The following is a 144,179-nucleotide window of genomic DNA, read 5'->3' on the forward strand; positions in this document are numbered from 1 at the left end:
GAGCGAATGGTTTGACCTCCCAGATCGCCCAACATAAACTCCGTAGAAGATTTAGGGAACACAGAGAGGTCAGTTCGTGCACAAAATCCTGAACCAGCAATACTTTCACAGTTATGGATAGTTATAGAAGGAGCATGGCTTAATATTTGTGAAAGAGACATCCAGCGACTTCTTGAGTCGAGCTGCTACACTAAGGTGGGCAGAAGGATGTTCGACTTGTCACCTCGGTTTATGTTGGCCTCAGTGCGTGTTCTTTAGCCTCTCCCATTAGAAACAATATCTTTCGATTGACAAGTGTTTTGATGTGAATATTTGCTGCTGAACACGGCCACAATACCGCACTCGATTAGTGTCGAAATCATTTGAAATTGATTTTAGCCAGTACGTTCATTGGTCTCACTTCTGCCACAATGCATCAAGGTGCACATTTCTGACTTACTGTTTATTATTCATACAAGTCTGAGAAAGTAAGTTGTGCACATTTTCAAGATTTTCTTGCAATTATCTCATTTCACTCATTGGTAATCGGTAAACATTACGAAAGTTAATACCCTAATGCCATTTTGCGCACTCATGTGGCAACACAGCTGACGCCAAATGAATCGTGTCTTCATCTTTCAAGACACCCTGTTGGCTCTATCGTCCGCAATGCCACAGATCGCCTGTTTTTTGTTTTTTCTTGCAGCGCTGGCCCACTTCTTCGTCTTTCTTTCAACAGCTTTGGTTCTGTATTGTTAGGAATCATGTGTCACCATACGTCGCAATCATTTGTCGTTCACATAAAATTCAGAAGTATTATCCTCATGTCTCAAATGATGCATGATCGTTGCAAGTGCTAGCGATGCAGCCGTCATACACGGCGAAGAGGTGAGTCGGTTGCATCGATAGCCTACCCGGCAGTGCCTGCCAGTGCAGGCGATGCAGCCTGGATAGAGATCTCCGACCACAGTGTCTCGTTGACTGCACGTTGCATGGCAGTCGCCAAGCCGGTCGTTGGTTAGTGGGATATCGGTTCGACCCTCGCGCTCATCAGTGCGCGACTGTATGGAATGAGGCCTGTTGAGTGGTACTGCCTGACGTTAGTGGCTGCACCAGTGAATGGTGCTTGAGTGACAACGCTTCTCCACACCACAATGCAGTCACCTTTTCTCCAGTGATCCTCGATATGATGTCTCTTTCCGGCTTTGCAGGCGCTGTTTGTGTGTGGCCTGGCCCAGCGTACTTTGCTTTCTATACCCGAGGTGTCACACAGTCACCCAGCCATGATGAATTGACATCCTGGTTTTCATTAAGACAACTTGTTAAAGAATGGGTGGTCTTGCTGACGTACCGATGACAGAAAAAGTGGCATAATGGCGAAACAGCTGCTTTCTGTAACCTTGCTTGGTTATACGTTCATCAGGTAGTGATCTGAAAGGATTGGCTAGTGGGCATTAAAACACACAAAGAACTTCAGTTACATACTGCGACGCTTTCTTCATAGCATTACGGAACATACGTATTTTCTTCTTTGGTTTATAAGTATGGGACCGAGGTCCCTTTATTGTAGCACATTAAGTTAGTCCCAAGGAGTATTACTCTGGCAATAACTTATTTTTTCTAATTTTGTGATTGAGCTCTTTCAGTATAGAGCGACTGAAATGTATACAAATTATGGGCCTAGTGTAAAACTGCCAGCGCCACGTTACTATGTGGAGCCGCTGTCGGAGTCCTGTTTAGTTCCATCTGTCACAGAAACCGTGGTCGGAGGTTGACGGGCAACACGGCAACAGGTGCACACTGGCGGGTCATATACTGTACCTGAGAGTGGCCGGGCTGTGGCCACATGCACAGGGAAGCCGCTACTTGCTGCACACACTGATGGTGCAGCTGTGTGCCATCGCCTACATCGCCGTCGGTGTGGCCAGCATTTACACCGCCAGAGGGGACGTGGACGGCATATCGCACACGCTAATGCACTTGCTCGAGGTCGTCTCCGGCATGGTCAAGGCGGGGCTCTTCTTCAGCAAGAGGCAGTCCTTTTACCGCCTGGTGCAGGACCTGGATCTGATGGCGTCAGAGGACTGGGACCGCCCCGAGCTGGAGTCCGCACGCCGCTGGGCCCGCCGGATGACCGTGTCGCTGACTGCCTACATCTACACCCTCATCCTGCTGTGGCTGCCGGCGCCGCTGCTGGCCGGCGGCGACCACAAGCTGCTGCCGGTGGTGCAGATCGAGGGAGTGGACTGGTCACTGTGGCCCGGCGCGTACGCCGTGCTCTACGCTCTGCAGTGCTCTGTGCTCCTCACCCAGGTCCCCGTCGTCATCGGACTGGACTGCTTCTTCGTGGCGGCCATGCTGCACGTGGCAGCCCTGCTGCAGCTGCTGGGGCAGCGCGTGTCCGAACTGCAGGTCATCAATGGCAGTGTCGCGGACCTGGCTGGCGATGTGGGTCTTAAGAGGCGGCAAGTGCTGTACGCGGAGCTGTGTACCTGCATCGTGAACCATCAGAAGATCACGAAGTAAGTCTGTATGAAGGTCGATTCATAGTTGATGGAAGGGAATAGGATTGGAATGGAAGAGCAAAACATTCCACAATGCATTTCAAATGGCGGCATTCGTGCAAATCATGAAGGGACCTAGCCTGCATTGAACTGAATCTCACTGTTAAGATTTCCCAGAATTATAGTTTTGATGTTGACATTAATGAGGGAGCTCTCGCTGTGCTCACTCATGTAACAGTGGTTCAAATGGTTCAAATGGCTCTGAGCACTATGGGACTCAACATCTGTAGTCATCAGTCCCCTAGAACTTAGAACTACTTAAACCTAACTAACCTAAGGACATCACACACATCCATGCCCGAGGCAGGATTCGAACCTGCGACCGTAGCGGTCACGCGGTTCCAGACTGACGCGCCTAGAACCGCATGGCCACACCGGCCGGCTGTTACAGTGGTAAATGATGACTAACTGACAACCTCAGCTACCGACAGGTGTTGTTGTTATACCTCGATGTGGACAGCTGAAAATGTGTGCCCCGACAGGGACTCGAACCCGGTTTGATGTTTTCGGGGCACACATTTTCAGCTGTCCACATCGAGGTATAACAACAACACCTGTCGGCAGCTGAGGTTGTCAGTTAGTCTTCATTTATTCCAGGGAAAAGCTGCACGGTCATCAACAGTAACTGTTCTTTCGAGAACAAGTTACTGTCTTCATATATATTGTTACAGTGGTGTTTGGAATTTCAGCGACATTCTATTGTCCTATTTATTCTTTTGTTGATATTCATCTTACAATCTATTTTCAAACAGCAGTCAGTTCCGTTAAACTTATCTTGCAAATTCTTTCTTATCTCTAACAGAACTGCTCGTCTTATAACACTGTGTACACCTGGAACATTGCACATTGTATAATAAGCAGTTTAATGTTCAGCTTGTTCGAAATAAAAACGAAAAGCGCTGGTAATACAGTTCTGTCTCTGTCATTACTTTCAAGATTATTAACAAACATTTCAATAAGTTTCCTTAGTGTTTATTGAACTTACTATTCTTCTTTAATTCATTAAATTACGTGTCACTAGCGCCAATTATTATAATATTTTATTAATAATAAATTAATTGATGTAACTTTGTTACCCATTACTTCCCTCTATAACCGGATTAACTATTCCTCGCTTTCTCTGTAGGTGTCCTGTGTACCAATCACTTCTTTGCGTGGTTGTGCACACACATCTTTTTTCTAGAATTTGAGTCATTACCTCGTCATCAGTTACTCGACCAATGTATTTAGTCTGAAGTATTCCTCTGTAGCATCACTTTGAAAAATCTTATACTTTTTTCTTGTCTGAACTGCTTATCGCCCACAATTCCATTTCTTACGAGACTACACTCCAGATAAATACCAGAGAAAATAATTCCTAGCATTTAAATTTATATTTAATCTTAACAAATCTCTTTTTTCAGAAATATTTGTCTTTTTGTTCGTAGGCTGAATTTTATATCAGCTCTAATTAGTCCGTCACAGTTATTTTGCTGCCTAAATAAATAAATTTGATCTACTACTTTTTGCGTCTCACTTCCTAATTTTTTCATTAGGATCACTTGTTTCGTTTCAGCTACGTTCTATTGTCCTTTTTATTCTTTTGTTGATATTCGTCTTAAAACCTCTTTTGAAACAGTTTATTCCGTTAAACTTATCTGAAAATTCTTTGCCATCTCCAACGGAACTGTAATACCATTTACGAACTTCTGTTTTCATTTCTTTTCCCTGAAACTTCTTCATTCTCCTTCCAGCTCTCTCATTGATTTCCGTTGCCGTTTGCTAAATGTACATGTTGATTGACATTGGAGATACGCAGTAACATCGTCTAACTCCATGCTCAGCTAGAATTTCATTTTCATGTCGTTCGTTTTTGATGTTATTACGACATGGGTCTTTGGCGCCCAGTAATATAACCTTTTGCAATTTAATATAAATAAGTGAGTGTCCACCTTGACTGGACAGGACTTTCCGGGTGAGTATACAGATTTAGAGTTCAATAAGTTCAACCTCTGAATGAATGTGAATGTGTCTGCTAATGTGTCTGGGATGTAATCGGCCAGGGTTCAGTCTTTGTTGCATGTGCTGCAGGTACCTGCGCGACTTGGAGGCCGCCATGAGCACCATGGTGTTGGTGCAGCTCTCCACCAACATGATCTGCCTCTGCATGGGTCTATATCAGCAGATTCAGGTGAGGACAACATACGTATGAGGCCTGTTTTCTTTAAATATAATTTTATTTTAAGCAAACCCAAGTGCACTTTCAAAGCTCTTAAATAACAGCTGTGTCGAAGGTTACGTGTCCACTTGCTTTGCGCACACTTAATGCATGTAGGAAAATAGTGCAGCGACTTTGGCGCCACCTGTGCCACACTGACGCCGCCTATCTCAGTACAGGACGTGAACATATTATTCCCACAGTTTTGACATCTGTTCGGTAGAAAAAGCAATGGGCCTCGCTGTATTGCGGTAAGACGTAGCCTCTAGGATAAAACACCCCTATCCAAATAGGGAAGAGACAGCGGAGCCATCTTGATGTCACGGAAAACCGCCTCGATGGTCACCTCAGCGGGGTGAGACGTCTCTGGGTGGGCGTCACTGACATCCATAAGAATGGAGATGAATCTGGCAGCCTCATCTCCGTCCCTGGTAACATGGTCTTGAGCTCGTGGAGGATCCGGTTGCGGATGCTGTGTCTATTCTGGCTGGAGACTCCCAAATTTAGCCGATCTGAAAAACAAAAAACGGGTTTTCGTCTTTCAACCAAACCCTAACGTGGATTCGTGGATTTAGCTAACTGAGGAGGTGTTTTCTGGCGTAGGCAGGACAGTCTATCTGTACTTCAACCATAGAGTGACACAACAGCTTGATGACTCGACCAAGGAGCAGTCTTTGTTGTCCCCAGAGGAATACAGCGGCAAACACCCCATCATTTAAACTTCCTGCTAGACTAAACATTTCTGCCAGACTGGGACTCAAACCTGGGACCTTTCCCTATTTCAGGCAACTGCTCTACCGACTAAGCTACCCAAGCTCGACTCGTTTTCCCAGCTTTTCTTCCGCCAGTACAACCTGTGGAGTAGCCACAACTGGAAATGTAAATTATCACTCATCTTCAAAGATCCTTGTCGACATTTCGTTGTGACGATGATCACGGTCAAAAATCCTCATCACCATTCTGATGTGACGGCAGACACTGGTGTGGCATGGCATGCCATAAGGTGACGGCCCTAAGTTGACGGTTTCTCGAAAGGTGACTGCGTAACCACCAATGACAGTCTTACTAAAATATATAAATTTACTCGTATTGACGTCACAGTGCATACAGTTTCAGTATGAATATGAAAAACACCAGTACCTTAATTATCATGTAGATGCAGGATCCAGCCAATAGAGTCAAATGATCGATTTTTACACAAACTTAAGAGGGCAAAACAATCGGTTAGACAATTGCATAAATTAGCGACCGGCGACCTCCACTGACCGCTTAGGAATGAAGAAAACAACACTTACGAGTACATGAAAGAGTTACTAGATTACAAAGACCTCCTCGGCGAAGATGGCGCAGGCCGGCGTGGCGTGTAGAAGCACAGCTGCGAAGGCACTGTGGTCCAAGAGTCCCATAAAGCGGCACACCTCGCTGTCCACCGCTGCGGCCTCAACAACTGCCGCAGTTACGCCGCTCAGCGCGATGGCTCAGGCTGAGAAAATGTGTCGCAGTACACACACACGCACACACAGACTATGGGTGTCACAAAATAAGATATCAGAATAGAAAAATAATTCCAGAAGTACTGCAGACCATGTACTAAGAAACTGAAACAGCCACAAATTTGCAAATCAACTCGGCTCATCTCCGATTTACAGAGGAATTGGGAACGAGACAGGCGAGGCAGTGAGAGTCTTAATACTGCCGGGACAATTACGCTCAGTTGCAGAGGTTCGAGCTATGCTTTCAGATAGGAAGTGGGTTTCTCGAAGCCAAACTCCACACTAGGCGAAAAATCAATAAGGGGGCTTAATTCGGCGGCTATGAATCAGTCCCATGCGCGACTTGATTACCACGTGGCAAATTAATCAAGTCAGGAAGACTTGACTGAGTGAGCCCTAGGCTAAGAAGGGGTCGGACCCCACAAAACCGTGGTGCACACGTAAACTTCCCGAAGACCAGAGTGAGTACGCCTCGTCACAAATTCGAACCCCCTTGACACTGAAGGGGGAGGACGCGGTCGCCCACACACCCCCGGCCCCCAGTCCCGCCTCACGACTCCCCGCGGCACCGCCACCGTGCCCCCTAGATAAACAGCGCGGCTACAAACTCATGGGGACGAGGGGGGAAATTTGCTAATGGAAAGGAAGCCGACGGGGCTCAGTTAGTTGCATGGTTTCTTATCTACACTCCTGGAAATGGAAAAAAGAACACATTGACACCGGTGTGTCAGACCCACCATACTTGCTCCGGACACTGCGAGAGGGCTGTACAAGCAATGATCACACGCACGGTACAGCGGACACACCAGGAACCGCGGTGTTGGCCGTCGAATGGCGCTAGCTGCGCAGCATTTGTGCACCGCCGCCGTCAGTGTCAGCCAGTTTGCCGTGGCATACGGAGCTCCATCGCAGTCTTTAACACTGGTAGCATGCCGCGACAGCGTGGACGTGAACCGTATGTGCAGTTGACGGACTTTGAGCGAGGGCGTATAGTGGGCATGCGGGAGGCCGGGTGGACGTACTGCCGAATTGCTCAACACGTGGGGCGTGAGGTCTCCACAGTACATCGATGTTGTCGCCAGTGGTCGGCGGAAGGTGCACGTGCCCGTCGACCTGGGACCGGACCGCAGCGACGCACGGATGCACGCCAAGACCGTAGGATCCTACGCAGTGCCGTAGGGGACTGCACCGCCACTTCCCAGCAAATTAGGGACACTGTTGCTCCTGGGGTATCGGCGAGGACCATTCACAACCGTCTCCATGAAGCTGGGCTACGGTCCCGCACACCGTTAGGCCGTCTTCCGCTCACGCCCCAACATAGTGCAGCCCGCCTCCAGTGGTGTCGCGACAGGCGTGAATGGAGGGACGAATGGAGACGTGTCGTCTTCAGCGATGAGAGTCGCTTCTGCCTTGGTGCCAATGATGGTCGTATGCGTGTTTGGCGCCGTGCAGGTGAGCGCCACAATCAGGACTGCATACGACCGAGGCACACAGGGCCAACACCCGGCATCATGGTGTGGGGAGCGATCTCCTACACTGGCCGTACACCACTGGTGATCGTCGAGGGGACACTGAATAGTGCACAGTACATCCAAACCGTCATCGAACCCATCGTTCTACCATTCCTAGACCGGCAAGGGAACTTGGTGTTCCAACAGGACAATGCACGTCCGCATGTATCCCGTGCCACCCAACGTGCTCTAGAAGGTGTAAGTCAACTACCCTGGCCAGCAAGATCTCCGGATCTGTCCCCCATTGAGCATGTTTGGGACTCGATGAAGCGTCGTCTCACGCGGTCTGCACGTCCAGCACGAACGCTGGTCCAACTGAGGCGCCAGGTGGAAATGGCATGGCAAGCCGTTCCACAGGACTACATCCAGCATCTCTACGATCGTCTCCATGGGAGAATAGCAGCCTGCATTGCTGCGAAAGGTGGATATACACTGTACTAGTGCCGACATTGTGCATGCTCTGTTGCCTGTGTCTATGTGCCTGTGGTTCTGTCAGTGTGATCATGTGATGTATCTGACCCCAGGAATGTGTCAATAAAGTTTCCCCTTCCTGGGACAATGAATTCACGGTGTTCTTATTTCAGTTTCCAGGAGTGTATATGATTTCGTAAATAGTTGAAAGTGGTTAGTTGAAAGCATGTCAACCCTGGCTTCTTATCTGTATGGAGCTGTAGAATAAAAATAACAAAATGATGACAGATCTCAGTATACGTTTCTTTTATACCTGCTCCTCCACATTCATACGGAGTTTCCATACATAACTTTAATTTTACAGCATTTGCAACCGAATTACTTTTAAATGTATGTATTCTATTGGTTGTGGTGACGCTAAAAATTAGCTGAAACTAGGTAATTTAAAGAATACCAAACCTCGTTTCTGAAAAGTAGCGTAAAGTGGATAGCTGAAAGCATCACATGCCCTGTTCCGTACGCATATGGAAAGCAACCGAAGATGAGTAGTTGAAAGCGTTGCATGCACCGTTTCTTACCTATATCACACGTCGAAGTAACAATGCGGCACTTAATTTGAGGGCCCATTGTGTCTTGCACCAAGTGGATACAAAGATCGAGCCATCGTTGTATTCTGGACGCCAAGTGTACCTCAACCTGTAACTTACACCACTAGTGCCAATAATGCGAGTCACATGTGCATTGTACTGTTATAAAACACATCTTTACATATTTAACAATACAGGTACTTTTTGGTAACTTAAAAGTGCTATATTAATTTTAGTGCATCCATGGGTCAGAGATCGAAATTTCGTTTGTGGTACAAAGAAGAGTGAAACCTTTCAGAATGAAATTTTCACCCTGCAACGGAGTGTGCGGTGATATGGAACTTACCGGCAGATTAAAACTGTGAGCTGTGCCGAGACTCGAACTCGGGACGTTTGCCTTTCGCGGGGCACTGCTCTACCAAGGTAGGACACGAAGTACTGGGGGGCTTAAAGCTGTGAGGACGGGTCGTGAGTCGTGCTTGGGTAACTCAGTCGGTAAAGCACTTGCTCGCAAAGGCAAAGGTCCCGATCTCGACTCTCAGTGTGGCATACAGTTTTAATCTACCAGGAAGTTTCGTGTGAAACCTTTTTCAAAGACATTACCACTCCTGAGACTCTTAGAAGTACAGCAAGCCTTTCACATACTCACTGGAGTTCTTTTCCCTATAATTTGTCTTGCAGATTAGAAGTGACAGTGTGTTTTGTGTGTGTGTGTGTGAGAGAGAGAGAGAGACGTGGCACTTCATTTGAGAGTCCACTGTATCTTGCACCAGTCGGTACAAGTACTGGGTGGTGACTGGATGAGCAAAATATCTCTCTCTCTCTCTCTCTCTCTCTTTCTCTCTCTGTGTGTGTGTGTGTGTGTGTGTGTGTGTGTGTGTGGGTGGGTGGGTGGGTGGGCGTGAGTGCGCTTATCTGCGTGTGCATGTGCGCTTGTGCCAACTCCATTGCCGTTCACCCATGCTCCCCTCGCCCCCTAACCTGCATAGAGGCAACCTGGGTGTGAGCATCATTCTGTGGGCCAGAATTCTCATTATATTCCTTCTAGAGGCAACTGTATTTTTGCAGTATATTGTATGGAGAAAACTGCATGAATTACATGCCTGCCTTAGCGGAATTTCAGCATGGGGCAAGGTTTACCAGCTGTTTCTTTTTATCTACTCACTCACTACAAACCTGGCATTTCATAAGTAATCGTTAACCACAGTTCTTCCTGAGGTTTGCTGCTGAAGCTGTCGGAACCTCTCAGTATTTATGTGCAACTCAAAAGTGTAGTAGTTTGGTGCGACCTGGCATTCCATCCCTTTTCCCGTCTTCGACCCCCCCCCCCCTCTCCCACCCCCCAGTTGATCTGGTTCATTTTTAGATGTTTGGGAATTAGGCGAGGGTATAGCCTCGAGCACCGTGGCGGATGCACCTTGAGGTGCTTGCACCTTAAGGGATAGGTAGCTAATAAACGAAGGCTTCTCCACTCAGTGAGGGCAAGGTGACGATCTGCACTCAGCTGCTTTGCCGACATCACTTGACACCCCTGCTCTGATGGACAGGTTCACGGTTGGCAGATGCGCCTCTCCAGTCCTACTTGTACGTCTGATAAGCCTACTAAGTGCCCCAAGAAGCATTATGTACGTCACCGATCTTTCTGATTCACAAATCTTTGACCTAGATTTATCTTAATTCTTCTCAGAACATCAAACAGTATGATCAGTCTCGTTATTTCAAGGTCGCCGCCGTACTTGCCAACGATGTTCATCCGTGGCTGCAGAACTGTGGTTCATGGCTGAACAAAATGAGACGACATTCATTAGCTGTTCATTCCTCCCGGTCTTAGCAGCACTCCAAACGTAGACATTTCTCTAGTGGTGTTAGCGGCAGCTTACTCATGGGAGAGCAATTCCTTAGTCCTGCTGCTGATTGTCTATGACCAGTTGCGTGGAATAACACAGAGTCTTACAGGGCGTCCATTACTTGTTGTCGGATGGCAGGAGCGGGTATGGAACCTTGACGACGAGTACGCTTGGGGTCTCACGTTCCCATACACTCCGACATCGGGCCACTGTCACATTCAAAAGATCACGAATCCGGACACTGCACGAAGTGACAAGGCGATCAAATGAGCATCCACAACGGGACCCCTTTCAAAATCTGTCAGACGCTAGTAACGCTGTCCCACAAGAGTACGCGGCATCTCCGTGTTCTTTACGGTGATCTGTCATCTCACGCTGTCCACGCCCCATATAAACCCTACCATACCTCGTAACAACTCTAAATAGAAACAACACCAACACACTCTGATAGTGTCTCTCTGCCAGAGAGAATAGCGATTCTAATCTCTTACATACTCGCCGATTGTGTGTACATGTTCGAAGTTACATTTACATTCGACCATGTCTTCTAGGTGCTTCACTTTTTTTGTCAGGTACAGTATTTTATCTGATACCTGCCCGGATAACCGCACGCATTAACACTCCTTTCCGGGATTCGAGGAGATGCGCCACCGCAGAACGAATCCACCCGAGAGAGAGAAAGTGCCGGCCAGCCTGGATGTGTCTTTCGGGCGACTACGTTAATACCAGACTGATGTGCACGTCCTGCCTCAGCTACACGATTTGAAATATTTCGGAAATGTTCTCACACTTTCACTTGGGATAACACTAGACGCAGACAGTTGGGGGGAGGGGGATGGGAACGATATATAGGAAGGGTATCGGACCACCCTCCACCAGTGACACTGACAAATGTAGAATAATATGCCGACCCCGTGAAGAGACGAAATAAGGTCAAAAGAAGAATGAAGGAGTCCTATTTAGTATGGGCCATACAAATTGAACAATATTCTAGGATGAGTTGCACCAATGTTTTGTAAGCAATCTCCTTTCTAGACTGATTACGTTCTTATAGTATTCTACCAATGAAACGAAGTCTGCCCACTGCTTTACTTACTACTGAGTCTATGTGAGTATTCCATTTCATAACTCTTAAAAACTCTTACACCCACGTATTTTTATCAGTAAGACCTTGCAGACAATATTAATAATAACTTCCGACCTTTCGTAGATCATGCAGTTGTCTACAATGATTTGCTGTCCGAAAAAAGAAACACACATACCCAGATGTTGGTAAGATTTGAAAGCGACGCAAAGAGTGGCTACTTGCTTTGGATGTTCAGAAATGTAAAATTGTGGACGAAGAAGCGTAGTGTCTTATCACTACAGATTCAGCTGGAATCAGTCAACTCATACAAATACCTTGGTGTAATAGTTTGCAGGGATGTAAAATGGACCATAGCTTAAAGTTCACTCACAGGTAAATCAGGTGGAAAACTTCAGTTCATTTGTAGGATACTAGAAAAATTCAGTTAGTCTGCAAAGGAGACTACGGACAGAACGCTCGTGCAACCCGGTATTGGTCAAGAAAGTACGACTCACACTATATGGGCGACATCGAAATTGTACATAGAAGGCCAGCACCAATGCTCAGAGGTTTGTTTGACCCTTGCGAAAGCTCACAGACACGGCGAAGAAAGAACTGGTAGACGCATAACGTCGGAAGCAAACTATCCCGTAAAACAAACATTTTCTTCAGGCAAGAGCTAAAAGCATCAATGTATTTGTTGAAAGTCGTGATGAGCACATGCTGTCTTGTAGGTCAATTTATTTACGACATTTTTCAGATGTAAGACGATTATCACGATGTTGTACGCATAAAAGGAAACATTAAATAGTGAACTTCGAAATCGAATTACAATTAGCACATCACGTCGCATTCATGTTTTTCAAGTATGACATGAACATCGCATGAGTTGAAAAATGTAAGAACCAGGTACACAGGACTCTAGCACTGACTACAGCAACAACAAGTACGGTACTGTTAGTCAGGTTACAAGTGCAATACATGAGGTCACAAGTCTGTGTCAAAGAACAAGCAGCCATAGACAGACTGAGAATAAGATGAAGCATATCATAATGTCACAGAGAGGTTTACAATCGTTGGACAATGAGCTATTAATCGAGTGGTGATTGTAATTCTGTGCAGTTTTGTTATACTTTTTTTAAAGTAATACAGTCAGAAGAAGTATATTAAAAATAATGTTGTAAACATAAAAGTCTTATGTCCTACCGAACATATGTTGAAGTCAAGTAAAACGCCTGTAAAATATTAGAATCCTGTCAAATAGTAAAAGCAATCACTCTTGTAGCGTAAAAACTAAATGATGAAGTACATACATTATTATGCCCCTGCATAGAAAAGATCATCAAGATTATATAACAAACACAGCTCAAATATCAAGTTAACGAACCTGAAGATGAACCAGCGCACGTATAAAGTTTCAAGAACCAACTTTAAATGACGATAGCGAAAACAAGATTGGATTAGTTTCACTGCGCACAGATGAGCTTAAGCGATCATTCTTTATTTAATTACCAACCCGTAGGTAGCTGTCAAGCTTCATAAGCGATCGTAAATAGTTACATACATATGTCTCATACCTTTTAAAATACAGGCTGTGTTTGGCATGCATAAATGCACAAGAACGTGCTGATACAGGGATGGACACTTGTCAGTTAAACATATTGTACATTGGCGAAATTTAACTACACTATTCTTAATTGCTATACACACACTCTCAAGAATAACTGATAAAGATGTTGTTTCGCAATTAATGGATCACTTATATTACTATTTAAAAACTCTTTAACGGTGTATGAAGCTTTCTCTTTCAGCCAGGATTATATTGCCCTTCTGAACATACTAATTTTCATCCGCCACATCCTAGTTAATAATTTGTTAATAAAATATTATACTATTTACAGAAAGAAATTTTGTATTTCTCTTACTTTAGTCCCACATTCCATAGGCGAACGTCACGGCAAAATGCCCTAATAACTGGTACAATGGAATGTATCCTCTGCTACGTACTTCACAGTGGTGTGCAGAGTACAGATGTGGATGTAATGCTGTTAACAGAGCCTGGTGTTTAGCACCTTATTCATTAGCTTTAACCGGAACTGTCTGAACCTTAATCCACGTGAACGCGCTGGGAGGTTGGATGAGGGTAGAAATAAGAAAACAGTAAATACTCGCAGTCGTATACTGTGTGAGGTCTGGTAAGTTATTGAAAATCATACTAACCAATACTGTAGCATCATAGTTACTGTCCTTAAGTTTACCACAGAACACGTGTGGTCACAGCAGGATAAAGTTACGGAAACAGCATGCATCAGCGATTTGCAATGGAGTATTCGAGACAGACCAGTGGCAATTATAACTAAAAAAAGACATCACCTGGTCTAAATTCAGTGTAAAACTGGAATCAGGGTAGCCTGAAAAATGATGGCAACAAAAGAAATGACTTGGGAACAACAGAATGACAAAGTAAATCTGCTTTACGGTTGACACTTGCAACTCTACAGCTCTGCATGAATCAACATCTACATCTACATCCATACTATGCAGACCACGGTGAAGTGCATGACAAAGGATACTTTCCACTGTACAGAGATGTGAATTATGTGAAATACATGTACTTGAAATGCAAATGCAAAATACCTATTTTTATTTTGTATTTGAAATACGTTTTCTCAAAAAGCATTTCCTATTTTTTTAAATACTTAAAATATAGATAATTTGTAAAATGTAAAATGCTCCTCTTGAACTTTTTTATTTCATACTTCATAGTTTTCATTCATTTAGTGAGTAGTTTTTTAAAAACAAAACTAGTTCTATGGCGAATACAGATGCTGCATTAAGTGCCAAAAGCATACCTGTCACGTGAATATGGCCACGTCCCTAATTATCAGAAAAGGCAGCAAGACTTGAGTGCACGTTGTATGTTTACCAACACGATTTGTTTAATGTTAAACGTAGCGAAATCATCTGATAACGTCAAAGGAATTGAATGAGCAAGAGAGTGAGGTTACACATTACATTTATAACTTCAAGAGGTATGTATATGGCCAAATCTCAAAGAAATTTATGCAAAAATGTTTATGATGCAGCCAGGTCAAAGTGTCAATCATTTTGGAATATGTTTTCAAGGTTTCCTAAAACTTGTGAAACCTATTTGGAACTAATTGGAAAATGCCCTACTCATCTGTGTTCCACACGATGGAATTCATACCGTAATTCTATTCACTCGGGGCTACTCTAAATGAAACATTAAGGAAACTCGGATAAGCAACTTTTAAAGAAATTAAAATACAATTTATTAATGAATAGATGAGCTGTTAAACATCTATTTCTGATGCTATCAGAAATTTAGAAGGGGTCAAGATACATACGATGGATGTCCTTTGCCAGAACTAATGAAAATGCGAAGAATGCTAAACAGCTTGGAAATGGATAAACCTACGTACTGTGGTGTGCTGATAGCGGTTATTAAAGAAAGTCTTAGTAGGCGTTTTGAGATAATGTATAAATTAGAGGAAGCAAAAACAAAGGGTGGCATATTAGCTTACATATCTTATCCTTTTTTCAGATTGAAACGGCTACCACAGGCTAACAGAGAATACGTTAAAGAATTATTTCAGAAGCGCAGAAGATGAAGCAAGAAGAACAAGGAAACGAAGAAGATGGGAAGAACTTGCAGCATTCTGATAAAAAAGACAGTGAATCTCATTACCTGTTTGTCGATGACCCTGATTCTTCTGTAGCCAGTGATAGTGGAAACACTACAGTAGATCTGGAAACACTACAGTAGTGAAAAGTTAATGGCAATGGTTTAGATTCCTTGAACAGATAACCAAGTGTAAAATTTGTTTCCATAAGTGCCAAGACCTGCTCCTGTTGAACGACTATTTTCTTTTGGGGGGATAGTAATGAGGCCACATGAACTAAACATGGCAGATGAAATATTTGAACAATTATTGCTGTTAAAATCAGTGAAAATTGGCGTTAAAATGTTCACTAACTAGAGGTATTTTATTTGAATAAATATATTTTGAAAATACGTATTTTGCATTTTGTATTTAAATGCTTTTATTTCAAACCATTTTGTATTTACATCTGATATAGAAAAAAAAATAATTATTTGTATTTTGAATTTGGACACTTTTAATAAACTATCTTGCCCATCTCTGCCACTCTACAACAAGCTGTTAGAGCATCTTCCTGTTCCATTCACATATAGAACATGGGAAGAATGACGGTTTAAATTCCTCTCTGTGTGCTTTAATTAATCTAATCTTGCCCTTACAATCTCTATGGGAGTGATATATAGGGGATTGTATAATACACTCCAAGTGTCATCATTTGAAGGTTATTCTTGAAATTCTGTAAGCGGGATTTCTCGGAATAGTTAGCGTCTTTCTTCAAGTCTCTGCCAGTTCAGTTTCTTCAGCATGTCAGTGACACTCTCCTACTGGTCAGCCACACCTGTGACTAATCGTGCTGCCCTCCTATGTTTACGTTAAATATCCCTCTGTGTCCTGTTTGGTGTGGGTCCCATTCACTTGAGCAAAAAACTAACTGATCCTATGTGATCATTTCACTTCATATCTCTGCAAATTGTCACGCTCACGTATTTGTATGGTCTGACAGATTCCAATTTTGACTTGTGAATCTCGCCGCATAGTATAATATTTTTTGTTGTTTCTTTTTTGTTTTTGAACTGCAAAATTTTACATTTCTGAACGTTTAAAGCTGTTTTCCGATCTTCGCTAAAGCAATAAAAATTAGGGTAATTGCTGGTAATGCTGTTCAGATTGTTTCGATTAAATGTCCATGAATCACTATGAAATCTTATCAACATGTGACTGAGTATTGTTTCACACAGTATTTCATTACAGATACCTGTATCACCTGCGAAAAGTTTGAGGTAACTGTTAATATTGTCTGCAAGGTCGTTAATATACAACATGAACCACAAACGCCTCAGCGCACTTCCCTGGGATACACTTGATGTTACTTCTACATCTGTCTCCACAAAAGATAACATTCTGTGTCCTCAGCTCAGTCACAAATTTCGCTTAGTACCCCATACGATCGTACTTAAGCGTAGGTGTGGCACTGAGTTACACAGTTTTCGGAACTCGAGAAATTTTGCATCTTCCTGGTTGCCTTGATCCACGGCTTTCAGGACGTCATGCAAGACAAGTGTGAGTTGGGTTTCACATGATAGATATTTTTCGGAATCCATGTTGGCTGACATGGAGGAGGTCATTCTGTTCGAGATACCTGATTATATTTGAGCTCAGAATATTTTCTGAAATTCTATAACAAATTAACGTCAAGGCTATTAGACTGTAGTTTTTTGGATCACTTGTGATACATCGAGCGAGGTGGTGCAGTGGTCAGCACACTGGACTCACATTCGGGAGGACGACGGTTCAAACCCGTGTCCAGCCATCCTGATTTACGTTTCCGTGATTTCCGTGAATCGCTTCCGGAAAGTGCCGGTATGGCTCCTTGAAATGGCTCGGCTGACTCCCTTCCCTAATCCGATCGAACCGATGACCTCGCTGTTTGGTCCCCTGCCCCGGATTAACCAACCAAACAACTTCTCCTACCGTTCTTGTAAATGAGCGCGAACTCTGCTTCTTTTCAGCTACGGAGCACAGTTCTTTTTGTTGGAGGGAAATAAAGTACATTATGGTTAAAAGAGGGACTAACTCGGAGATTTGGTATGGAATGTGGTAGGCATTCTGTTCGACCCTATACCCTTGTTCTTATTTGGCGATTTCAGCTGCTTCCTAACACCACTGACAGTAACATCTATATCGCTCATATTTCCAGAGTTTCGAGAATGAAACTGGAGCAATAAACCTAGACTTTGTAAGAAACAGTTGAAAATGTAGTACAGCATTTCTACTTCCACTTTGCTGCCCTCAGTTTCAGCCCCTGTATCGTTCTTGAGTGTCTATACACTAATTTTAGTGTTACTTAACAGCCTTTGCATATGACCAGAACTTCTTTGGGTTTTGCAAGACGAATTTCGATAACATTCTGCTACAGCAGTCGTTGAAGACTTTTCAGAGCTAAACTTGTTTCATTCAACACCTCCCAATCTATAGCTCTATGTCACGTGTTGCAGCTATTACGTAGCAATCCCTGTTTCTTTAGAAGTATGTTTACAGTGACTGGATGTCATAGAGGACTCTCCCATCATGAACTGTTCTGTTCGTGCATGTCTATCAAGAGCATGTTCACCTATTCTTCTAAAGTAGAGCTAAAATTCATTGACAGTGTCCTCTCTAGAGCTAAACATTTTGAATTCTTTATCGAGATACGATACTACTGCCTCTTTATCCAATTTTCTGAAGATATAAATCCTAATTTTTTTTAGTTGTCCTTTGTACTTGCTTAATTATTGTTGCTACAACTACCTTATGGTCACTCACTACATTTTCTCAAAGATGATAGATCTGTCTGTTGTCGTTACTTCCAGTTCGTTTACATCATTACTGGGCTTCCAAAAATCTGTTCTCAGAGAACGCATTTGGTAATGTTTCGTCTTTGCAGATAGTCTTGTCACGCTCACCATTTACAAAACTGAATTTTGCCAGTTGACTGATGGATTATTAAAGTCTCCTACAGTGGTGATTAGTGTGATTGGGGAACTTAAATATTAGTGAACTCAAATTTTCTCTGAAACATTCGGTTACGTCCTGAGGTGAGTCGAGTGGTCAATAGAAGGCTTTGAATACAAGTTTACGCTCACTCTTGGTATTAAGTTTTGCCTAGACAATCTCGGACGCAGTTTCAGTTTGTATTTCGTTGGAACTGAGTTACTGTCTAAGGCGACAGATACACTATCTCCGTTCCTCATTAGCATATCTTTTTGTTACGTGCTGAAATTATCCCAAAAAATATCGCTGCTGTCAATTTCATTTTTTAACCAGTCTTCCCAATCGAGTTTTATATGATCTTTATCGCTTTTTAGGACCGCTTAGAATCTGACACTTTTCGCGAAAGCTTCGTTAGTTATTCACTATGATTTCCATACATCCGCCGTTAGAGGACATTTCCTTAGATCTTACACTCATATTTTTGGGCCTCTTAGAGCTATCGTTATCTAGACTAGAAGGAGAGTCGCCTAATCTAAAATGAAACGTGTACGCACTCAGCCACCCGGCCAGCCGCCTCTGATATGTACTGCTCAACCGATACATTTAGAGCGACCCTACGCTTCACAACCATATGACAGAAGACCATGTAGGGCGACGTGACCTCAACCAGGTCCCGCAAAATGAAAGGCAGAAACGCATGGCTAATTCAATCAGCAACAACTGGAAACCCGTCACCGAAGAGAGCACTTGAGCAACCAGTTTTGTCTGTCTAAAGTGGATGTCAAATTCTGGCCATGTAAGCATGCCAGCCAAAGAATCTCAGTAGGAGTGAAATGTGGTCTTTGATCTTTGATGTATATCATCATACCCTGCCACCTCTCTCCTGATACTCTATCCTTCTCCGCTCCTTCTTCTCTCCCCTAACGCTACCCCTCCCCTGCTCTCTAATTCAATCACAGCTCAGTATTAAAAAAAAAAAAAAAAAAAAAAAAAAAAAAAAAAAAAAAAAAAAAAAAAAAGCCAATCACAGCCCAGTGTTTTAACGTCCATTAAAACTAAACAGGCCAATCAGTATGTAGATGCAGTCTTCGCCATGTACACGGTATCAGAACAACCTGAATTTTGGATGATGTTCAAAAGTATTCGATTATTTTAGAAAAACGTGTAAAGACATTGACAATACTGGTGTAGGCTCCAATGTTTCCAGCTCTGTGTTATTTAATAAAAGTATTTGTGTCAAATACTGTACTTAAAATTCTGCGCCACACATAGACACACGCACACACACACACACACACACACACACACACACAATATTTATTTCAACGTCATTTCCATGTCTTAAGTTGCTGGTAGATCAGCACTTTGAACGAGCATAGTTCACTTACTGCACCTCACTTTGTGTAAGGTGCAATGGACCCCCATATTAAATATTTCCGTGTCCAAACTGTATTTATTATGCAAAAAATATGTAAACACACTTGATAGTTATGTCTATGTTATTACAGAGTTAGAACAGTCAAATTTGACAGATTCTGCTAGGCCTAAATGACGCTATGAATTTACAGAAAAATACATCTGCAGACACACAACGGTGACATCAGCGTTATTAGCACATCGAAAATGTCTGTCAAAATACTTAAAGGATGTAACGTATGGTACTCCTGCATTTAAAATGTTTACAAAAATACGTCAACAGCGCTAACACAGTATTACGTCAAATGTCACAATAATGTTTTCACGCCTAAAATATCTATGAAAATATGTAAAGGGAGTAACTTACAGGTAAAAATCTTAAAATTTTAAACATTTTTCGGTTGTGCGCTCACCAACCGTATATGCAAATATATAAAAACGTAATAGTCAGCCAGCCGGTTGCACTTGACTTTTACAACAACAAAAAAGTTGTGTGGAACCTGTTGGCTGACTGTTACATTTGCGCAAGTAACTTACAGTATTGTTATATCTAAATTGTTCTATAACTGTACAAATCAAATGGCTCTCCTAAAATGACTTGCTTAGCAGGGAGTTGGAAGTTCCTCTTAGGTCTAAGTAAGGCTATGTTACCAGGGGGCGCCGACTTATAAAAAATATTGGGGGGGGGGGGCATACTGGGGGTCTTGCCCCGGGAAATTTTCTAAATTTTAGATGAAAAATAGTGAGTTTCAAAATTTTTTAATCATTTTAGAGTCATATTATCAACATTAGAACCCCGAAAACTGGACTCTCAATAACTCGACGCTCTGGGAAACTCGACAAGCTTGACACAATTTTTGGCTTTGAAAAAAGAAACAAAACACAAACGCGCACGGTATTTTCGTAAAAAGCTAATTTAATTTACAGTAATAATCATGCTTATAGACTATTACAGAGCAGTGAATTATAGCTCTGAAAAGACTGAATTATTTTTAAATAAATACAAAACTAACACTAAAGGAATAAAAGATAAAATATTGTTGTCGTAAGTAATAGCGCTTTAATTAATAAGTGAAATAGCTAACTTTGAATAAGGGTTCATTAAATAAAAACAGTATCTCAAAGTTTAGGCTTTAATACAGTTAATAAAGTTAATACTGTATACTTTCAGTCAAAAAGTATGTAAATAGCTGGTTTTAATGTGATCTTACACCCTAAAAGTATTTAAGTATTTGAAAATAACTAATACAGTACTATAGTAATATAGTAATACAGTTATAAACTAGCACTAATATTTCGAAACTGAAAATTTAACATTATGTATGTATTTAATTCTTCTTTATTAAGCTTTTTAATATTGCTCTAAATGCTATTATTACGGCTAGAGTGTCTTTAGAAAGGTATAAATGTCGACCATTTGACTGCATTACTGAATATGAAGTCGTTGATGACTGGTCGGATATCCAGTTCATGCAAAACAACTCGGTGGGCATGAAGAACAGCCAAGTTGTTCAATCACTTCTGTCCCATTGTTGATCGGAGATATGACTTCAGACGTCTAAGGGCGCTAAATGACCGTTCTGCTGTTGCTGTCGTGATTGGAACTACTTGGAGAAGCTTAATGCACTTCACTACTTCACATAACATTTTTCCAACTGCAGGCTCTTGTGTAATGTACTTTCTTACATCACGCATGTTTTTTAAGACCAGTTGTATTTTATTAGCGATATCGGCTAACATAATGAAGTGTAAGCGCAGTCTCTCAACGTCTAGGTTATTTTTGAAAAACGCAGTCGATTTTTCCAAATTTGTTTCACCTCTGTTTACTAAAAGCAAGCACTCTTGTTCAACTGCAATGATGTGTGTAAGTCCAGTTGAAGCAAACCGCTCAGTAATGCAAGATTGCACCATTTCACAAACTTCAGTGTAAATAGCTTTCTGGTATTCCTTTGGGGTTTCGAAAGTGTGCGGTGTTCTGGCTACGTTGTTTTCATACTTCTTTGGTATACTTCGATTCTGAGGAAGTGAAGGATCATCAACTTCTGAAGGTTTTGCTTTTAAACACAATTCCGAAAAGTGTTCAAAACTGTCACGCCTTCCATTCAATATACAAATCAAGACCTCATTTTTTTTTATTTTTTTTGCCAAATTAGCAACACTTAGATGAGGGCATTGAATTTTTTCATTGACATCCTCTACAGGGTTCATTGCATGGCAATAAAGACGTCAACAGAAATAAGTCTTGAATTGTAACATTGACTCAAGGTAGCCTGCACATTTGCAACCTGCCTCTGTTTTGTCCTCTGCAGAAAATGTTTCAAAAAACTCTATAAGTTCTTCAAAGTTTTTCGATATTCTCAAGATACTAGAAACTCGCATTGTCCATCGAGTCGGACAAAGGGGTCGTAGACCAGCTTGGTCGTTGGCGCTCTCACAGCGTATGTTTCTGAAAAGTCCCACCCCTATGTTGGATTCCCTTACAGTGTTTGTTAAGTCCTTGGTCAAGCCATATCCGTCATAGACGTAAGATGGCGGAGACTGTCTACAACTGCCAAGTCTAATCTGTGAGCAGTGGAGTACATATAACGTGCGTTTGGTTGTATATCCAAAACTAACTTTTTTTAGGCCTTTGAACTTACCTCTCAGATTCGAGGCACCATCATAGCACTGATCTCTTAAGTTATCCATTGACAAATCAAGCAAAAAGTCTTTTAAAATACTAAACAGAGTTTGTGATTCGGTGTTGGGGGTATCGTATAAGCAAAAAATAGAAGTTATTTCGAAGGATTTCAACCTTTACTCCAGTGGAGTTGACCAACAGTCCGCCTCGAATGGCCGATGCTGTTTATCTATCTGCTTTGTCTCTTTATTATAATGCGAATGTACATGTGTGTTTTTCGTTATATGCTTGGTAATGACACATAGTTGCTAAGGCGTTTTTATGTTAGACATTTTATGCTTAGCACGCATGGTTTTGACACTAATTTTTAGTTACTGTCGGGGGGCTACGCCCTCTTACAATAATATTTAAAAAAAAAATTATACCTTGGCTTTGTAGTTTGTTCTCAGGTAAATTGTTAATGTTGCTATACCAATAGATAGGTTTATCCAATTGTAGGACGGCTTTGTCACATTTTGTTTATATGTATATTTGCTCTAAGTAATTTTGAGACAGTTTGTCTCTCGCCCCTGCGCTTGCGCTTGCGCATGCGCTTGGCCGCGGCCGAGCCTCGCCGCGTAACTGCTCACAACGCCTAGTTTTCGAGCCGCTTTCGTGTGGTCCTGATTTCTGGCCGGCGTAGCTCCGTCTACGTTCGCCTTAATGGTTTTAATTGTGACTGACATAATCTTATGATTATGCGTCTTTATTGTTTCAATTTTTAATCTGTGACATGGCCAGTGTTTGGCTCACAAAATAATTTAATTTTTTGTAAGTATCACAATTTCTTTAATATTCAATCATTAGACAGATAATGCATTTTAGTGAGTAATATATGTCCGTATGTGGTTTAATTTATAGGTTCTGAAGAAGATTCCATTACTGGAATCGAAACCTAGGTAAACGAGTAAAATTACCTTGCAACTGAAGGCTGAAAAAATTGTTTATTTGCTGTACATTTCACAGTTGCTGACACGCTGCAATATGTTAAAGATGTATATATCGTATAAGCCAATAAAGTCTTCATCGACAGTACCAATACAAAATGGCATGTGTTCGTGAATCGAAGAATCACTTGTTTCGTCAACCACAATAGAAAAATGTTTAGTCTTCTTGATTTAAGCCAATACCTTACTCAACACAGACTTTCCAAGTAGATCAATGATCTCGTTTTGAAAATCGTAGGACGTCCACTTCTGCCCCGAACGCTCTGACCAATCTTTAAACTCAGTTGTGTCATTCTTTCAGAGTTCCAACAATTGGAAAAAATTTGAGTTTACATCTTCGTGCCCTCTAATTGCTAGTCCTTGTCGGCATAGAAATTGCACGGTAGTAAAAATTGTCTCAAAAGCTAAACGGCCTTTCTTTGTATCATTATCTAACTGTTCATTCAATTGGGAGGCCGCCGGCCAGAGTGGCCGAGCGGTTCTAGGCGCTACAGTCTGGAACCGAGCGACCGCTACGGTCGCAGGTTCGAATGCTGCCTCGGGCATGGATGTGTGTGATGTCCTTAGGTTAGTTAGGTTTAGGTAGTTCTAAGTTCTAGGGGACTGATGACATCAGCAGTTAAGTCCCTTAGTGCTCAGAGCCATTTGAACCAATTGGGAGGCCACACTTCGATTGGTGATAGAATTTAGTTTCGGAACACCTTCTTTTTGCGTGAACGTATTTTCATGAAGACTGAATTTTTCCAAAGCCTTTTTCCAGTTAGAAAACCGTACAGAAGTAAATGCATTTATTTTAAGAAAATTGTAATAGATTTTTAGCATCTACCTCTTTGTAGGTTTTTCAAAAACTTTTTCGGTAGATGCTTCATACTCTAGCCATGTAGATTTGATCAACCAAGGCTTCTGAAACGATCTTCCCTTACCGGATTGTCCAGGTTTCGGCTGTGATCGGTTCTCGCCTGAAGACGACGAAGCAATTGACGACGCAGTAATTGTTGGAGGTTGACCTGCAGTGTCATCAACGTCCAAGTGCACCTTTTTTGCTAACAAATTTATCCATTGCAAACTTAATTCACAATACAGTAAGAGACTAAAGTAAACGAATAAAACAAGTCATCTGAAATAGTTCACTAGGCACTAAAGTTCAGAACACTAAACACGTCTGCAGCATGCACCGAATGAAACTGTCTACACTGAATGACTGCGACAGCACCGTGGGCTTTATATAGCCGTGGCACCGTAATGCCCCAAAGCGTGAAGGCGATGCGATTGCGGAGTGTTCCGGGCGCTTCTGCTCCAGTCCTTTTGATGTCGCCGCGGCCGCAGCGCTGGCCGGCTGGCCCACCGGCGCCAGACTTTACCCGAGGATTCGCGCACCGGGACAAATTCTAAGTGTGCCTGCAGCACCATAAATTATCATAATTCACACCACTCGTTTTCAGTTAACCTGCTTACTACCATAATAATTATTTGTTTTAACTCATTACTGAATGTATTTTAAAAGGTAACTATCCTCAAACAAGGAAAATAAAAAAATTCCAACATAATTTTGTGATTTTACGCGCCATAATATAATTACTAATTTTCTTAAATTATTGGGGGGCTCCAACCCCCAAACGAAGTTTAGAGGGGGCTTGGGCCCCCTCAGGCCCCATGGAGTCGGCGCCTGTGTATGTTGCTGGTAGTACAGGAAGTGGCCAGGCACCATTTTATGGAGAAAGAATGCCGTGATTGACGTTATGAACTCACGCTAATGAATCCTTTTTTATTACGTTTCATCGTTAACATAACTGTGGTAGCATATTTATCGTCTGGCGCAGGATTTTCTGACATTTTAGAGTAACAAATCTTGCTTTATGAAATCTTTAATGTTTTGTATAACTTAAACTGTCTGTTTTTATAATACACAAGCATAACTGTGTAATGCTGCAAATACGAAATTTAAACACAACACAGTATTGTCAAAGACAATAATGGATAAGGTTTCACACAAAGAGGAAAGTTTAGTGTCTCAAAAATATGATCTGTACAACGAAATACAACTATTTATCAAAATCCATAAAGTTTTTGAATAAAAAACACACATTTTGCTTATCATATACAGGAGTATAATAACAGCTCTCTCATTGCTGACAAAAATTGAGATTTGCATCAAAATACAACTGTCTCTATTATTTACGTAGAAACATGATTATTTCGAGTACAAAACACATGTAGAACTACTATTTATATTTATCTATTGCTACACATCGGACTTCGCAGTTTTACTTTGAGGCAAGATGTTAAATAATATACGTTTCAGTTTGATAATGAATACGTAATATTAAAATATATAACTGAACTCTGTAGCTATATTAACAGAAAAAAATTAGTTACGAAAGGAAGCAGGAATAGTGACGTGAAAGTAAGGGGAAACCCACTGCCATGACCCTCTGTCCCTAAACTGTTACAGTGGTAATCTACAGACTTGGAATTACTCAAAAGTATGTACCATACAATATATTACATTTCAGTTTATCCTTAAGATAAATTACTGCAAAAATAATCCTGCATGGCTCAGCAGCACTTGAGCCTGCGCATTACCATTTGCTTTGCTACACACTCTAATTGAACACATTACATCATTAATTAGCCTACTCATTAGCATCCCATTCTGATTCATTACCATCTCCTTCCCTCTGATGAGGCTTCCCCTTTACTGTTCCATGACTGAACTACTTTGTAAGGTTGTCCTGCTTCTGATGTTATTCTATGGATATGCTCCAAACGTCACTGACATTGATCGATTTCGTTACCAGGTATATTAGGCCGTACTTCATCATCAGTTTCCATTTGCTCCCCGTTATAAAATAAAAGGCTCTTGATATTCTGTTGCCAGTACATTAAAGTAACTTCCATCCATTGGTTATCTTAACCAATTCAAATCGTCCACTCACCTCCTCCTTTATAGATGTTGTAAATTACATTGGAGCGCTACTTATTCAGGCATCCCAGTTTCTCAGCGATTGTAGACAGCTGTTGCCTGTCTCCCAATATTTGTAAGTAGACAGGTTAAGTACCACGTCCAGTCATAAAGTGTACCATCCCTTAGTCAGGTTGTTTAGGTATGCTCATAATCTGTCCTTAACGCTTGGAAAAAAGTTATACACACATGAACCGATGGTCCTATTGCTCCAGTCGCGCTGCCATTCATATGGAGTTGAATTTTGTTAATGTTATTTACCACTGCAATCATTTGCACACAGTTAAGTCTGCCTAGAGTTAACAGCACAATAGCACACTGCTCAATATCATACCGAATGTCGAAGAAGCTACTGATGCGGTCGCAGGTTCGAATCCTGTCTTGGCCATGGATGTGTGTGATGTCCTTAGGTTAGTTAGGGGACTGATGACCTCACATGTTAAGTCCAATAGCGCTTAGTCATTTGAACCATTTTTTGCCGAAGAACCAGATTCTTAGTATTACCAGTATAGCTTCGACAGGTGTTATACCGGTGGCCTCTGTAAGCCTAAGAAGTACGCTTCGGTGATTTTATTTAAGAGTGGTTCTGAAATTCTCGCATCACAGACGATGTGCCGATAAACAGGCTGTAAGACCAACTATTGGATTTAAGATAGCATTGCTGCATGCCTAATAACATGCAACAGTAGCTTAAGGTCTGTGGTACCAGCTTACACAAACTTGTGTGTAATTTTCAGTGCTGTCATAACTTGAGTATTCCATACGATTTTTAAAAAGATATGCGTTGCTTGAGTGGAGGCACTACTTACAGGTTAAACCACATTTATCAATGAACTTATTTCAATCTTTTTACCACACTTTAAAGAATTCAGAAGTTATCTGTATTGTTGATCAAAAAATGTAAAGATTTGCTCTATAGCATTACAAAACACACATAACACTACTGCTCATCTAACTTAGAGTTTATGATGCACTAGTCAATGAGAACAAATTGACCACTGTACTACATTTTAAAGGACCAAACAAGTTTTTTATCGATATCAAAGTCAGATAATTATTATAGTGACTCCCCCCCAAGCTAGGTAAAAACTTTATTACATAGTACAAAACATTTGTCACCTTCTGCTGATAGTGCTAATTTCTGTTAATGCACAATGCAGACTATGTGACACTTCACCACCCCCCCCCTCCCCCCACCGCCATGTTACAGCAAAATTGTAACACATTCGCCCATATTGCCATGTTACAGCAAAACTTGTAAGAAATTGCTCCATATATCACCATGTTAGAGCAAAATTGTAACAAATTACCCCATAAACCACAATGTTACAGTTAAGCAATGACTGCAGTCACCCCAACTATGGTGACTATCATCACACTGAATGCAGTTGGGGCAATTACAGTTAGCTTATAGGGTGACTGCTATTATCTCACATTCGAAACTACGGGACACTTTGATGAAATAGCTCAATGAACAGCAGTTGTTACTACTACTTTTCCAACTACTTTTCCAGATCAACCAAAATTTATAATGGCTCCACTAGGGTATTAACTTTATCTTGTTGTACAAAACATTTGTCAACTTCTGCTAATAATGCTATCTTACACTATCACACTGTGGAAGCTACGTGGTACTTCGGTTCATAAATCGAAATTTTGCAGCAAAATTGTCGCACATTGCCTGATACGTCGCCACTTTAAAGCAGTATTGTGCAAAATTGCCAAATACATCACCATGTAATAGCAAAATTGTAAAAAAAATTGCTCTATACATCATGTTACAGCAGAAGTGTAACAAATTGCCTCATACATCAAAATGTTACAGTAAAACTGTTGAAATTTGCCCCAGACATCACTATCTTACGACAAAATAGTAACAGTTGTGCACATACAGCACCATTATTAGGCGAAATTGTAAAAAATAACCCAATAAGTAGCTGACTAAACAAGTTGAGACTTGTTCCTACAGTTTGTGACATTTTCCAACAGGGAAAAGTGATTAGTCAGCAAGTTGAGACTTGTCGACGAGAGCGCTTCAGGGCTTGTTCCAACAAGCAAAACACATCAAGGTGAGACTGTCGACTAAGCATAGATGCACATAGCAGCATAGCATCCATCGTATCACACAAAGGCAGCATCCCTCCCATCCCTCCCTGCTTGCTGGAAAATAGTGATAGATGGTGCATAGTTTCTTATAGTCTTGACTGTGTGCTAGCGTGTAAGTTAACATTATTAGCAGAAGATGACAAAAGTTTTTGACGCATTGCAAAGGAGTGACCAGTATTAAATTGAGCATCTCGTCTCCGAACCACAACTAGTACTTGGTATTTCACAAGAGATAGACCGTGACAACAGCGATCAACAGTTCCAGGAGGCTTCTTCAGCAGAGGCACAGTGCAATAACAGCTCCTTTGAAACGTCGCCTTCGCCGTGCTCACATCGGCACACGTGCAGTTACCACGTTTTCCGTTGAAGCTCTGACACTGCTCGGGCAAGGCACCAGTGCCAGTTCTGCGGCCCACCGCTCACTCCTCGCCCGCCACGTTTCCGGCTTGCCCCACTCCAGTCAACAACCATTTCACTCGCGGCCGATCTCTGCGCCAGAGAACCTCCGGCCATTCCCATTCTAAAGAGAGGACATTAGCCCTTGATGCTACTGTCGATAAGTGGGTAAGTGCCCCCACGCCACATACTCCCTCTCCCCCCTACGATTTCTGCCAGCACCGAAGCTCCCATACTTGCTCTGATGACCCGATTTTATTTGGGAGCTTAAATCTGTTTGCCGGTTTAAAGGTCTCACCTCCCTTAAGTTCACCGTAACAGGTATTAGATATCCAATTACCTCCAAGGGTCCCTTGAAAAGCAGCAGCAACTGTTTAGTTATCCTCTGTGATACCCTACTAAAGCCTTCATAGTTCTTTACGGACACCCAGTCCCAAATTCTATAAGTATTCGGCTTCCTCCCTTGATTATAGCGTTTACGTTCTCTTTCTTATATTCCTTTTTGGCGACGCTCACTTTTGCAATCACTTGACGAGAACCTGTATTATCCAGTAACAAGTCCTCAATGGAACACAAATTGCAGAGAGGGGTGGATAACCTATAATCCAACGTGAGTAGTGTTATCACTACTGAAGGACATCGTGAGCCCTATCAACGACCAGTCGCGTTCACCTTGACTGCTGCAATGGTGTGCTATTTATACAGATTTCAAATGGGGATTCATTCTCTCTGCATACAAAGGACTGCTAGGTGACAGATTTCGATCCCAAGACAAAATTGTTTCAACTTGGTAGACGTAAAGGTGGTAGCATTATCCGTCACTGACGATTGGGGTGATCCAAATGTTCCCGAAATGCCTTGTAAATTCTGAATAACTATCTGTGTGTTAGCGGCGTGAGTCGGTAGCCACAAAACAATTCACTTAAACGTAGCCGGCCGTTAGTGGCCGTGCGGTTCTAGGCGCTGCAGTCTGGCACCGCGTGACCGCTACGGTCGCAGGTTCGAATCCTGCCTCGGGCATGGATGTGTGTGATGTCCTTAGGTTAGTTAGGTTTAAGTAGTTATAAGTTCTAGGGGACTGATGACCTCAGACGTTAAGTCCCATAGTGCTCAGAGCCATTTCAACCATTTGAACTTAAACGCATCCACACACACGATAATATATTTATTACCACTAGCTGATCGAGGCAGAGGACCCATAAAGCGAATCTGCAATCTTTGGAAAGATTTATCCACTGCCTTGGATGCTAAGAATCCCACCTTACTATTCTGTGCTGGCTTACTAGTGGCACAGACATCAGAGGCCACTTCTGCACTACGTATCTCTTTTGGATTTCACTCCAGATAAACTGCTGCCAGACCGTTACCCTGGTCTTCCAGATTCCCAAATTCCCGTCTACAGGTGAGTCATGGAAATAACAGATGCCCAAAGGGCGCTGTGCCTTAGGAGCGACAACCCTCAATTGTTTTGAGCCGCATTCTCTGCAACATACGTATCTGTCCCTCTCATGACATACTATTTTATCATTTCAGCCCTTCTCAGCCTTTCTTTGACCAGGAATAGATCCTGGTCCTGATCCTGAATCTTTCTGATATTCCTGAAAAGAGACGGAATCTGAGTCAAAATAGACGGCAGAATAGGCTCCTCATACCCATCTGCAGAACCCTTCTCATTCGCTTGTTGTTTCTCTTCTTCTGCAAACATACGGCTCAAGTTATCAGCGATTACGTTTGCTGACACCTTAATATTACGCACATCGAATTAAAAAATCAAAATCTTAGTGGTCCACCTCGCAATGTATCCAGTTTTCTGGGACCTGGCTTCGTTGTCCAGTTCGAGCGAAAATTTAATATGTTCAAGATAGTATTTAAACCTTTTAATACCAAATAACACCGCTAACGCCCCCAGGTCGCAGAAAGAATATCTTTTCTCCGATTCTTTGAATGTTTGGTAGGCATCGGCGATCACCTTGCTGTCCACTTCCTGCTCTTCAGCAAAACCGTTCCCAATCCTAAGGCTGATGCAACTGTTTGTAATATAGAGTCCATTTTAAAATAGGATAGTGCCGGTACTGGCGAAGTTTTTAAAGCTTCTTTCAAACTGAAAAATGCTGCCTGCTTATGTGCCACCCAGTGAAATTTACACTCCTCTTCTCCAAGCTCATTGAGTGGGACAGCCTTTTTAGCAAATCCACCAACGAATTTCCTAAAACAATGTTATCCTAACGAATCTAGCAACTTTTTTTGTATTGCGTGGTGTTGAGAATTCCCCAGTTGCTTGTACCTCTGCGGGATCAATAGATAAACTTTCTGCCATGACAGTATGTCCAAGAACTTCACAGACAATCCCATAGATATTACGTTTGTGGGATTGACCATTAACCCAGCCGTTCTGAAATGTTCAAATACATCATGTAGATGTTGAATTTGCTCTGCTATAGGAGTACTGTAAACGACAAGATCATCCAGAAAATGGAACACATGTTCATAGTTGGTATCCGAAAATACCACATCAGTTAATTGGGGAAGTACAGCCGCACCTGCCGCTAGGCCGAATGGGATTTCACGAAACTCGAATTAATTCCAGTCAGAAGCACAAGCTGTTACTGGCTTCATCCAGCGATATGTGATAATAGAAAAGGTTGAGATAGTGAGGTCGAGCATGATGAATAAGTAAACTCTGTTAAACCAGTGCAAGTCAAGAAGAGGTATTGACCACATCACGACCTTTCCATTAAGCTCCCGGTAGTCAACCACTGTCCGCTGTCCGCCACTGGCCTTCGACACCAAAAACATAGGTGCAGCGTGAGGTGATTCTGAGAAGCGAATGACACCCTTCTGTAACATCTTGTCCATTTGCTCTCTTAAAAACTTCAGCCTAGGTGAAAATAATCTAGAAGGTGGCTTCTTTACCGATACTTGACCCAGTATTGTAGTAATCCAGTAAACCCTAATTTATCTGTAAGAACATCCGAATACTCGTCGCAAATTCCTTTGATTTTCTCCCCTATTGCATCGTCCAAGTGAGCCAATTGTGCTTCCAACAGATCAATTCCACATTGACTCCGTTTTTTACCCTGTGAGAAACACACCAGTCTTCTATTCATGAGGGCAAAAGGAGAACATTCTTTGGGACAACATTTAAAACAAATCTGGCAATTAGACCAATTGGGAATTAATCCCGCCTTAGAAATCCAATCGGTTCCGAGGATACAATTGGCAGCTAAATTTTCTGCCACCTTCGTATCTATCTTCCAGCCAAATTTCCCAGCACCAGATTTAATCTTAACACGCCCTCTCACTCTTAAATTTGTTTTGTGTGCCGTCCAGTACTCTCCGGAATCTGGTAACAATCTTCCCCATTTGCACGTATGCCTATATTTAACACACAATCATAATTAACAGCGGAGACGACGCTGCCTAAGTCCTGAAACCCGCACACCGGTTCCCCTTTAAAGGCGGCACACATTAACGGCAACGAGGACCGCTTTGTCGCTAATCCCGTTCGTAATCTTTCCTTGACCGTTAATTCATTGTCATAACGCTTGCTGCTGCCTTTGCGCCTCTGCTCACTCCACCCTTTGTATGTGTCCCTGCTTACCGCAGCCCCAGCACATCATCTTACGCACTCTTTATCCCACTCTTGCGGGTAGAGATGACCTTCTGTGGGCCGCCACGCCGCAGCGTTTCTCGTGCATGTCGCCTTTCACACGCGCTATTCCGTATTTATCCCGTGCCTCCCTCCGGGTATCAGATTCGATACCCTGTACTTGTCTTAATTTTTCTTCTAATCGTCTCATCCTGTTCTGAATTCCACAAAATACCGTATGCTGCCTCGTTTCGGGGTTTAAACCCCCTAAAATATACGTTGCTAGCTGCTCCTCCGTATATTGCAGAGCAAAGACTATCACACTTTTTGTAACCCGTTCCACGTATTCTACTAATGATTCATCAAGGCTTTGTTGACGTTCGTAATATTGGAAAGTTAATTCTTGTAAGGCACGAGGTGGAATTAGCTTAATAATTTTTTCGCGAAATTTTTCCCAAGTGTGATTTTATTTTACAGTGCACAATACTTTGCCGCGCAAGCTATCTTGCAGCTTAACCCCCATAATTTTTAACGCGTGAACATCACTAATTTGATATGCCAGCGCCTTGCCATGAAATTCAGGCGTGAAAGAGAGCAGATGAACTATTTGTTCGACTGATGTCAATGATAATTTAGCACACTCCAGGCGTATTTCCTGTAACGGGTTAGTTATATTAGCAAACAAGGTTTCAAGCACGTTTCGTTCCACTTCCTTCTTATCACTACTTCTTTCTCCGCGCTGATCTGGCATTTGAATATTACTGTTACTTTGGAAGCATTGTTGAATCGTTGCATCGCTTGCAACTGCTGAGCCTAAATCTTATCTATCCAGAGCAAATCATTCGTTCTGTCTAAGCAGTGACTGAAACGAGCCTGTAGTCTACGCATTTCATTGGCAGCCATACCATCTTCTCGCTGTAGAACTTCAGTAATATCCTCAAATGCGGCGGACATCGAGGCGGCAGCGAGACTTAGTTCCTTGGGGTCCGAAATCTTGCATAAGTGCGGCCTATGGCTAATTTGTTGTAATGCTGCCATCGGTTCCCCAACTCTACGCTTGAATATCCCTTCTTTGCAAGTCATAGATCCGCTCGCCCTGCCGCAAACAAGTCGAATCCCAGGACATACTAAAATAAAAAAGGCAGATCAGCTTTCAACAACTGACAGTACAGAAAGCAAATATGTTACCGTAACTACAGTAGCTACACAATCAATCGTGTTCGCGGACCCAAAGGTAAAATTTATTGGTCAAATTACACAGTAGTGGTCCCGAGTATAAACAGCATAACTAGCTCAAAGTACCGACTGGAAATTAGTATAAGTATGACTAACGGGATAAAACTACTAAAAATTGAATTGCTGCAGCAAGATCTTATAAAAACACAATTTCCATACTACAGTTTTTGATAATCAGAGACGTGAGTGGATGATATTACGAAAAGAATCTTTAAAATCAACAATACAAAATCTAAAAGTATTACTTATGTCAGACCATAATACGATCATCTCGATTTACCCTCTTTTCCGGACATCACTACAATCACGGAATCCACTAGTCTTTCGATCCAGGTTAGGAGCCAGTAGACAGACGTATTTTTCAGCATCATTTACAGAAATACAGAAATCCGTAATGAGTACAAAATAATGCTTGTCTTCTGTTGCAGCATTTATCAACTGCTGCCGCTCTCCCGTCCAGTAATTCAGCAGTGTATATTGGCAAGATTTCCTTTTACAGAAGCAACATTACATGGAGTTGGCCGTATGCAGAGGACATTGCCACTGGTTTCATTAACTACAACTGGCATATGTTACAAACTGAGAGCAACAACATTTCATCTGCTTAAAAAATAATATGCAAGCACTCGTAGCAACGTCAGTAGCGTCAAACTGCTACAAACACCGGTCTATCTGATGTCTTATAAGGATGCCTTTAGTCTTCCTTTCCAAATTCGATTGACACATTGTAAACGAGTAACCACTATTAAATTGCGCACCATGTCTCCGAACCACAAATATACACATCAAAAGAAGTTTTGCATCACCTCGGTTCCGAGAGTTCCAGAACCTGTACAGAAAATTGGCATAGAGATCAACGTAAACATCATTTCCGCCCTTTTTATTGCTCATGAAAACCACACATTGCAAGTTGTACCACCATACAGCGAGACCTTCAGAGGTGGTGGTCTAGAATGCTGTACACACCGGTACGTCTAACACCTAGTAGCACGTCCTCTTGCACTGATAAATGCCTGTATTCGTCGTGGCATACTATCCACAAGTTCATCAACGCACTGTTGGTCCAGTTTGTCCCACTCCTCAACGGCGATTTGGCGTAGATGTCTCAGAGTGGTTAGTGAGTGTTACGTCGCCCATAAACAGCCCTTTTCAAACTATCGCAGCCATGTTCGATAAGGTTCATATCTGGAGAACATGCTGGCCACTCTAGTCGAGCGATGTCGTTATGCTGAAGGAAGTCATTCACAAGATGTGAACGATGAGGGCACGAATTGTCGTCCACGAAGACGAATGTCTCACCAATATGCTGCCGATATGGTTGTTCTATCGGTCGGAGGATGGCATTCACGTATCGTACAGCCGTTACGGCGCCTTCCATGACCACCAGCGGCGTACGTCGGCCCCACACAATGCCACCCCAGAACATCAGGGAACCTCCACCTTGCTGCACTCGCTGGACAGTGTGTCCAAGGCGTTCAGCCTGACCGTGTTGCCTCCAAACACGTCTCCAACGATTACCTGGTTGAAGGTATATGCGACACTTATCGATGAAGAGACCGTGAAGCCAATCCTGAGCGGTCCATTCAGCATGTTACTGGGACCATCTGTATCGCGCTGCTTGGTGTCGAGGTTGCAAAGATGGACCACGCCATGAACGTCAGGAGTAAAGTTGCGCATAATGCGCGCAGTTTGAGTCGTAACACGACGTCCTGTGACTGCACGAAAAGCATTATTCAACATGGTGGTGTTGCTGTCTGGGTTCCTTCGAGCCATAATCCGTAGGTGAAGGTTATCCACTGCAGTAGTAGGCCTTGGCGGCCTGGGGTAGACATGTTATCGACAGTTCCTGTCCCTCTGTGTCTCCTCCATGTCCGAACAACATCGCTTTGGTTCACTCCGAGACGCCTGGACACTGCCCTTGTTGAGAGCCCTTCCTGGCACAAAGTAACAATTCGGAAGCGATCGAACCGCGGTCTGACCGTCTAGGCATGGTTGAACTACAGACAAAATGATCCGTGTACCTCCTTCCTGATGGAATGACTGGAACTGATCGGCTGTCGGACGCCCTCAGTCTAATTGGCGGTGCTCATGCATGGTTGTTTGCATCTCTGGGCGGGTTTAGTGGCATCTCTGAACAGTCAAAGTGACTGCGTCTGTGATACAATATGCACAGTCAACGTCTGTCTTCAGTTCTGAGAACCGGGGTGATGCTAAACTTTTCTTGATGTGTGTAGTACTCGGTATTACGCAACTGGTAGACCGTGACGGTAGCAGTGAACAGTACTAAGAGGCTTCTCCAGTAAACTCTCATCAGAGGCACAGTAAAATCATACCTTAATTTGAACGTCGGCTTCGTCGTGCTTACATCGCCACAAATGCATTTATGCTTTCTGCAATAGCACTGCTTGAGCAGGCCACCGAGCACACCACTTGTTCCTGGCCAATTCTCTGTGTACAGGAGCCACTTCTCGCCCGCCACGTTTCTGGCTTGCGTCACTCCAGTCAACAACCACCGGTCGCCACGCCAGAGAACCCCTGGCACTTCCTAGCCCGAAGAGAGGTCATTGCCGCGTGTCCAAGATGGCAGCTAAACACTGATTGGGCTTTTATTTCCTAATCTCCCGTAAAATGTGATTGGCTGTCTCATTTGAATTGTCAGTAAAAATTTTGACTGTGAAGGGGTAAGATGGTAGGGGTAGGGACATGACTTAGGAGAGCGGATGGGAGAGGACAGAAGTGGAAATACGGGAGCGTAGTGTAGCTTAGGACAGTGACGGGTTTTATGAGATGTTGTACACTCAAGCTCAGTGACTGGGTTCAGTGTTTGGTCCATAATCAGCAATTTATTGCTGTCAACCTCATAACTTATATGTTGCTTATCTGCTGCATGGTGGCTGTAAGTGTCGCCTGAATGCAAAATAAATTAATTTGTATTCCTGCTCCCCATCCGTTAGTACAACGGGCCCAGGAAAACTGTCACTTGTCGCTCTTGATGGAGCCACTGTGATGTTTAATTGGGTTGCCGGTCATGCCGGTCTGCTGTTTCCAAAGCTGCAGTCCTGGTACCACAGCCCACTAGATCCTGTATTCCCTCCGACGATCTGAGTGTTGCTTTCTGTCAGGAGGTGGTGTCCCTTTGGCAACGTCACTTGTCCTCCCTTCGTGGGAATAAGCTCCGGGTTATTAAGCCTCTCCCAGCGGCTTGAACGACCTCCTCTCAGCCCTCCCGCCTACAGGAGGTCATTTTAACTGGCTTGCCTATTGGGCACTGCCTTTTTTCAGCCATCGCCATTTCTTTCGTGGCGCTCCTCCTCCACTTTGAGCACATTGTGTTCTTGTTTTAACTGTCCGCCGTTTCTTGACAGAATGCCCATTTTTTAACCGTTTACGTTCCCGTTTGAATTTGCCGTCCGATTTGTCGGCCATTTTAGCAAATGACGCGCGGGCTGTGGTCCACGTTTTACTTTTTATCCGTCATAGCAATATGGCGAAGGTCATGTAATTTTTAGTTATGGATCTCCATTTCTCTATGGTGTATTTTATAGCCCTTTCTCCACGTCCCTGTTTTTACCTGTCTTCTCTTACGTCGATTGGGATTGACGTATAGTCGTTTTTTATCTCCTCTCGGTCTTTGTGTCTATAGTTTTGACTTGGCCAAGTATGACACCAGTTGTTTTTGCGCCCTAAAACAAAACAAAGCCAAAACCAAACCAATGAATCTATTACTCTGCATGATCCAGGTTACTGGTGAAGAACATGGTGAACTGTTGTACCATTTCAAAAGTCTCACATGAACCGGACTTTGAAAGACTAGTCATCTTCATCTACATCTACGTGATTACTCTGCTATTCACAGTAAAATGCCTGCCAGAGGGTTCAATGAACCACCTTAAAGCTGTCTCTCTACCGTTCCACTCTCGAACGGCGCGTGGGAAGAACGAGCACTTAAATTTTTCTGTGCGAGCCCTAATTTCCCTTATTTTAACGTGATGATCATTTCTCCCTATGCAGATGGGTGCCAACAGAATGTTTTTGCAATCGGATTGGTGATTGAAATTTCATGAGAAGATCCCGTCACACGTGTCACACGTATCATGTCTGTGGCACTATCTCCCCTTTTTCGTGATAGTACAAAACAAGCCGCCCTTATTTGAACTTTTTCGATGTCATCCATCAGTCCCACCTGATGCGGATCCCGAAATACATTTTCGCACACCTAGTATCGGAAGTGATGCTTTCCCCACTAACATTTATTTTGCCACTTAATGGCATAGAGTAGTCTAGTTTTGCAACACAGATACTTGCACGATGTGACATGTAAATGATATCGTGCTGATCTGACAATTTCCTGTTTCAGTGGCCGCTATAGTCCGTGGCACTATGTTTATAATCTGAAATGTATATATCGCCTGTAATCACTTTACATAGCAGGGGAGTTAATTCGCCTGACTGCAACTTGACGGGCAATACGTAGAGCACGGATTTGTAGGCACGCTGGTTCTACACTCTGAGACCTGAGTTACGCAGCCGGGTGCTCTAGAGCACTCAAAGCACAACTCGCATCTCAGAACACGTCGGAGCGCCAAACGATATCAAGCCAGATAGCTCAACTGTGAAAAAACCCATGAAGCATTCATGCACGCTTACTGTTGAGATGTGTCAGAAAATGAAAGCAGTAAAGGATACAGTAGATTCCTTTCAATCTGTTCTTTATACTACAGTAGTCAACTTCATTGGGGTACTGTGCTCTGGTAAACATGCGTGCCTCTGTTGTGTTAATGATACGTGAAGGCGAGACATTATGGAACATTTGTCTTTGATATATGTGTGTATGTGTGTGTGCAGATTAAGGACGCCCTTACAGCCCTGCAGTACGCCATGGTCCTGCCTTTCCACAGCACCCAGATATACTTCTACTGCTGGACGGCGGACATCATCACACAACAGGTGGGACTGCACTATCTTGCTAGCAAATTGTGCTCATTGCCTATACTGGCTCTGCAATGTCATCGCTGTGAAAGCGACGAGGACACGAGTAGGCTGGGTGTCTACACGTAATGTATGCTTTATTCTGTGAGCTCGGATTCAGTTTCCGAGAGCAGGCGTGGGAAACCGCCGAACCGGACTGGTTAGCCAGGACTGCTGGTGTTACAGCGTACGAGTAGGCAAAGGAACCCGAAGCCAGCTGCAAAAAATGATGAATTAAAGTGCTTAAATGTAGATTGTGGGTCGATATATTATTTCCTGACAGCCCATTGTTTTCTCCAGCCTTGGCAATTGTACTTTTGGCGCTGGTAGGGTCAGTAGATGAGGAAGACTAGCGTCAGCCAAAGACTGGAATCCGTAGACAGGTAACTGAAAAGTCAGCTGTGGCGATAGCCAGCACTGTCATTGTCCCTTACTGCTACTTTGTTGCATACACCGCAGTTGTGAAGCTGCTGTTCTGTTGTCACCCTGCACGATGTAGTAACGGAGCTACACTCTGACATAAAAAGTCTGGTCAATAAGAATAAATAATCGAATACCATATTCTACGACTCCAGACATGATACGATTGATCTGTAGACGCTCAGGTAAATACAACATTTTCTAACGGACGTTGTCTTAGCAAAGGCTTATTCTCAAAACTGTCGTAATATAAATAAATGAGAATATTACGCACTTACGTGCGGTAAGTGCAAATCTCACAAGAGAAATTCAGTTTCCATATTTCGTACATGAGCCTACAAAAGTGCAACACCAGTCTATCAATTTCGGTTTTTTTTAAATATTGGTTCAATTGTTCCACTTTCTGCATGCTGCAGTGCGAGAGCATTGTGAACTGTTAATTAATCAACCTCACCGACTCTGGTGGTGTAGTGATCTCATATTTTGAATTAAGTAAACCCAAAACGTTTAAGACATATACCGGGATCGCCATCAAATCAAATAAAAGTAATAGTTCATATGCGTGATATCTGTTGTTTCCTGATGCTGCAGACGTACATATAGATGGTGAAACGAAATAAATTCTGACGTCGGCCGCAACTGGGCACTGACATGAATTCAATGACGACAAGTGAAAATTTCTGCCAGATCGGGATTCGATGGTGTGTTTCTACACTTTATATGAGTGGTCGCCTTAACCACATGGGCTATCCGGGTACGTTTTCCGTCCGACCCAGATTCCCAATTTGTCGTACAATATTTGCGTAACACCTACCGTCCACAATAATTATAAAAGTAATATTTTCTGCTCTCTGTGAAAAACTACTCATGATCTCTACATTTTTAAATACTTTTCATTCCCTACCCCCAAAGGCAGAGCGAGTTCTTGGGGTAAAGTCCAGGGCTTCCCAGCTAGTACACGCAGTTTGGTAGTGAGGCAACAAAAGGAGTCCCAGTTGGGAACATGTCAGAGGATTTCCAGTTCAGACATTTGCCTTATGTCTCAAAAAAATCAAAGGCTAGTGTCTGTAGAGATATAATTTTTTACTTGTATATAGAGTGGAGTCAACGACTCGGCCGGCCGGAGTGGCCGTGCGGTTCTAGGTGCTACAGTCTGGAACCGAGCGACCGCTACGGTCGCAGGTTCGAATCCTGTCTATGGTATGGATGTGTGTGATGTCCTTAGGTTAGTTAGGTTTAAGTAGTTCTAAGTTCTAGGCGACTGATGACCTCAGCAGTTAAGTCCCATAGTGCTCAGAGCCATTTGAATCATTCAACGACTCGAGCGACCCGCGCGCTACAGCTACGCCGCTGCCAATGAAAGCGCGCTCGTGACGCGAGTCACTATAAATCAGTTAACTGGCTTTGTTAATGTCTAGCGAGGACGAGATACTGACTCATTGTAAGAGCTAATTGATAATCATGTACAGAAAGATAAGTTCATGAGTTTCGACCTACTTTAAAAATCAGAATCAGTTATTGCTACGAAAAACATTTATTTTGTGCTTTGCAAAACTTGCAGAGTGAATGATGAACCAAGATTTTCTACTCATGTTCAGCATTTAAAATTACTAAACAGACGCACTTTTGTGGCAACTGCATCTTAATGATAGAACAAAAACAAAAGAGGGGAAGGTTACGTTGAAGTTAGAGTCAAACTCATATTCTAAGTGATGAAGTTTATTATTGACGCACTAGTGCCCACAATAACAGACATCTTCAACCACTCCTTAGCTACAAATGTTTTCCCTGAAGCGTAGAAACAGGGACTAGTTAAGCCAGTATCTGAAAAGGACTTGCCGGCGCACACACTGATTAACGATCTAATTGCATTGTTCCTTCACTATTCAAGGCCTTAGACTTTGTGTGTCATCAGTTTTGTCTTACCGTAAATGATGACCTCCAGTCGTACCCAGGCGCAAAAACCAATAAACCTGAAGGCAGCTATCGAGAGTATCAATAATGACCTGTGTGCACCATGGCACCATGATGATGGACACAGAATATGGGGTTAAAGCCCAACCAATCCAAAAACCAAGTGCTGCTGGTTGGTCATTCGAGGCTCATAGTGCGAAATATCGAGAATCCTCACCACCTTCAATCTTAAAAGGAACAAATAGCTACTTATCTCCATCAGCAAAGACTGTCGGAATAAAAAGATGAATATCTAAATTAGACTGAGCAAGTAAACGGAATGTGCAAGAAGACATCCGCATCTCTGAACGAGCTCAAAACGAATCTTTTACAATCACTTAGATTTTCAATTATTGATTGCAGCGATGTTATCCCGCAAGGTTTTTCTCTGGACAGTTCACGGTGCCTGTGACTGTCTATGAATGCCCGTGTTCGTTGTATCTGTGACGTTTGACTCCTTGATCATATTTCACCATCACATGCGCAGCTATCCTGTCAGCGTGCAGAAGAGCACAGCGATTTCCTCTGTCTTCTCTACTGTCTTATCAATGCACACTGTTCCTCATATCTCTTCTCGTCCTTAACGCTCCTTTCTGAACAACACGGCAGAAACACCTGTCCCCACTCCGTCACTCAGGCACTTTCTAGAAGTTCTTATCTGCAGCAGGAACCCGACTCTGGAATAACCTCTCGCATCTTATTAGAGAACTGTGTAACGTCTACAGCCTCAGAAGACAATTAATGACGTACCTACTGTAGCCACAATAATGACTAGACAGTCGTTACACGTGTACATCCTCCTTTCCACCCAGAAGTTCCTCATTTTTCGTTATTCTTAGGTGGTGCAGTCTTCTTAAATTCGCTTTCCCCAGAATTCGCTATATCAGAAAGCATTTATTTTATATACCTATAAATTCTTTTTATATCTGCCACTGTCATTGTTGTTATTAATGTCATTATTATTGACGTTATTATTATCATTATTAATGGCAGCAGCAGTGGTAGCGGAAATACTGCCAGTATTTACTTTAAAATTTCACAGTCAGGTCAGGTTAAATAAATACATACTTAAAAAATAAATAAATAAAGTCTCAGTGGTTCCACTACTCGATTTCCTCTTTTTACCGCTAGACCACCAGATGCGTGGAAAAAAAACGACTGCTGCTTCTGTCGTTGGCACAAACTATATTCCCACTAATGTACAAAATGTAGTGGACTGTTAAGGCAGCCAGTTCACAGTGAAGTAGCCGAAAGGGCACGCGTCAACTCACGCCGTCTGGCGTTAAGTCTGGAACAGGATTCGTAATGAATGTGATAAAGAAAAGAACGTAGCTACTAGAACACTTAACTTTTATATTGTCCTTTGGTATACAGCATTCTGGATGATACAAGTGAGACTCTATCTTGAGGTACATGCAACGTTACAAATGGTTAATGGCGCCTTGCTAGGTCGTAGCCATTAACTTAGCTGAAGGCTATTCTAACTGTCTCTCGGCAAATGAGAGAAAGGCTTCGTCAGTGTAGTCGCTAGCAACGTCGTCGTACAACTGGGGCGAGTGCTAGTACGTCTCTCGAGACCTGCCTTGTGGTGGCGCTCGGTCTGCGATCCTGACAGTGGCGACACGCGGGTCCGACATGTACTAATGGACCGCGGCCGATTTAAGCTACCACCTAGCAAGTGTGGTGTCTGGCGGTGACACCACACAAAATGAAATCTCAGCATACCAAAAATTCTCCGGCAGGAGGAAAGCGATTTCTGGTCTCATCCTTCATAAAATTATTTAAAGAAGAAAGCAGTCCTGCGGACTTTGGATAATTCACAAAAATTTGTCACATTCACAACTGGGGTAACTGAGAAACTAGGACAAAATAGAAGCGCACTTTGCTACCATTATAATCAGAAGATAACGAAGTTCAGCCACGTTGCAATATTCTGGCCACACTTCATTGTTCTATGTAACAGTGTTCCATTGAACAATGCTATCTCATGTAGTCTCAGCTTTAGTGAGCAGTCGACTGTTCACTCCCAGTATATTCGGTTTTAATATGCTATCGAAAAAACTATTAACACGTAATAACATACGTGAAACTATAGCGCGGCTCTAATTCTTAACGATAAAATTAAAATACATCAACCAGTTGGCGCTGCAAAAACGTTACATTGTGAGCCCCTCAGGACCTACAAAAGGTAACAGCATACACTTAACTTTTAAGAATGCTGCCGTAGAGAAAATCCATCGTCCAAATGACATTTTCAACTTATCTCAAGGTCCTGAGAAAAAGTGGCAGTCTCTACCAAAAACTTCCAATAGAGCATAATTTTCGCACTGAAAAAACAGCAGTACAAGGGAAGAACGTTTTGAACGAATACACAACACTAGCCATGAAAACAACGTTTGGAGGAGTAATGAATTGCACAAAGACATTTACTCAATGAAAACGTACTATATCCTCTGTTATCCAAGAACATCTGCTTCTTAAGCCACTCATCCTTTCTCCTCTCTCTCTGTCAGTCTCGCTTTCTCCCCTTCTCTGAGTTTCTCGCTCTCTCTGCCTTTCTCGCTCTGACACACACACACACACACACACACATTCACACACACACACACACACACATTCACACACACACACACACACACTCGCCTCCTGAACTGTAACATTCAAAGTTCTAACCACAGTAGACAGAAACGAAACGACGAGCAAGTGCGCGGCAACAGGAACGTAGCATCTTTTGATGAATGTGGGGATAAAATTTTACCTAAAGATAGTTCTTTTTGTGGATGACGACGTGTGATACCGGATGAGAATAAAGCGGAAATCCAGAACTTGCAACGTAATTACTCTCGGAAAAAAGTAAACAAATAATAACTCTTTAAGCAAATTCTTCACACTACCTTGCAGATGACATGCTACCAAATCATAAAAGCAAACGAACCTGTAAGATGGCATCTTTGCAATCAATGTAGTTGCAGGAGAGGCATCAGAACAAAATACACATGTTAAATTTTTTAGACCTGAAACAGAATGCCAACCTAGAGTACTCTGTAATATGTTACAGAAATAAATGAGACTAACTGAAGGTGATAGGCCTCGAAACATGTGTGGATAAAGAATATATAAAGAAATAAATTGTGTTTTGCAGAAGGTGGGTTTTTAAAAATCCGAGTGTACATAGCAGACACTAAAAAAATACGTCAATAGGAGGCTCCAGTCCCAGCAACATGATCGTCAGCCATTACTAGCTACTATGTGTGCAACACTTCAGTCAGGCCATGTTGCTCCTGTATGTTTCCTCATGTGAACACCATCCAAAGCATTGTCACCTCGGTCTCTTTGCATCACATCCAGCTGGGTAATGGCTCAACGATTTAATAGGAGGACTCTGCCCACTGAGCAGAGCACCTGCACTAAATCTCCACACTTGCCTAGAAAACCGAAAATAATTGCTCAGACTGTGCGGCTGAGCCCGGCGGAGGTTCGAGTCCTTCCTCGGGCATGGGTGTGAGTGTTTGTCCTTATGATAATTTAGGTTAAGTAGTGTGTAAGCTTAGTGACTGATGACCTTAGCAGTTAAGTCCTTTAAGATTTCACACACATTTAACAAAAAAAAAAAAAAAAAAGAATTGCTCAGAATGATACACCTGTAAATGGGTATGCACTTTCAAAATTTCGTATGCCTTCCTATTGGAATAATTATTTTTTGATCTCTGAGGGACACTATTGGCTGCCAAAACACTGAACACTCTCAGATCACTTCCTCCACGACCGGCCACCTACAGCCAGGAGGGTTTCTGCCAGATCGCCTGCTTCCGCTGTCAACATCAAACTGTTTTCACGTGTTGGCCTTTGTGGCAGACATCCTGAGGAGCAGAACGCAGACGTTCTCGTTGAACAACTCCTACTTCTACTAATAACACTTCTCTGGAGAGCGCTGTTTCCTCCCATCTTCTCAAAAGTTAATTTCCAACAGTTGCCGGAAAATATCTGCTTCACGATAAAAGTCGCTAAACTCTGAGCCAGCTCAGTAGCCTCTGATCGCAAACCACTTTACGCAGATTGCAAAAAGACTGACCCACCTGCAGCAGTCTGGACAAATCTCAGAGGGTGCGCTCCACCGTGTTGCTGTTGTTGGCAGGGCGAGGCGCTGTCTGAGGCAGCGTACAGCAGCCGCTGGGTCGGCGCGGGTACCGGATTCCAGAGGGCGCTGTGCATCGTGATGGCGCGCGCCCACAAGCCGCTGCTCATCACGGCGGGACACCTCTACCCCGTCAACACGGCGGCCTTCGTAGCGGTCAGTTCCTCTAGGCCTGTCGCTGTCGTTGTTCTGTTTAACGCCGTTACACAAGCAGCAAAGCTCATGCAGGCTACATCAACTACCGTTGCGAGAACTGAAGAATATCCTGTTGGGCAACACGGACCACTCACATTAATTTGAGCACCTTCACACTCCCGAACAACCACCTTTTCCAGTGCGGGCCGCTGTGAACCGTGAAGCAAGAAAGTGAGCCAGGTTCTGGAAGATACTGAATAGGATGTGGAGCCAAGTCGACTCCAGCACCGTAGCCACCTGCACTAAGTATTCCAATAGGGGATCCAAGGTGCGAATAGCTCAATCGAGATGGTTCCACAGACCCTCGATTGGGTTTCAATCCGGGGACTTTGGGGACCAAAGGAGTACAGTAATCTCATAGGGGTGCTCCTAGGACCATGCACATAGTCCGCGAGCTGTGTGACACGTTGCATTGTCCTGCTGGTAGATGCCATTATGCCGAGGCCCATATGCAGCAACGTTGACTGAACGATCGTTGAAGAAACACTGTTGATATCACCTCGGTTCACCTGGGCAGTGAGATGCTCAACAGTAGCCCGTTTACTTTCCCCTACACATCTCTACAGCTCGTGGTGCACCACAGTTGCCTCGATGCCACTTCTGGACAATGCAGTTTTGCCATGCACACGTACAGTTTACAGACTTAGCCGTTTCGGAATTGTTTCCACGCTTGGCCCGAAAGACCTTTTCGGGTGTCAGAGAAATTGCTCTGTTTCCTCATTGCGACAACAACTCCACTTCTTCCGACAATCTTTATATACCCTCCACTGCTAGTGCTGCCACCCGTCGTCTGAGAGTAGTCACTGCACGTTGATGTCGAACATAGACTGTTATAACATTAATGTCACTGGAACGTTTATTTAATTGCAGATACTTAACAACTTGTGAGTGGCAGCCCTCTCACCTTGGTGATGACGGAGGCACATCATGGCACAACAGTTAGCATTCATACGACAACAGTGGGGCAGCAATCACTATCTAATAATTCTAACTTACGTGCCCTATGGTTTCCCAAAAGGGATAAAAATTAACGCTGGGATACATCATTTCCAATCTTGTTTTTTTTTTCTAGTCTCTTTTGTTAATTTTTATCCTGTGTGTGTGTGTGTGTGTGTGTGTGTGTGTGTGTGTGTGTGTGTGTGTGTGTGTGCGTGTGTCTGCGTGCGTGTGTAATCGAACAGATCTCACACATAAACAATCCGTATATATGAATGTACATCTTTCACTGTGATAGCTAGCCTCCATAGGTAATACGCTGGTGCTGTGGCTCAATAATGAAACATTTAAAAGTGTTTTTGACGAACACTGTCTTACTGAAATGTAACGACTTACGCTAGTGTAAACACTGGCACCTAGAAAGGCATCTGCTGTTATAAAGGTGTGGTTCAGTAGAATAACACTAGAAAACAAATATTTCTATTCGTTGCTCCGCTGTCGAAAGGGACCAGCCATTTGCTGTGCAATACTCAAGTAAAAGCAAAAGAACCGCCTCGCCTCGAATTCTATGACTGCAGAAAAGTATTGCCAGAAATTTTAAAAAGAAGATCGAATTTAGGCTGCTGCAGAGCATCCAAGAGAAGGTCGGGAACGCTCTGAAATGAAACCCAATGGCTCAAAAAAATTCAGACTGGACAATGGTGCCCACTGTCCCACATCAGAATTAAAATTTTGGATGTGTACTGTATGATTATGGCCATCGGCCCTGTCGCAGTGGTAACACCGGTCCCTGTCGGCTCACCGAAGTTAAGTGCCGTCCGGCGTGGCTGACACTTGAATGGGTGACCGTCCGGTCTGCCGAGCGCTGCTGGCGAGCAGGGGGCGTGCGAGAAGCAGCGGGTGTGCTCACGAAAACCAACAGCGGTCGGTAGAGCGGTGCTCTGACCACACGCCCCTTCATAGTCGTATCCTGTGACGCTTATAGGCTGAGGATGACACGGCGGTTGGTCAGTATCCTTAGGGTCTTTCGGACGGGGTTTAGTTTATTGTGTGAGTATACCAACCAACTGAAGAGCCTTGTGCCACTTTTGTCTTCTTTTAACGTCGAAAGTGCTCAGCTTGGTGACTTTTTCAGAAATACTACCTGCCATGACGCGGCGTATAATGTTCCTCAGCTGAGAACAGCTGTAACGACACAACAAAAAGATGCCCATGTCGACAGTGTGTATAGGGATATACAACTGTGTTATATATGTTTACTGAGTTACTTCCGTTGTTTGTAACGACTAAATGAAGAAAAATCCCTGCAAGAAACGTCTGTTCTGTACAGTTATTTTGAGTTCAAAAATCTTGCTACGAAGTGCGTTCTAGCACAAAGTTCCAGAAACGAAAGTACGAAAATAAGCATAGTTTGGACTAATCCTGTCATACTTAAAGCACATACTCTTTCTCTGGTAGTGCTATTAACATCTGGAATGACGACATGTTATCGAAAGAAGCGCACATTTTATCAGTTTATAGAAACATACGCTGTATAATACCTTTCAATGGTCGCTCAAGTATCGAGCAACTCTTCCCATTTAAAACTCTTGAGAGTTCACTTTCACGACTGCACGTATGCCACCCAGAATTTATTATTCTACGAATAAACTCTAATTTTCCACTGAAAAACTCGAAATTTCCACAGACGTCATCCGTGGCCTTTACATATAAATACAGTTCTTCAAAAACAGTTATTGCACAACTTTCAGAAGAATGATTAGAGCTCTAGGCTAAATGATCGCACACACGAAGGCTGACCACCGATTCGACAAGACTCACGCACGAAAATCTTCTCGCGGTACCAAAGAGCACGGAAGATCCTATTTAGATTCGCTTAACCCGTAATCTCCGTCTGTCGAGCAGCCTCACTTGCGAAATAATTTTACCAAACTGGTACATATATATGAAGATGGTATCTGTTCTTTCGGACATATGCAGTTAAGGCTCACCGGCCATTTGACCATCTTCTTCTGTGCGGATGCACAAACAGTGCCCGAACTCTTACGGGAATCGGCAAAAATGAGTAAAGTGGGCACGGGCACTACGTATATAGTAAGGGACAATAAGTTGGGAATGTGGGTGTTACGGAAGGCGTGCCACAGATAAGATACTGCAGCCGCACTATCCTCTGTGTCCTCGGTGCCTCAGATGGACTGTCTGAGCCCGCGGTCTAGTGGTAATCGCCGGGGAAGCGTCTGTCATGTAAGCAGATCACGAGTTCGACTCCCGGTAATTTCAAACTGATACCTTCCAAAAAGCAAATGAAATCGAATTAGCCCCATCTATACAGTCTGAGGGACCGAAGTAAATATTATATTACTGAAGTACCGAAATCTGGCTATTTTACATATATCATCTTCCCCATGTGTGTGATTCACATTTAGTTTTAACAGTTTCAACGATCCATACTTCACATACCTGCTACATTGATGCGCTCATTAACTCAGACGACAAAACCAACGAAAATGATGTCATTTAATATGTAATACTTGCAGTCTGCAAAACCGTTTCCTATTGCAATGTTTCATGGCGTATGACAAGGAAGCCTCTATCAAATTCGTTGCTGGAGATGTATATTGGTACACCTCACACCCCCTGTGATTCTCAGTTTTTCTTTAATGATTTACATAAAATGGCATGGAAAGCTAAAATTGACATGGGAAGCTACATTTTTGCGGTTTACAGAATCAGAAATAAAGAACAAAACAAAATGTCTATCCTACAGACTTTGCAGCTCTACAAAGTAAACAAGCCATTAACCAGAAAATTATTGGTTTCTCGACAATGAATTGTTTAAAGTGAGCACTCTACTAGGGTATGCAGTTCAGAATTGTTCAGAGTAGGTGGTGGCAGCGGCGGTGGTGGGGTCGTAATCGTTTAAACATAATGTACACGTGTTGCACATTAAATGTGATGAAGTTCGAGGAAACTAGGAGAATTATAAGAAAACTAAACAAGTTGAGAATCGAAGCCAAAACCTTCTGACCCCAATGCCCAGGACAAGTGGCCAGGTTGAAAGCAGGATGAAAGTAGATCCACGCTCTCTTTGAACTCTCCTTCGTAACGTACTGGGAAGTGCTGATACTTAAATAGTAATGGATACAGCTGTGAAAGCGAAGCCGCACACCAAAGCGATAAACTAATGGGAAGCATGAGGCGCGAGAATTAATAGCGAGTCAACAGACAGAAAAACATTTAATGATATTTTGGTCATCAGCGACAGAGCCTAACGTAGTTTTTGGAACAGGTCTAAGTATTTTCGGTAAAGAAGTGTGAATTGTAATTTTAATTTTTGTAACTATGGTACGTGAGCATTTGTGAAGCTTCAATCAAGTGTCCGTGCGGGTCGCGGTTCTCAGCCGTACGCACCTAGCAGCAAACAACCGACTCCAAAAACATCAACTAACGTTAAAAGCTTCTTAAGAGGGTATTTTTTCTACTCATTAGCAAACAAAATTTTTACAGAGAGAGCAGTATTTTAAGATGTCTAATTTTCAGAATGAATGAGATTTTCACTCTGCAGCAAGCGTGCACTGATACGAACCTTCCTGGCATATTATAAGTGTGTGCCGGACCGAGACTCTAACTCGAAACTTTTGGCTTTTGCGGGAAGGTGCTGTGCGATCTGGGCTACCCAAACACAACTCACCGCCCTGTGTCCTTAATTTTAATTGATAACTGTGAAATCAGCCGTGAGCCAAGTAAAGTTGGCCATTTACCTCTTACCTCATGGACGAAGGGGTAAGTAGGGCGACGACTTCGTGGTTAGAAGATATGAGAGAGAGGGAATGTTCTTTTGTTTGTCTTGCACCGCTGAAAATTCTCGGGCTGGCGTCACTCGTACCAGTAAACTGCTACGGTACAAATTTCAAATGGAAGTAACATGGACTCGTGAATGTGCATTACAGAGACGGTCATCTTCCCATGTACATGTTTGGAGCAAGGCGTATGAAATTAAGATAAGGCTGTTGTAATACAACACAATCACCAGAAGAAAAATTACATCCAAATTTTTTAGTAAACACTTGTGATGGGATAGCATTCTGCATGTTATTTATTATTATTATTGTTATTATTCTGCATAATTCATTTAAATGTAAATATGATTATTGTTATTAATCCATTAATCATCCGCTCACAAACACAACACAAGAACACTTCGTCAGGCAAATACAGTGTCACAACTTTGGTGACGCTGAGGATGGCAGGAATCTGAAATAAGGAGCAATCGACACGGAGTGTTCCGAATGGTGCTGACGTTTGACAGTCAGTACTCGTAGCAAACGCCGTTACTGTAGCCAAAACGTGCTAATTTATGTAAGTTAACAACTAATGATACCGTTGCTGCCCCATGTCAGTATTAAACATAATGTAATGTTGTTGGCTCTTGAGCAAAAACGTTTGACGGCCACTGATTTAAACAGTTACATTATGTTTAAACACAGTAGGCTCTGTGACACGCAAGTTAACATATTATCGATATTATCTTCCTACCACCGTCATTTAAACATTTTCACCACTTTGTTTGAATACAGTGTACATCAGTAAACTGTCAAAATTATACAGCACTAGCGCAACTAGGCTATTGCAGTAGTTCTGGTATAGCATAGGACTGGCGATTGTTTTACTTTATTTAAACAATTCCTTGCTTGTTCCACACATAAATTTGAGAAGTGCAGTTGGACTACCAGTACCACGAAGTCAGGTTTATTTTTCACTTTACTGAAACAATTCATCTCGCATTCTCACGCGCAACGATTCTGGAATTTAAGTACTTTGGGTGACAGTGAAGTACGGATAACAGTTTAGCGCTTGCATAAGCAATAAACACACCACAAGCACGTGTAAAGTGTACCGACAACCGAGTTGTCCTATATAACGGCCATGCAGCTACTGCTACAGGCCATAAGCTATCATACGGCAGTTCTGGGCATACATGTGACGAAGCAGTAATTTAGAATTTAAACAATTACGGCAGATCTAGCCTTACATCACACACATGGCGCTAGTCAGGGAGGCTGTCACCAGTACGATACAGCGAATGTCTATGCTTTGTTGTCGGAGAGAGACACTGTTAAATCTTAACGAATTGTTCGCTATTTATGCTGTTGAGTAAAACGAAACTTATTCCTTGTGCAGCAGCTCAAATTTTATACAATATCCGTATCATTTTGACATATAACGAGATGCATAAATCGAGAGATAAGTGATTTGAAATCAGACTGGATGGCTACTCAACTACACCTCAAAAACGCATAGAACTGAAGCTTTCTATATTCCTCAACCCAACTACCTTAAGAATTACACAATAATTCTAAGACAATTCTCAAGAATATGAGTTTGATTCCAAAAATGCATTCCAGTATTTTTCACTCCCCACACACCACACACCCTAAGAAAGGAATACACTATCCTCATCATCTAACATTCCTTTAAAACACTAACAATCTTCAATACATTCATGTCAGTCTTTTTCAGTATGGTGATGGTTCAACTCGATATCCAGTGCTTATGGTACACAGTTTTTGACCTACTGTTCCACATCTTGTATACATGTAGGGCACTATTAATTTTCGGCTCGTTGCCGCTCTGTGGTTCTATGGCTCTCATAACCAGATAATACATGTCTTTTCTTCTGACAACATGCAGCACAAGCTTTGTCGTCTTGTATAATCCACTGCCGTGCATGACGAACTGTCACTACGATGCAGGAAGTTTGCATTCGGCGTCAGCAGCGTCTGCTCTTTGCCGCTCTGCAGCGGTACGATCTACTTTCCGTAATACACTGATTTTCCTACTGAAGACGCCTGCATTACTGTGATTTTTACCGGTTTATGGAGAGCTTCCAGAACAAATTCTCTTAATTTTAGCATCCAGCGTGTTGCGGTACTAAATGAATCTTTCAGTCCCAGTACCCATTCCAGGTCTGTGTGATCTATTATTACCATAATCTTTTTATTGTTCAAATAGCAAGAGGGGTGCCTCATGGCATCATACAAGACTCAGCATTTCCTTTTCTGTGGTGGAATAGTTCTTCACTACTTTGTTTAACTGTCATGATTTATAGGGCTGCATAAATTTCTTCCTCTCTACTTCTTAAAATGGCTCTGAGCACTATGCGACTTAACTTCTGAGGTCATCAGTCGCCTAGAACTTAGAACTAATTAAACCTAACTACCCTAAGGACATCACACACATCCATGCCCGAGGCAGGATTCGAACCTGCGACCATAGCGGTCGCTCGGTTCCAGACTGCAGCGCCTAGAACCGCACGGCCACTCCGGCCGGCTTCTACTTCTTAACACAGCCCAATGCATGATTACTAGCATCATTCAATAATACAAACTTCTTTCCATAATTTGGAAAGATGAATAAAGGACTAGTTGTCAATCATTCTTTCAGCATTCTGAATGCAGCTTCACATGCCAATGTGCAAAGCGACTTCACACCTTTTTCAGTAAGTGCATGTCAGATCCTGCTATTTCCGCAGATTTTTGAACAGATTTACTATGGTATTTAGCTGACTACAAAAAAGGCTAAAACTCTGAGGCATTAGAAAATTTTTTACAGCATTTGAGATTATAGGATCTTTTCATACTTATTAATGAATAATTACATGTTCTAAGTAACGCTTTTCTGTATGAACAGTTAGTTGTGCTGCATGTCGTCCCATAAATCTTCCCTCAGTCGCTGCAGTTGCTCGTCCATATCTTTCAAAAAAAACAATACTATCCTGCAGCTTTATTTTTAATCCTCTCAGAACACCGTCCAAGAAACACTGATGCACTGGCCGGTTCATTCTTTAATCCAAATGGCATGTGGTTTTACTTTTAGTGACCCGAAGGAACTATCGCTAACGTAGTCCTCTGATGCTACCTGTAGCTGATGATAATGATGTGTACGGGTCGTTTGGGTAGAACGGTTCGCACACATAGTATTAGGATTAGCTGCTCCGAGGTAGATGGAGGAACTGTGACAGTGCAAACAAATTATTGACACGCAGATATACACTGTATTGCACTGCAGTACTGAACTAAAGCTTTACAGCAACTCGTTGGTTGTGACTGCAGACACCTGTCAAGGGTGTGTTGCTGAACACAGTGTCAACAGGACTATGTGCGTCCAGGGTGCCACACCGACAATCACTGCAGTAAACACTTGTCTCTATGCAAAGGCTGTATGCGACCACCTGACAATGGAGCGCAAGCTTCATGGCGTCGTGATGTTGGATAGTGGCCTCTTTGTAGGCGACGGTGTGGAATGGGCCCTCCCAGGAAGATGTCTGTTGCCCACTCGGTGCTGGCTGAGGCGCCGGGACCAGGTCCATGGGTTCGCGGCGTGGCAGTGGCGACACAGGACCCCAGGTCGGCGGGTGGAGTGCAGGCAACGAATGTGTAAATGCAAGATCGCACAGAGTACAAGGACGAAGTTGGTTCCAGTCGTGCCGCTGCAAACCACCTGTGCCCTGTACAAGAAATAAGGATCTTCCTAAAGTTCTCACGATACTGCCGCGCTTCCAGTTCTGTCTGCTGTACAATCTGAAAAAATTGTTGATTAGCTCTACCTATTGCCTGAGTGGGCACAGTACGCGCCAGCGCCGTGGTGGGTGGAGCAGGGCAAGCAGTGTGTGGTGGCGCCGTCCATGGAGCAACTCCCCTGGCGAAGGGTCATTGCGGGACTGGAAGCGGTAAGACGGGAGGAAGAGCAGCAAAGCTCGTTCCCATGTGTGGTGGGTGTGTGGCTTGTCCATCTGATGTCTGAGAGTGCCCACAAAGCGCTCCCGTTCTCCGTTTGATTGGGGGCGTAAAGATGCACTGGTGATTTGAGTAATGCCGTTGGTTGCACAAAAGTCATCAAATTCTGCCGACATAAATTGAGGTCCGTTGTCAGTCACGAGCAACTCTGCTAGCCCTTCAGTGCAAAATATGGACTACAAAGCCAGCAGTGTGCAAAGTGTCGGTGTTCAATTCATGGGCACAACAAAAGCTAACTTATTATATGCGTAGACGACAGTCAACCAAAGAATTTTATAGTTGGGTATAGCAAAGTCCAAATGAACGCGCTGCCAAGGCGCTTCTGATATTGACCAATCAAAGAAACGTTGAGGAGGTGCTGCCTGGTGTTCTGCACAACCATTGCACTGTGCCGTCAGCTGTTCTGTTTGAGCATCTGTGCCGAACCAAGAGCACTCTCTGCAGGATAATTGTCTTGTGCAGACCATGCCTCAGTGAACCTGGTGCAGGAAGCTGAGTACATGCCTCCGGAGAGCCTCTTGGATCGTCATATGGCTCGCAGTTACCTATTACTGAATTTTAAATTATTTAGGTTGAGTGGTAACAAACAACAGACTTGGTTTCTGCAACGTACTAATTGTTGCACCTACAATTAAAATCGATAAATCAGTTATTCAAACTTCTTGATGTTTACCTGCATTTTGAGTCTAAGTGCAGTGTAGCTGTATTTCGTAGAGAATTTGTCACCTTTACGATATCAATGTCATAGGCACTTTTCTATTTATAATGTGTGTCTATTTGCCCTTCAAAAGTGATTTAGGTACCTTTCTGCAATGACACATTCAATTATGAACTACATTATGTCTTATAGGTAATAAAACATCTGATATAGCTTATGGTACACAGAAGATTCCTTCCCATTTGGGATTCAGTGTAGCGCCGCTTGGGTTGCTGGTAAAGGACCATGATCATTACACAGGCCCTCAAACTCTAATGATAATTTTTGCATCACTATTTTCTCTATCGCTCTTAAAGGCTTCACAGTCTCACGCAATGCTTGTCTTGACTGGAATTCGAATTTGTCCTGTGTACGTCATCATCTTCTAGAACGTCTAAATTGCCAATTGGAATAGAATGTATCCCATATATGCCCAGCATAACAGAGATGAACGTCAGAGGTATGCATGCTATGAAGTATAGGATATGACAGAATTCTAAAAAAACGACTATCGCCAATCACTGAACTTATCAGATGCCAACACGGCTTTCGTAAAGGTACATCATCCCTAGACTGCACCATCACTATGGCACAACTAATAGAAAAACATCGTGAATTCAGTTTACCAACTTTTCTTGCCTTGATTGACTACAAAAAGGCATTTTATAAAGTAAATCGAAATAAACTGCAGGAAAGTTTAAGAAACCGAGGGGTCATGTCTCGTCTGGTAAGAGCTGCACAGGGTTTATATGTAACAAACTCAAATAAAAATAGCGAACAGCGGACATAATATCTCAAATAAACCAACGCATTTTACTGACGACCAACTAATTATCAGTTGTTGTTGTGGTCTTTAATCCAGAGACTGGTTTGATGCAGCTCTCCATGCTACTCTATCCTGTGCAAGCTTCTTCATCTCCCAGTACCTACTGCAACCTACATCCTTCTCAATCTGTTTAGTGTATTCATCTCTTAGTCTCCCTCAACCATTTTCACCCACCACGCTGCCCTCCAACACTGAATTGATGATTCCTTGATGCCTCAGAATATGTCCTATCAACCGATCCCTTCTTCTAGTCAAGTTATGCCACAAATTCCTCTTCTCCTCTATTTTATTCAGTACCTCCTCATTAGTTATGTGATCTACGCACCTAATCTTCAGCATTCTTCTGTAGCACCACATTTCGAAAGCTTCTATTCTCTTCTTGTCTAAACTATTTATCGTCCACGTTTCACTTCCATACATGGCTACACTCCAATCAAATTGTTGTGTCTAGTTCCTACAGCATAGACACAATGAGGTAGCTAGGTGCACGCTAAACTAACGCAGACGGGCTTGAAGTTCTGGAACATGAGACTTATCAATGAATAAGAAGAAAAGTACGTAGATGTTACTTAACTTTTATTCTCTTGTTGGAATACATCTCTCTTGAATATTAGTAAGCTATAAGCACTGATACAATTGGCGCCTTGCTTGGTAGTAGCTATGGACTAAGCTGAAGGCTATTCTATCTGTCTCTCGGCAAATGAGAGGAAGACTTGGTAGGTCTAGTCGCAAGCAATGTCGTCCGTACAACTGGGGCGAGGTCTAGTCCGTGTCTTCTGACCTGCCATGTGGTGGCGCTAGGTTTGCGATTACACAGTGGCGACACGCGGGTCCGACATGTACTACAGGACCGCGGCCGATTTAAGTTACCACCTAGCAAGTGTGGTGTCTAGCGGTGACACCACACAAATACTTTCAGGAACGACTTCCTGACATTTAAATCTATACTCAATGTTCACAAATTTCTCTTCTTCAGAAACGCTTTCCTTGCCATTGCCAGTCTACATTTTATATCCTCTCTACTTCGAACATCGTAAGTTATTTTGCTCCCCAAATAGCAAAACTCATTTACTACTATAAGCGTCTCATTTTCTAATCTAATTTCCGCAGCATCACCCGATTCCATTCGACTAAATTCCACTATCCACGTTTTACTTTTGTTGGTGTTCATCTTATATCCTCCTTTCAGGACACTGTCCATTCCGTTCAGCTGCTCTTCCAGGTCCTTTGCTGTATCTGATAGAATTACAATGTCATCGGTGAACCTCAAAGTTTTTATTTCTTCTCCATGGATTTTAATATCTACTCCGATGTCTCCTTTTGTTTCCTTTACTGCTCGCTCAATATACACATTAAATAACATCGGGGATAGGCTACAACACTGTCTCACTCCCTTTCCGACCACTGCTTCCCTTTCATGCCCCTCGTCTCTTATAACTAGCATCTGGTTTCTTTACAAATTGTAAATAGCGTTTCGCTCCCTGTATTTTACCCCTAACACCTTCAGAATATGAAAGAGAGTATTCCAATCAACATTGTCAAAAGATTTCTCTAAGTCTACAAATGCTAGAAACGTAGGTTTGCCTATCCTTAATCTTTCTTCTAGGATAAGTCGTAGCGTCAGTATTGCCTCACGTGTTCCAATATTTCTACGGAACCCAAACTGTTCTTCCCCGAGGTCAGCTTCTACCAGTTTTTCCATTAGTCTGTAAAGAATTCGTGTTAGTATTTTGAAGCCATGACTTATTAAACTGATAGTTCGGTAATTTTCACATGTCACCACCTGCTTTCTTTGGGACTGAAATTATTATTTTCGTCTTGAAGTCTGAGGGTATTTCGCCTGTCGCACACATCTTGCTCACCAGGTGGTAGAGTTTTGTCATCGCTGGCTCTCCCAAGGCTATCAGTAGTTCTAATGGAAACTTGTGTACTCCTTGTTCCTTGTTTCGACTTAGGTCTTTCAGCGCTCTGTGAAACTCTTCACGCCGTATCATATCTTCCATTTCATCTTCTTCTACCTCCTCTTCCATCATATTGTCCTCAAAAACATCACCCTTGTATAGACCCTCTATATACTCCTTCCACCTATCTGCGTTCCCTTCTTTGCTTAGAACTTTGTTTGCATCTCAGCTCTTGATATTCATACAAGTGGTTCTCTTTTCTCCAAAGATCTCTTTAATTTTCCTGTAGGTAGTATCTCTCTTACCCCTAGTGAGATAGGCGTCTACATCCTTACATTTGTCCTCCAGCCAACCCTGCTTAGCCATTTTACACTTCCTGTCGATCTCATTTTTGAGACGTTTGTATTCCTTTTTGTCTGCTTCATTTACTGCATTTTTGTATTTTCTCTTTTCATCAATTAAATTTAATATCTCTTCTGTTACCCAAGGATTTCTATTAGCCCTCGTCTTTTTACGTACTTGATCCTCTCCTGCTTTCACTAATTCATCTCTCAAAGCTACCCATTCTTCTTCTACTGTATTTCCTTCTTGTCAATCGTTCCCTAATGCTCTTACTGAAACTTTGTACAACCTCTGGTTTAGTCAGTTTCTCCAGCTCCCATCTCCTTGAATTCCCACATTTTTGCAGTTTCTTCAGTTTTAATCTACAGTTCATAACTAATAGATTGTGGTCAGAGTCCACATCTGCCCCTGGAAATGTCTTACAATTTAAAACCTTGTTCCTAAATCTCTGTTTTACTATTATATAATCTATCTGACACTTTCCACTATCTCGAGGCTTCTTCCATGTATACAACCTTCTTTTATGATTCTTGTACCAAGTATTAGCTATGATTAAGTTATGCTCTGTGCAAAATTGTACTCGGCGGCTTCCTCTTTCATTCCATATTCACCTACTACGTTTTCTTTTCTTCCTTTTCCTACTATCGAATTCAAGTCGCCCATGACTATTAAATTTTCGTCTGCCTTCACTATTTCAATAATTTCTTTTGTCTCATCATTCATTTCATCAATTTCTTGATCATCTGCGGAGCTAGTTGGCAAATAAATTTGTTCTACTGTGGTAGGTATGGGCTTCGTATCTATCTTGGCCACAATAATGTGTTCTCTATGCTGCTCGTAGTAGCTTACCTGCATTCCTACTTTTTTATTCATCATTGAACGTACTGCTGCATTACCCCTATTTGATTTTGTATTTATAACCCTGTATTCGCCTGACCAAAAGTCTTGTTCCTCCTGCCACCGAACTTCGCTAATTCCCACTATATCTAAATTTCACCTACCCGTTTCCCTTTTTAAATTTTCTAACCTACCTGCCCGATTAAGGGATCTGACATTCCACGCTCCGATCCATAGAACGCCAGTTTTCCTTCTCCTGATAACGACGTCCTCTTGAGTAGTCCCCGCCCTGAGATCCGAATGGGGGACTATTTTACCTCCGGAATATTTTACCCAAGAGGACTCCATCATCATTTAACCATAAAGTAAAGCTGCATGCCCTCGGGAAAAATTACGGCTGTAGTTTCCCCTTGCTTTCAGCCGTTCGCAGTACCAGCACAGCAAGACCGTTTTGGTTAGTATTACAGGGCCAGATCAGTCAATCATCCAGACTGTTGCCGCTGCAACTTCTGAAAAGGCTGCTGCCCCTCTTCAGGAACCACACGTTTGTCTGGCGTCTCAACACATACCCTTCCGTTGTGGTTGCACCTACGGTTCGGCTATCTGTATCGCTGAGGCACGGAAGCCTCCCCACCAACGGCAAAGTCCATCGTTCATGGGCCTGTTTCCAATTTAAATAAATTATGCAGAGAATACAATACGAACATCTCCTTTATGAAGACACTGTCAGTGGCACTTTTAGTGCGGTGTCTTACTCAGTTGTCAGTAATAGGGTGCCTAGAGGATGTTGCCTTCTCGGAATGCTATACAACCATTCTAACAAATAACATTAGTAGTTCTATTTTTAGGAAGCAAATTGACAATACTTAATTTTGGAGATTTACAGGTAGTAGTCGCAAGCGAGGGGCGACGTGAAAACACTAAATTTCTTGCTATACACAAAGTCCAAGTAAGCACTTGATACGGATCACGACAAAGTGATAGCGTAGCACGAATGTTCGTTGCAGACTGGGGCAATATGAGCGGCCGATGCTAGCAGGAGCGACGCAGCGTGGTCCAATTCCGCACACCATTGTCCGGAATTTCCTCACCACCTTCTCTGGTCTTGCGTTCCGCATCTTCGTTCCGGCGCTTGTGGTTACGCCAGAACATTTAAGATGCCTGCCCATCTGATTAAAATCCAAAGTGATAATCAGATAATAGAGAAAGTTAATACATTTAAATATTCCGCATACATTATTACAATGGCATAAATAATGAAATACAAAGAAAGGTAGGCATACTCAAGAACTTCTGTGAAGATATAGGCAGAATTTTGGGAAAGAAAGCCACATAGATACTCTAAGGAAGTTCTGTAAGATTATGCACTGTGGATGTGAAGACTGAACCCTTAACAAGAGATGAAAAGCGAATAGAAACATGTGAAATGAATTTCCTTAGATATATGGCTGGATATACTTTAATGGATAAAAAGCGAAATGATGGCACTCGAACTGAACTGAATATGCGATACATAATTGACACAATAAAATAATATCAGGTAACACGGAAAGAACACAAAAGCTGTATGCCAGGTACAAGAATCACTAAAAATGTATAAACCCAGACGCAAAAGAACTTTAGGAAGCTCAATAAAAAGATGACTAGATCGGTTTGAAGGAGTCATAATGAACCAAAAGGCCCAACACCTGATGAAAAAGAAGATAAATGACATCTGTTAAAGTATATTAACACGATGTCATCTCCTGCTTATATTGTAGTTTCGCTGCTAGTGTTTACATCAGTTATTCAATCCATGCACTTCGTAATTTGGAACATAATTTGAATGTCTTTCTTTCCTGTTGTTAAGAATTCGACATGTTGAAGCTGCTGTGAAGTCTAACGTTTGTGTATGACGCATTTCATCCGCTTGTTCAAGAGTGTTGTCCATTTTTGCACATTTGCTCTCTCAGTCAGAGGCCTGTTGTGTAGCATTTTTCCATATGTCGTACTGATGTATTCGCTATGAGGGATAATATCCACCTTCTGCATAAATTTTATTCCTCCCAGGGCTGTGCAGGCTTCTGTGGTGATTATGAATTTGTGTAACTTCTTCCTTTGACATTACATTGTGCAATAAAGTTAGTCGTATTATATACAGAACTCATATTTAACGTTGTAATTATATTATTGATCACTAAAGCGATAACTCCTGAAAAGGCCCGTAGCTTTTGTTTAAAGATTCCTATTATTTCCTCGGCATTTTTTTTTCCAGTTCATATACCTTATGTTCAAATCAGGACAATATTAGAAAGTGAGAATTGTTGTGGTTTCTGATATATGGGCGTACAAACCAGGTTTTATCACAGTTACAATGTTCGTCTTCCAAAGGCAAAGGCAAAGAATTTTAATTGTTACGTTATGACCTTTGCCTTCTGCGGGCAACGCTCAACCATATATATATATATATATATATATATATATATATATATATATATATATATATGAGGAACAATTTTACATATTCCAAATACATACTAACTATGCACACGTAATATATGTTAAATGATTTAAAGAAAAACGGTTTGATCATTGCAGTTATGCTGATGTTAAAGAAATACAACAGAAGATTGTGTTACTGACGAAATTACCAGAAAGAATTGATTTGAACATCAAGAAATTTTTTTAAAGACATTCAAACATCAACAAATAAAAAACTGCACTTTGAATTCCATGTACACCAATCTATCCAGAAGCATAAATAGCACTTTGTGAAGGATATCAGCAAGTTTTGGGATAATTTTTGCTATATTAATGTATACAAGGAAATTGTCTTCGTGAGAGACAGTTTTAGGGAAGCAACTGATCTCTAACCTTCTCATCTCAGTCAGACTAGCTATGAGCATTTCACACAACTGCATGGAGGTCACCGAAATTTGTACAGAATATGGTATATTTATGCTCATCGCACATAAAAACAATTTAATAATCACACAATGTCTTAAATATTTGAGAATGGCGGAAAAGAAATCTTACAAAGTTGACTAGCCTTCCAACTAAACTTTCTGGACATTAATGGAAGGACATGTTCTGAGGCATCAAGGGATCACCAATTTAGTACTGGAGGGCAGCGTGGAGCGTAAAAATCGTAGAGGGAGACCCAGAGATGAATACACTAAGCAGATTCAGAAGGATGTAGGTTGCAGTAGGTACTGGGAGATGAAGAAGCTTGCACAGGATAGAGTAGCATGGAGAGCTGTATCAAACCAGCCTCAGGACTGAGGACCACAACAACAAGAACAATTATCTGAAGTGATCAGACCTATATAGTAGATCTTTCTCTGAAAAACTGACTTACACATCACAGCGCAAGAATGAACAGGGCAATTTGCCAGCCGTTGAATATTACATTACATCAGATACAATCTTATGGTTTTAACCAATCGATAAAGACATTTCCATAAAAACTGCCATTTTTCATGTTTATACTATAAACCAATAATACAGCTTTAATGTCTTGTGTTTTGACACCATTAGACACACAATCTGACTGACACATAAGTTCTGTACATTAGCTTATAGAATTTCAAAAACTACTTTCTGAAGTAGAAAAAGCAAACATCAAAAATTTACAGTAAAAAGTTAAATAATATCCTTAAGGTAACTACATCACTGTCAACACAGTCTTCTTTTCTATATTAACCAATGCCCATTCTTTCAAATATAATTTTTACATATTACCGAACTTTTTCTTGTGATTCGAATATCTTCTAATTTAGTGGTATTCACACATCATGTGTACTTTGATCTCTATGGTGCTGTCGGATCCTAGTTTGTTAATGACGTAATTAACAAAATTTCCCAGCAACAAGTACACAGCGTTATTTTTTGCCTCTGGAAAAGAGCGTGCTTCTGGCCTGTGTATCAATGACAGCGATATGTACTCAGGGGATGTCCTTGTAATCCGAGCTATTTGTTCTCTGATCCATTTCCAACTACTCATGTGACCGCTGCAAGTGTATCTATGAATTATTGTATCAACTAGATGGGATTGTTGTCATAAATGTTTTTCACAGAGTCCGATTGCATACAGTCTTACATTGGTGATAACGATGTTGTTACCTGTCTTGTAAAATGACGTTTTTATATTAGACTTCAGCACATTAGAACTAATGTATTTCTAAATTTCACTCCAATCAATATTTAAAAACTGTCGTTCTATTTTATTCCTTCCTTCACTTTTCTTTCGTTCCCGCATTATGGATCTTGGTGTTTAGTGTCGTGACTGTCTGATTTCAGCACTTACATAAGTGAGCTCAACATAGAAAACCCTCACATGCTGTAAACGACTGTTGATATTCTGCTCATCAATCGGGGGAAGCTGGCTTCGAGGTTCAATGATCTCGAAAAGTTGGCTACTTATGCTTTCTCACGAGTCTCTTATTAAAATAACTTGCCTTCTGATGAAAAGTGCAACGGCTTTTTCCGTTATATCAGTTAATCCTAGTCCACCATTTTTAGGATTTTTAGGCTATTTTAGCAGGTACTTGAACACTTCACCTTTCCACAAAAAGTTTGTGATTTTGGACATTATTCTCCTCGCTATCATTCTCAGTAATGGGTTTGGGTTGCCTTGGAGGAGGAGACCAGACAGCGAGGTCATCGGTCTCATCGGATTAGGGATGGACGGGGGAGGAAGTCGGCCGTGCCCTTTCAAAGGAACCATTTGCCTGGCGCAATTTAGGGAAATTACGGAAAACCTAAGTCAAGATGGCCGGACGCGGGATTGAACCGTCGTCCTCCCGAATGCGAGTCCAGTGTGCTAACCACTGCTCCACCTCTCTCGGTTCTCAGTACTGGAAATATCTGGGCGGTATAATAAGCTTTAGAAAGGATGCATGAGTTGATATACTTTGTTCTTAGAACTTGGTTCATATATCGAGTTAAATTCTCTATAATGGCTCCTTGCACTTCATCTGCTGCAACTTTCCAATTTAAAGCTGTCAGTTTCATGGGACATGCTGTCATGGTGATGCCAAGTGTTTTATGTTGTCGGACTAATTTTGCCCACTCGACGTTGATATTATCAAAACCTCAGAGGTTTAACATCTTACGTTTCTTTTCTCGTTTGCTTTGGCTCCAGATGCTCTACAGTCCGTATCAACCACTGTTGCTAGCGTGGTTAGCTCCTCATTATTCCTTATAATGACTCCTGTATCGTCAGCACAGGCTATTATAACTGTTTTGTTTCTTGCTAATGTTAAACCTTTTAATCTAGCATGGACATATCGGAGGAATGGTTCCAGTGAATTGGCGAAAAGCGATGTGGACAGATGATTTCCTTGAGGAACACCTCGTTTTATTTGTATCGGCCAGGATTGTTGACAAGTCACCGCTATTTTTGCTTTATTCCAGTTGCTATGTTCTTTATCGACTGTGTGGCCCTATCGTTGAAACCTATTTTCTTCATCGTCTGTAGAAGATATTCATGATTTACTACACCGAAGGCATTATAAAAATCTAAAAAAAAATAAAGCACATTTTATGTTTGTTACAGAAGTTATTGCAATGATATCCCTGAATTCTGCTAGATTCTGAAAAATGATTCTGCCTTGGTGGCAGTTCTGATGTTTACTAATAAGTTTATCTGTAAGGCATGAAATTCTCTTGTTTTCTATTCTAGCTAATCAGAATTCAACCGTGAAATTGGATGAAGATTATTTAAATCTTTGTTTCCATTATTTTTTGCCACAAGAACAATTTTACTCTCCTTAAACTCAGCAGGGATCATTTTACCCAGAATAAACTCGTTTACAATGTCCGTGATTTTCGCACCCACTATTGGCCAACAACGGATGTAAAACTCTGCTGGCTGACAATCCGGTCCTGCGGATTTTTTTGGTGGTGAGGCGCACAGAGTCTCATACATGTCCTCTTCACTGACTACCTCGAGAAAATTGTCGTTGACATCTTCTGTCAGCCGTGGGGTTAGTATGTCAAGGAATTCTTCCAAGGATGCATCACTACTTTGATATACAGAATATAGCTCCCAATAATAGCGATAAATCTCGTCCATGATATCCTGCTGGGCTCTGAGAATCTTACCGTTTCTTGTTCGAATTTCATCAATAGAATTTCTTCTTCCGTTTTTCGTATGCTGTACTAAATGATACAGGGAAATAGTTTCATCTTCTGGCACCGAATTTGCCTTCTATTTTGTTTTGAACCCTTCCATTTGATTTCTCTTGATACTGAGTAACTTGGCTTTGAATTTTTTGATGTGTACTATCCGAAGTGAAGAACCTGCTGAGAGCAGATCATATAGATCTCTCAAAACGGAATAGTAATTTTCTATAGTGCATTTCATTTCTCAGTTTATTAGTTACTGCCCCCCTTTTTTTTCTACTTCTGAGGTTTTCTCTGGTACCGCTAGCAGACTGATTTCCTTGTAAACTTTCTGATTTTTCCTCCAGTGATTCGTGTAGGACTGTTTCGTACCGAACATTCTTTGGACTTGGGTCGCCCTTCCCGGATTTTCCCTACCCTTCGTTACGAGCTACATTCACATTTGGTTGCGTTTTTATTTTACTTCGTGGCTCATATGGAGCAGCAGCAGACGCTTTCGCAAGCTCTGTTGCTGGCGCCTGCTCTGAGGTGTTTACCGTGATTTCATTTTGGCCACCACTTCCTTGTTCTTTATTAATATCACTTAGTTCCTGATCGAGGGAAACAAATGGAGACGGCAGTTGTGGAACCTCTCCCTGAATTTGTTTACTAACAGATAGCTGCTGATCTTTACAATCAGCTACTTCACCTGATGATTCTTGCAAATTAATACTGACTACACCCCCTTATTTTCTGGTACCGCATGTTTACTGTCTTCGTATTAATCAGTTTCTATTCACATTCTGCCTTCCAGTTCCTCTGCCTCCTCATCGCACTGTTTTTGCTTGCGAACTGAAGGATTTGTACAGGACAGCTCCTCCTGCCAACAACTATCAGTTGTCTCCAGAGATGGTTTTCTCTGTTACATTTCAGTTTCACGTGTAGTGGTAACAGGGTTTCCCTTTGTTGTTAACGGGGGAAATTTACTGTTATCGTGAAGGGGGACATCAGCTGCGTTAACATCCTCAACCAATTCATCGGGGCTATTCTTTCGTAACAGATCATTTAAGGTAAGTTTCTGACGCTGTATCAAAGTACTTCTAAGGACAACAGATCGCCGCTGATATTCCTGTCTGAAGTGGCCGGTATCGTTACATATATGACATGTAGCTACCTGACCTGTAGAAACAACTTGTGCCTTATACGCACAAACAGTTCCGTGAGACGGAACATTCGTCTTAACGTCCATCTCTACACAGCGGACCGCATTGAAACATTGCAGTTTAAAGCGAGGCGACCATCTTTCATTTGCAACTGATTTAATGTACCCGTAGTGTGGAAGAGCTTCCTTAATCTTATCACTTTCAATTTCGATGGTAAGATTCAAAACACGAACGGTTTTGTAATCAATGAGAGCTCTATAGATGGAATACTTTCTTTTATAACCATTTCTATGCACAAAATCTACTTCAGAGCCTCGCTTTCGTAACACCTTATCAACAGTCGCAGCACTGAATAACTTGACAAAGACACAGCATTTTTCCTGACGCAATTGCCAGGTATGGACTGTTTCAGAATTTAGACCAATTACTTGTGTAATTCAGTCATCTATTTCCAGAGATGTCGGCTGAACAGGACGGGATTCCTGGTCAAAAGCAAATACCAGAGTATTCTTCGTAAGTTTTGTAGCCATGGTTAATCCAGCGACGCAATTTTGGTTAAACAACCGAAATTCCAGTTAGTAGCAGCAAGACCAGAAGGAGCGATCAGATCACAAAGAATATCAACAGACACGGAGATTAACGGACGGACAGCACCCGGCGAAGCACAATTACAGCGATGAAAACACGGAAGTGCCGCGCAGCAGTAAGCAACGTCCACTCGCTAGGGCGGCTGATTCGGAACTGAAACCCGAGCCACCCAAGCACGAGTCACGGCCCGTCCTCGCAGCTTCAGTTCTGCCAGTACCTCGTCCCCTTTCTTCCAGGAGTACTAGTTCTGCAAGGTTCGCAGGAGAGCTTCTGTGAAGTCTGGAAGGTAGGAGACGAGGTACTGGTGGAAGTAAAGTTGTGAGGACGGTGCGTGACTCGTGCTTCGATAGCTCAGATGGGTTTGCCGGCACGGCACGTTTTTGGTCAGAGGGCTGGTTGCTCTGTAAAGGAATCTACTATCGATCTGAACAGATATCCTGCGGCGTCCACCCAGAACAAACGCAACGAGCAATACCGAAAAAAAAAAAAAAGAAAAAGATAGTAGAATACCTGCCCGCGAAAGGCAAAGGTCCCGAGCTCGAGTCTCGGTTCGACACACAGTTTAAATCTGCCAGAAAGTTTCATATCAGCACACTCCGCTGCAGAGTGACAATCTTATTCTGTCAACAGTTGGTTAATGCGACCTTATTTTTCTGTGTTAGACATCAAATTAAGTCCTATTCCCCGACTAGTTTTATTGCTGACAGTAGGTTGCTGGAGTGTGATGTCACTTGTACAATTTGGCTCTGAGTTATTGCTGTCATGTACGCTTTAACTGGATTTTACTTTTGCTAAGAGCACCTGCTGTCTCAATACCACTGAGTGGGTATCTTCATAAATTTAGATTATCTCAATTGTCTCTGTTAAATTTAAAGAACTGTTTTCGTGCAACGTGAAGCACTTGTTAGTAGTCGCCTGTCAGAAATTAGGAATTCTCTGTTGCTGTCTGTGTGGCAAGTATAATAGTGTTTACTTTATGGCGAACATCCCATACTGAACTTGCCCACCATGTAGGAGACTGTTTATGCTAGTGTTGAGTACGATGATTGTGAGTGGTATACAGAATTAAGGAAGGCCTTACTCACAGAGACTACCCAATATGACGTTCAGTGCTGTCTCGCTTCACAGTCAGCTATTCACTTTCGTGCTAAGGAATATGTGTACTCAGTGTAGATATGATGGCTCACGTTTATTATGTCCTTTTCCGTGACGTTGCATTCACTGACTGGTCATTCCATTGAGTTTTCAGGTCCTGTCATCGCTAATAAACATCAAATGAACGCCTGTTTCCTCGAGTTGTTTAACTGCTGTATTCTTTCCCTTAGCTGAAATAATGCTGGAAATAACCATCTCAGCTGCTGCCAAGTACCAGTCTGATGAAATTTTTTTGATTAAATGTTAAAAATTTTGGGTGTCTGTTCACATGCAGTGTGCGTGTAAAATAACATAAATCAGCATCATCGATATACTGCTACGTTCACGTCTCTAGTCCAAAGTATACACACAACGATATACACTGTCCAGTCGCATTAATGTGAGACCACCTGTGAAAAGCCTGATAAGCCATTTTCTACAGCGTGAACCACTGCGAGACGAGCAAGAAGAGGGTCAGAGATGTTCTGGAAGTTATCGACAGGGATGTGGCCAGCTGCGCGTGGCCAGCTGCGCTTGAGTTTTTGATTGAGGATCCGTGGCGTAAACAGTGCGATAAAAGTATCACACATATTCTCGATTGGATTTAGGTCCGGGCAGTTTGGGGGCCAGGTGAGTACAGTAAACGAATCATGCTGCTCTTCAGCTCACGCATGTACACTGCGAGCTGTGTGACATGTTGCGTTGTCCTGCTGGTAGATGCCATCATACGAAGGGAAAACAGCCATGTTCGTTGAGTGGCCGTTTAGGAGACGCTGTTGGTAAGCTCTTGCGTCATCTGGGCGGTCACTTGCTCCACGTCTACTCGTCCATACATGTCGTTCCCTGTCGTCCATGGCCCGTGGTGCACCACAGTTGCCTGCACGCCGGTTTCGGATGGCACCATTTTTCCATGCACGGTATACTTTAGACAGGGCATCACGTTTAGGCAATGCATCCACCCTTGCTTGTATGGCGTAGATACTAATATGCACTCACACTCCGTAAGAATGGTTCAAATAATAATAAGTGGCGCATCCTTGACGTAAGCGCGACTCTTGACGTAAGTGCGACTTTGTTTGTCGATATCACAGAAATACTAGATTTGTCGGCAGGAAACAGTGCACTGTAAACTGTTTAAATAATAATACACACCACTGTCGCATCGTGATGTATATGTCATAGGAATTATTGCGTTGTTGTGAAATGTTATAGCAATCTGGTAAGTTCAACATGTCCAGTACTCAAATTAGCCATCCCACCTAAATCGACACCGTAACGTTCCTGGCAATCTACGAGATTTGTTGTGTACTGAAATTATTTAGCCGTTGTTGAAAATGTGAGATACTGTACAATGAATAAGTTTTTCTTCCTCAGTAGTATAATCTGCCGTTAAAAACATCACACTTAGTGTACAATTTGTTAAGATTTAAGAGTCGTTATTTGCGACAACAAAGTAAGGCAATTAGATTTTTCAAACAGATGAAATGCTTTCTAATTGTCGCTATGCATGCGGTGTAAGTTAGATACGCTGTTATTGTTTGAATTCTAGAACTGTTACTTCACGAAGTACGTGCATAGAGCAGCATAGAGCAGCTAATGGTCTGTAGCACCAGCTCCATGGCCGGAATGCAGGATAATTACTGGTAGCTTGGTCGCTGGCACACTCGCCATATGCGTGTTACTGCTCATCCATTGTGCACTGTCACGCCATCTGCTGAAAATCCAGAATTATTCCATAGCGAGGTAGCCTATGTACTGTGACAACGAACTGTTTAAATGAACTGAAAAATAAACCTGACACCGTGCGATTGCTAGTCCAATTGCGCTTTGTATATTATTTCAAATATGTGTGTAGAACAACCAATGAACTGTTTAAATAAATTTAAGGAATCGTTAACTGTGTTCCAGCATTACTCCAATAACGTAATTGCGCTACTACAGTACAACAGAAAGTTTTACAGCCGTGCATTATGATTAAATAAAGTGGTGAAACTGTTTAAATGACAAGCTTCTGTGCTGCAGAGTGTACAGTTTTTACCGTTCATTTCCAGAAAGTGTAATTGTTTAAATGATGGGTTATCACATACATTTAGGAATCTGCTATGGAAAGTCCTGCGCTAAATGTATGAATAAGGTCCTAAGTTGTGAAGTGATTGTATGGTTTGGTGTCGATGAATTACTTAAGGCTAGCCCTCTGCTACCGTAAGCATTTCAAAATTGTTAACAGTAGGCGACGGTGGTGGCGTGGGTGTTAATGGCGTCGGTGGAGGTGGCGTGGTAATTGTTTAAACATAACGCGGACGTGTTACACATTAAATGCTTCGAATTTCGCGGGAAACAGATGAATTTTAATAAAATGTAATGATGCAAAAAAAGTATTTGTGTAGCAGAAGAATGCCAGAGATCAGTAGGGTACGAAGAAGAGTTCAGAGAGAGTTCTGACCAATTTTCACTATGCACTAGAGTCAGACGGTTTTGGCTTCAACCCCCAGCATGTTTAGACATTAAAATTTTGTACACGCCTGGAGCAACAACCGTAGAATGAAATCTTCTTGTAGAAATAGTAAACAGTCAGTGCATAGCACAAGTAGCCAAATGTGAGAGTAGGGTGAAAGTTGGTCAGCACTCTCTTTGAACTCTCCCTCGTACACTACTGATCTCTGGCATCCTTCTGCTACAGAAACACTTTTTTTTTCTGTATCATTACAGCACGTTAGTCGTGTGCCGCTCGTAACACTGCACTGTCTCTTCAGTGTTTCTGTCACATTCAGAAGACCATATGTATTTCCCCAATAGCATAACACTGCCTCCACCTGCGTCCATAGCGTGGTGCGTGTTTCGAGCAGCCGTCGCCTGGATGACGGCGTATCGGGGCGTAACTGTCGACCTGGTGTACCAAGAAACGCGCTTTCGTGATCCACGGTTCTACCTCGGTGGTCCCCCCTGTCCATCCCAATGCACAACGACGTCATCCTTGGACCAACTTGGGAACAAGTAGGGTCACCTTCTGCGGGACCCAGTCTTCAACAACGTGCACTGAACAATGTTGTACGAAAAACTTGTGCCAGAACCAGCACTGTACTATCCAGTCACATGTGCCACAGATCGTCGCCGATTCTATTTTATGGAGCGGCTAAGCCTCAAACCTCGACTTCTCTGATGAGGCATGGGCGTCCAATCCCTTTGTAGCCTACTGCTGGTTTCACTGTTCTTCATTCACTTTCCCTGGTTAATTACTGTAGTGTCCTGTGGTCGGCAGGAAAGAACGAACACTCAATTTGAAGACGCTTTATTATAATTAAAGAAAATTTTAAACGCAACAACAAGAAAACCCCACAATTCTTGTGGTGGAAAACCAGATAAGGAAACAAGACAATGGAAGAAAATACTGACGAAAATCTACTCTACCTATTACGAAATACAACGTGTTGCTACAATGCTACGGTGAGTGTATACACCGCTAGGGTCGGCATAAGTACTGGCCAGATCTGTTCCTAGCGGTGGGGAAACACTGCCGGTCCGACTCTCCGGGCGTGCTTATAAAGCCGGATCGGCGGAGTCATAAGAGTTCCAATTGGTGGAACACTGTCACATGTTGTCTGGCGAAGTAGTTCCGTATTTATTTGGAAAACCTGTTATTGTTGATATCCTCTGGCAATGTTCCTCTCCGCTCTCCTGCAAGGAGGTCGGCAGCCCATCTAGCGTGTCGGCTGTGTGGGCCCTCTAACAAATAAGGGACCGCTACGACAATAGCACTCAAACAGCTCAACAGCTTTGTCGTTTCCGAGATGCCCGCTCCCAGGCAACACACAGTGGGCCAGAATCCTGGAAACCTGTAAAAAATTGCAAAATATGGTCCAGTATGGCCGAAAAAGAGTATAGTGGGGATTGTGACACAACTGAAAAATTCAGTATGGTGTCTCCAAAGTGGCGAAAAGAATCTGAAACGAAAACAATTGGACAAAAAACTTTTTTTCGATGAACATTTATTATTTTAATAGCAAACTTTATTACGAAACTGCCTCTATTACAGATTTTGTTACAGGAAATATATGCTAATAAAAAGTTAAAAGTTTTATGAGTCTTCTTAATCTTCTTCCTCATGTGCTTCTTGTTATTCATCTCCATTTCCTTTGTCCTCTTCTTCCTCACCGACGTATGTATCCTCTTTATCATCCTCAGCATCTGATTCCTTGTAATCCTTTGTAAGAGGTACAAAGAGGGCAACAGCTCCCGACAACAAAGGTTTCACTTTCCTCGGAGATGGCTTCCTCAAAGGATAAATATGTAATATTAATATATAATGCAACAAAATTAAATTTATCAAAAGGAAAGACATGAAGTAATATAATTATTTTATAACGAGTACTTTTTCCATTTAAAATATATGTTCTTATATTTAGTAACTATGTTTTTGTTTTTTGAAATCTTATTAGCATTGTTATAGAATTAACAGTTGTATGTTTATGTGTGGATGAGTGTTCTATCCTTATTTTAGTAAAATACAACATTTTCACTTTGTAAATATCGACATTTTGCAACTGTCGCTAAAAATAAATAAATAAATAAATAAACTCAAAAATGGTTCAAATGGCTCTGAGCACTATGGGACTCAACTGCTGAGGTTATTAGTCCCCTAGAACTTAGAACTAGTTAAACCTAACTAACCTAAGGACATCACACACATCCATGCCCGAGGCAGGATTCGAACCTGCGACCGTAGCGGTCTCGCGGTTCCAGACTGCAGCGCCAGAACCGCGCGGCCACTTCGGCCGGCAAATAAACTCAAAGTTGCTGCTAGTAGCTGGATTTTAAGGCTGATTCGTGAATGTAATAATACATACTTAAGGACGGAATGAAACAGAAGGCGGAATGTCGTGAAATCTAAAACTTATCTCTTTTTCTTCGCTGGCATTTTACAATTTTGTTGCTTGCATTCCGGTAAGAAGTTAGTTAACAAAAACCAGTTGTTAATTAATGATTAAATAATGAAATAATTGTTCGCTATTTAGTACATACCTCCTGGATTGGCTCCTTAAAAAATTCCTTTGATTTCGCTGAACAAAAATATTTCATCAAAACGGATTTCAACCTTCGGAAGAAACAGACCGGGATTCGATAGCCGCGACATTATTCTAGCCTACCCATTAAACGAAACGTCTTAATTCCGAACTTTTTTTAATTTGTAGCCACTTTTTCCGGATTTTGTCGCAATGTTCGGCGGTATGTAACAATCTCTTCTTTCTCAAAGTCGCTTCTGTCAGTGGATTTCCTCTTTTGCAGTCCTTTCGTTGTTGGACTAATCCTCCTTTCGTCTCTGCTGCGCTTATATTGTTTGCTTAGTGCGCTACATGTCACAACGGCACCATGCTAGAATCAGTCTCGGTGCTCATAATATCTTGGCTCAATAGTGTGTGTACTGGTGAGCTGACGTTCACTCTGAAGTTTTCGGTTACATTTGTGTTGAGTCTACTGGTCAATAGAAACATCAGCTTGTAAAGTTGTGTCCACTCTTTATACTGTCTTTTGCCCAAATAATGTCACATACAGCTTCTACTTTTATCTCGGTGAATGAATTTCTTGTCTGCTACGTTTAATACACCACTTCCATTTCGCACTATACTATCCTTTCGGTGTACACTTAGATGCGACTCAAAAACCTCACTGCTGTCTTTTTGGGTTTTTGTCAGCTCAAGTAACATGTGGGCTCTACTGCTCTTTAGGAGGGCTTCAAACGCTGACACAATGTTCTGAAAAGGCTGGCATCAGACCACTAGGAATTTAATGGTCTAATCTTCTGGGAGGGTAATTTCTTCGTTATTACACTAATACTTTTACGACCCCTCCAGCTTTCTTTAACTGGTATGAATGGTAAGTCACCTAATTAGAAAAAAGGCCTTTAGTACTCGTCACGCAAACAGCAAGCTTCCTTAGAAGCAGAATCTAATGTGTAGTGCACTACTGAGTAATTTAGGAGAGCTCTACAGTTTTAATGACTCCCTGAAAAATGCCATGGTCGTGACAACGATACGAAACTCCCACCATGTCCATCTCCCTCCACTTAATCCTCTTAATACTGTGGCACAAGTCTACGAAGTCACAGCCTAGGTTGTCACATAACCTTCTGAAGTCTCTTGTTCAGTCTTTCCACAAGACTCGGAAAGAGGTGGCCACGGTCAGTTCTGGGAACAGTTCTGCAGGCTGTCGTCTTCCTTGATATTCTTTGAGGAAGGCTGGTCTTCTCAACCTATCCTGCCAGTTGTTGTAATGATTCAAAATCAACCTTAGCGTATAAAATAGCTAATGTTTTTTCTAATGGGCTCTACGATGTGTGGCTGTCCAAACAGCCCCTTGAACATTTGGATGGTGGCACAATTAGGCATATGCTCTGAGAGCAGAGTGTAATCCTTCCCATTCCTGACAGCCTTCCTTAAGGGTTACCATCAAACTCTGTGCTTTTAAAGCTGTCTGATTAGCAGGCCACCCAACCACCTTGTGTGCTCTCCTCCCCCTGACAGGGCACAGGGCAGGATTCCCAGCGGGTGGAATGTGCCCCGCCGCCTCGCCACCAGCTGTAGCTGGAGGAGGCAACACCTCAGGCATAGTGGTTTCCGCCTCTTCCAAACAGGGCTCCTAGGCCGACCACGGAAACGAGTAGCTGTGGCGAGTCCTGCATTCACTTAAGTTATCTTTGGCATTTCTGATACGTGACTCATCGTAGTTTGACCATCACAACCTTCGTAGCAGTTTCAATCTCCTTATGAGAAGGAAAAACAAAACTGTCACTCCACGGTTCGGAGCGTAGTATTGTAGTTCCCTTAACCGGGTATATTAGTTTGAGGATTTGGAAAGGGACGTGAACAGGTTGAACTTAGATATAGTAGAAACTACTTAAGTGCAGTGGCAGGCTGAACAACTGAGTACAAAGCTGAGTACGCTAAACAAAAAAAAAGGGGTAATGCAAGATCAGTTCTATTAATAAATAAGAAAATAGGAACGTGGATAGTCATAAGCGACTGCATTATTGTAGCAAAGATGGACATAATGTCAACACCCAGCATAATAGCACAGGTTTATATGTCAGTTAGCTTCGTACTTGATGACGAGACTGAAACAATACATGAAGAGGTAAAAGAAATTATTCAGCTAGATAAAAGAGATGAAAATTTAATTTCGATGGGGTATCGGAGTTTGACAGTAAGAAAATATAAGTATTAGAATGTCTTTTCTGAAGGTATTCATCAGGAATGAAGCCTTCTATAGAAGTGACACGTAGACGATAAACAGTTCAAATAACAAGAGAATGGAAACTTTTCATACGCGACTGTCGAGAAAACTACTGAAGATTAGATAGGTATACAACGCTAGCTTGTCCTGTTATACGTCACTCTTCCCTAACAACTGAACCTTTAGTCCTGTCACGGGAAAAGCCACATATAACACTAACTAGCCACGTATGATGCACAAGCGTACCGTGAACCAAGCTAACGTTACCCTTTGAGTGGATTTCGAATTTTGACCGCGCGTGTATCTAATGGTCAAAGGTATCGGACTATAATTTTGAGTATGGTGAAATTAACAGAAAAACTAAACGGACTTTCACCTTGGTAGGTAATTAAAGTGGTGACACCGAGACAATGAGCCACATTGTGAATGAATGTCCCATCAGACGCTTTCCTGGTGGCATTGAGAAGCTCCATCAAGCACCCCACGAGGCACTCCGCTGGATACAGTCCATCAACATCCGAGTGTAGTCTGAGCCGTTTTAAAACTTGTGTGCTGTATATAATTTCACATGTTCATTTATATATATATATATATATATATATATATATATATATATATATATATATATATATTTCTTTGTTTTGCTAAATGTGTATTACTGTAATTGATGCATAAGATAATAATAATAATAATAATGAAATTGGTTAAAATCATTTGTGAATCAAAAAAATGAACTGTCGGCACCCCAATTAGGCATATTAATTTGGAAATATATTTTTAAGAAAATTGAACATTGCTTATTAAAGCTACTTTCGTTGATATTTCCCTTTGAATAGCGCACAGAATACCATCTGACACAGGGCACTCTGAGCTGTGTGTGGCAGCAGGTGTCAACAGCGGACACACCAGTAAGTGTAGAAAGCAAGTTTGCACCAAGTTTTTTATCACCTGTGAAGCAGGTATTTTAGATAGAAACATTTACACAATCTGGCACTGTATTGGTGCAAAACTACACTTTCCAATAAACTAAGAGTACTTTAGCAAAACGCGTTCTAACTTCACTTTTGTGGTTTTAACTTTAACTTTTGCTACTCCTTTTACATCTGACTAACAAAAAAACCACTTTGAAACACTTGAGTGGAAGAATTGTTCATTTTACTCATGATAGTCGGTTCTAGTAGCACTTGGGAGAGTACGCTGCACAGGTTCGTCATCAGGACGGAAGATATGGTTTCGCACACAGATTTATAGCATTTGGACTATTATAAAAACCACACACACACACAAATTAGCTGGTCAATGACCATATACATAGCTGGATGTATGAAGTTAGTAAAGCAGTGGCGAAGATTTGGTGGCAAGAGACATGGCGGCTAACTGTACTCACGGCTCTTGATATTCGAATGCTCTATAAAATCTCTTCTTGCGGTCGGATTTTCAACATATTAGAGCGATTCCTTTTTCCCGAGAATAGGGAATAATAGCCAGATCCATATCCGAGGCAAAAATCCTTCGCAAAGCAGCTTCAAAGTGCCTCTCTTGGTGCCGTCGAAGTGTACCGCGCTACGGCTAGCCACCTCGTACCGTTCACACCAAGGAGCCGCCCAGTCGACCGCCAGAATCACCTTTTACATCGCGCCATGCCACTTCCGTTGTGGATGGACTTCCCTACGTCTTTTATATGTTACAAATACAAGTGCCCTAAGCATGAACCAGCTTTCAATAAACATTGTCATTTTTATAAACATACGTATATTGTAATAAATTATCCTCTTGACAATTCATTTTGCTTTTTCCACATATACATTTCAAAACTCTAATTTCCTGTCACAAATCAAGGACTTTAACTAACAAAGAATACACTCTCCATAATTGCAGATACACAGTTACATAATATACAAGCCTACTTCGTGTTACATGTAGGTCGAGTAGCTGACGAGCAGGTACTGAATTATACTGCGGACAAATAACCTTAGCACTAGTTAATAAAATAAGGGATCAGCTGATAGGACACAATCTGAGGCATCAAGGAAGCGTCATCTTCGTAATAGAGAGAACTATGGTGGCTAAAAATTGTAGAGGGAGACCAAGGTATGAATGCAATAAGCAAGTTCAAATGGATGTAGATAGCAGAAGTTATTCAGAGGTGAAGAAGGTTGCACAGGATAGACTGGCGTAGGTACCTGCATGAAAACAGTCTTCAGACCGAAGACCACAAAAACAACAACAACAACAGCAACAACAACAACAACAACGTGAACAGTAAGTAACAGATGCGATACCCCAGTTGGCCTGCAGAGAGGCCAATGCAACGTTTTCCTGAACAATAAACGAATAACTTAAAATTAACCTAACTGATTCCTTTTTAACTTCAGATTCTGTTACGCTGCAATTATTACAGCTCTCCTTTACGAAATGACACCAAAGCGTCCCAAGAATGTGTATTGTGTTATAATAAAAAGAAAAACCTGGGATGAAATGCACTGATATTCGGAAGCTACTCATAATTTTTCTGGCTAGAATTTTTCTTTTCTCAAGGGTACACTCACGAGCAAACTCACCGAACAAACTCTAAAACAGCTAAAATTTGCGGGAAACGCAAACAATATACACTGATGCTGAAGGAACTACATGGAACTCAGGGTGACAATGATAATACACACGAAACACATCAGTCCATTTGATAAGACTATTCTTAGGTCGATATCGCAATTTCGAACACTTATTCAGGAGAGACTGGATAATAAGAAGAAGAGTATAGAAACAACGTACTAACCACTTCACTTCCTACACAGCAAGTAAGGGCAAAAATTTTCCTAACAAAGTATTTCCACCAAAATGTTCAGGACAGGCATCTGTAGCTCACAATAGTCGATTTACTCTGAAATCTACATCTACATCAACTCTTTAAATGCAACCTGATGGTGGATGGCCAAGGGTGCTTCTGGTACCATTAACACACCTCCTCCCCCTTCCTTGTTCCATTCGCGAATGGTACGTAGGAAGACCGACTACCGGAAAGCCTCTGTATTAGCTCTGATTGCTCGAATTTCTCGTTGTGGTCATTTCGCGAGACGTATATGAGAGGAACTAATATATTGTCCGACTCTTTCCGGAAAGTATTCTCTCAAAAGCTGAAAAGTAATCCTATCTGTCATGCACAGCACCTCTTTTGTAGCGTCTGCGATTGGACTTTATTGAGCATCTCTGTAATGCTATCGCGCAGAGTAAACGATCCCTTGACCAAACTCGCCTCTCTTCGTTTGACTTCTCTTTCTCTCCTGTCGGTCCTACCGTGTAAGGATTCTAGAATGATGAACAACAATCAAAAATGTGTCGAACATGCACCTTGCAAGTCACTTATTTACTGGATAAATTGTATTTACTTAAGATTCTCCCTATGAATCTCTGTCTGCCATCTGCTTTTCCTACTACGTATTTTGTTTATATTGTCATTCCACTTAAGATCATTTCGGCTAGATACTCCAAGATATGTTACGATGGCTACTCTTTCTAGCAACTGGTCGTCAATAGTGTAGTTGTACGCTAGTGGACTTCTTCTACTCTGTATGCGCAACATGTTTCACTTACTTACGGTCAGGGTTAACTGCCAGAGCCTGCAGCATTCATCAATCATCTGTAGATCCTTTTCTGCAAATAGCTGCTGTCTTAAGAGACAGCCGCATCACTTCGAACATCCTTAAAGAGCTTTCGACGCATTCTACTACATCACTTATATACACTGTAAACAGTAGCGATCGTATCACACTTGCTTGCGGTACTCTGAAAATTACCTTTACACCTGTCGATTTTGTTCTGTTAAGAGCGACGTGTTGAGATCTATTTGCAAGGAAGTCTTGGATACAGCCACAAAAACGATCCAATACTCGCTAAGCTCGAATGTTTTTCTCTAAACAGCAGTGCGCGACAGCGTCAAATGCCTTCCTAAAGTCGCGAAACACGACATCACCCTGAGAACTGATATTTACATTGCTGCTAATTTCATAGCAGAACAGGGCGAACTGAGTTTCTAAAGATCTCTGTCTACGAAATCCATTTTGATTTTGACAGAGTAAATTTTCGTTCTCCGAAAATGTCATAGTACATGGGCATACAACATTTTCCATTATCCTCTACTGCGAAAGGCAAAGGTCCCGAGTTCGAGTCTCGGTCGGGCACACAGTTTTAATTTGCCAGGAAGTTTCATATCCTAGACATATCCCTATGTCCATTTGTTCTATGGCCCTTCTTGAAAACGGGAATCTGCGCTTATTTACAATTGCTAGGTACCCTTCGTTATTTCAGCGACCTACGATAAACAGTTGATTGAAGGGGACCGCTTACAATTTTACGTAAGATCGAAATCTCTTACGGTTTTTGATCAGATGAGTTGACAAAATTTTTCTTTCAAAGTCGAACGCTTCTGTCGTTGCTCTTCTTACTTTCTTACTGTCATTTTGTTTGGTTCAGCTACGTTTTGACTTCTCTTTAATCTGAAACGAAGTTCTCTTTTTATGAACAAATTTCTGACACGAATATTAAGACCACGGTGAGTCTTTTCCATACCTGAAGACTTTGCTCGGAACGTATTTGTCTAAGGAATATTGAACGATGTTTTTGAATTTTTTCCATTTGTGCTCCACGTCTTCGTCCCCAGCGCTGAATATTTGACGCTGACTACTCAAATACTCTGCAATTTGTATCCTCTCACTCTTGCTAAGAAAAAATATTTTCCTGCCTTTCTTAACATTCCTTGTAATAATTATAGTTATAGATTATACCAGAGCCTTACAATGACTCACATCTTCCTCTCCGTCAAATGAGTCGATAGGTTCAGGCCTATTTCTTGCTAGGAGATCTACGACGTTACCTTCAGGAATTGGTGCTCTAGCCATACTCTCGCAGTCATTTTCGGACAAGACATTCACCATGAAGTCACATGAATCCCCTTGTCTGACACCACAGTTGATAGCTTGACTCTCCCAATCTATACAAGGCATGTTAAAGTCATCTCCAATTACGGTAGCATGATCAGGAAAGTTACTCACGAAATGCTGAAACGTTCTCTTTGAAGTGCTCTACCACTACAACCCCTCACGCATGTGATCTATAAAGGCATCCGATTACAATTTTCAATCAACTTTTGATGTTTAGCTTCACGTAGATTAATTCACGTTCGGAGACCTTGATAACCTCGCTAGATATCAAATTCTCTACCGCAGTTAATACGCCGCCACGATTAGCGGCCCACCGAAGCTTACGATAAATATTCCATTCTGAATTTAGGATTTCGTTGCTTCTCACTTCCGGTTTCAATCAAATTTCTGTTCCTAATACTATCGACACATTGTACCCTTCATAGTATTAAGAACAGGACGTAGACGGAAAACGGAAATGAATGGCAGCGAAATCCTAAATTCATATTGGAATATTTATTGTAAGCATAGGTTAGTCGCCAGTGGTGGTGGCGTATTTCTAACAGTAAAGAATTTGATAATATCCAGCGAGGTTGCATGGGTTCCGAGTATTTATTGATCTGGCTGATGTTAAACATGAAAGATGGATCGAAAATAGTAATTGCAGGTATGTTTTATACGACTCTTCTAAGTATTCGGAAGTCTTCATAAATGTAACTTTAATCACGTAGATGATCACTGACATTTGGAGGGGAATGATAGTCTCAACGAGAATATTACTGCCGAAATTTATGGAAAGCACAAAGGAGTTTCCTGCTGATGTTGCAGTACTCATAAACATTTGAAAATTCACAATAGGTCCAACCACACACATGTTTTGTCAACATCAGTTTATATCCTACTCAGAACAGCGAAAACCGTGGAGCATCAACATTGCACGTCCTCCATTTAAGGCAGCTTTCTTCCTGAAGATGAACCATCATATTACGACTAAAGCAATATTTCATGCAGAATATTTGTACATGGAGTACATATTTTTATATATATTTATATTAAACTCACCGGTGAAATACCAGGTTAGGCTTTATGAAATAATCAATTTTTTGGTACTAAATCATGTTTTTGATTCATTTCATCAAACTTTCATTTTTGTTGATTCGCAAATGGATTAAATGTGGAAACTGGCCACTCATGTGAAGTGTTAGTTGTTTCAAGTAAAGCAGCAGCCTATGCAAGAAAATGGTTTCATTCTTACGTTGAACACTGATTTTCAACAGATAATATGATTTAATGGGTCTGCAGATGAAACTGTGTCTTTGTATGACTATAGGCCGTTTTGCTTGTAAATGTCGTGAAATGAAGCTAAAAACGCAAAATTTTAGAGTGTTAAGAAGAATAAAAAATATATACTTTTTTTCTTCATTCCTGTGGCCGTATTGTCCGTAGTTACTTTACAATTTCTGAGGGTATTTTTATTCCATCGTTACAACTACAAGAAATTTCGTGTTTGTCTCCCAATGCGCATTTCGCTTTATTCAAGTGAAGCATCAACGGCGGTTTGTAATTCAAGTTATCTAGATCGAAAAACATTTATTTAACAAATTTTCGGTTTTTATTTACGGTAATTTCTGCTCGGTTTTCCGCCAATTTTACGCTGCTTTGCAGAACTATGCGTTTGTGACGTTTAACACAGCACAATTTTTGTACACCACTGTTCACTGTTTATTTCTATACTTCTAAGTCTGTATCGGGTTTCGTAGTGTTGTCAACATTGCCACTGGTCTTTCTTTGATAAATATTTGTTCCTCCCTCTGTAGTTCATTATATGTGTTTTATTCTATTTCATTATGGTATGGTGTATTTATATACTGTGTAAGAGAAATGAAGGAGTAGTGATTGAGTTTAAATTTTTTGTGGTGTGGAGGTGTGTGTGTGTGAGGGGGGGGGGGGGGGGAGCAGTACGTGCATAGTGTAGTGACGGAGACAGAGTTGGAGGAAAAAGGTGAAACTGGTGTAGGGAAGGTGCGGGGGAGATTGAGTGAGAGAGGGCGAAGGAAGGGAAAGGTCTTTTTTAATGTGATTACTTAAATTATATTTTATACAGTGTCTGTCTTCCAATGTTTATAAGTGTTTGTGATTGTCTTTTCTTATATTTGACACATGCAGAAAACCCAAAGCAAGTGACACTCTTTTAAATGTATCCTCAAACCACCTGCAGGATCAGTAATAGGTCACAATCAAATACATATTAAACAGACTGAACAGTATCCCCCTAAACAATTCTGATTACAAAAAGAGCTGGACATTATAAAACAAACAGCATTAAAAACAGGCACTAAGAAAGACTGGAGGACAAACTACTCAGAAAAATAGTGAAAAAACTATCCAAACCGCAGCAACACCTACAACCTGCAAAAGAACGGCATACAGTGATCTAGCATAACAAATTCACACATAAAATAGATAACATATTCAAAGAACTAGACATAAACGTTGCTCGCAAAACAAACAACTCTATACAAAAACGCATCCTGAAACTGAAATCAACTCCAGACAGATACCAACAATCTAGTATGTATCAGCTCAGTTGCAGAGACTGCGAAAAAACGTACATTGGGATGAGTGGAAGGACACTTGACACAAGATATAAAGAACACATCAGACCAGTCATCATTTGTAGATCATCTTAAGCAGGAATGGCACAGACCAAGCACTACTGAAAAAGGTAGAAACATCATAAGAATCAGTAAATACAGGCACCTGCTCCCTTTCCAAACAAAATTGCGTATACAGAACGCGTTAACACTAAAAGACAATCGCTTAATTCCTAAATAAATATTGGAAACCAGTCGCTATATAACATAAATGAAGAAATCACTGCCCCCCCCTCCCCCCAAAATATCTTTTTCACCTGTAGTCCTTCACCTTTTTCTTCGAAGTCAGTCTTCATGACACTACTATGCACTTGATGACTCACTATCCACTCATGTTCGCTCCTCTCTGTCCCCCCCTCCCACCCCCGCACCTACTCACCACACAAAAATTTAAATTCCATCACTACTTCTACATTTCTCTTACACAGTATATAAATATACAATAACATAATGAAATAGAATAAAACACGCATAATGAACTACAGAGGGAGGAACAAATATAGATCAAAAAAAGACAAGTGGTAATGTTGGCCTTCGGCCGTTGTGGCCGAGCGGTTCTAGGCGCTTCAGTCCGGAGCCGCGTTGCTGCTACGGTAGCAGGTTCGAATCCTGCCTCGGGCATGGATGTGTGTGATGTCCTTAGGTTAGTTAGGTTTAAGTAGTTCTAAGTTCTAGGGGACTGATGACCTCAGAAGTTAAGTCCCATATTGCTCAGAGCCATTTGAACCATTTGAAGCTCCTAGAACCGCTAGGCCACACCGACCGGCGATCTAGAAAACAAATCAAATCAAATTGTAAATATCTTTTACTGCAGACCACTGACGATGTTTCACCTGAACAAAGCGAGAGGTAACGCATTTTCTTGAAGTTGTAAAAATACCCTCAGACATACACATTTTTATGTGATAAAAATGTCACAGGTGCACCGTTTCACCGCAAGCGGTCGAAGAAAGTTTTGACGAAAGTTGTGTTCAGAGATGGTGTTCGGACTGCCTTGTGGCGAATATTGTTTTAGACATGTTGCTGAAAATGTCGTCCGTTTACATGAATGTAAGTTATGGCAACTGCGTTCTCATGATTGCTTAACAACCTCAAGACAAGCAGGTGGTCCACGAATAATGGCTGCAGCGTCAGCCAAATGGCAACCAGAGTTTTTAGAAAATCTATTGCTGTCTCATACGAAAACATGTCGTCTCTTCCTCTCCCCTTTCTTCCCCCCACCCCCACCCCCTACCCTGCAAAAATAAAGATATGAGAGTGTAGTCTGAAGAACGTGGTGGTGGACGCGGTACTGGCTCACCTCTCCCAGACCCACAATAATTGGGGAAGGCATGTCTAAACGTTCTCTCACGTCAACAGCAATGTGTGGTAGGACCTCGTCATGTTGGAACCTTATCTCCGCTTGACTGGTGGTTGACAGGTAGGACAGTATCTTCATCTGAACGCGTTACAGAAACGAAAGCTCTGACCCTGCCAGATGGCCGTGAACAGTACCGTATTGTGTTAGAAAATCATTAGCACACAGCTGCAAGTTGAGCATTGTTGTAAACTGACGACATTTTCAGCAACATCTCTAAAACAATATTCGTCAAACGGCAGTTTGAACACAGTCTCATCATGGCTTCAAATTATTCATGTATCCCTAGAGAGAAACGGGCCATTTGTGACATTTTTGTTGCGTAAAAAATATTTCCTTTTATCTCTTCTAAAGAATCTAAAACTTTTTTGCGTAATTTTTTACGGAAAGTACGACGTGATGGTTTTGTGTATCGACGTAAGACTTTGCTCTAGTGGTATCATCAACAAATGCAGAGTGACCCAGAGTAATAAACTTGCTCTCGTGTTTAACCCTTGCCGTTGTGCTGTGTTGCAGCTGATGAAGGCGTCCTACTCGTACTACACTCTGCTGAGACAACTGGACGGCGACTGAAAGAAAGATGCAGGGAGAATGGCACGACCAAGATGCAAACAGAGCACTGTTCACAAAGCACACCTCATAGAGTCCAGCTTGTAGCCCACCTCTCTGATGGTGACAGCGCTGTCCAACACTCTCAGCACAGAGTTCACTGCAAGATGGGAAAGATGGCCACATAAACATGGCAGCACTCTGACATTTGTTGGCTACTCTGACCCCTAAGAAATAAATTTGTAAAATAAAAATTACATTGTAGCACTATAAACTTCGACAATATATCTTTCATTTATATCTACAGAATTGTAACTTGTTACTGCCAAATGCCTCACAATTTATTTAGCAAATCAGCCAGTCATGAATATATTGTAATTAAATTCGAAACAGGCTCAGTTTCTTACATTTAAACAGGACTCAGCTGGGTTTCTTCCCCATCTTTGTACAACTGAATGTGTGCAAAACCTTGAATGACAGTACTATCAAGAATAGGTTAACTGTTACCTTACTCATTTCCGTTACTAGGAATTCCTTATTTAGTACTTTGAGTCTAGTTACTTTCCATTTTTTCTGTTCAAAAGTATTATATCAGATTTCATAATATAGCAGTTCATAGTTGTTTAGTAACATATTTTAGTCGGATAGTAAGTTTATAGTTCAAATAGAATCAAGTAAGGAAAATGTATCGGTTATGTCCAATTTCTAATCACATTAACTGCTCTTATCCTGTAGATAAAAATATTATTACTGGTGTAATTCTTCTTAAGTAATCAGTATCAGTCTTTTTCTGCCAGGAGTTACGTTGATTTAGTTTTCTTGCATCTTTCACAGTTTGAGTTACGACATTGGTCAGTAGCGTTTCTAATATTATTTTTTATGCACAAATAGTTTATTCAGTGATGAACATGTGTTAAAATTATGAAACATGGCGTAGTTTGAAGGATCAACTTTACTTCCTTATTGAAGATATTTTACAGAGTTGGTCACAGTGAAAACAAAGTGCTATTCTTTCTAAAAGAGGATTTTACTAGGCACACAATCTTAATCTATTATTTACCATGCGTACTAAAATGTTGCAGGTTTCGCATCTTGCTGAAGAGCTGTTTTAGAGCAAACACTAGAAAATTAAGGATAACAATAGTATTATGTGCTTAAGCGAGAAAATATTAAATATGGTAATTTCAAATTAATTTATACACGTAATAATATTTTTAACACTTCAACGAAGGCTGAATTGTGAAAGCAGTGTTGTGAGCATGCAGATGGGTCGGCCTGGCTATCGTTCACCCATTTTGTGAGACTTAATGCTAGATACGATTAGGATGAAAAAATAATGTGAATAATTTTATTAGAAACAAAGTAGTAAGCTTACATGGAACTTGACTTAATCTCCTTCAAAGTACGGTCCTTGGCCAGCAGTGCACTTATAACAGCGTTCAGTCCACGGATGGAAGCATCTCTGGAAGGCTTGTTTTGGAAGGGCGTTCAGCTGCTCTGTCGTGGCGCTCTTAATGTCAGGAACGATGTTAAAACGTTTTCTTTTGAGCACAGTTTTTATTTTTGCGAAGAGCCAGAAGTTGAACGGTGCTTAAGCTCGGAAAGCAGATTTGGAGAGACAGTAACACTTTTTTCGGTCAAAAACTTATGAATCAAAAGCGACGTGGGCACGGCACTTTGTCACGATGAAGAAGTAAGCCAATGATCCATTTTTCTGGACTCCTCGTTCGTATATCATATCGCAAACACTGCCAGAAGCCCTTGTAAAATTCGGCGTGTACAGTTGTTCCCCTTGGAATGAAATCTGGTCGTACTAAGCCCTCAACATCGAGAAAAAATAAAAGAAAATCAGTGAACATGACACTGATGTTCAATTTTGACTGAACGTGTCTATTTAGGGTGGGAGATTCATTGGTTTTCCATTAGGAACTCTTGACTTTTCGTCTCAGTGTCATACGCATAGACCCAAGTTCATCCCCAGTTACAAATTTGGATATAAAGTCCGGATCTAGATGAAGACGATCCTTCAACACCGTGGAAAATGACATGATTTTCCTTGCGTTCACCACTCAGAAGTCTGGGAAGAAGTTTTGCAGTCACTCGTCTTATTTGCAAATTGTCAGTTAAAATGCTTTACACCATAAGAGATACTAAGTTCTTTGATGAGCCACAGACATGGTAAACAAATTGTCACTTTAGCGTTTCTAGATCATAACTGACAAGTCAGAACGTGTTCCAAGTTGAGGCTGCTTGTCTCAGTGGATCAGACTATCGGACAAATCACATCAAATAGTTGTAGCAACAGCATTTGCTGCGGAAAGAACTCATTCACCGTATTTTTTGGTCACAGCTCGTATTGTTTCGAATCCAGCAGTTACAATCAAACAACATTAAAAGATTACAATGTTGCTGTGGTCTTCAGTCCAGAGACCTGTTTGATGCAGCTCTCCATGCTACTCTATCCTGTGCAAGCTTCTTCATCTCCCAGTACCTACTGCAACCCACATCCTTCTGAATCTGCTTAGTGTATTCACCTCTTGGCCTCGCTCTTCGATTTTTACCCCCCACGATGCCCTCCAATACTAAATTGGTGATCCCTTGATGCCTCAGAATATGTCATACCAACCGATCCCTTCTTCTAGTCAAGTTGTGCCACAAATTTCTCTTCTCTCAAATTCTGTTCAATACCTCCTCATTAGTTATGTGATCTACCCATCTAATCTTCAGCATTCTTCTGTAGCACCACATTTCGAAAGCTTCTATTCTCTTCTTGTCTAAACTATTTATCGTCCACGTTTCACTTACATACATGGCTACACTCCATAGAAATACTTTCAGAAACGTCTTACTGACACTTAAATCTATACTCGATGTTAACAAATTTCTCTTCTTCAGAAGCGCTTTCCTTGCCATAGCCAGTCTACATTTTATATCCTCTCTACTTCGACCATCATTAGTTATTTTGCTCCCCAAATAGAAAAACTCATTTACTACTTTAAGAGACTCATTTCCTAATCTGATTCCCTCAGCATCACCCGATTTAATTCGACTACATTCCATTGTCCTCGTTTTGCTTTTGTTGATAATTATCTTATATCCTTCTTTCAAGACACTGTCCATTCCGTTCAGCTGCTGTTCCATGTCCTTTGCTATCTCTGACAGAATTACAACGTCATCGGCGAACCTCCAAGTTTTTATTTCTTTTCCATGGATTTTAATCCCTACTCCGAACTTTTCTTTTGTTTCCTTTACTATTTGCTAAATATACAGATTGAATAACATCGGTGATAGGCTACAACCCTGTCTCACTCCCTTCCCAACCACCGCTTCCCTTCCATGCCCCTCGACTCTTATAACCGCCATCTGGTTTCTGTACAAATTGTAAACAGCATTTCGTTCCCTGTATTTTACCCCTACCAGCTTCATAATTTGAAAGAGAGTATTCCAGTCAACGTTGTCGAAAGCTTTCTATAAGTAGGTTTGCCTTTCCTTAATCTATTTTCTAAGATAAGTCGTAGGGTCAGTATTTCCTCACGTGCTCCAACATTTCTAAGGAATCCAAACTGATCTTCCCCGAGGTCGGCTTCTACCAGTTTTTCTATTCGTCTGTAAAGAATTGGTGTTAGTATTTTCCAGACGTGGCTTATTAAACTGATAGTTCGGTAATTTTCACATCTGTCAACACCTGCTTCCTTTGGGATTGGAATTATTATATTCTTGAAGTCTGAGGATATTTCGCCTGTCTCACACATCTTGCTCAACTGATGGTAGAGTTTTGTCAGGGCTAGCTCTCCCAAGGCTGTCAGTAGTTCTAATGGAATGTTGTCTACTCCCGTGGCCTTGTTTCGACTTAGCTCTTTCAGTACTCTGTCAAACTTTTCACGCAGTAACATATCTCATATTTCATCTCCATCTACATTCTCTTCCATTTCCATAATATTGTCCTCAAGAACACCGCGCTTGTATAGACCCTCTATATACTCCTTCCATCTTTCTGCTTTCCCTTCTTTGCTTAGAACTGGTTTTCCATCTGAGGTCTTGATATTCATGCAAGTGGTTCTCTTTTCTCCAAAGGCCTCCCTAATTTTCCTGTAGGCAGTATCTACCTTCCCTTAGTGATATACGCCTGTACATCCTTACATTTGTCCTCTAGCCAACCCTGCTGAGCCATTTTGCACTTCCTGTCGATCTCATTTTTGAGATGTTTGTATTTTTTTTGCCTGCTCCATTTACTGCATTTTTGTATTTTCTTTCATCAATTAAATTCAATATCTCTTCTGTTGCCCAAGGATTTCTATTAGCCCTCGTCTTTTTACCTACTTGATCCTCTACTGCCTTCACTATTTCATCTCTTAAAGCTACCCAGTCTTTTTCTACTGTATTTCTTTCCCCCATTCTTGTCAATAGTTCCCTAATGCTCTCCCTAAAACTCTCTACAACCTCTGGTTTATTCAGTTTATCCAGGTCCCATCTCCTTAAATTCCCATTTTTTTGCTGTTTCTTCAGTTTTAATCTACAGTTCACAACCAATAGATTGTGGTCAGAGTCCACATCTGCACCTGGAAATGTCTTACAATTTAAAACCTGGTTCCTAAATCTCTGTTTTACCATTATATAATCTATCTGAAAGCTTTTAGTATCTCCAGGCTTCCTCCATTTATACAACCTTCTTTAATGATTCTTAAAACAAGTATTAGCTATGATTAAGTTATGCTCTGTGCAAAATTCTACCAGGCGGCCTCCTCTTTCATTTCTTACCCCCATTCCATATTCACCTGTTACGTTTCCTTCTCTTCCTTGTCACACTATCGAATTCCAGTCACCCATGACTATTAAATTTTCGTCTCCCGTCACTATTTGAATAATAACTTTTATTTCATCAAACATATCATCAATGTCGTCGTCATCTGCTGTAATGTCCCCACAGAAAATACCCTCTATCACGCACCAAGTAATCATTGTCAATCAAACCATCCACATTCATTCACTTTGGAAAAGTATCTGATCTGATTTTCTCGTAACATATGCGGCGACAGCTCGACGACGCCAAAGTATTTTCTAGTGCGTTTATTCTTTGAAATAACAGAGATGCATATATGCATTCTCCATGGTTGTTAGAGTGGTAAGTAGGACAGCTTCCGGAGTATCTGTTGAGGGATTGACGTGTTTCTGAGAGATACATATTCTGCTTTTCTTCTCGCTAAAGCGAGCCAATTAATATTTGTGCTGCTAGCGGTTTGTTTGAAGAGAAAGAGACAGTAAAAGGAAAATAGTTAAGACGTGGAATCACCGGAGATCTGGACATGTAATGGAGATGGATTTAATACACAATTTCCTTCATAAATAAGGTTTGTGACTTTTTGTTCTGGAGTGAATGAACGAATGAGTTTTTCTGAATCATTTGATGATCACGTTGGCCCTGTAATTAGTGGGGAAGTTTCAGCCGTGTCGAAGAGAGCCTGCAATCACTGAGTCTGTGTTAAATTGTCCAAAAAGGCTTCGTACACATCTGGAATTCGCAATCTTTCGTAAAAGGAACAAATTGTCCACACGATTGATTCTCCCAACTGAGTACAGTGTTTAACAGTAATAATAAATGTAAAGATCTCTTACAGCAAGTCAGCCAACAAATGGGAGGCCCTTACTTTACTGTATAGATTTATGTGTGAAGGTGAAGGGATCTTAAAGGCAACAGATACACGTCTATACAGACAAGACATCACACAAAGTTCGCGGCTAGCTGCATTCATCATCTATTCTTTGATGAAGAGACGACAACTTATTATCCTTAACATTTAATAAAAAATGTTAAAATGGCGACCGTGACAGGACACGTTTTTGGACGTTGCTAAAATAATTTTGTTCTCTGTTTCATGTCAACTACGACGAGCTAACCTAACTGACGCTTGGAAAAGAGAGGAAAGACTCGCAGGTGATATAATTGGATCTACAAATAAAGCCGAAAGACAGCACACTGTTTTGAACATTGATTAATTGTGTTCATGTTAGATGTGTTTTGATTGACCTGTCCCAGTTGCATTTATCTGTATATGTACATTAAAAAAGTAGACACAGAAGTACTCTTGTGTGAACGGAGTTACATATAGTGACAGTAGAAGGGAGTTATATATAGTGACAGTAGAACATTTATACGGTTTTAACTAGGGCAATGTTTAGGATGAGTCAAGCAGAGCAAAGCAGCACGCAACAGCCTTCATCTGTTAGCACTGATAATAATGATGCAGTAAGAAGTGTTCTAGGACCGATGGCTACAGATAGCGCAATAGAACACCCTGTAGACACGGCTGGAGGTGTAACAGCAAGTACATAGCAGGGATTAGATCCATTGGCAATTATCATGAGACAGATGCAGATGATAACCGAGAGCATGAATACTTTGAAAACCGACATTAACGCGAAATTAGCCTCAGTTACTGAAGGGCAAAATGATTTGAATACGAAATTAGCCTCAGTTACTGAAGGGCAGGAAAATCTGAAAACCGATATTAAAGCACAATTAGTGACAGTCACTCAAACTCAAGAAGAAATGAAATTAGTCTAGACTGAGATTAAGCAGCAGTTACAAGACAGTTTTTCCGAATTAGAGCAGCGGATAGAGGCGAAGACCAAGGAACTCAAAGATCAGGCCGAAGAGACGGAACGAAAATTAACTGCACAAATAGAATTGGTGAAAGCACAATGTGAGGAATCTACTCACCGCGTACGTGTCGAAATGAAGGAGTATGTGGCTATTAAGATAGATACTGTACGGGAACAGGTGGAAATGGTTCCGCAATTACTACAAAAGCAAGACGCCATGTCATGTGCAATTTAGCAACTTCCTGAATTGGCACGTACACAGACTAACCTAAAGGAAAGCGTTGAACATCTGACAGAGCGTCAAGACGTTATAGACCACCAAATTAACGTATTAACGGGTAAATTATCCGAAATCACATTAGAAAACAAAAGGCTAATGTGTGAAAACGTTGAGCAAAATGTTAAGGCAACATTCCAGAGTTTATCTGGCAAACAGGAACAGAATTTGTTTGCGAAAGGACTTGAGGAGGTGCGCCAGCAGTTAGGTGCTGATTTGGAGCATTGGAAACAAACGATAGAAGAGTCGATGCGTGCTTCACAACAAAGCTCAGAACAAATGAATACAGGGCAGCAGCAGAAGTTGGCAGCGACTATAGAGCCAGTTACTGCCCATTCGCACACAATACCGACTTGTGTAAGTAATTCAAACATTAAATTGCCACAAGCTGGTTGTTCGCGTGAATTCTTATCTAACGGAGGTTACGAAAGCCTTTGCCGTGCCTAAGAAAAAATGATAAAGCATCGGCAATTCCAGATTTTTAACCCTGACAAAAGGGGGGTCCATCCAATTGTTTTTGTTCGAAGTTTAAGAGGAGTGTTACCCATAAATTGGTCGGAGTGGCAGAAGATCAGTTTCGTTACAGGATATATACAAGGTTCGGGGGCGATCTGGGTCTCGGACATGACTTCTGTTTGCTCGACATATGACGATTTTGAGAAGGCGTTTTTAGCAAAGTTCTGGTCAGAAGGGGTACAGGAACGCCCAGAGGTTCAGAGTGCTTCTTTGCCCTAGGGGCGGAAACTGCTCCTAACAGGCATGGGGATTCAGAAGGCTATGAAAACCGCTGAATTAAAGAGACAAAATGTTAAACTGCGGAGCTAGTTGGCATATAAAGTTGTACTACTGTTGTAGGCGTGGGCTTAGTATATACCTTGGCCACAATAATGCGTTCATTATGCTGTTTGTAGTAGCGTACCCGCATTCTTATATTTCTTATTCATTATTAAGCCTACTCCTGCATTACCCCTATTTGATTTTGTATTTATAACCCTGTATTCACCTGACCAGACGTCTTGTCTGCCACCGAACTTCACTTATTCCCACTATATGTACGAGGGTGGTTCAGAAAGTAACCTCCGATTGGTCAGAGTGCAGGTTGTGGGGGGGAGTAGCGACGCCATCTGTGCGTTCACGCACTCAACAGGTCAGTCGGCATCAAGCCGTGGTCGAGTGAACGTCGTACCTGCGCTAGTTTAGTTTTTGTGGCAGTTTGAAATGTGTGCTGCAATAGAAAACCCCGCCAAATGTGAAGTGCGTGCTGTCATAAGGTTTTTTACAGCCAAAGGATATTCTGCAGCAGCTATTCATCTTGAGCTTTGTGCCGTGTACGGACCAAGAGTTATGAGTGAAGGAGTTGTCCGTGAATGGGTACGTTTATTTAAAAGTGGACGAGAAAACGTTCATGATGAAGAGAGGAGTGGTAGACCATCATTGGTGACTGACGAACTCGTTCAGACAGTTGATGCAAAAGTTCGTGAAAATCGACGTTTCTCAATGTCGGAGTTGTCTACTGGTTTTCCACAGATTTCTAAGACTCTCTTGTACGAGATAGTGACAGCAAGATTGGGTTACCGTAAGTTCTGTGCACGATGGGTGCCCAAAATTCTTACCGACCACCACAAAACTCAAAGAATGGCCTCTGCATTAGACTTTCTGTCACGTTATGAGGACGAAGGAGAACCATTGTTAAACATAATCGTGACCGGTGACGAAACCTGGATTAAGTACGTGAACCCTGAGACAGAAGAACAATCAAAGATGTGGGCACATTCAAATTCGCCTACCAAACCAAGAAAAGCCTCGCAAGATTTTTCTGCCAGAAAACTGATGGCAACGGTGTTTTGGGATGCCAAAGGGGTGTTGTTGGTTGAATTCATGGAACGTGGTACGACCATTAATCAAGACGTATACTGTGAAACAATAAAAAAGTTACGATGGGCTATACAGAACAAACGCCGTGGTATGCTGACTTCCGGTATCGTTTTTTTGCACGATAACGCCCGTCCTCACTCTGCTCGCAGAACAACGGCCCTTCTTGAGTCCTTCAAGTGGGACGTTATCAACCATCCAACTTACAGCCCAGACCTGGCGCCAAGTGATTATCACCTCTTCATGCATTTGAAGAAATGGCTCGGGTCACAGCGGTTTGATGACGACGAAGAGCTCAAAGATGCGGTCACAGGCTGGCTCCAGGCACAAGCGGGTGATTTTTATGCAGAAGGAATTTCAAAGCTTGCGAAGAGATACGATAAGTGCCTCAATCGCTATGGAGACTCTGTAGAAAAATAGTGCAAAGATGTAGTTGTAAGATGTATATATTAAAATATTTTTATTTAACTTGGTGTATTTTTTTAAATCAACCGGAGGTTACTTTCTGAACGGCCCTCGTAACTTTAACCTATCCATTTCCCTTTTTAAATTTTCTAACGTGCCTGCCCGATTGAGGGATCTGACAGTCCACGCTACGACCCGTAGAACGCCAGTTTTCTTTCTCGTGATAACGTCCTCCTGAGTAGTCCTCGCCCGGAGATCCGAACGGGGGACTATTTTACCTCCGGAATATTTTACCCAAGAGGACGCCATCATCATTTAACCATACAGTAAAGCTGCATGCCCTCGGGAAAAATTACGGCTGTAGTTTCCCCTTGCTTTCAGCCGTTCGCAGTACCAGCACAGCAAGGCCGTTTTGGTAAGTGTTACAGGGCCAGATCAGTCAATCATCCAGACTGTTGCTCCTGCAACTAATGAAAAGGCTGCTGCCCCTCTTCGGGAACCATACGTTTGTCTGGCCTCTAATGTTCGGCTATCTGTATCGCTGAGGCACGCAAGCCTTCCCACCAACGGTTAGGTCCGTGGTTAATGAGGGGGAAGATTAAATTATAAGTTAGAATCTCACTTCTCGAACATAGCATTGGCACTTTTTGTAAATTCGTTTTTTATACGAATCTAACTGAACGAAACAAATGTTAAAGTTACTGTGAAACTAGTGATCTTTCTGATCATTCACTTTTTATCTGTGTCGAATTTCCTACCTTAGGTCATGCCTGAGAAAAAAGTAAATTGTGGTTGCTCATGGGGTCTATAAAAATTTTGTATGTTAAATCAAGATAATGGAATAAGAACAAGGTAACAAGAACCGCCTAACCAGCGCTGGAAATTCTCTCATATTCTCTAACATCCAAGAGGTCTATTAATAACAACCTGTAACTTTTACAATATTTAAATCACACGAAGAACCAGCTTTCAGACCGTCAAAGTTGTATTTCCGTCACTCAAGAATGTGCTACAGTTGTAATATCTTGACGACTATCGCTATTTCATGATAGCTAGTACTGCAATTTGTGTGGTTAAATGCTTTCAATTAGACTGAGGTGACAAAGTCGTGGGGTGCCTCCTAATACCGTGTCTGGCTTCCTTCTGCCCGGCGTAGTGCGGCAACTCGATGTGGCGTGCACTCAACAAGTCGATGGAAGTCCCCTGCAGAAATATCGAGCCATGCTGCCTCTACGACAAGTTGAATAAGAAAGAGAGAGAGAGGGAGGTGGGGGGGGGGAGATATACGTGCGTATGATAAATCCCCTCCCTCAAAAATATTTCTCCCCTTTATACCTCCTCTGTGTTACCACAGATAAAGTGTCACTCATCTCATTTGTACTAAGACTGCAGTACACGTGAGGTGCCTATTTGCGACCGGAACCGCGCTGCTGCTACGGTCGCAGGTTCGGAGCCTGCCTCGGGCATGGATGTGTGTGATATCCTTAGGTTAGTTACGTTTAAGTAGTAAGTCTAGGGGACTGATGACCTCTGATATTAAGTCCCATAGGGCTTAGAGCCATTTTGAACCATTTGCTTATTTGCTTCCACCACCGTGAGCGGAATGCAAAAGTTCTAACAAATGTTCACCAACCGGCGTCTTCTATAGTAGTTGTTACCTGCACAGAAACAGCACACAGGTCGTGATTCCGTAATCTTGAGGCTGTAAGAAACTATTAGCGAGGAACTGTTGTTTTAGAAATGATTAAATTTCCAATCAGTTTGTTTATACAGGATGCCACTCACTTTTTATTGGTAGAACTCCGGAAACCTGACAATTACATTCCTTTTTTAGAGTCACAAATTATTTTTATTCTTCAGCAAATTAATGAACTGCATATTTCCGAAATTATTATCACCCTGTTCTCAACTGTATGTCCAAATAGCCATACATTGCTAATTAAGTCTTAACTAACACCGACTGTGGCAGACCGAAACTGCCGAACCAGCTCTGATTTACACACTAGATACTGGTAACTAACTACGCGTCGGACATCATGTGCGCCCTCCGAGACTGGCGAACGAGCTCTGATCTTACAGCCGAACCTCTTCCCCCGCCATCCAAGATCACTTAAGTGCTTCGTCTGCCTTTTCGTTTTGCAGTTGTTTATTATTCTGCCGGTTATTATCTTGTGTGTAGTAATGGAATGATACCCCGCTATTGAGAGATGCTTTAAACATGAAGTCGAAGTATATGCGCTGTGTGGTTTGTCCAATATTAATAATAGAAAATTATCATTTTGGCGCCCAACTACCGAACTCAGCAGCTAATCGCTGAGAAGGACCAAAATTTAGGCGGTCTTTCTCATGACACGCTTACTTAGCAAACAATCTGTCATCTGCACCTGATACCACATTATGTCATCTCGCCACAGCTCTAAGAAGAGCTTCTTATACCTGAATATGATGGCTGCAAAGCAGAAATATTTCACATCCCCCCAATTTTCAAAAATTGGGATGTTCTCGCCGACAACAAACAAATTTTGACTCAATTTTTTATAAATTTTTCAGTTCTCATCTCTCAAGAGCCATACGAGTCCACTACACTTGAAATTTTCTACTGTTTTTTTCAAAAGTTGGGTCTACGTTATAGTTTTTCTTTCTCAGGTTATTAATCCAGTTATATAATCATAGACTTCGTTATTTTGTGATTAGAAAAATGTAATTGTTACCATCAAGAAATTCGTGTATAACCTTATATCCGAAAATCATAAATCTTTAGTTATATTTTCTATTCTAATTACATTAATCTTTAAATAGTAAATATTTTCAAAGAATCATTCTTCTGCGCATTTATGTAGTCAGTAGTTTTTGTCCAACTTACAATCTATCATTTCCGCTAGAATACTCTATAGAACTTCACTGTCTCCTAGCCAATTTCAAACACAAAATTTTATTCTCCTGTTAAACTACTATCCGTCTATTACATTCAACAAAGTATATCATAAAAAGTTATATTTTCACTTCTGGCACATAGCTGTTCTTTAAACTCACGAACTGCTACGCCACTACTATCGGCGCATTGCCGTCCATTAAATTCAACAAAATATTTTTCGACCTGTTACAGTCCTACACAATTACTATCGGCACGCCGATGAAACCATTCTTTACACTAAATTTTTTCAAAATTATGTCGACACCATGCCGTTCTGCACTTCATAAAGACGGCCGCTTCACACGGTTACAAATGAAATAAACACAACACCTACACATTTCACAAATACGTGGAGACGGACGAACTTTGCACTCACACCTTTTATCAGAACATACGCAAGCAGCCCACAACAGCAACCCATACTGTTGTCCATGATGAGGTCTTGCATTGTGAAATTCCAGACATCTCCAGCCTCAGCACACAGCTTCAGCACAATTCAATGAAACAATACAAAATACCTTAAATTAAATTCCTAATAATTTTAAATAAATTTTAGATAAACATATTTCCCTACACTGTTACAATATGAATACATAGTACGTAATGTTTTGTTTTGATTTTGTGCTATGAACAATGCCACTGTTTACACCTTACCACGAAAGTAGTTCATCAATGTTTCTGTTTTGGTGACAGCTGTAGCTACACAAAGCTAGGTCACTGCCCTTCGCATTCTTAGTGAGCTCTGTGCCTGCTCGCACCATCTGCTGCTACCGACCCAGTCACGCTGTCAGCGGTGGTCACCTGTCCTTAAATCTTCCTGCGGAGGCTTGTTGTTGTTGTGGTCTTCAGTCCTGAGACTGGTTTGATGCAGCTCTCCATGCTACTCTATCCTGTGCAAGCTTCTTCATCTCCCAGTACCTACTGCAACCTACATCCTTCTGAATCTGCTTAGTGTATTCATCTCTTGGTCTGCCCCTACGATTTTTACCCTCCACGCTGCCCTCCAATACTAAATTGGTGATCCCTTGATGCCTCACAACATGTCCTACCAACCGATCCCTTCTTCTGGTCAAGTTGTGCCACAAACTCCTCTTCTCCCCAATCCTATTCAGTACCTCCTCATTAGTTATGTGATCTACCCATCTAATCTTCAGCATTCTTCTGTAGCACCACATTTCAAAAGCTTCTATTCTCTTCTTGTCCAAACTATTTACCGTCCATGTTTCACTTCCATACATGGCTACACTCCATACAAATATTTTCAGAAATAACTTCCTGACACTTAAATCTATATTCGATGTTAACACATTTCTCTTCTTCAGAAACGCTTTCCTTGCCATTGCCAGTCTACATTTTATATCCTCTCTACTTCTACCATCATCAGTTATTTTGCTCCCCAAATAGCAAAACTCCTTTACTACTTTAAGTGTCTCATTTTCTAATCTAATACCCTCAACATCACCCGACTTAATTCGACTACATTCCATTATCCTCGTTTTGCTTTTGTTGATGTTCATCTTATATCCTCCCTTCAAGACACCATCCATTCCGTTCAACTGCTCTTCCAAGTCCTTTGCTGTCTCTGACAGAATTACAATGTCATCGGCGAACCTCAAGGTTTTTATTTCTTCTCCATGGATTTTAATACCTATTCCGAATTTTTCTTTTGTTTCCTTTACTGCTTGCTCAATATACAGATTGAATAACATCGGGGAGAGGCTACAACCCTGTCTTACTCCCTTCCCAATCACTGCTTCCCTTTCATGTGCCTCGACTCTTATAACTGCCATCTGGTTTCTGTACAAATTGTAAATAGCCTTTCGCTCCCTGTATTTTACCCCAGCCACCTTTAGAATTTGAAAGAGAGTATTCCAGTCAACATTGTCAAAAGCTTTCTCTAAATCTACAAATGTTAGAAACGTAGGTTTGCCATTCCTAAATCTTTCTTCTAAGATAAGTCGTAAGGTCAGTATTGCCTCACGTGTTCCAGTATTTCTACGGAATCCAAACTGATCTTCCCCGAGGTCGGCTTCTACTAGTTTTTCCATTCGTCTGTAAAGAATTCGTGTTAGTATTTTGCAGCTGTGGCTTATTAAACTGATTGTTCGGTAATTCTCACATCTTTCAACACCTGCTTTCTTTGGGATTGCAATTATTATATTCTTCTTGACGTCTGAGGGTATTTCGCCTGTTTCATACATCTTGCTCACCAGATGGTAGAGTTTTGTCAGGACTGGCTCTCCCAAGGCCGTCAGTAGTTCCAATGGAATGTTGTCTACTCCGGGGGCCTTGTTTCGACTCAGGTCTTTCAGTGCTCTGTCAAACTCTTCACGCAGTATCGTGTCTCCCATTTCATCTTCATCTACATCCTCTTCCATTTCCATAATATTGTCCTCAAGTACATCGCCCTTCTATAGACCCTCTGTATACTCATCCACCTTTCTGCTTTCCCTTCTTTGCTTAGAACTGGGTTTCCATCTGAGCTCTTGATGTTCATACAAGTGGTTCTCTTATCTCGAAAGGTCTCTTTAATTTTCCTGTAGGCAGTATCTATCTTACCCCTAGTGAGATAAGCCTCTACATCCTTACATTTGTCCTCTAGCCATCCCTGTTTAGCCATTTTGCACTTCCTGTCGATCTCATTTTTGAGACGTTTGTATTCCTTTTTGCCAGCTTCATTTACTGCATTTTTATATTTTCTCCTTTCATCAATTAAATTCAATATTTCTTCTGTTACCCAAGGATTTCTACTAGCCCTCGTCTTTTTACCTACTTGATCCTCTGCTGCCTTCACTACTTCATCCCTCAAAGCTACCCATTCTTCTTCTACTGTATTTCTTTCCCCCATTCCTGTCAATTGTTCCCTAATGCTCTACCTGAAACTCTGTACAACCTCTGGTTCTTTCAGTTTATCCAGGCCCCATCTCCTTAAATTCCCACCTTTTTGCAGTTTCTTCAGTTTTAATCTACAGGTCATAACCAATAGATTGTGGTCAGAATCCACATCTGCACCTGGAAATGTCTTACAATTTAAAACCTGGTTCCTAAATCTCTGTCTTACCATTATATAATCTATCTGATACCTTTTAGTATCTCCAGGGTTCTTCCATGTATACAACCTTCTATCGGAGGCTTACAATTGCGTTTTTTATGTACGTCGAGAGAACCTTTCTAGATCTTGCTTCAAACATAATGCACAATCATCCATTTACCAAATCATTGGTTCATTCCACACTACCAGGCATTATTCTTTCTACATTTGTTTGTCACTGTTGCTACAAAAACTACTAGTGAAAGTAAATTCATGTAATGACAGTAAGACTTTTGCTGACTTTCATATACGAACATGGTGTGACTTTGTAATATGTAGGAGCTAATTATCTTATTCTTAGCTGAACCTGTATTCCACATTCCGTACATATCTAAAACCAGTGTGTGTTCGACCCTCTGTACTTCATATTGTGGCGTTCTAATGAAACCTTATTTATTACGTTTATGTCTTTAATGACATTTCCATATCAGTATTGTGTCAACCCCGACTGACTAGCCGCCCGGTCTAACGCGCTGCTTCCAGAGCGGGAAGGGGAACCGGACCCCGGCGCGAATCTGCCCGGCGGATTAGTGTCGAGGTCCGGTGTGCCGGCCAGCGTGTGGATTGCTTTTAAGGCGGTTTCCCATCTGCCTCGGCGAATGCGCGCTGGTTCCCCTTATTCGGCCTCAGTTACACTGTGTCGCCGATTGCTGCGCAAACACCGTTTCCACGTACGCGTACACCATAATTAATCTACCACGCAAACACTTGGGGCTACACTCATCTGGTATGAGACGTTCCCGGGGATTGGTGGGTCCACTGGAGGCCGAACCGCACAATAACCCTGGGCTCAAAAAAAATGGCTCTGAGCACTATGGGACTTAACTTCTGAGGTCATCAATCCCCTAGAAATTAGAACTACTTAAACCTAACTAACCTAAAGACATCACTCACATGCATGCCCGAGGCAGGCTCAAATGGCTCTGAGCACTATGGGACTCAACTGCTGAGGTCATTAGTCCCCTAGAACTTAGAACTAGTTAAACCTAACTAACCTAAGGACATCACAAACATCCATGCCCGAGGCAGGATTCGAACCTGCGACCGTAGCGGTCTTGCGGTGCCAGACTGCAGCGCCTTTAACCGCACGGCCACTTCGGCCGGCATCCCGAGGCAGGATTCGAACGTGCGACCGTAGCGGTCGCGCGGTTCCAGACTGTAGCGCCTAGAACCACTCGGCCGCCCTGGCCGGCCCCTTGGTTCGATGTGGGGCGGAGGTGGGATGAGTGGACTGCTTAGACTGTTGTGGGGTTATGAGCCACTGAGGGCTGCGGCGGGATGAAGCGTCTGCGTGGTTTCTAGGTCCCCGGTTTAATACAATGCAAAGTCCCATAGTGCTTAGAGCCATTTTGAACCATTTGCTTATTTCCTTCCACCACCCTGAGCGGAATACAAAAGTTCTAAAAAATGTTAACCAGCATGCAGGCTTCGTTGTTCAGCGCGCAGAGAACAAAACATGGGTCGTAAATCCGTAATCTTGAGGTTGTAATAAACTCTTAGGGAGGAACTGTTGTTTTAAAGATGATTAAATTCCCATTCAGTTTGTTTATACGGGATGCCACTCGCTTTTTATTGGCAGAACACGAGACATTGCACAGGTACAGTCCCTTTTAGAGTAACAAATGATTTTTTTTCTTCCGAAAATTAATTAACTGTATATTTCCTTAATTTGTATCACACTGTTCTCACCCATATATCCAAATAATTATACATTGCTAATAAAGTCTCAACTAACACCCCGACACTGCCGAATCAGCTCTGATTTAAACATTAGGCATTGCTAACTAAGGCTTAACTGCTACTGCGGCGGACAACAGGTCCGTCCTCCGAGACTGCCGAACGATCTCTTGTCTTACAGCCATCCAAGTTAGGCGCGATCCCAAGATCATCGAAGTGCTTCGTCTGCCTTTTCGTTTTGCAGTTGTTTTTTATTCTGCTAGCTATTAATACTTGCGAAATAATGTAATGATAGCACGCTATTGAGAGATGATTTAAACATGAAATCCAAGTATATGCGCTGCGTAGTTTGTCCAATACTAATAATAGAAAATTAACATTTTGGCGCCAAACTACTGAACGCAGCAACCAATCGTTGAGAAGGACGACAATTTAGGCAGTCTTTCTTACAACACCCGTACCTAGCAAACCACCTGTCATCGGTACCTCACACCTCATTAATTCATCTCGCAACTGATACCTTCTCAATTGATCTTAAAAGAGCTTATTGTAGCCAAATATGATGGCTGGAAAGCCAGAAATATTACACCTTTATAGACATCCATAATTTTGAAAGTGTAGGTGTGGTACCGCGCGCCGCGGAATTTGAATCCGCGCCAGACGTCATGGACGACGAAGACCCATAGAGGTCTCTGCACCGTAAGCTGTAGCGGCGCGCGCCTCCTGGCCCGCTTTTAGTGTGGGGGCGCCACAGTGGAACACGTGGTCCCAGCGGCCAATAGCGGCGCCCCCGATAGCGTACTTAAGCGCCTGCCTGTCGCTCAGCCAGCCACCTCAAGCACCTCCCTGTCCGGCCCCAACCTCTCCTTAACAATCCTGCCGAGCATCTCACCCTCAGCCTCTTCTTCCCCACCATTAGCATCACCTGTGCAACCATTTATGTCCGCCCTCGCACCCCCATCCCGTACGATTTCCTGGCCCACATTGACCGCACCTTCTCCACCTACGTGATTGCCGCCGACCTCAATATCCGCAGCCGTGATCCTGCCGACCTCCGGCGGTGGCATCAGTTTCTCACCACTCTCCAGGGAGACCTGGTTCCCCTGCCTCAGCACACCCGGCCCGAATCCAACACCACTCCTGATGTTGTCCTTGCCTCTCCAAACCTCCTTGGGCGCATCACCGTGGATGTCCTTGACCTCATTGGCAGTGACCATGCTCCTGTCCTCCTCACTATCTCTAACGGTCGCCATCCCCGCCACGCTCATCGCCCTGCCGTCCCTCCTAAACTTGTCCATGATTACTCCCGTGCCAACTGGGATGCCTACCGGGATTCCATTCACACCCAGGTTGACGGCCACGACCTTACCCTCCAGTCTCCTGATGACATCTCTCGCACTGCTGCCTTCCTGCACCAGACCTTGTCTGACGCCGTCGCCACCCATATCCCCACCAAAGCCATCCACCCTCACCGCCCCGCCCTGCCTCCACAGGCCGTCCTTCTCCTTCGAGAGTCCCGCCGCCTCTACCGCTCTTTTCTCCGCACTCGTGACCGGGATACACTTACCCGCCACCGGCAATTACAGCGACACATCCGCAACCTGCTTGTTGCGAAGAAACGCCGAGCCTGGCGCCAGACATGTACACAACTCAACACCACGCTCCCCATCAACTCTTCCAAGTATTGGTCTGCTTTCCACCGCCTTACTGGGAACCGCCCCACCCCCCAGTACCCTCTCCTCCTTAATGACCGTCCCTTTCCTGACAACCTCAGTAAGGCCAACCACTTTGCCTCCCACCTCTCTGATGTTTTTTCCATCCCAGATGATCCCCACTTTGATTATTCCCTCTTCCCTGATGTCATGGACCGTACGAATACCTCTGTTCCTCCCCTTGCTCCTAGCTTCCAGTACTTGGGCCACACCCCACCTTCTGCACTTAACACTCCCATCACTACACAGGACATCAGCCTCACATTCCGCACTAAACGCAACACTGCTCCCGGCCACGACTGCGTTACCTACCGCCACCTCAAACACTGCCCTCCCTCCTTCCCTTCGCCGGCCGCGGTGGTCTAGCGGTTCTGGCGCTGCAGTGCGGAACCGCGGGACTGCTACGGTCGCAGGTTCGAATCCTGCCTCGGGCATGGGTGTGTGTGATGTCCTTAGGTTAGTTAGGTTTAAGTAGTTCTAAGTTCTAGGGGACTTATGACCTAAGATGTTGAGTCCCATAGTGCTCAGAGCCATTTGAACCATTTGAACCTCCTTCCCTTCCCTCCTTGCCACCCTCTACAATGTCATCCTTGCCACTGGCTTCTATCCCGACCTGTGGAAAACCTCCCGTATCCTAATGTTCTCCAAACCCAATAAGCCTCCATCTGATGCCTCTCCCTATCGTCCTATCTGTCTCACATCGGTGTTCAGCAAGCTCTTGGAATCCATCCTTTCCCGGCGCATCCATCTCCACCTCCACCAAAACCACCTCCTCCCAAACACCCAATGTGGCTTTCGACCTTCCTTCTCTGCTGATGACCAACTCATCTCCTCTCCCTCCAGCTTAACTCCCGTTGCTCTGCCATTTTTGTCTCACTTGACCTCGAAAAGGCCTACGACCGTGTCTGGCATCCCGGTCTCCTGTTTAAACTCCAAACCTACGCCCTTCCTATCAACTACATCCGTCTGGTGGCCTCCTTCCTCTCCCACCGCCCCTCCTATGTTACCATCCATCATGCCACTTCCCACACCTTCTACCCCTCTGCCGGTGTGCCCCAGGGCTCTGTCCTCTCCCCTCTCCTCTACCTCCTGTACACGGCAGATATGCCCCAACCCCCCCTCCAGTACACCTCTTGCAATATGCTGATGACACCGCATTCCTCGCCCTCGCTCCTACCTTCCAACGGTCCCAACGCCTTCTCCAGAATCACCTTGACCTTTTTGCTGCATGGTGTAACCAATGGCTCCTGAAACTCAGTCCTTCCAAGACCCAGGCAATCATCGTAGGTCGTACCACTCGCTCCTTCCGGCTCCTGGATTTCTCCCTTACTGTCTGCGCACGTCCTGTCCGCCTCACCCCCACCCTCACCTACCTTGGCCTCACCATTGACCGTCACCTCACCTGGATACCTCATCTCCGCTCCATCCAATCCAAAGCCCGTAACCGCCTCCGACTCCTCAAACTCCTCTCTGGCCGGACATGGGGTTTGCACCCCTCTACCATCCTCCACACCTACAAATCCTTAATCCGTCCCATCCTCTGTTATGCCAGTCCCGCCTGGATATCAGCTCCCACCAAATTCTATGATTCCCTCCAGATCCTTGAGCGTCATGCACTCTGCCTCGCCTTCCGTATCCGCCTCCCGTCCCCCACGCGGATCCTCTATGATCTCATTCCTTTCCCCCATCTGCTCCTATTCCTCGAACATATCCGCATCCTCTACACCTCCCGCCGTCTTGAACCCCCTCACCCCCTGGTTGCTCCTCTCCTCTCCCATCCCCACCCCCTGCCACGTCTTCACCGTTGTGTCCCCCCTACCCTCCATCTCTACACCCTCCATCTCCTTTCCCAAGGTGGCTTCCGTCAACTCCCCCTCCCGGATGATGCCCTCTCTCCCTCCATTTATCCTTCCTATCAACTCTGATCCTCACTCCCCCTCCTTTCCTCTGTCCTTTCCCTGGGCTCCCTCTCCCCCCCTTCCATCCTGTTTTCTCCCCACTAAACATCTCCCTACCTCCCTTCTCCCCCCCAGTCCTTTTGTATTCCCCTCCTCTGCCTACCCCACTCCCTGTCGTGTCTGCCCCCCACCCCTCTTCTGGGTCCTCATCCTCCATCAGCTCCTTTCCCGGTCCCCCCTTCGCTTTTACTCTCCTTTCCCCCCTTTCTTTTGTTTTCCCATCTTCTGTCCAGTTTCCCCCCACCTGCTCTCGACTGTGGTGTCACATTTGCCAACTTTTTAGTGCAGTGTTCCAGTGACTATTCAGTGTTGTTTGTCTTTCTCGTGTTGCGAACAGAAACCATGCTGTCGCTAGGTGTGGATTTTATGTCTTTTGCGAACGGAATCCAGACTGTCGCCGTGTTTTTTAATTGTCTATTGTTTTCCCTGTCTGCTTCGTATGTATTTTTATTAGCATCATCATCCCTCTGTTGTTGTTTTAAGTTCCACGATTTCTTTTCGCCTTGTTACTCTCTAAGTCTCCGATTTTATCGCCTGTTTTGTTATTATTTGTTCTCTTGATCTTTGTCACAAAATCTGTCGGCTGAAGAGCGGCATACTAAGCTGCTGCCAGCCCGCCCCCTTCGGGGGGAATTGAAATTCAATAAAGGAAAAAAAAAGGCTCAGCCAGCCCACCGCTGAGGACATCATCAGGTTCCTCACCATTGTCCTGCAAAACGTCCACCCTTTCAAGCGCCCTCACACCCTCCAACAGGTCTCCCTTGCCGCCCGTTCCGTCTTCCACCTAAAAATTTATGCCACCTACTCCCACAACCAGGCCCATTTCACCTTCTCCCATCTCGACACCCTCGTCTAAATCCCTGTCATGGCGCGACAGCACCGTATCCTGTTCAACAACATCCGTTCCCTTCCCGCCAACAAGAACCTCTTCATGCACACCCTTGCAACCCACCGCGTGGATGCCTTCCTACTCAATGAAACATTCCTCCAACCCCACCACACCATACCCACTTCGCCCTACCTTCTCCACCGCTCCGATAATCCCCTCCCGATTGCGCGTGGCGGAGTTGCCATTGGTCACCACCGAGAGATCCCGGTTCGGCTCCAACCTCTCCTTCCCGACCCCACCGAACACCTGATCCTTAGTCTCTTCTTCCCCGGCCTAACCGTCACCTGCGCCACCATCTATGTCCGCCCTAACGGCCCTATTCCCTTCGACTTGCTCTCCCACATTGACCGTACCTTCTCCTCCTATGTGATCATCGCTGACCTCAACATCCATAGTCGTTCCACCATCCAGTTACGGTGGTGGCATCGGTTCCTCTCCACCCTCCAAGGCGACCTAGTCCCCATTCCCCAGCACAACCACCCCGAATCCAACTCCACTCCCGATGTCATTCTCTCCTCCCCCAACCTCCTTGGCCGCATAGCGGTGGATGTCCTGGACCCCATTGTTAGCGACCATCTCTCTGTCCTCCTCACCGTTTCAGATGGTCGTCGCCCCCGCTCCGACCCTCGTACTGACCCTCCCCCAAAGTTCGTCCATGACTATTCCCGTGCCAACTGGAATGCCTACCGGGATACCCTCTCCACCCAGGTCGAAGGCCACCCCTTCACCTACCACCATCCTGACGATGTTACCCATGCCACATCCTTTCTCCAGCAGACCTTGTCTGAGGCCGTGGAGGCCCACGTCCCTACTGTCGCCATCCACCCCCACTGTCCTACCATACCCCCACAGGCCGTCCTCCTCCTCCATGAATCCCGCCGTCTCTACTGTGCCTTCCTCCACAAGCGTGACCCGGACACACTACGATGCTGCTGGCAACTCCAGCGACACATCCAAAACTTGCTCACAGCTAAGAAACGCCGGGACTGGCGACAGACATGCACCCGTTTAAATGCTACCCTACCTATCAACTCGTCCAAGTTCTGGTCAGCCTTCTGTCGCCTTACCGGAACTAAACCCTCCCGCTAGTATCCTCTTCTCCATGATCACCCCTTCCCTGACACCCTTAGTAAGGCCTATCAAAAAAAAATGGTTCAAATGGCTCTGAGCACTATGGGACTCAACTGCTGAGGTCATTAGTCCCCTAGAACTTAGAACTAGTTAAACCTAACTAACCTAAGGACATCACAAACATCCATGCCCGAGGCAGGATTCGAACCTGCGACCGTAGCGGTCTTGCGGTTCCAGACTGCAGCGCCTTTAACCACACGGCCACTTCGGCCGGCAAGGCCTATCACTTTGCCTCCTATCTTTCCGATGTCTTTTCCATCCCCGACGATCCCCAGTTCGATTACTCCCACTTCCCGGATGTCCACGATCGTACTGACACCTCTGTCCCTCCCCTCGCACTTGGTTTCCAGTACTTGGACAACATTGCACACATGGAACTCAATGCCCCTATCACTACACAGGATCTCATTCTTACACTCTGCACAAAATGCAACACCGCTCCTGGTCACGATCGTGTCACCTACCGCCACCTTCGTGAAGCTCCTGTCTCTTTCCTCTCCACCCTGGCCAGGCTCTACAATGTAGTCCTGTCCACCAGCTACTACCCCGACCTGTGGAAAACTCCCATATCCTGATGTTCCTTAAACCCGGTAAACCGCCGGCCGCCGTCTCCTCCTACCATCCCATCAGCCTTACCTCAGTCTTCAGCAAGGTCCTGGAATCCATCCTCATCCGACGCATCCGCCAGCATCTCCGCCAGCACCACCTCCTTCCCGTTACCCAGTGTGGCTTTCGGCCGTCCTGCTCTTCGGATGATCTTCTCTTCCACCTCACTCATCTCCTTTCCAAACAGCTTAATTCCCGTCGCTCTGCAATCTTACTCTCCCTGGACCTTGAACGTGCCTATGACCGCGTATGGCATTCCGGTTCCTCTTCAAGCTCCAAACCTTCGCCCTTCCCATTAACTACGTCCGTCTGATCGACTCCTTTCTCTCCCACCGTCCTTCCTACGTCACCATCCATAACACGGATTCCTACACCTTTTTTCCCTCCGCCGGTGTGCCCCAAGGCTCCGTCCTCTCCCACCTTCTGTACCTTTTGTGTACGGCGGACATGCCGCCGCCGTCATCCCCCACCCACCTTCTCCAGTTTGCCGATGACACCGCCTTCCTTGCCCTCGCCCCCACCCTGCAGCGTTCCCAATACCTTCTCCAATCCCATCTTGACCGGTTCACCACTTGGTGCAACCAGTGATTGCTCAAGGTCATTCCCTCCAAAAGCCAGGTGATCATTGTACGCAAAACCACCCCTTCCTTCCGCCTCCTTGATTTCTATCTCACCGTCTATCGCCGTCCTATCGCCCTCACTCCCACCCCTAAGTACCTTGGCGTCACCCTCGACCGTCGCCTCTCCTGGACCCCCCATCTCCGAATAATCCAAGCCAAGGCACGTTCCCGACTCTGTCTCCTCAAGCTCCTTTCCGGCCGTATGTGGGGTCTGGACCCCTCTACCATCCTCCACACCTATAAATACCTCATCCGCCCTATCCTCTGTTACACCCATTCTGCCTGGATCTCCGCCCCCCCCTACCTTTTACAAGTCACTTCAGGTCCTTGAACACCATGCTCTCTGCCTCGCCTATTGCATCCGTCTCCCCTCCCCCACGCGGATCCTGTATGACCTCATCCCGTTCCCCCACCTCCTCCTTTTCCTTGAAAGGATATGGATCCTGTACACCTCCTGTAAACTCGATCCTCCTCACCCGCTTGTCTCCCCCATCCTCTCCCACTCCCGCCCGCTCCCGCGCCTGTATTCCCATGTCCCACTTGCTCTCCATCTCTCCACGCTCCTTACCCTCTCCCAAGGTGGCTTCCACCAGCTCCCCCTCCCTGATGATGCCCTCCTTCTCTCCATCTACCCCTCCTACCAACTTTGTTTCTCCTTCCCTCTTCCTGTGTTTGCTCCTTTGGGCACCCTCCCTCCCATCTCTCCCCCTTCCCTCCCTCCTCTATTTCTCCCCACTCCTCCCCCAGGCTTCCCCTCCCCTGTCCCTCTACTCCTCCTCCCATCTCCTCAGCCATTGGCATCTTTGTTCTCCCCTCTCCCCCCCCCCCCCTCATCCTTCTTCCCCTCTTGGCAGGTCCCCGGACTCGCACACGCTACGTGGACATTCGCGCGCCGGAGATCATCGCCATCAGTGTCTCGTGTGTGCCGTCGTGTTTAGTATTCAGTGTTCACCATCGCACTCCATCATCCGCCTGTGCCATCGACATCTTCAGCGTTTGTGCGTCGTGTAGTGTGGATTATCGTCGAGTGTGAACGGCTCCGTGTTTGTCTTTGTGTGTCTACTGTTTTATTACCCACCGTTATGTTACTTATGTCTATTCTTTCTGTTGTTTCTTTGTCTATTCTATGGCTGAAGAGCAGCTTAACATGCTGCTGACAGTCTGCCTGTTGTACGGGTTTAAAAATAACAACAAAGAAAAAAAAAAAGCTCAGCCAGCCAGTCTAATCACGTGTACGTCGGTTGACACCTCGTCTCACGTTAGACAGCTTACTTACTTTCTTGTTCTGTGTACGAGTGGACGTGTTTGTCTGCTTGTGACTCCGTTGTTCGAATTTGTTGATAAACGGTGGTCGTTCTTGGTGTGGAGGCGAAGTTGGTCTGTCTGCTGGAGCAACAGCAGCAGCTCATGCAGCAGCAGCAGCTCCAGTTACACATCTTACAAAAGTCGCTGCGGTTGCTAATGTACAAAGTCGATGCCCGGGACACGTTACCGCAACAGCTTCAGAGTCCTCGGGTGTCCGATGCTCTCCCGCGTCCTCCGTCGTTTCCGCCCTTTAATGGCGCTAAAGTCGACTAGGAAACCTACTTACATCGGCTGAAACAACATTTCACGGCTTTTCAAGTCACGGATGACTCCTTGCAGCGGTCGTTGTTTTTGTTTTGGGCCTCTCCGGACACGTTCTTTCTTCTCCGCGAGTTGGCACCGTTTTCCGAACCTGTGGCTCTCTCTTTCCAGGAGATCTGCCTTTTGCTGACAAACTATTATTCCCAATGCTACCATGTAGTCACCTCTCGGCTGGAGTTCCACCAGTACCGTAAACAGCCTGGTTAATCGTATTGTTCCTGGGTCACAGACTTGCAGGGTCTCAGCCGTCGATGCGATTTTACGTGCACCAATCAGCAGCGTAAGGCCTTGTATGTGGACTCCCTGATCCGGGATGTGGTGGTTCAGCTGGCTCCCGACTCTGAATTCCGTACTGTGGCGTTGAAACTCGACAACGCCTCCTTGGAAGACATTCTCTGCATTGCCCACCTTTGAAATTGCTCAAGCGCCTAACGAGCGTCTTATGGCGCGACCGCAGGTGGCGGCGATCGCGGCGTCACGGCGGGTTCCACCCTCGCGACGTCGACGTGGCCCGGCCGACAGAGGGCAGCGCCGTCGCGACTCCTCGTCTTCCGACGTCTCTATGGCGTCGGCGCCTTCGGTCGCCCCTCGTCGCCGGTCGCGTGGCCCACTTCCATCTTGCCCACGGTGATTTACTGCCCATTCGTGGGCTGATTGTCCCCACCGCTGGAAAACGTGCACGCTGTGTAACAAGGAGGGCCACATCCGATCGGTTTGTCGTAGTCGCTCGACTCGATCCAGTCCTGCCCCTCCTGGGCCTCAAGATACAGTCCATGCTCTGCAATCCGTCGTCCCACAGGATGACTCATCACCGCAGAAGCTTTTCCTCACGCTCCGCATTTTCACAGAGGATGTCAGTTTTCAGGTCGACACTGGGGCCACCGTCTCCTTGATTTATATGGCGACATATACCCGGCTGGGCTCTCCTGCTTTGTCGCCTCCCTCTCGCCGTTTGGTCGCCTACGGAGACGTTTCCATTCTCCTTCGTGGGCAGTTCGTCGTCCAGGCGACGTACAAGCGTGCTCCCCGGCTCCTTACCCTATTTGTCGTCGACCATCCATCGGCTTCGAATATTTTTGGGCTGGATGTGGTTCAAATGTTTGGCTTTTCATTTTCCGACGAAGTTCAGGTTGTTTCCAATGCTGTTCCCTTTCAGGACTTGGAAGGTCTGTCGTCCGCTTTTGCGTCGTTGTTTGCAGCGGGTCTGTGATGTGCTTCTGGCTTTCAGGCGGACATCACCCTACGGCCGGAGGGACAGCCTCCCTTTTTCCGGGCCCGGCCCCTTCCGGTGGCCTTACGGCCGGCGGTCAAACAGGAACTTGATCGGCTCCAGGCCGCTGGCGTGCTGGAACCTGTAACTTACAGTGCATGGGGGACACTACTGATGGTCATACGGAAGCCCAATGGGTCCCTTCGGCTGTGTGGGGACTTCGGCACTACAGTCAATGCTCAGTCCCTCATTGACATTTACCCCATTCCCCCACAGGAATACTTTCTTGCCAAGCCTGCCAGGGGAGAGGATTTTTCCAAGATCGACCTGGCTGAGGCATACCACCAGTTGCCCTTGGATGCTGAATCTCAGAACATCATGGTTATCAACACGCCTTTCGCATGATATAAGTACAAGCACCTTCCATTTGGTGTCTCTTCATCGCCGGCCATTTTCCAGCGATTCCTGGAGCAGCTTACACAGCCTACCTCTGCATGTTTGAATTATCTGGATGACATCTCTGTCACTGGGCATTCCCGCCAGGAACATTTGCAAAACCCCAGCGCCTTATTTCACGCTCTACAGTCTACTGGTCTCCGCTGTCAGCTGGACAAGTGTTGTGTTTTTCAACCGGAGGTGGAATACTTAGGCCACTGGCTTAGAAAAGATGGCATTCGCCCTTTGGGTCGTAATGGCGCTGCCATTGATGCCTTCCTCGTCCCAAGGACTTATCTGAACTGCAGGTGTTTTTGGGCAAGGTTAATTATTACTTAAGGTTCTTGCCACAGGCTGCCTCCATTGCTCAACCCCTCAATCACTTGCGTCACAAAGGGGTACCTTTTGTTTGGACTCCTGCCTGTGCCAGGCTTTTCTCCGTTTAAAGGCGATGCTGAAGTCCGCCCCTTGGTTTTACTCCCTTCTATCCGGATCGCCCCTTGGTTGTGGCATTGGGGCCCTCCTTGTGCACCGGGATGCTGATGGCTCCGAACAGCCCATCGCTTATGCCTCTAAGACGTTGACTCCAGCACAACGGAAGTACTCCCAGATTGAAAAGGAGGCCCTGGCGATCGTGTTGGCCGTCCAAAAATTTCACACCTATCTCTTTGGGCAAAGTTCACCCTCCTGACGGGCCATAAACCCTTGGTTACACTTTTTGGACCCCATTCTCACCTTCCCGAGCGGATGGCTCAACGTCTCCAGTGCTGGGCATTGTTTTTACGTAATGACGCTTACACCATCCAGTATAAGTCCACCACCCACCACGTTAATGCAGACGCTTTGTCACGTCTCCCAGCTGGCCCCGATCCTGCCTTTGACCAACAGGAGGTCCTCTGCTTTCACATTGATTCCACCTGCCAGGATGCGCTGGACAGACTGTCTCTTATGGCTGCTCACCTTGCTGCGGCTACCCACCACGACCCTGTCTTGCACTAGGTTCTCAACTACGTGGTCCACAGTAGCCCGTCCTATGTTACTCGTCGGATGCATACCGATTTCAGCCCCTGGCGCCACCTGTGCCACAGGCTCTCTGTGGTCGATGGTGTCCTTCTGTTGGCCATGGAGTCGGATGGCCACCAGATGGTCATCCCTCTCGAATTGCGGCTTCGGTTGCTCAGTTCGTTACAGTGTGGGCACCGGGGTATGTCCCTATGAAAGTTTTTACTCGCCGTCATGTGTATTGGCCCAGCATCAATGGCGATATTGAGCACTAGTTGTGTGGGTGGACTGTCTGTGCATGTCACCAGGCAAGCCTCCCTCAATCGTTTGCACCCTGGCCTGTGCATCGCTGGCCCTGGGATCGCATCCATATGGAATTTGCTGGTCTGTTTTTGGGGTCCACGTGGTTACTCATCGTTGATGCCTACTCCAAATACCCATATGTTGTCCACATGGCATCCACCACCACGGAGGCTACACTCACAGCCCTGGTCCAGGTTCTCGCAATTGACGGAATGCCCCACACGTTGGTCTCCGATAATTCACAGCATCCTCCTTGCACGACTTCTGTTGGGCCAATGGTATCAGACATATCCATAGCCCCCCTTTCCACCCTTTGTCCAATGGCACAGCAGAGAGGCTTGTCCGCACTTTTAAACACCAGTTGACTAAGGTAGTCGACACATCTCCAACCACATCGGCTCTCACCCTGATTTTGAGCCAAGTGCAGTTGCAGTGCAGGATTTTGTGCATGAACTGATGTGTCGATTATGTCCCATAAATGTTATAAATGTTCGATGGAATTCATATTGGACGATCTGGGTGGCCAGACGATTCGCTCGAATTATCCAGAATGTGCTTCAAACGAATTGCTAACCGGTGACATGGCGCAGTGCCACCCACAAAAATTCCACTGTTTGGTAACATGAAGCCCATGAATATCTGCAGATGGTCTCCAAGTAGCCGAACATAACCATTTCCAGTCAATGATCTGTTCAGTTGGACCAGAGGACCCAATACATTCCATGTAAACACAGCCGAAGCCACTAGGGAACCACCACCAGCTTGCACAATACGTTATTGATAACTTGGGTCCATGGCTTGTGGGTTCTGCGCCACACCTGAATCCTACCATTAGTTTTTACTAACTAAAATCGGGACTTGTCTGACTGGGATACACTTTTAAAGTCGTCTAGGGTCCAACTGATATGGTCACGAGCCCAGGAGACGCGCTGCAGGCGATGTCGTGCTGTTAGCAAAGGTACTCGCGTCGGTCGTCCGCTGCCAGAGCCCATTAACGCCAGATTTCGCCGCACCGTCCTACAGGATACGTTCGTCGACGTTCCACATTGATTGGTTGGTTGGTTTGGGGTATAAAGGGTGTACCAAACTACAGGGTCATCAGTCCCTTTTTCCGCACATAAACAATTCTCAAGGTAAAACATCTCCTAAAATTAATTTGGGAAAGTAATAGCGCGTAAAAGTAATAAGGAACCACACTGAAAGAGAAAACGAAGTAAGCGAACAAAAAAGGGCAAAACGTACACCACAAGGAAAAGTAGATGAAGACATTAAAATCATAGAGCAGCTGGCTTGGGGCGGCTGATCACAAGAATAAAAAGGGATGAGCCAGCCACTCTGCAACACACTAAAATGGCGAGCCTAAAAGATAAGTGGAGATGAAGGAAAAATATGAACACCAAGGAAAACAAGATGCAAAGAAAGAGTGAAGAAGAGGTAAAATGGGGACCTTGGAGAGAAGGCGAGACGCCCACCTTTAGATTGTATGATAAAAACCCCCTCAGGGATAGAATCTAAATCGGCCATAGAGACATTGTCGCCCAGCACTGTAGGTAGGGCGCTGGGAAGGTTAAACGTCCGCCTTAGAGTGGCTAAAATTGGGTAGTCCAACAAGATGTGGACGAGAGTCATATGGGAGCCACAGCGACACTGAGGTGGGTCATTGCGACCGAGGTGACCATGTGTTAGCCACGTATGGTCGATGCAGAGCTGCCAAAGGACAACAGAGTCCCTGCAAGTGGCTCGAATTGATGACTGCCACACAGTCGTCGTCTCCTTTGTAGCACTGTGTTCTGAGGGTGCACCATTCAGTATCCAAAGTCGCGAAAACTCTGATGCAGAAGACCGCTCACAAAGCAGTCTCCGGCAGGCCAGTCTCCAGAGTTGGTTTACTGGTGGCCTGTTTGGACAGGCGATCAGCAAGGTCATTTTCCAGTGTCCCAACATGTCCTTGGGTCCAAATGAAGGTCACTGAACGTCCACCGTTGCCAAGGGCATAAAGAGACTCCTGGATAGTCATTAACAAAGGCTGTCTAGGGAAGCACTGGTAGAGAGCTTGTAGGCTATTTAAGGAGTCACTACAGATGACGAAGGACTCACCGGCGCCAGAGTGAATACGTTCAAGAGCGCGATAGACAGCTACCAACTCAGCAGTGAAAACACTGCAGCCATCCGGCAACGAGCGCTGTTCAGTATGTCCAACGTGAATGTAAACGAAGCCAACATGACCATCGACCATTTATCCATCGGTGTAAACTATTTCTGAGCCCTGGAACTCGCCGAGAACAGAGAAAAATCGCCTGCAGAGTGCCTCATGTGGAACTGAGTCTTTTGGGTTTTGCAAAGGTCAAGCTGAAGCCGTGGCTGAGGTATGGACCATGGAAGTGTATGGAGGGTGGACCCACAGGAAAGGTGGTAGAGGGGAAGAGCACAGTTCAGTAAGAAGCGACTGAACACGAACAGCAAAGGAATTCGCTCTTCTGGGCCGTCATTGTGGGAGATGGGTGGGGAAAAGGAGACAGTAATTTGGATGGCGAGGTGAACTATGAATGTTGTTTGTATAATTTGGAAATAGTAGTTGCCACTGGAGTTGCAATGGTGGAACACCAGCTTCCATGAGGATGCTGTTCGGTGGGCTCGTTTGGAAGTTTGTACATGAGCTGAATTTCACAATGATGGATAGGGTCCAACAGACGGAGTGTGGAGGGCGATGCTGACGCTGCACCAGGCTCCCATAGTCAATACAGGAATGTATGAGGAGTTTGTATGGTGCAGCAGTGTAGGACGATCAGCACCCCAGTCAGTGTGGCTCAGGCATTGAAGAATATTAAGATGCCACCAGCACTTGTCCTTATGCTGACGAAGATGGGGTAGCCAAGTTAAGTGGGTGTTGAAGACCAGTTCCAAAAAGCGGTAAGTCTCCACTACACCAAGTAGTTTGTTGAGGTACAGTTCTCGATGGGGTGGACAGTACGACGAGCTTCGTCCATACATGGGAAGAAGAGGGTCATGTGACAATGGTGGAAACATAGTGCTCCCAACGGTCTTGCTTCCATCGTTTGATGATTAAGCGGACCTGGGCACCGAGCTGTTTGAAGGCAGTGAGGATCTCCAGGGATGGGAGGCGCTTATGTCGTTGGAGGCCCCACCTACAGTCTCCAATGGCTGCAGCGATTTCTGGCGACCACCAAATAACTTACTTCCGTCGGGGACAAATTGATCAACAAGGGATTGCCGATTCAACTGGGGCAACAATGGTAGTAACGATAGTGTGGATTACCTCATCGATGTAACTATGCTATGGAGAGTCAATGGTGGAAGCAGAGGTGAAAGCACCCCAATCAGCCTTGGGAATAAACCATATGGGCAAGCGTCGAGTTGTTGTTGTTTGTTGGTTGTTTTGGGGGGGAAGAGAGCAAACAGCGAGGTCATCGGTCTCATCGGATTAGGGAAGGAAGTCGGCCGTGCCCTTTGAAAGGAACCATCCCAGCATTTGCCTGGAGCGATTTAGGGAAATCACGGAAGACCTAAATGAGGATGGCCAGACGCGGGATTGAACCGTCGTCCTCCCGAATGCGAGTCCAGTGTGCTACTACTGCGCCACCTCGCTCGGTCGCAAGCGTCGAGGTGGGGTAGTAAAGTAAAGTAGTAAAGTAGTCATTATCGCCCAATTTGTCGTGAGCTTTCCAGTGGATAGATGGGAGAAGGCCAGGGCTGCAAACTGAGAGATCAATGGCCGAGTATGTGCCATGTGTCTCACTGAAACAGGTGGGGGCACCTGTATTTAGGACAGAGGTCGAGTTGAGTTAGTAGGTCTTCATCTTTGCCATCGCCGTAACCTTGGTTCCACCCCACAAAATATTATGCCCATAGAAGTCACTCAGAAGGAGAAAACGTGGGGGGAGTTGCGAAATGAGTGCAGCCAATACATGGGGCAGTGCATCACCACCTTGAGGGAGGTAGATGTTAGAGATGGTAATTTACTGCGTTGTCCTCGCCCTGACAGCTACAGCTTCTAAAGGAGTTAGAAGCGGCACAGTTTCACTACAGGCATGGGTAAGGACGAAGATAAAAACTACATATGTCAATCTGTGGCACGCAGGATGGTTTTTGTAGTATCCCGATAGGCATGAAGGGCGGGTGTCCACATTGCAGGAAACCAGGTTTCCTGAAGGACAAGGGGAAAAGCATATGTAACACTTAAAAGTTGATGTAACTCAGCTAGGTGGGGGAAAAAGCCGCCACAGTTCCACTGGAAAGTGACACTTCCTGTCGTCTGGGAAGGCATGAAGTGACCAAGGATGCAAGTTACACCTCAACATCACCTGTCACCACCGATGGAGTGTTGGCGTCTAGTACCATTGCATCTGAGGCGTCGGCGAGTCAGGGGATGCCAGAATTTCCATGTAGTCGTTGGACGCAGAGTTGTGGGGGAGTGGTAGTGTAGTTGCCACTGGAGGCTCCCGTTCCTCAGCAGACTTCTTTTTTTGTGGCTTTCGCCGCACCTTAGGGGCTTGCTGGGAGGGCTTCTCAGAAATGGCTTCAGGGACAGAGAAAGACCATGAAGCCTTTCCACCCGCAGCCAGTGCTCTTTCAGCCACTGGCTGGTGTCCGCTTGACCACGGAGAGGACCGTCGAAGGCAGAATCCCAAGGGACCCATTCTGCCTGAGAGGAGCTGGATGAGGCTGATGCTTCTTTTGCATGGGGAGTAGGGGACCAATGTCCCTGGCGTTTGGGGCGGCGATGCTCCCAAAGTAGAAGCTTTGTGAACAACAGAAGAAGCTAGCTGGAGGAGCAGGAAGATGGCCAGCCCTGTGGGCCCAGTGGAGGAAGCTAAGGCGTGGGGGGTAATGGCATCATTGATGGCGTCGCCGTTGTAGTGGCAGCATAGTTAGATAGCATAGAAACAAAGTTCAAGCTTTCGAATTTTAGTTTAGCCTCGCAGTAAGACAGCGTGTCCAGGGTCTTGCACTTCATGTTTTTCTGCTCCATTTGGAGTAAGGGGCAGTCCAGCAAGCAGGAGGAGTGGTGCTCTCCACAGTTAATACAGGTGGGAGGAGGCACACATGGAATATTTGGATGCAGCGAACATCTGCAATCTCTACATGAGGCGCTGGAATTGCACTGGGAGGACATGTGCCCGAATTTCAAGCACCTAAAGCACCGCATAGGGGGAGGGACGTAAGGTTTGATGTCACATTGGCACACCATCACCTTGAACTTTTCAGGTAACGAGTTACCCTTGAAGGCCAACATGAATGCACCGGTGGCAACCCTATTGTCGGTAGACTCTTTATAGACGCGCCGGACTAAGTGAACGCTCTGTCGTTCCAAATTGGCGCGTAGCTCGTCGTCGGACTGATACAGGAGGTCGCGATGAATAATAATACCCTGGACCTTGTTGAGGCTTTTATGGGGAGTCACCGAAACAGGCATATCACCCGGCTTGTCACAGGCGAGTAACTCACGGGACTTGTTTGAGAATGCCATCTGAATCAAAACCGATCCATTGCGCATTTTCGACAGCGCCGTCACTTCCCCAAACTTATCCTCCAGGTGCTCGACAAAAGAAATTTTAAATACGGCAGTATACCATCTTAGGCACTGTATAACATTAAAACACTTGCAAATACAAAAACAGTCTAATGGCGGTACTGGCTTTAAAGAAATATATTATGACTGTGGCCCCACGTTATGAAAAAATTATTAGACAATGTGCCTAATAGTATATTTTAAATACGACAGTATGCCATCTTGGGCACTGTATAAAATGGCTCTGAGCACTATGGGACTTAACTTCTGAGGTAATCAGTCCCCTAGAACTTAGATCTACTGAAACCTAACTAACCTAAGGACATGACACACATCCATGCCCGAGGCAGGATTCGAACCTGCGACCGTAGTGGTCACGCGGCTCCAGACTGTAGCGCCTAGAACCGCTCGGCCACTCCGGGCACTGTATAACATTAAAACACTTGATAATGGCAGCTTAAAGCCGAAATCATGATCGAGTAAATGTAACACTGCAAAAAAAAAAAAAAAAACCAGTCTAATAGCGGTACTGACTTTAAAGAAAAAAACAGAGGCTTCTTTCCAGAAAGGAGCTCCCGTCATTTCTGCTGCACGCTAAGTAACGAGTCGAATAGCGATCTTGTCGTTCTGTAGCCCTACATTCTTCCCATGGTGTTGCTAGGGAGAGGAACGATTGACTTGGTCCACTTCATTGCAGTTATTTCATGCATTGTTGTGCGTCTGCTAGCATTGACAACTCTACGGGAACGCCGCTGCTCTCGGTCATTAAGTGAAGGCTGTCGGCCACTGTATCGTCCGTGGTGAGAGGTAATGCTTAAAATTTGATATTTCCGGCACCATTTTGACATTGTGGATCGCGGCACCATTTTGACATTGTGGATCGCGGAATATTGAATTTCCTAACGATTTCCGTATTGAAAGTCTGATGATTGCCGTTGTGCGTCCATAAGCACGTCGGATATCTTTTCACATGAATCACACAGATTATAAACTCTAAATAACAAATAATTGCTGGTGATCTGATTCGAACTGACGACCCAGGGCATGCCAGATAGCGATGCTAACTGCTACTGAACAAGTTGAGTACCAGAGAAACGGCGACCCACTCTTTCAAAAGTACTCACTGGAGCCGACTGGCGCACTTTGGATATCTACAGATCTATAGGTGGCCTCTGTAAGGCAGTGCGGAAGGTTTCTCGCTTTCTGTTCGCGTTGCCACGTCCTTTTGGGTATGATGAGCATCGAAGCTTCGCGAAGATCGAGCGGGGGTTCAGTTTCCTTGTACAATAAGTTCCCGTCGTCGATCTTCGTCTCTAGACTATAATAGCGCTTCAGGCATAGGACGTGAACGTCGTCTCTTCGCTTTCGTTTTATTGGTGAGGGTCATAATCCTCGACATCTGCCGGGCGTGGTAGCCACGCGGTCTAGGGCGCCTTGTCACGGTTCGTGCGGCTCCCCACATCGGAGGTTCGAGTCCTCGCTCGGGCATGGATGTTTGTGTTGTCCATAGTGTAAGTTAGTTTAAGTTAGAATAAGTAATGTGTAAACTGAGGGACCGATGACCTCAGCAGTTTGGTCCCATAAGACCTTACCAGAAATTTCCAAATTTTCCTCGACATTGTATATGACTTCCGAAAAGCAACAAACGATACGATACGGTCAAAAGCAGAGTTTTAGTAACTTTTGCGGTAGTGCTACTTCCTCGCACAGGCATAAAAATTCGTACCAAGTCTCCCGTACTTCGTTTGTTACTGGCTTATTCTAGGCGCTATAGCGCTCTCGACCTTTCTATTGAGCGTCTAGCGTGCGTTCACAAGCCAGACGCCTTCTTTGTCCGGTCCTGGTGAGGCGCTGTTTCACGTATTCATCGTAATTACCTTCCAGTGCAAACAGGAACACTGTACCCAAAGTCGTTTCAGCCTCGAGACTGTGGAGCAGAAAGAACAGTCTGAAGTCCGTAGCATCTTGCTTTACTGTGCTGTATGCGAATGTCACAGCGGGCAATGTTGTACTCTCCGTTCGACATAAACGTAGATCCAGAGCAGTTGTCATCAGATTGTGGGCCTCAGGCAAGACTCGACCAGAATCAAGTGCAGCCCGCGGTTCAAGGCTGTATTTTATAATACACTGTCCAATCACATTAATGTGACCACCACCTGTCTTCGATGTCAACGTGAAATAGCCGCTCACAGACGCCACATGGCAACACTTGCAGTGGAGGGTATAAAAGTTGTGCCTGGGGATACGGGGAACACTGCAATCGTTGTTGTAATGCGGAAATGGAGCGATTCATTTGACGTCCAAAAGGGCATGATCCCTGGCTTTTGGGGCATTGGTAGAAACATTTCCGAAACGGTTAAGTCTGTAAAATGTGGTTCAGGTATACCGTGCACGGTAAAATGGTGCTACCCAAGACCATCTCCGAGGCGACTGTGGTGCGCCATGGGCCACGTATGACAGATGTGAATGACGGCTGCAGAGATGTGTACTGGCGAACACACGTGCAACTGCTGAGCAAGTGACGGCCCAGAGGAACCATTCAGCGAACACTGCTGCGTATGGGCCTCTGCAGCAGATGTCTGGTCCATGCACCTATACTGACTGCCATTCATGGGCGATGAAGGCTGGAACCTGCTCGCCAGTACTTCAACTGGACGTCCGCCGAGTGGTGGCAGGTGGCCTGTTCTCAAGAACCACGTTTTGTGCTCCCTCAGTGAAGATTTCTGTTGGCGTGTACAGTGTAAAAGGTTTTGACGCAAACATCTGCAACATTCATTTGAAGGTTCCAGGCCGGAGGAAGGAGCCTTATGGCAAAGAAAATGTTTTCGTGGCGTTCCGTATGTGACCTCGTCAAAGCCATAATGGATCAATACAAGCCTGCACCTATCCTTTGGCATCATGTCTCTTCTGCGCGGTGGCATCTACCAGCAGGACAATGCAACGTGTCACACAGCTCACAGTGTACGTACATGGACCGAAGAGCACCACTATTATTTTACTGTACTCCCTTGGCCACCAAACATCATGAATTGAAACCCAATCAAGATTGGGTCGGACCACCTCGGTCGGATTGTTCTCGCTATGTATCCTCATCCGAGAAACATTGGGCAGTTGGCCACGCCACTGGACTCAGCTTGGCTCCACATCCTTTCCAGAACCTCGTTGACTCTATTCTTGTATGTCTCGCAGTGGTCCTCACTGCAAAAGATGGTTATTCTTTCTACACGTTGTCACATTAACGTGACTGGAGCTACAACATGCTTATAACAACTAAATAGAGATTTTTAAAGGACAAATTTCCCAGCTCAGTAACAGACAAACATACTTACAGAGATAGCAATATTTCAAGATGTTCTTAGTTTTAATTGACGCTGACGAATTCAGCTTTGAGCTGAAATGCAATTTGGCGGCTTACCTCATGGGCAGGGTGGAAGTAGTGCAGCCACTGCGAGGTCAGAGGATGTGAGAGGGGAAATGTCTTCTACTACCGACAACTCAAGGTCATCCTCGACTCTTACTGATCAGCTGGTATGGTATGAATTTTGACACGAAAATAACACGGAATCGAGAATGCCTATTACAGAGACATTTTAAAATGCGGTACTTATTTGTAGCAACGAGCATTAAATTAATTAAGGCTGTTGCAAGACAAAACAGTAAGAGAAGAAAAATGATATTCAGAACATTCAATAAACATTTGTGATTGAGTATCGTACTGCATAATACATGTAATTGTACCTACAGTTACTGCTCATAATCAATTAATCATCTGCTCACACGGAGAACATAACAGTACTTCGTCAGTTAATCACAGAGTCACAACTTTTGGTTCACTAAGGGCTACAGCTGTTTCAATCAGAGAACAATTGACAGGAGGTGTTCCGAATGGTGCCGATTTTTAATAGTCAGTGTTTGCGGCCGGCAGCCAACTTTATGCACCGCTATTATAGCTCAGCGGTGGCTCATGCAAAATTTTACAAATGTGCTAGAAATTGGTGAAAGAACAGACACCACGCAGAATCCGCAGCTGCTACTCATTACATGTAAATTGGAGAGAGGAAGAAAGGCCGGCCGGAATGGTCGAGCGGTTCTAGCCGCTTCAGTCTGGAACCGCGCGACCGCTACGGTCGCAGGTTCGAATCCTGCCTCGGGCATGGATGAGTGTGTCGTCCTTAGGTTAGTTAGGTTTAAGTGGTTCTAAGTGCTAGGGTACTGATGGCCTCAGATGTTAAGTCCCATAGTGCTCAGAGCCATTTGAACCATTTGAGGAAGAAAGACAAGGAAAGCGGAGGGATCACTGCTGTCAGCTGCAGTGGGACATTGTTTCTGATCTGCATTAACTATGTAGAAGACAATCTTAGTAGCTGTCTTAGATTGTTTGCAGATGATTTCCTGTCTGTAAAGTCATCAGATCACCAAAACGAATTGCACAATGGTTTAGATAAGATATCTATATGGTGCGAAAAGTGGCAACTGACCCTGAATAAAGAAAAGTGTGAAGTTAATCACATGAGTACTAAACACTTAGAAGGTGCAACAGGTCTACTAATAAAGAGACTGCCTACACCACGCTTGTCCGCTCTATTCTGGAGTATTGCTGTGCGGTGTGAGATCCGCATCAGATGGGAGTGACGGAAGACATCGAAAAAGTACAAAGAAGGGCGGCTCGTTTTTTATTATCGCAAAATAGGGGAGATAGTGCAACAGACATGATACGTGGAGTGGCAGTCATCAAATCAAAGGAGTTTTTCATTATGACGGGAACTTCTTATGAAATTTCAATCATTAGTTTCCTCGTCCGATTGCGAAAGCATTCTGTTGGGACCCACCTACATAGGGAGAAATGATCATCACGATAAAATAAGAGAAATCAGGGCTCGCACATCGTTTTACCCGCGCGCTGTTCGTGAATGGAACGGTAGAGAGACAGCTTGAAGGTGGTTCATTGAACTCTCTGCAGGCACTTTATTGTGAATCGCAGAGCAATCGCATAGATGTAGATGTAGATTACGCGGACGTGTTTGAAAGAACAGACACCACACACTCATATAATTTGACATGCCTAGTTGGACAATGACTCCCGATTAGAGGAAGGGAGAAAAAATAGTGGCCTGTCTCTACACGAAGCGGGGGCAACCCCTACCAACAGGCTTCCTCCGCTACCCATTCACATTTCGGAAATTAATACCGATTGTGGACGGGTACGGCAAACGCAGACACTTAGACCACGCAACCGATAACAGCGGCAGCTCTTATTCGATCCACTGACAAATGAGCCAGTAGAAAGAGTACCCATCGACCAGCCAACATTAATAGAGAACAACGCCCATTCAACTCCGGACCATGTCGTATATAACATAAATCTGCAAGAATCCATTGTACAGCATGAAGTTGGATCGTCGATAGCAAATGGCCAGCTACCAATAATATTCAACCACTGCGCCGACCCGCCCCCCCCCCTCTCCTCCCCCGTAATCGGCGTTACCACCTTGGCCAGAAGAAAGAAAGATCAGCAACTATAGGACAGCAGACTGGAAAAGACATTAGCAACTGGTACTTGAAGAACTAATGACCCCATTAACTATCACAGACGACGACGACCTAGAAACAGTCAACACCAAACTCAAAACAGTACTCTAGAACGCCACAGAAGAGAGTATTCCAAAAAATAAATTCAAAATTGGCAACCAACGACACCAGAGGCAGCACTTAACGCTTTTGAGAGAGAAAAAAAAGGATATAGAGAACAACTAGGACAAATGACCCCGCACTACAACCTTTCTGGAACAGAGACAATGCACTAATAAAAGGAATAATCTCAGTTTACAGGCAAAATAATTCGATAGCAGCTTCCAAAGAATTAGACTACAAAGACTGGGAAAAATCTGCCACAAATTGAAAACAGTCTCGGAACAGAAGAGAATAGCAGAGCATTGCATACCAAGTGGCTCTGAGCACTATGGGACTTAACTTCTGAGGTCATCAGTCCCCTAGAACTTAGATCTAATTAACCTAACTAACCTAAGGACATCACACACATTCATGCCCGAGGCAGGATTGGAACCTGCGACCGTAGCGGTCGCGCGGTTCCAGACTGTAGCGCCTAGAACCGCTCGGACACCCCGGCCGGCTTGTGCTTATCAATTGACGAACCTACGACCGAAGAAAAAAAAGTGCAAGAACTCAGAAATGCACTAAAAAGAGTGCATTCACTGCCCCCGTGACCAGAGATTCGATGAAATACATAGACAACAAACAGAGACATAACCGAAAAATTCAACACTCCAATTGTAAACAATGAAGCAGAAGAAACACTTAACAACACCAGTTACAGAGGACGAGGTAACTCATGCGATAATGACGGGTAGCAATCCGCTCGTGGAGAAGTTGGACTGCGAAGACTCCATCTCAGAAAGACTCCACAAGAAGTAATAAAACCAATATTTTACCATTTTCATGGAAAATGAAACAACACCCAAATCCTGGAGAAACGGAAAAATTATAATGCCAGCAAAGCCCGAACACCCCCAAGCAAACCCAGGGTGCTACAGGCCAATAAAACGACTAAACTTTATTCGAAAAACATACGAGCGCATACTAACAGATCGGCTACGAAAATACATAGAACAGAGACACCTAATCGCCAACATACAATCAGGATTTAGGAAGAACCATTTTGTCAGTGAGCCGCTCTTAAGACTGTCCAACGCCATTAAGAGAGCCTTCTACAACAACCACTGCACACTTGCAATATTTCTTTAAATCGAACGAGCGTTCGATAAGATATGGCACAACGAGCTGCTAATGAAATTAATCAACATGGGACTCTCCACCAAGACGGTAAAAAAAGACGGATCAGCCAACGTCAGTGTAGAGTGCATGCAGGAAAAGGAACGTCAGACTGCTGCTCACCACATGCCGTCCTACCACAGGGGGAGCCATCGTATCGCTGCTGTTGTATATCTTGTACAACGACAGACATACTAACCACTGATGACAACAAAGAACTAGTGACGTTGTATACGGATGATACAGCGTATTCGATCTCTGTCAGGCAAAAACAAGCAAAACCACGGAAAGCACGCACATAACTGATTCAGCTGGAAATATGTATGACCGACAACCGAATTAAAACCAACCCCAACAAAATTCGACTGATTTTGCTTCGTCAGAGCAACCATACACGAAGAAGAACCAAGGCGAGAGAGACATCCGCCTACCGGTCAGGGACACACCACTTACATTAATCAATACGGCTAGGTATCTCGGCTTAAACTTCGACAGATTCCTAACCTGGCGCACCCGCCAACAAGAAATCCTGAACAAAATAAGAAAAAGACAAGACCTAATTAGGGCAGTCAAAGGAAGATTCGAAGGTTACAGCACTCAAACATCAGTGCACTCGTGTAAAACCTTTATAAGACCGCTCTTTGAATATGGTGCCCCGACCTAGGGGGAATGTCTGCAACGGTGACCAAGAACATTACGCAACTGAAAGAAGATTACTAAGCAGTTTCCTAAGAATTCACAGTACAACACCAAGCAACGAAGTGTACGCAAGAGATGGAATAACCCCGCAGCAAATGCGCTTAGCCAATCTTATATGTAAAATGAATCCTTCAAAACACATGCTAATAACAAAAATAACCAAAACAAGAAAACCTTAATTTACGTACACGAACGCGAACAGTAGACTAGCTCTTCCCTGACCTGGCGCTCACCATTCTTTCCTCACAAAACATGAAGAAACAACAGCACAGTTCGATAAAAGCCAACGAAAACCAGGATACTGACACAGTGGTAGAACATGGAACAAACAACACGTACGTAAGCATCCTGTCTGATCACCTCTATCCATTCTGTCCCTTGTTCATTCCAACGGACTTGGACAATTTCAGCAGGACAATTCGACACTCCACAGGTCCAGAATTGCTACAGAGTGGCTCCAGGAACACGCTTCTGAGTTTAAACACTTCTGCTGGCCACCAAACTCCCCAGACATGGACAATATTGAGCATATCTGGGATGCCTTTCACGTGCTGTTCCGAAGAGGTCTCCACCCCCTCGTACTGTTGCGGATTCATGGACAGACCTGCAGGATTCATGACGTCAGTTGCCTCCAGCACTATTTAGTCATTAATTTTTAGACAACATAGTTGTGTGGAGTTAACAGCGATTAATTTACTTATAATCAATTATTCAAAATGACAGTCACAATCGCATTATTTATTTTGCAGTCAACCGGTTTCAATCGGCGATGGGGTCATCTTCAGGGCAACTGACACCATTTGGTCGCTTGCTGGAGTGGTCACCCTGCCTGCACACTGTTGGTAACTATCAATAGTTACCAACCCCCCTGCGGGTCCGGGGGTTAGAATAGGCCCGCGGTATTCCTGCCTGTCGTAAGAGGCGACTAAAAGGAGTCTCAACTGTTTCGGCCTTTAACGTGATGGTCCCCATTAGGGTTTGACCTCCATTCTTCCAAATTCAACAGAAGTACGAGCCTTTTGGGGAAGGACACCATATGTGGTATACCATAAGTCCTCTGTGCCCTAAGACCTTGGCGCTCTTCATCGTTTTGGTGTCGTAGCCGCTCCTACCATCTATCATTTTGGGCATACACACCTGGTAGGTTGCGTAAGTTACACCCTTAGTGCGTCACCATCTGCACCCACGATAATTATGGACTTCCCATGGCACCCAACATCCAGCACAGTAGCCAGCCCGTTGTGGTGGGGTCGTCATGTACCCTCTAGGTTGTAGCCCCCTGACAACACAGGGATCGTACTGCCGGTGCCTGAGCTGCCACCTCCCCACGTAAGCCAAGGAGCAGCTGCCTGTCTCTCTGGGGCATCGGGACTCCCGGCAACGGCCATCCTGCCATGTGGCCTTTGCTGCGGCTGTGTGGCGCCCGTGGGGAGAGCCCCTGGTCGGAGTGGGTGGCATCGGGGCGGATGATCCGCACTGAAGCGGATGAAGTCTCAATCCGGTGGTCGAACGACCACCAACGTCTCTAAGCGCGGTAAAGTAGACGTTAGCGCTGTGACATATAACCCCAAATCGTCCCCTTCCCTAGCCACACCATGGGAGGAACGGGAGGAACGTAGGGCTGCAGACAGACAGGAGCCGTATTCACCGTGATACCTTGTGTGCAGCAGAACTGATGGGGATTCATTTTTGGGTACTAAGCCTCTCTTCTTTGTGACCCATCTTGAAGATAAGTTTGGGGAAGTGGCGTCTCTTTCCAAAATGAGGAGCGAGGCCATTCTGATACAAGCAGCTTCATCTGCACAGTCACAGGCATTACTCGCCTGTGAGAAGCTCGATGACATACCCGTTAACATCACTCCCCATAAGTCCCTAAATGTGGTCCAGGGAATTATCATTCATAAAGATCTTCTGCTACAGTCTGATGACGAGCTACGGGAGAACCTGGCACGACGAGGTGTACACTTTGTTCGTCGTGTCTTTAGGGGACCCAAGGATAATAGGATCGCTACCAGTGCTTTCATCCTGGCCTTTGAGGGTGACTGCTTGCCTGAAAAGGTCAAGGTCATGATCTACCGGTGCGATGTCAAGCCCTATGTCCCACCCCCTATGCTATGCTTCCAGTGCTGGAAATTCGGACACATGTCCTCCAGTTGCACTGCCAGCCCCACGTGTCGTGATTGTGGACGGCCTTTGCATCCCAATGCTCCGCCTCCCACCTGCGTTAACTGTGGGGAACATCATTCTCCCTGCTCATCAGACTGTGCAGTCTACCAACGGGAGCGGAAGATACAAGAAATTAAGACCCTGGACCGTTTAACTTACCAAGAGGCAAGGAAGAAACTAGAATGGCTCAACCCCACACCTATGTTGGGGAGTTATGCTGCAGTAACACTGCTGCCACCAGTTTCTGCAAAGACTCCTTTCTCAGTTGGCCCACAGAACAGTCAAGATACGTCTGCCCCACCACTGGTGGGAGCCACTCTATCTTCCACTACTCCCAAAACACCCAGTTTGGGAGCAGTACGCCCCAAACAACTGGGGACGTCAGTCCCCACCTCTCAGCCGGAGAAGCGACAGCCCTCTCTGGCTACCCAGCCGGAGAAGCGACAGCCCTCTCCGGCTACTCAGCCGGAGATGCAACAGCCTCCTCCGGCCTCACTTGTTCGGAAAAGGTCCCTTGGGGGAGTCCCTTCCAAGGACTTCCCCAGTGTCTCACAAGACACTAGCCAGTGGCTGAAGAAGCTTCACGCTCTTCCTGATAATGCGTCAGGAAAGCCCTCCCAGCATGCAAACCCTCCTCCCAACGACAAGAGAGAGAAGAGGAAGCTCTTCAAGAAGAATACTGACCCAGTGGTTCCCGTACCACCGCTTCCTGTCAGCTCAGCCTCTGAGGATGAGGTCGAGCTCTTTGCGTCCCCTGATGACCTGGATCACGCCGTCTCCTCAGAAACGATGGACATCGCGACGTCCGTCACTCAGCCAGTGGCAGCATGTGACCCTGTGAACTAATTTGCCTTTTCAGTGCCTTCATGCCCCTCCAGGACACGCTTTGTACAATCATCCAGTGGAATTGTGGTGGTTATTTTAGCCATCTACCTGAGCTACGTCAGCTTCTAAGCATGACACCTGCTTTATGCATTGCTCTCCAGGAAACCTGGTTCCCAGCAATGCAGACCCCTGTCCTTTGCGGATACAGGGGTTATTACTGCAACCGTAGCACAATAGTGTGTCGGGTGGAGCCCGCGTGTATGTCCTTACCTCTGTATATAGTGCCCCTGTGCCCCTTCAAACATCATTGGAAGCTGTGGCTGTCCGCGTAAGGACTACCCAGGACATAACCATCTGCAGTGTCTATCTCCCTCCAGGTGATACAGTCCCCCTGACTGAACTGGCTGCACTTATCACCCAACTTCCCACGCCTTTTCTTCTCCTGGAGGATTTTAACTCCCACAATCCCCTGTGGGGTGGAACGAAGATCAGTGGCCGAGACAGAGATGTCGAGAGTCTCATCTCCCAACTCGACCTCTGCCTCTTAAACACTGGCGCCGCCACATATTTCAGTGTGGTGCATGGCACGTTCTCGGCCATAGATCTGTCGTTGTGCAGCCCAGGGCTTGTACCATCGGTCCACTGGAGAGTCCATGACGACTTGTGTGGTAGTGACCATTTTCCCATCTTCCTTTCACTACCCTAGCGTCGCTCCCATGAACGCTTGCCCAGATGGGCATTTAGCAAGGCAAACTGGGATGTGTTCTCCTCTGCTGACACTGTTGAATCTCTCCCCCATGGTACCATCGATGTGGCGGTTGAGACACTGACTGCAGCGATTGTTTCCGCTGCAGAACGTACCATTCCTCGTTCGTTAGGGTGCCCCCGGCGAAAGTCAGTGCCTTGGTGGTCTCCGGAGGTCGCCAAAGCCATTAAAGAGCATCGGCGGGCTCTTCAGCGACATAAGCGGCACCCGTCTTTGGAGAACCTCATTTTATTCAAACGTCTCCGTGCTCAGGTCCCGTGGCTCATCAAAAGGCGGAAACAGGAGTGCTGGGAGAGGTATGTTTCCACCATTGGTTCCCGTACTTCACCCTCCCAGGTGTGGATGAAGATTCGGCGCATCTTTGGATTGCAGCACTCTACAGGTGTCCCAGGGCTTACCATCAACGGGGCGCTATCCGCCGATGGCGATGCAATCAACGAGCATTTCGCTCAGCACTATGTTCGGGCCTCTGCGTCGGGGAATTACCCGCCTGCGTTTAGCACGCTAAAACGCCGGGAGGAAGGCAAACAACATTCTTTTGCTTCTCGACACCCTGAGGCGTATAACGCCCCATTTAGTTCGTGGGAACTCCAAAGCGCTCTGGCACAGTGCCCCGTACAACCTCTGGGCCAGATGGCATCCACAATCAGATGCTCAAACACCTGTCCCCGGACTGTCAGCGATGTGTTCTTGCCATCTTCAACCGCATATGGGGCGATGGTGTCTTTCCGTCGCAGTGGCGAGAAAGTACCATCATTCCGGTGCTGAAGCCTGGTAAGGACCCGCTTAATGTGGATAGCTATCGGCCCATCAGCTTGACAAACGCTCTGTGCAAGCTACTGGAACGTATGATGAGTCGACGGCTGTGTTGGCTGCTCGAGTCTCGGGGTCTTCTGGCTCCGTGCCAGAGCGGCTTCCTTCAGGGCCGTTCCACCGCCGATACTTTGGTCTTCCTTGAGTCTGCAATCCGCACTGCTTTTTCCAGGCGCCCAACACCTGGTCTCCGTCTTTTTCGACCTCTCCAGAGCATATGGCACGACGTGGCGGCACCATATTCTCGCCACATTGCACGGGTGGGGTCTTCGGGGCTCTCTACCCCTTTTTATTAAGAATTTTTTATCTGTTAGGACATTCCACGTTTTACTTGGCACATCCCATAGTTCACTTCATGTCCAGGAGAACGGCGTTCCACAGGGCTCTGTATTGAGCGTGCCACTTTTCCTTGTGGCCATTAATGGCCTTGCAGCAGCAGTAGGGTCGTCTGTCTCACTCACGTTATATGCTGACAATTTCTGCATCTTTTTCAGCTCCTGCACCATTAGTGTTGCAGAACGTAGGTTGCAGGGAGCCGTACGCAAGGCGCAGGCGTGGGCCCTTGCCCATGGGTTTCACTTTTCTCCTGCGAAGACTTGTGTTATGCACTTTTGTCGGCGTCGAACTCTCCATCCCCACCCTGAGATCTATCTCTCTATCTTCAGGATGCGATGCTCAGGGTTGTTGACACTTACCGTTTTCTGGGACTGCTGTTCGATGCCCGGCTTACTTGGCTTCCACATATTCGTCAGCTCAAGCGTCAGTGCTGGCAGCATCTGAATGCACTCCGCTGCCTGAGCAACACAACTTGGGGTGCAGATCGTAATACGCTGCTGCAGCTCTACAAAGCCCTCGTGCTGTCCCGACTGGATTATGGGAGTGTGGCGTTTGGCTCAGCGTCGCCCTCAGCGTTGCAACTGCTGGATCCCGTTCACCACTGTGGGGTTCGACAGGCGACAGGAGCATTCTGCACCAGCCCTGTTAATAGCCTACTTGCTGAGGCTGGGGTTCCTCCACTTCGCGTTCGGCGTCAACAGCTCTTAGCGAACTATGCTGCCCACGTCCGTTCTTCGCCCCGTCACCCTAACTACCGTCTCCTTTTCGCCGATGCGGCAGTCCATATCCCACACCGGCGGCCGCGATCAGGCCATACAATTGGGATCCGTGTTTGGTCACTCTTTAGTGAACTCGAGTCTTTGCCTCTTCCATCTGCTTTTCAGGTCCACGCACATACACCACCTTGGTGTATTCGCCGGTCGCGGCTTCGGCTGGACCTCTCACGATGGCAAAAAGATTCAGTTCCTCCTGCAGTCTTGCGCCGCCAATTTCTTGCTCTTCTCGACGCATCCCGCGACTCGGAGGCTATCTATACAGATGGCTCGATGGTTGATGGCCGTGTGGGGTACGCTTATGCTCATGTGGACTATGTAGACCAGTGCTCTTTGCTGGAAGGCTGCAGTGTTTACATCGCAGAGCTAACAGCCATTTTTCGTGCCCTTGAGCATATTCGTACCAGCACTGTAGAGTCCTTCGTCATTTGCAGTGAGTCGCTCAGAAGTCTGCAGGCTCTTGACCAGTGCTAACCACGCCATCCCATTGTTGTTGCTATCCAGGAGTCCGTTCATGCTCTTGAACAGCGTGGTCGTTCGGTGGTGTTCATATGGACCCCGGGACACGTTGGGATAGCGGGAAACGAACTCGCCGACAAGTTAGCTAAAGAAGCTGCCCGCAAACTGCCGTTGGAGATCGGCCTCCCGGAAACTGATCTCCGATCGGTGTTGCGCCGTCGGGTCTTTGGGGTGTGGGCAGACGAATGGCTCACTCTGTCTGTACCCAACAAGCTGCGGCGAGTAAAGGAGACCACGACTGTGTGAGGTTCCTCCATGCGGGCCTCTCGCAGGGATTCTGTTGTTCTGTGTAGGCTCCGCATTGGTCACTCTTGGCTGACGCATGGTCATCTGCTGCGTCGAGAGGACCCCCCTCATTGTCGCTGTGGTGCGAACATGACGGTGGCCCATCTGTTGTTGGCATGTCCTCTTTTAACCGCTCTCAGGCGTGCTTTTAATCTCCAGGGTGATTTATCATCTCTTTTAGGCGACAATGTCTCTATGGCAGATCGGGTTTTAAGTTTTATTCGCGCAAGCGGCTTTTATAGGTCCATTTAATTTTATTACATCACCCTCTTTTGAGCTGTAACTTTTAATTAATTTTGTGTTTTAATTCGACTCCACCCTAATATTTTAGGCTGGAGGTTTTAACATGTTGCAGAGTGGCTGGCTCATCCTTTTATTTTCGTGATCAGCCAGCCACGTTCCTCTGCTGTGCAGTTTTAATTCCTTCTGCCTTTCTTCTCTATGTTGTTTTTGTTGCTGTGCTCCGTTTTCCATGTTGCTTTATTATTGACCTTGGGGCTTTTCTGCCCCTGGAATTTTTCTTTTAGTGCTTCGAATGACTAATGGGTGGTTTCACTGTGCTCTGTGTGTTTCTGAAACAAGGGACCGATGACCTTTGCAGTTTGGTCCCTTTAATCTTTAAACCAACCAACCAACCAATAGTTACCAACTTGATAGTTACCAACCGTGCACAGGCAGGGTGACGACTACAGCGAGCGGCCAAATAGTGTAAATTGGCCTGAAGATGACCCTATCGCGGGTTGAAACCGGTTGGCGGCAAAATAAATAATGCGATTGTACTGCCATTTTGAATAATTGATTACTTCAGTCATTAGTCAAGTCTATGCCACACCGTCTTGCGGCAGTTCCGCGCGCTCATTGTGTCCTTACACGATATTAGGCAGGTGCACCAGTTTCTTTGGTTGTTCGGTGTATATGCAGTCTCGACTCCACAACGCATTACTAACGTGGATTACTGCATGTCACGGTAGTCTAAGGAGACTTCTCTGAAGAACGAAGTTTTAAAGGATCTGCGACACAAAATGAACAGTCATTTGCCTGTTCAAACAAATCTGAAATGGTACATGCAAGTTCGCTCTTCAGCACGTAAGAAATCTAAGAATATATTTGCAGTCAATATGATTAGAAATTTTTTCAGAGAGAGTGTTTCTCTGCATACCGTGCCTTATTTTCCATGTATCTGAAGTCTGGAATCGAATTTCGTCAAGTAGCAAGCAAAGCACATCTTAATAAGCTACTGAATCTTCAAAAAAACTCTGTAAGAAACTTCCTGGCACATTAAAACTGTGTCACGGATCGAGACTCGGACTCAAGAACTTTAGCTGTCATGGACATGTGTTCTAACAATTGATCTAGCCAAACGGGACACACGAGTCGTCGTCACAGGTTTACTTCCACCAGTACCTCATCTGCTACCTTCCAAACTTTCACAGAAGATCTCCTACGTAATTTGCAAGACTGGCAAAGGTCCCGAGTCTGATTCTCGGTCTAATACACGGTTTTAATCTGCCAGGAAATACAAAGAATTATGCCATGGCTCGTTTCCAAAACTGATGTACTACCGTAATTATCATTTATATTCTGAAAGCTATGTTGCTTGCTAAAAATACGGCACCCCAACAAATATGGTGATTAGCATTTAATACAATTCTAGAAATACAGAACAATTTTACAACAGTAGCCAGAGAACAGCACTCTGTGAAGAGGATCCACAATCTGCTGGATTAAAATCAGCCAATGCACTGCCAATTATATATATGGCTCTTTCCACATAAAGATAAGTTTCTGCTTGAGTAACACATTCTGTCAGCCCTTTCTCCGCCCACAGGCCATGTCTTGCTCTGCGAATTGCGTCATGAGGTGCACTCTGGATGGACATGGCGTCAGTACACAACTCTCCCGTCTGCTGTAATTTTTTGTGACCTGCCGTCGCTACTTCTCAATCTAGTAGATCTTCAGTTGGCCTCATGAGGCCGAGTGCATCCCATTTCAGTTGTCCCACCAAGGAAAAATTCCTGGCAATTGCAGGAATCGATCTCTGTTCTTCCAAACGTAAGTTAGCAACGCTAACAACACAGTTATAGAGGCAGATATAAAACCCTTTCTGCACACTAGAGAAGTATCATACCTACATGCAGAATAAGAAATGTTTTGAAAGTTTATGTAAATAGTAGCAAACCACTGATGTGTTATCTCACCCAGTGTTACTCAATAGCATATTCAGAAGACTTTTTCAGTGAGTTGTGTATCAAGAATTTTAACCTTTGCTGTTTTTGTACATATGTGTTTAATTATTCACTGTTGAAAAAAATTATTATTATTATAAAGTGATACTCACAACCCTTCAACATTTACGTTCACTTTCAAAGTCCGATATTTCATAGGAGATAACACAAACTGTTATCAGACATCTTGAGCTAATTATTGACAACCATGAAACCATTGTTCGTATATACTACATCTGTTCTGGTCTGTCTTGTGTAACTTCGGTTACTTTCTGTCATAGGCAATACACCATTTCAGGAGGAACACACTGACTTTTCATCTCAAATGCTAGATACAACTTTCCAGTGAGAAGATATCATCAGTTACATTAAACTGTTCTGCAGTGGTTATCCAGGAAAAAAAAAATCTGCACTAAGTGGAATGATTCGCTTTTGGCTGTTCAATGAAGCACCAGCGAATGTCAAAGATGTGTAAACAGTCTATCCGGTTGTCAGACACTCCTTTCTACCACCGACTCATGTGCTGGGATGTACTGCAAAACCTGTGCGCAGGAAGGAAGTCATTGTTCACCCAGAATACTTCCAATTTTTTTCGAATGAAGAGAGTGTCATCAAGTTAGGAGGTGATGCATGTAAGTTAAGACACTGGAAAGAACTACTTACATCACACTGAAACCCTATCACCTTGGGATTTCAAACTCTCTTAGCGCAAACGTATCTACATCTACATCTGTTGTAGTAAGACATTGGAGTGTATCGATCACATCCTCGAAAAGGAAATCATTCTTTGGTTGATCACAGAAAAATTGGTATGTGGAGTACCTATCAAGCCAGGAAAGTTACACGACTTAAACCAACTGTTACCTAAACATTATGGTGATCAGTGCGTAGATAATGAAAGCTCACAAAACTTCAATGGAGTGTTCTTCCTGATTCATCCTACAGCCCAGGTCTGTTTGGCCCAATAAGGGATGCATTCCGCGGGAAGCAGTAAACGGATGATTGGGTTATTGAATGACATCGACGAGTACAGTGGTACTAAACGAGCATACGGGCCCGACGAGCAAGGGAGCGTAAGGCCGTCGCACTGAATGTAGTTCTGTAGCCAGATGAGTGGGTAATAATGTGGTGTATTGGTATTCGGAACAAAACCAAACTGCTTTCAGAATAAAATATGTTGCATTACTTATCAAACGCCCCTCGTAAGTTCAGGTTCCTATACCTGATGAAGAAGACAAATAAATCCTGACGCTCAAATCCATTAATATTTCACTGATGTTCACTGAGGGAGGAGCTCATTAGTAGGGAAACACACAGTTGGCAGAGATGCAAATAGTGGTGAGCAGTTTGCACTGTCATTCTACGGATACCGAGGCGACCTACGATCAACTAGTGTGATACTAAAGTGAACGATTGTACTCCCTGATTTATGTGTTGGTTGTTCATGGCGCAGTTCTTCAATCTGTTCCCTTTCTTTCCAGTTTAAAATACTCACTTTTAATTTAAAATGTTTTCATAGGACAGTCCTGAAATATACAACGATCGCGAGCATAATAAATTACTCCGCAAAGCTAAAGTTTATCTAACTGCACTTCTTGAAATTAAAAGGGAAATAAATAATTCCTTTCCGTACCTGCATTGGACTCTATTTTATCAAAAATGGTTCAAATGGCTCTGAGCACTATGGGACTCAACTTCTATGGTCATATAACTTAGAACTACTTAAACCTAACTAACCTAGGGACATCACACACATCCATGCCCGAGGCAGGATTCGAACCTGCCACCGCAGCGGTCTCGTGGTTCCAGACTGTGGCGCCTAGAACCGGTCGGCCACTCCGGCCGGCTTCCATTTTATCCCTTTGAGACCGATGTTAATACTTTTTGCACATGGGCGGTATTATTGCTGCAAAAACCTTTTAACCATTAAGCCGTGAACTTTCCTCGGACGATCTTCGCAAACCCTGCGAACAGTATATTCAAACAGACGTCTCTTTGTGTGACGTGGCACGCTGCAAAACTACTCTGCCCTAAACAGTCGCACACTGTGTTTCGCTCCTGATGGACAAGAGCTCGGCGCTTTTCCGCGTCTGACAGTTACTCTGTGCACCCCGCTACTAGCACTGAACGCCAGTAGTAACACAAGAAGCTTTAAACCTCCCAGTTTCCATCACGTTATCGCGGATAATTTTCCTGACTCGGTATAGCCCACACTATACATAGAAAAAGTTATAACTGATAAATCTGCTCTTTCGTGGGTTCCTCCATGTTTTCAGGAAAACTTCATCATTCAAAAACGATCTCCATCACATCGCTCTCTGCAGTCATCTCATGGCGGTTTGTGACCTTCCCCGCATGCATCTACCTACACGTTCACCTACTAATGATTCACATCTCGTGATCTCTGGTACAGCTCTGCCAGCCCACTAAATATCTTCAGATTTATGGGGTCTCGTCATACCAAACAAATCTTTATTTTTTGCAATCATACACTTGTTCACAAAATAATGTTTCAGTGCTCACGACTTCTATTACAGCTCATCCTCTCTCCAAATACTTTCTATTTTCTCATACCGCACAATCAGTGCATAAACTGCCTTCAACCTACTTACTTAACTACTCTTAACCTAAAATAACGTAATGTGCATCCGATATTTAATGACTATTCTCATCTTTTGCAGATTCTTTCGCGGGTCTGGATCGTTCAGAACACCAACTTCTACACACTCTCGCTGTTGAGCATCACATACTTTGTGATCTCCTTTATCGTTGTTCGGCATTGCTGTGCCCACGAACTGCATTGATGATTTTGATTCCACTTGTTGCCATTTTTGCGGGTGGGTACCTTTCTCACCAGTCCCCCTTTAATGGATCATGTGGCGTTGGTACGTTGGTTCTCTGACCACCGTTTTCCCGACCGTAGCCATGTTCTCCCAGCGAAAACAAGGATGCACCTGCGTCGTCCATACTACGACTTGCTAATGAGGAGTCTCTTAGGATTCGTATTGGCAGTTTCGTTTGGCAGACCATTATTGCAAAACACTATTACAGAAACAACGGAAAAAACATGCCAAATTTTAACGAACGCAAAATCTCTTAGATTGGCGATTTTTTACAGAAGCTCGAAATTTAGCGCGGATTTCAATGCGATGTGTTTAAAGTAGTTTCCACAACGAAACTTTGTCTCGAAACCTGGCAGAAAATCCAGGGATATTCTGGTCGCATGTAAAGTATGCTAGCGTCAGCACACAATCGATGCCTTCTCAAAGCGATAGCGAAGAAATACTATCGACGACAGTGCTGCTAAAACAAAGTTACTCTTCTGAGTAGTGGAGCAACTTAAATCATTTAATAAAAGTAAGTCTTCCGGTCGAGACTGTATACCAGTTAGTTTCCTTTCAGAGTATGCTGATACAATAGCTCCATATTTAACAATCACACACAACCGCTAGCTAGACGAAAGATCCGTACCCAAAGACTGGAAAGTTGCACAGGTCACACCAACATTCAAGAAACGTAGTAAAAGTAAGCCAGTAAATTAGAGGCCCATATCATCGACGTCGATATGCAGTAGGATTTTGGAACATATAGTGCATTCGAACATTATGTATTACCTCGAAGAGAACGGTCTATTGACACAAAGTGGAAACGGATTTTGAAAACACCGTTCTTGTGAATCACAAGTATCTCTTTACTCACACGAAGTGTTGGGTGCTATTGACAAAGGATTTCATATTGATCCCGTATTTCTAGATTTCCAGAAGGTCTTTGACACTCTACCACACAAGCGGCTTGGAGTAAAATTGTGTGCTTATGGAATATCGTCTGAGTTATGTGACTGGATTCGTAATTTCCTGTCAGAGACGTCACAATTCATAGTAGTTGATGGAAACGCATAGAGTAAAACAGAAACGATTTCTGGCGTTCCCCGTGGTAGTATTATAGGCCCTCTGTTGTTTCTTATCCATGTAAATGATTTAGGAGACAATCTGAGCAGCAGTCTTAGGTTGTTTGCAAATGATTCTGTCGTTTATGTCTAGTAAAGCCATCATAAGATTAAAACAAATGGCAAAACGATTTAGAAAAGATATTTGTAAGGTGTGAAATTTGGCAATTGACCCTAAATAATGAAAAATGTGAGGTGATCCACATGAGTGCTAAAACGAATCTGCTAAACTTCCTTAACATGATACACCAGTCAGATGTAAAGGCCGTAAAGACAACTAAATACTTACGAATTAGAATTACGAAAAATTTGGAATTTGGAGTGGACATCATTAAAACAAAGGCGTTTTTCGTAGCGGCGTATTCTTCTCACTAAATTTCAAACACCAACTTTCTCCTTCGAATGCGAAAATATTTTGTTGACACCGACCTACACAGGGAGAAACGATCATCATAATAAAATAAGGGATATCAGAGCTCGCATCGAAAGATATAGGTGTTGGTTTTTTCCGCGCGCCATTCTAGATTGGAATAATAGAGAATTATTGTGAAAGTGGTTTGATGAACCCTCTGGCATGCACTCAAGTTTGATTTGCTGAGTATCCATGTAGATGTATATCAGTTTCTTCGCCTCATACGTTGTGTCCAAAAATCGGGGTCTCTCAGCCATTTCATTGAATTTCGAAATAGTGAGCCCGAGGAAGGTTTCATCATTAAAATGTTTAATTTTCTCCTCTGCCACAAATTGGTGCAGAAACGTGTCTTTAAATTCCTCACGCGTCTTGCACTTCGGCGTGATCTTGTCCATAGTCGCGGCTGCTTCTTGGAGCAGGTGAAGTTGATCTTATAACCCGCTCAGACCTTTTTGGAACTGCTCAATCCAAAGTTTTGGTTGTAGACAATGCGATCTCTCCGGAAACAGTGAATACTTTTGAAATGAAACGAAATATTTTCGTATTTCATCCTCGTCCACGTTCCGATAATTATGTTTAAGGTTACCTATGATTCCATGTTCACTGGAAGTGGTACCGGATCATCGGGAAAGCGACAGAGCCTGTCACTTAAATCCTGCATTTCTCGTTATCTTTTCCTCTTGTTTTCTTCGCTCATTAATGCTTCCCCTATTCGTGTAATGTTATTTAAACCATTGTTTGGCTGACTCTGCTTCAACAATTCGACCAATAATATAATTCGACCGTTTCTGACGGCTAATACCTATCTGAATTTCCCTGAATCCAAAGAGCACTTTTATCTCTTGCTGATCTTTTAAATCAACAGGTACGGTTGATGACACTCGTAAAGCTGACATACTAAACACCTTTTTCCAAAATTGTTTCACAGAGGAAGACCGCACTGCAGTTCCTTCTCTAAATCATCGCACAAACGAAAAAAATGGCTGACATCGAAATAAGCGTCCAAGCAACTGAAATCACTCAACAGAGGAAAGTCCACTGGACCTGACGGGATACCAATTCGATTATACACAGAGTACGCGAAAGAACTTGCCACCCTTCTAACAGCCGTGTACCGCAGGTCTCTACAGGAACGGAAGGTTCCAAATGATTAGAAAAGAGCACAGGTATTCCCAGTCTTCAAGAAGGGTCATCGAGCAGATGCGCAAAACTATAGACATATATCTCTGACATCGATCTGTTGTAGAATTTTAGAACATGGTTTTTGCTCGCGTATCATGTTATTTCTCGAAACTCAGAATCTACTCTGTAGGAATCAACATGGATTCCGGAAACAGCGATCGTGTCAGACCCAACTCGCTTTATTTGTTCATGAGACCCAGAAAATATTAAATACAGGCTCCCAGGTAGATGCCATTTTCCTTGACTTTCGGAAGCCGTTCGATAAAGTTCCGCACTGTCGCCTGATAAAGTAAGAGCCTACGGAATATTAGACCATCTGTGTGGCTGGATTGAAAAGTTTTTAGCAAACAGAACGCAGCATGTTGTTCTCAATGGATAGGCGTCTACAGACAAAGAAACCTCTGGCGTGCCACAGGGGAGTGTTATGGGACTTTTCACAATATATATAAATGACCTAGTAGATAGTGTCGGAAGTTCTATGCGGCTTTTCGCGAATGATGCTGTAGTATACAGAGAAGTTGCAGCATTAGAAAAATACAGCGAAATTCAGGAAGATCTGCAGCGGATAGACACTTGGTGCAGGGAGTGGCAACTGACCCTTAACATAGACAAATGTAATGTATTACGAATACATAGAAAGAAGGATCCTTTATTGTATGATTATATGATAGCGGAACGAACACTGGTAGCAGTTACTTCTGTAAAATATCTGAGAGTGTGCGTGCGGAACGATTTGAAGTGGAATGATCATATAAAATTAATTGTTGGTAAGGCGGGTACCAGGTTGAGATTCATTGGGAGAGTCCTTAGAGAATGTAGTCCATCAACAAAGGAGGTGGCTTACAAAACACTCGTTCGACCTATACTTGAATATTGCTCATCAGTGTGGGATCCGTACCAGGTCGGGTTGACGGAGGACATAGAGAAAATCCAAAGAGGAGCTGCGCGTTTCGTCAAAGGGTTATTTGATAAGCGTTACGGAGATGTTTAGCAAACTCAAGTGGCAGACTCTGCAAGAGAGGCGCTCTGCATCGCGGTGTTTTCGAGAGGGTGCGTTTCTGGATGAGGTATCGAATATATTGCTTCCCCCTACTTATACCTCCCGAGGAGATCACGAATGTAAAATTAGAGAGATTCGAACACGCACGGAGGCTTTCCAGCACTCGTTCTTCCCGCGAATCATACGTGACTGGAACAGGAAAGGGAGGTAATGACAGTGGCACGTAAAGTGCCCTCCGCCACACATCGTTGGGTGGCTTGCGGAGTATAAATGTAGATGTAGATTTAGATCCGAACTGACGTCACTGCCTGAAGTCAAAACCATTTGTTTTGTTTTTTACATTAAAACTTCGTCGTTTATTACATCCTTCCATTCTTTAATGCTGTCAACATCCTTTCGTGACTCAATGGTCGTTTTCTTCACCTTGAAGTTTCCGTGCTTAATTCATTCTCGCCATTGATAACCTGATCCTCAATGACTTGTTTCGTTCATTCTTCAGATTTTTTAACTTCTTTCCCGACCTTTTTATCTAGTTTTTACATCCGTACGCCACATCCTATGACTAGTGAACTGTTGTTCTTATCTCTTAAGATGATTAATATATTCTTTAAACAGTTCTGTAATATTCTTAAGACGCATTTCTCGTATGCTTTCTTAAAATTTTCGTCTGTCCTGTTAGACCCTTCTTCCACCCTTTTGTCCGCATTCTTATTAAGATTTTTGTCAATCCTTTTGAACCGTTAGTTCATTTTTGCAGCTAATACGGACAAAACGTCACTGGTTGGCAGTAAAAATGAATATGGAGCGCGATCGGTAATACGTTGTGCTGCGTTCTCGCGGCCAGTGCCTGAGATATCTCCCATTGCATGTGGCATTGTCACAGTCTCTTCACTTATGTCCCATTTCTCCTTGCTTTACATTCTACCGCGCGTCCTCTGTTATTCTATTCGTGGCTCAGGAGCCTTCCACCTCACTTTCCCGACTATCTACTATTTCTGAATGATGTGAACTGCCTTTCGCTATTTCCGACATGAACGAGTTTCTGTCCTACACGTCACAAAACAAAATGAAGTTCCTAACTGTGGTGTCACCGCCAGACACCACACTTGCTAGGTGGTAGCTTAAATCGGCCGCGGTCCATTAGTACATGTCGGACCCGCGTGTCGCCACTGTCAGGATCGCAGACCGAGCGCCACCACACGGCAGGTCTCGAGAGACCGACTAGCACTCGCCCCAGTTGTACGACGACTTTGCTAGCGACTACACTGACGAAGCCTTTCTCTCATTTGCCGAGAGACAGTTAGAATAGCCTTCAGCTAAGTCCATGTCTACGACCTAGCAAGGCGCCATTAACCATTTCAAGATAGAGTCTCACTTGTATCATCAAGAAAGCTGTATACTAATGATGGAATAAAGTTAAGTATTCTAGCAGCTACGTACTTTTCTTTATAGCATTCATTACGAATCCTGTTTCAGACCTAAACAAGCCTGCGTGAGTTGATGCGTGCCCTTTCGGCTTCCTCGCCTTGTGTCTCGACTGTCTTGTCTAGACACAACATATTTGGCGACGAGGATCAATCAGGATCTTGTTCTTTCTACTTGCTTTGCCCCAATTTACTTGTGTCATGGCTTCGCCACATTCTCCAGATGTACTGTCCGAATTTTATCGCTTGCAGAATCAGCAGACGCAGGCGTTATTGGATGCCCTTGGACAGCTCGACCAGGGTCAACGTGCACTGCAAAACGATGCGGCCGCCGCCGCTTCACCGCTACTGCAGCCACAACACGCAGTTGCACCCCAGTTTCGGCCTTTTGATTCAGCCCAGGAATCATGGACGGAGTGGTCACGCCAATTTGGATTCCATCTCGCCGCCTACAGAATTCAAGGTAATGAGCGGCAGCCGTTTTTGCTTTCGTGTGTAGGTGTGTCCACCTACTGTGTGATAGTGAAATTGTTTCCCCGACGTGACGTAGCAACTCTGTCCTACGAAGAAATTTTGTCTGCTTTAGATGCCTATTTCAAAGAAACAGTTAATGTAGTTGCAAAATGGTATACGTTATTTCGTACAAAACGTATGGCCGGTCAGACTAATAGGGAGTGGGTTGCGACATTGCAAGGACTTACTAGGGATTGTGCTTTTGAGTGTGAATGTGGACTCCCTTATTCAGATACAATGGTGCGTGATGCAATTGCACAGAACATTTCAGATGTTCGTATACGGGAACAGATTTTGAAACTAGTTAATCCCTCCCTTCAACAAGTGATAGACATATTAGATAGGCAAGACACACTTGACTTTGCTCAGGAATCGTTTGAAACTTCGCCAGCCGTGTGTCACATTAACCGGCCCGCCGGGCGCGCTGCACGGAATGCTAAACAGCCCTCGCGCACGTCCGCGCAGCTGCGGCCTAGCTCTCAAACACGTGTGCCGCGTAAGCATGCCAATGCAGTTCTAAAATCATGCCCGCAGTGTGCAACTAGACATTCGCGTGACAATTGCCCGTCACGCCAAGCTATTTGCTTTTACTGTCATAAGAAAGGACATGTTCAAAGTGTTTGCCAGAAAAAGCTCAGATCAGACAATCACAACCATTCCAGGCCCTTTGCTTCGCGCCGGAATAGAACCAAGGACAATCAGGCTCGTGGACCTTCGACCATGGACATTCATGTAGTTAATTCCACCCCGTCCAGTGCCACTTTCTCTAACAGTGACTGTGTTCGTCCCACAAAAAGTGTGCGTCGACGTCGACGGAAATCTCGTCCGATCGCAAGTGCTTCTGTACCAGTATCGGTTCAAATTGCACGTGAAAGTCGCTCTTGTCGTCAGCAGGACAATAAACTTTTTGTCGACTTGGACTTTGAAGGCACAGTGATCCCATTCCAGCTCGATACCGGAGCTGCAGTTTCACTACTCAATCACGACAAGTACAAACAACTGGGCGCACCTCCGTTGCGTGCCGCAAATGTTCAGTTACATAGTTACTCAGGACAGCTTATCCCTGTGTTAGGACAGTGCAGCCTTATTGCAACATACAAGGGACAAACAAAACTTGTGTCATTTTACGTTCTTCGTTCTTCTACTGCAGTGAACTTGTTTGGTTTAGATTTATTTCAATTGTTTAACTTGTCTATAGTCAATCAGGTCCTATTAGTGAACCAGACTGTGCCTTCCGCCAGTGTTTCTCGTCTTTGTGAGGAATTTGCAGACATTTTTGCACCGGGCCTTGGTTGCGCTAAGAACTATGAAGCACATTTGGAACTTCAGGACAATATTATGGAAATGGAAGAGGATGTAGATGAAGATGAAATGGGAGATATGATACTGCGTGAAGAGTTTGACAGAGCAC

At 43.9% G+C, this 144,179-nt stretch overlaps 1 protein-coding gene across 1 annotated transcript; it reads left to right on the top strand.

The window, feature by feature from the left end:
* The first annotated feature begins 1,723 nt into the window (after nucleotides 1-1,723).
* On the top strand, nucleotides 1,724-84,261 carry LOC126235643 (odorant receptor Or2-like). The gene is made up of 5 exons (XM_049944357.1): nucleotides 1,724-2,501; nucleotides 4,614-4,713; nucleotides 38,405-38,506; nucleotides 45,036-45,191; nucleotides 84,205-84,261. The coding sequence occupies exons 1-5, from the start codon at nucleotides 1,861-1,863 to the stop codon at nucleotides 84,259-84,261; spliced, it is 1,056 nt and encodes a 351-aa protein (XP_049800314.1). The 5' UTR covers nucleotides 1,724-1,860.
* The last annotated feature ends 59,918 nt before the right edge of the window (nucleotides 84,262-144,179 follow it).

This window comes from Schistocerca nitens, chromosome 2, assembly GCF_023898315.1.
Source record: "Schistocerca nitens isolate TAMUIC-IGC-003100 chromosome 2, iqSchNite1.1, whole genome shotgun sequence".
Classification (NCBI taxonomy): Eukaryota; Metazoa; Arthropoda; class Insecta; order Orthoptera; family Acrididae; genus Schistocerca; species Schistocerca nitens.

Bases quoted from the DNA above. Each gene is read 5' to 3' on its own strand.
- LOC126235643 (XM_049944357.1), top strand. From the start codon at position 1,861: ATGGTGCAGCTGTGTGCCATCGCCTACATCGCCGTCGGTGTGGCCAGC. The intron at 38,507-45,035 runs GTGGGACTGCAC...TGTTGTTGGCAG, and splicing joins CGGACATCATCACACAACAG to GGCGAGGCGCTGTCTGAGGC. The intron at 45,192-84,204 runs GTCAGTTCCTCT...GCTGTGTTGCAG, and splicing joins ACACGGCGGCCTTCGTAGCG to CTGATGAAGGCGTCCTACTC.